Here is a 144179-nt window from a genome sequence, read left to right on the forward strand (position 1 = left end):
GCCATGGAAGAGATGTATCATGTATAATGGATTTATTATGCTATACAGAATCTGGTTGACTTTGCAAGAGGATGGAAATAGCAGTTGTCACATCTCCACTCCCCTCTCAACTCTTTCCCTTTCTTGAATAAATGGAGCTGTTTGTTTATGCTCATTTGCTAAAATTTAACAACTGAGAATATGCTGGAACATAAGCAATTTTGCCCTGGCAAAGTACATTCTGTGAGTGACCCTGCTGACAAATTTGTATTGTCTTAACTGCAGTACAACTTGCATTTGTCACAGGTGAATGGGCTCAATTAGCAAGAAAGAGAGAGAGTATTTAAATCATTAAAAAAAAAAGAAATAAAAAGAAAAAAAGGAAATAAAGAAGAAGATATTTTCTTCTTTATGAGTTCTGAAAGAGAGGTGACATTGTAAACATACAATTATTTTGGGGGGCGCTTTTCAAAGAAAACAACTAAGCAAAATACACGTTATTTGGCATTGACAAAGTGATTTGAAACAAAACTTCAGGGAAGAATTCTCAAAGGACATTAATAGGGAGTTGGGTTTTTCATGGGTATTAAATGTGTTCTTTTACCTCTTAAAGTTACATACTTCCTGTTCTACTTATTAAAATCCTAGGAGAAATATTGGGCATTTGCTGTGATTTATGAAATGAAGAACATAACCAAATTTTGCCTGAACTTATGCAGTTTGGGAAGAGAGATTACTTATCTGAGTTTGTGAGATAATACGCAGTGCAGTGGAAAAAGAAACTTTTTAGGTAGTATTGTGATGGGTTGAAAGTCTCAGCCTACCACTAACTGGTTAGGTAAACTACATGGCCTTTGACTGTAGTGAGGAATATACATTCCCAAATTGTTGTGAACGAAATTGAATAGAACTGGAGAAGCAGCATGATAGAAAAAGGATAAATTGGCATTTAAAATGAAAACCTGATGATATAGTTTCTCAAAAGGAGTTGAGTATTAAACTTACTATTAAATTATGAAGAACAAGGAAAAGTCAATGTTTTAGAGAATAGTATAGAGATAGATGAAAAGAGAAACTGAGACTCTGTGAAATGCAGACTATGGAACCACTGTTCAAGAAGTACCCATATCTTCTTGTTTCTCTACCACCTCTAATTTATTTGTGCATTTATTAGCTCAGTTAAATAATGAGGCTTCACTTATTTAACTCCTCTTAAATGTCAGGAAACAGAGTAGGTGCTGGTGATTCAATAATAAATAAGATATAGACCTATCCAAAGAAGTGTTGATCTAGTATCAGATATAGGTATTTAAACAAAGAATTGCAGATGATGTTAAGATAGGTTGGATTCTACTGGTAAGTAAAAGTACATCAGGAGCAGAAAGAACAGGGTGGATAACTTTGCATACATCCAACAGTGAATTATGTTGAGCAGGCAACACCTGTTACCAACTGAATGGAGGACAGCAAAGAGCTTTAACTGTGCTGCCACCAGGAGCAGCAATCCCCAATTTTAGCCATTGCATGGTTTGCAGATGTTGGGTAAGGAAAACATGACTCATACAAACACTAGAATGAAAAACACTTTACTCATAAAGAGAAGAGACAGAGTAAGATCAGCTTCAACTATGAGTGTCCATCCACCATGGCCAGTGGGTCTCACCCACAGCTGATGCAAGAAGATGGTCTGCATGCATCCCTCTGTACTGCAGGTGAACTCTATTATACTCTCCCCACCTACTGGCAATAGATACGGCAGTTAGTACCGTGTGGTACCATATGACATCCATGCTGAAGCAGAGCAAAGAAATACATACCAGGTCTGGAACAGGGGAAGATATTTCCAAGCAAACAGACGTGTCCAACACAGGCTGTGAAGGCTCTTTATTTCTTTGCAAGGAAATGTTCCAGGCTCAGGGCCACTCTTCTGCAGCTGTGCAAGGAGCAACAAGCTGTGTGCAACTGCCTTTCCCAGCAGTTAGAAACATGTGGTGGACAAAATGGAGAAGAGATGTTAGGGAAAAGGAACAGCATATGCAAAGAAGAAAAGTAAAATAGCAGAGCATGTTTATTTGGGGGTCTGTGCATGGTATTGTTTGTTTATTTCCCACATATAAAGTGTACAGTTTTAAAAATTACAAGAAAAAAATTCAGGGTAGAAGGACAAGGTAAAGACCAATGTGTAAGGAATTTGGGCTTAAATAGTTACTAACAGCTGAATTTTGGTTATCTGGTAGTCAAAACAAACAGGGCAGTGTAGTAAGTTTTGTGCCATCCACTGTCCTCCCAAGAGGCAATTGTAGTTTCTTCAGAAGAGAACGCCCTTTGCTTAAGGAGGAGAAGGGGTTGTCTGTGTTATGTTTATTTATTGATCTGATTATTGATTAATTATTGATTGATTGATTGATTATTGATTATTGATTTACTAATTATCTGATTAATGGGAATGTGAGTTGTGTGGTCCCACCTTCTCTCACCAAGCCAATCATATAATTTCTTTTAGGATTTGATCTTTTTTTTTAAAAGATTTTATTTATTTATTTATTTATTTATTATTTTATTTATTTATTTATTTATTTATTTATTATCTGACAGACAGATCACAAGTAGGCAGAGAGGCAGGCAGAGAGAGAGGGAGAAGCAGGCTTCCCGCTGAGCAGAGAGCCCGATGCGGGGCTTGATCCCAGGACCCTGGGATCATGACCTGAGTCGAAGGCAGAGGCTTTAACCCACTGAGCCACCCAGGTGCCCCTAGGATTTGATTTTTAAAACAGAGGATATGAATGGCTCATTGATACTGACTAATTCTGTATCAGAATCAGAAAATGACACTTAAAGTGTGTCCATGCTATTCAGATCCCAAGACTCATCTTTCTTGAATTTTAACTGCTCAACTCTTTCTTCCATTCTGTGAACTCTCACTGTATGTGCTTCTGATAAGTACTCCACCTTCCAACTTCCTTACCTAGTTAGTTTCACTTACTTTTAACAAAGCAACATGAACCTTCTGATTCTCTTTACTACTCACCACAGAAGCATCATGAATATCCTATTTGTGTCAATCTACTTGCCCCTCAAGTCCCACAGAGGCAACACAATATACCCAGTTAGATGCTACAGGCAGAATGGGTGTATGTCACAGCTGAGTTAGGGAACCTGAGTATAGGGAACCTGAAGCTTTTATGATAGGCAGCAAACAAATTTGCCTTTGCTCTAGGGAGAGACGTTATCTTTCAAGGCTGTTCACTACAGACATACCTCAGAAATACTGTAGATTGAGATCATACTGCAGCAATAAAGCAAATACCACAATAAAGCCAGTCAAATGATTCTTTTTTTTTTCCTGGTGCATATAAAATTTATGTTTATACTACACGGTAGTCTATTAGTGTATAAAGGTGCTATATATAAATAAATAATGTACATACCTTAATTAAAAAATACTTTATTCCTAAAAAATGCTAACATCATCTGAGCTTTTAGTGAGTTGTCATCTTTTTGCTGGTGGATGGTCTTACCTTGACATTGATGGCTGCTGCCTGATGAGGGTGGTGATTGCTGAAAGTTGGGGTGGTTGTGGCAATTTCTTAAGACAACAGTGATATTTGCCACACTGAGTCTTCGTTTCATACATGATTTCTCTGTAGCATGTGATGCTTTTGATAGCCTTTCATCCTCAGTAGAACTTACTTCAAAATTGAAGTCAATCCTCTCAAACCTTATCACTGCTTTATCAGCTAACTTACATTATTCTAAATCCTTGGTTGTTATTTCAGTAATCGTCACAACATCTTCACCAGGAATAGATTCCATCTCAGGAAACCACTTCTTTTTTGCTCACCCATAAGAAACAACTCCTCATCCATTAAAATTGTATCATGAGGTTGCAATAATTCAGTCACATCTTCAGGCTTCACTTCTAATTCTAGTTCTCTTGTTTCTACCACACCTGCCATGACTTCCTCTACTCAAGTATTGAACCCCTCCAGGTCATCTATGAGGGTTGAAATCAACTTATTAAGATCACCTCCTCCAGTGAATCACGAATGTTCTTAATCACATTTGTAGTGGTGAATCCTTTCCAGCAGGTTTTCAATGAACTTTGCCCAGATCCATCAGAGGAATCACTGTCCATGGCAGCTGTAGTCTTAAACAATGTATTTCTTAAGTAATAAGGCTTGCAAGCCAAAATTATTCCTTGAGCCATGGACAGCAAAATGGATGTTGTGCTAACAGCTATGAAAACAACATAATTCTTGTTGTCCATCTCCATCAGAGCTCTTGGGTGACCAGGTGCATTGTCAGTAAGCAGTCATATTTTGAAAGGAATCATTTTTCTGAGCAGTAAGTCTTAATAGTTGGATTAAAATACTAAGTAAACACATTAATAAAAAAAAGAACAAGAACCATATGATACTCTCAATAGATGCTGAAAAAGCATTTGACAAAGTACAGCATCCCTTCCTGATCAAAACTCTTCAAAGTGTAAGGATAGAGGGCACATACCTCAATATTATCAAAGCCATCTATGAAAAACCCACCACAAATATAATTCTCAATGGAGAAAAACTGAAAGCTTTTCCACTAAGGTCAGGAACACAGCAGGGATGTCCATTATCACGACTGCTATTCAACATAGTACTAGAAGTCCTAGCCTCAGCAATCAGACAACAAAAAGAAATTAAAGGCATCCAAATAGGCAAAGAAGAAGTCAAACTATCACTCTTCACAGATGATATGATACTATATGTGGAAAACCCAAAAGACTCCACTCCAACACTGCTAGAACTTGCACAGGAATTTAGTAGTGTCAGGATATAAAATCAGTGCACAGAAATCAGTTGCATTTCTCTACACCAACAACAAGACAGAAGAAAGAGAAATTAAGGAGTCAATCCCATTTATAATTGCACCCAAAACTATAAGATACCTAGGAATAAACCTAACCAAAGAGGCTAAGAATCTATATGCAGAAAACTATAAAGTACTCATGAAAGAAATTGAGGAAGACACAAAGAAATGGAAAAATGTCCCATGCTCCTGGATTGGAAGAACAAATATTGTGAAAATGTCTATGCTACCTAAAGCAATCTACACATTTAATGCAATCCCTATCAAAATCCTACCCATTTTTTTCAAAGAAATGGAACAAATAATCCTAAAATTTATATGGAACCAGAAAAGACCTCAAATAGCCAAAGGAATATTGAAAAAGAAAGCCAAAGTCGGTGGCATCACAATTCCGGACTTCAGGCTCTATTACAAAGCTGTCATCAGCAAGACAGCATGGTACTGGCACAAAAACAGACACATAGATCAATGGAACAGAATAGAGAGCTCAGAAGTAGACCCTCAACTCTACGGTCAACTAATTTTCGACAAAGCAGGAAAGAATGTCCAATGGAAAAAAGACAGCCTCGTCAATAAATGGTGTTGGGAAAATTGGATGGCCACATGCAGAAAAATGAAATTGGACCATTTCCTTACACCACACATGAAAATAGACTCAAAATTGATGAAGGATCTCAATGTGAGGAAGGAGTCCATCAGAATCCTTGAGGAGAACGCAGGCAGCAACCTCTTTGACCTCAACCGCAGCAACTTCTTCCTAGGAACATCGCCAAAGGCAACAGAAGCAAGGGCAAAAATGAACTATTGGGATTTCATCAAGATCAAAAGCTTTTGCACAGCAAAGGAAACAGTGAACAAAACCAAAAGACAACTGACAGAATGGGAGAAGATATTTGCAAACGACTTAGATAAAGGGCTAGTGTCCAAAATCTATAAAGAACTTAGCAAACTCAACACCCAGAGAACAAATAATCCAATCAAGAAATGGGCGGAAGACATGAACAGACATTTCTGCAAAGAAGACATCCAGATGGCCAACAGACACATGAAAAAGTGCTCCACATAACTTGGCATCAGGGAAATACAAATCAAAATCACAATGAGATATCACCTCACACCAGTCAGAATGGCTATAATTAACAAGTCAGGAAATGACAGATACTGGTGAGGATGTGGAGAAAGGGGAGCCCTCCTACACTGTTGGTGGGAATGCAAGCTGCTGCAGTCACTCTGGAAAACAGCATGGAGGTTCCTCAGAAAGTTGAAAATAGAGCTACCCTATGACCCAGCAATTGCACTACTGGGTATTTACTCTAAAGATACAAACGTAGTGATCCGAAGGGGCACGTGCACCCGAATGTTTATAGCAGCAATGTCTACAATAGCCAAACTATCGAAAGAACCTAGATGTCCATCAACAGATGAATGGATAAAGAAGATGTGGTATATATACACAATGGAATACTATGCAGCCATCAAAAGAAATGAAATCTTGCCATTTGTGATGACGTGGATGGAAATAGAGGGTATCATGCTTAGTGAAATAAGTCAATTGGAGAAGGACAACTATCATATGATCTCCCTGATATGAGAAAGTGGAGATGCAACATTGGGGGGTTAGGGGGGTAGGAGAAGAATAAATGAAACAAGATGGGATAGGGAGGGAGACAAACCATAAGTGACTCTTAATCTCACAAAACAAAGTGAGGGTTGCTGGGGGGAAGGGGGGTCGGGAGAGGGGAGTGGGGTTATGTACATTGGGGAGGGTATGTGCTATGGTGAGTGCTGTGAAGTGTGTAAACCTGGCGATTCACAGACGTGTACCCCTGGGGATAAAAATACATTATATGTTTATAAAAAATAATAATAATAAATAAAAAAATTAAAAAATAATTAAGTAAACCATGTGGTAAACAAATGTGCTGTCATCTAGGGTTCATTCCATTACTAAAGCACAGGCAGAGTAGATTTAGCGTCTAATTCTTAAGAGCCCTAGGATTTTGGAGGGATAAGGGAGTGTAGGCTTCAACTTTAAGTCACCAGTTGTGTTAGACCTTAACCAGAGAGTCAACCTGTTGAAGCAGGCATTGACTTCTCTCTAGCTATAAAAGTCCTAGATGACATCTTCCAATAGAAGGCTGTTTCATCTACACTGAAAATCTGTTTCTTAGTGTAGCTACCTTCAGGAATTACTTTCTATATATCTTCTGGATAACTTGCTGCAGCTTCTCCATCAGCATTTGCTGCTTCACCTTGTACTTTTAGGTTATGGAGACAGCTTCTGAAACCTCATGAACCCCTTTCTAGTTTCAGGCTTTTCTTCTGCAGCTTCCTCACCTCTCTCAGGCTACATAGACTTGAAGAGAGTTAGGGCTTTGCTCTGTATTGCTGTAGCTGGTTTGATCTCCTATCCAGGCACTAAAACTTTCTCCATATCATCAATAAGGCCGTTTTATTTTCTTAACATTTATGTTTTCATTGAGTGGCACTTTTAATTTCCTTCAAGAATTTTTTCCTTTGCGGGATGCCTGGGTGGCTCAGTCAGTTAAGCGTCCGTCTTTGGCTCAGGTCACAATTACAGGGTCCTGGGATCATGTCCTGCATCAGACTCCTTGCTGAGCAGGAAGCCTGCTTCTCCCTCTGCCTGCCTTTCCCTGTGCTTGTGTTCTCTCTGTCTCTCTCTGACAAATAAGTAAATAAAATCTTAAAAAAGTAAAAAATTTTTCCTTTGCTTTCACAACTTGGGTAACTATTTGGCACAAATGGCCTAGTGTTCAACCTGTCTTGGCTTCCAACATGCTTTCGTCATTAAGCTTAATCATTCTAGCATCTGGCTTAAAGTGAGAGACATGTGACCATTCCTTTCACATGAACACTTACTAATTTCAGTATTGTGTGTCTCAGGGACTATGGAGTCCTGAGAAGAGAGAGAGGGGTGAGGATAGCTGGTCAGTGGAGCAGACGGGACATACATAACATTTATAAAGTTTGCTGTCTTATATTGGGTGTGGTTCATGGCTCTCCAAAACAATTACAATAGTAACATTAAACATCACTGATTATAGATCACCATAATAAATAATAATGAAAAAATTTAAAATATTGTGAGAATTATTAAAATAGGACAGAGACACGAAGTAAGCAAATGCTGTTGGAAAAAATGGCACCAATAGACCTAATAGACTCAGGGTTGCCAAAAACGTTCAGTTTGTGACAAATAGACTGTCTGCCAAGCAGAGTAAGGTGAAGTGCAGTGGTATGCCTGTGTGCAAACATCGTTGAAAAAAATGTACAAATGAAAAGTCAGTTGGGTCCTCTCCTCATACAATGTGCAGAACATGAAAGACCCATGAGGAGAACTACCTCTCAACATGGTTTTTGTTGGGACTTTGAGACTGAGATGTTAAATAGCCACTTTTATATAAACTCACACCATTTTAAACACTACTTGCATTTTCCGAACATTATGCTATTCCTGATTCACTGATATTGTCCCTCAGATTCAGTGATATATTCAGTAAAAATTGTGCTCTAGGTGTCAACCTTTCCCTTCTCTGTTCTGTTCTACAGTTGTCGTTATTATTCTTGCTATTATTTGCTCAGCCACACCATGAACTACTACAAAAATATTGGTAAAAGACAGTAAATGAAAGTTGGGCCAGCAGACTGTATTAAATAAGAATAGTTTAGCCATAGTTATGAAATATGCTGAAAATGTTTTGCTTCAATACTAATATATTTAGGTTACAATATCCAACTATTAATTGATTATTTGTGAAGTTACTTTGTCTGAGACTGTGTTGTTGATATATATTGATCTTTAAGAAACAGAACCTGCCCTCAAGAAATTAACATCTAGAGTGGAAGACAATGCACATATACTAAAATTACAATACAATATGGTGCTGAATTCATTTAAAAAGAATACAGATAATGTGTATCCTTGAAGAGTTTAGAGGAGACTTTTCTTTCTGATGAGGGGGATATTGCAAAGGAACATTTGAAAAATGTGTAGAATTTTTATATCTAGAAATTGAATGTGAGTGGAAGGAGAGGGAAGGAGTGTTCATTTTACAGAGAATATGTGAGTACTGGCAAGGAGACAGGGAAACAGTATATGTGGTGAAGAGCAAGTAGTTATGGTTTAGCTTTAGAAGAATAGAATGAAGGCTGTAAAGGTACTAGAGGACTTCTAATGTTATTTGTAGAACTTAGGGTAGAAATGGTGGGATCAATGGAAGATCCATGGCTGTTGAACATGAAGGGGAAAAAAAAAAACATGAAGATGTAAAAACTCAGTGAGAACTTTGCAAAATTTAGGATAAAAAAAATGAAGCAGAATGGGTCTCTATAGCCAGTCTTAACCACACTCTTCTCTCCCTGGGTTCCCCAAACCTGAGAAAACAGAGTGGTACCTCTGCCTCAGACCTCTTCATTTATTCTACACTCTATACACTCATCCTTCCTCCTTAGGTTCGTCCATGTGAAAGGACTTCTGGCCATCACACAGCAGGCCTCTTTTGCACCTTTTCAGGCACAAGCCTCTTTTACTTTCTTTCCTATTCCTGAGAGTGAAGGTAGTACGTGTTTAGATGGGTGGAGGGCAGCCCCAGCCTCAGACAAAGCCTGGGGCCCTAGTAAATGTATTGTCTTTGTTTCGCTCCTTCATAGTGTTCTTTCCCCATTTTATAATTTATTTACAATAGGAATAAATTAAGTTGCTCAGTGATCTCCTGGGATGTGGGAGAAGAAGGGGCAGGGATCAAGACCTAGGTAGGGAAGGCAGATTGTCAAGGCAGGGTCAATTGTCCTTGTCCTGAATGTGGATCCATGAACATCTACTGCCTGGAGAAGGCCCTGTGTTTGCCCTTGGACCAAACTTCACCTTTTTCAGCCTTGTCGAAGGCAGAGGCAAGAGAACATGAGTTTGTTCATAGTTTTTTTTGTTTTTGTTTTTTGTTTTTGTTTTTTTTTTTAAATGGAGAGAGTGAACTTGTTACCTGGGTTTGCTGAGAAGGTTCCACCTTACATCCTGTACACTATTTTTTATTTTGTGTAGGATAATACATTTAGAGAAAAAAAAACTAAAATACTTGAATCAGCCTGTAGTATAACGGTATTACTATTGTCAATATCTGCTCTTCAGCCTGATGTTATTCATTCATATGATAGTGTAATGTCTTCTTAGTCCTTTGCAAAAGAGACTGATTACAGAATAATGCAATTGACTCTGTTTAGATAAATGCACTTAACCATATTTAAAATAATGAAATTGATTAAATTGCATTACTCTAATAATACATATCAATAAGTATTCAATATATATAAAATCATTTGCAATAATCCATATTTAGTATGTAGATATATTCTGTAATAATTACTGTCCAACAAAATATACATTAAAATTAAACATAGTTTCATCATAAGAAATTTCAATGAATGACCTTAAATATGATGCCTAGTAAAACATTTCAGCAAGCTGGGAAAAACAGATGTTTAAAGTGTGTGTTTATGTGTGTTTGTGTATAAGTGAGTGTGTGTGTGGTTTGATAAGTGGAATATGAAGCACGTACATGTAAAGTATTCAAGTTCTTCGTTGGTAAACATATCAGTTCATGGATTATGATCTTCCAAATGAATATTGAGGAATAGATTGAATATCCTATTCAAAATAGTTTTATTAAAACTTACCATGTGCAAGAATCTGTGCTCATTTTTCCTTATATTCATCAATCAGTTGGTTCTTTTTCTTTCATTTGTCCACCAATGAGATCTATTCTAGGTACTGAGATGCAGATATAAAGAGATACAAGATAAGTCTCTCTTAAGATGAAACTAATATTCTTGTGGGAGGTGCAATTAGTAAATAAATTTAAAGTATTTAATGCCACTTAGAAAGTGAGTTTGGTGAAGGAAAAAACAGGGTGAGAAGGTAGAACATAAAAAAGTTGTTTAATTTTTTAGGTAGCATGTCAGGCAAAGTCTTCCTGAGGAAGTAATACTTGAACAGAGGCCTGAATGAAGTGAGGGAGCAAGCTAAGTGAAGTACTGAAAGAAAAGTGTTCAAGCCAGGAGCTGGCATGAAGCAAACAAGGAGAGAGTGATGAGAAGTGATTCATAGAGCTAAGCAATAATCAAATCACAGAGGGCCTTGTTGATGATATGGATTTTGGAATTCTGATTATGGTGGAAAGCCATTAGAGAATTTTGAACAAAAGAATGGTAGGTAGTTGATGCTTGAATAATGTGGTGGTTAGGGGCACCTGCTCCCTATATAGTCGAAAATCCATGTATAACTTTTGACTCCCCCAGAACTTAACTACTAATAGCCTGTTGTTGATCAGTAGTCTTACTGATAGCATAAACAGTCTATTAACATATATTTTGTATGTTGTATATATTATACACATACATATATATTCTTACCATAAAGTAAGCTAGAGAAAAGAAAATGTTATTAAGAAAATCATAAGGAAGAGGGGCGCCTGGGTGGCTGGGGCGCCTGGGTGGCTCAGTGGGTTAAAGCCTCTGCCTTCGGCTCGGGTCATGATCCCAGAGTCCTGGGATCGAGCCCCGCATCGGGCTCTCTGCTCGGCAGGAAGCCTGCTTTCCTTCCTCTCTCTCTGCCTGCCTCTCTGCCTACTTGTGATCTCTGTCTGTCAAATGAATAAATAAAAAAAAAAAAATCTTTAAAAAAAAAAAAAAAAAAGAAAATCATAAGGAAGAGAAAATACATTTACAGTACTGTATTGTAAAAAATTGTGTATAAGTGAACCCACACAGTTCAAAAACATGTTGTTCAAGGATCAACTATAATTCTGTTTACATTTTGAAGTTGTTAATCTGGTAGCACAATGGAGAATAGAATGCAAGATGGTAAGCAAATATAAGGAAACAAGTGATGAAGCTAACAAAGTAATTTAGACAAGAGGTATGTAAGGTCTGGGCCAAGTTGGAATTGGCAAATAGTGAAAAACAGTAAATATCAATAGAATTTGTTTATGATCTGGATGTGTGTGGGATGGAAAGAGAAGAGATAAAAGATAAGCCTTGGGTTTTTGACTTGAGCAACTGTGTAAATGGCAAAACCATTTACCTAGATGAGAAGAATTGGGGAAATGGCAGTTAAAGGGGGGAATAAAAAAACCTGATGTGAATACGTTAAATATCCTATGAATATTAGATTTTAAGTGATGATGTTAAATAGACAACTAGATATATGAGTTGAGAATTGAAGGGAGAGTTCAGACCAAAGGTACCAACTTGGGAATCATAAACATATAGATGATTTTTAAAGCCGGTGTGCTGGATCAGATCACCAGGAGAGGAAGTGTGATTAGGGAAAAGGGCCATGAACTGAGTCTAAGTTAGGGGGATACTACATGGCAGGACACCACAGGACATCTTCATAAAGCCATTACCTCAAGAACAGAAGATGCAGCTTACTTTCCTAACACAGAGTTGTGAGCACAGAGACTTAGGCAAAATCAGAAGACAGAGGAATTTGTCCCAAATGAAAGAACAGGACAAGACTATGGCTGGAGATCTAAGAGGAACAGATATATATGACATGCCTGATGGAGAATTTAAAGCAGTGATCATAAGGATGCTCACAGGACTTGATAAAAGAGTGAAAGACATGACCAAGACCCTTAACACAGAGGTAAAGGAATAACAGCAGAGATGAAGGGCTCAATAAATAAAATGAGAAACAGCTTGATGACATGAACAGCAAGGTGGAAGAAGCAGAGGAATGAATTAATGACTTAGAAGAGTAATTCAAAGTAAGCTTAACAAAAGAGAGAAAAAAGAATTATGCAAAATGAGAATAGGTTTAGGGAACTCAGTGACTCTATTAAATGTAATAACATTTGCATTATTGGAGTCCCAGAAGAAAGTGAATGGGCCAGAGAATTTGTTCGAAGAAATAATAGCTGAAAACTTCCCTAATCTGGGGAAGGAAACAGGTATCCAGATCCAGGAACGCAGAGAATTCCCAACAGAATCAACAAAAGCAGATCCATACCAAAGCAATCTTGGAAAAAAAAAAAAAAAAAAAAAAAAGCTGGAGGCATCACAGTTTTGGACTTCAAGTTATATTATAAAGTTGTAGTTATCAAATCAGTATGTTAATGGCACAAAAACAGACACATAGATCGATGGTATATATTAGAAAATCCAGAAATAAGCCCATAATTATATGGTTAATTAATCTTCAACAAAGCAGAAAAGAATATCCAGTGGGGAAAAAGTCTCTTCAACAAGTGGTCTTGGGAAAGTTGGCCAGCAACGTGCAAAAGAAATAAACTGGACCACTTGCTTACACTATACACAAAAATAAATTCAAAATGGATTAAAAACCTAAATGTAAGACCTGAAACCATAAAAATCATTCAAGAGAACACAGGCAGTAATTTCTTTGACATTGACTGTACCAGCTTTTTTTCTAGATCAGTCACCTGAGGCAAGGGAAATGAAAATAAAAATAAGCTATTGTGACTACATCAAAATTAAAAAGCTTCTGCACAGCAAAGGAAACAGTCAACAAAACTAGAGGACAACCTACTGAATGGGAGAAGATACTTGCAAATGTCATATCCAATAAAGGGTTAGTATCCAAAATATATAACTTATGCAACTTAACACCTAAAAAACAAATGATCCATTTAAAAGTGGGCAGAAGACATGAATAGACATTTCTCCAAAGAAGACATACAAATGGCCCACAGACATACATAAAGATGTTCATCATCACTAATCATCAGGGAAATGCAAATCAAAACTACAGTGAGATATCTCCTCACACCTGTCAGAATGGCTAAAATCAAAAACATGAGAAACGAGTTGGCACGTTGGCAAGGATGTGGAGAAAAAGGAGTCCTCATGCACTGTTGGTGAGAATGCAAACTGGTGCAGCCACTGTGGAAAACGGTCTGGAGGTTCCAAAAAGTTAAAAATAGAACTACCCTCTGATCCAGAATTTGTACTACTGGGTATTTACCAAATGAATACAGAAACACTAATTCAGAGGGATACAGCCACCCCTGCATATATGGTGGCATTATTTACAGTAGCCAAACTATGGGCACAACTCAAGTGTCCATCAGTAGACAAATGGATAAAGATGTGGTGTATGTATACAATACAACATGACTCAGCCATAAAAGAGGGTGAAATCTTGATATTTGCAATAACATGAATGGAGAAGCTAGAGAGTATAATGCTAATAAATGAAATAAGCCAGAGAAAGACAAATACCACATGATTTCATTCATTTGTGAAAATTAAGAAACAAAACAAATGAGCAAAGGGAAAAAAAAAGAAGGAGAAAACAAGAAACAGAATCTTTTTTTTTTTTTTTTTTTTAAGGTTCTATTTATTTGACTGAGGGAGACACGGCGAGAGAAGGAACACAAGCAGGGGGAATTAGAGAGGGAGAAGCAGGCTCCCAGCCGAGCAGAGAGCCTGATGTGGGGCTCGATCCCAGGACCCTGGGATCATGACATGAGCCAAAGGCAGATGCTTAATGACTGAGCCACCCAGGCACCCCAAGAAACAGAATCTTAACTATAGAGAATAAACTGATTGTTACCAGAGGGGAAGGGATGGGTACAATATAAATGATGGGAATTAAGGAGTGATATTGTGTGATGAGCGCTGGGGATTAAAATAAAACTTAAAAAAAATTAATAAAAGAATGTATTCAGGAGACTAGTGAGGAAAGGCCTAATTGGAGTATATTGATGAGAGGATAGAAATACAGGAATTAAAGGTAGAATATTTAAAGGACGCTCTTTCAAGGACGTACCCTATAAACATTAACAGAAATGTAGCAACTAGAAGCTACTTGGATTCAGGGAAGATATATGGCAGCATAATGTATAACTGTGAAGTATGTTCTTTTTTATTATAGCCTTTTACTTTAAATACTTTTTACAACAGTCTTGCCAGTCATGCCCATTATATAGTGGAAAAAGCACGTTTTGAAAAATATATAATTGTAATTTGTGGGAAGCTGAATAATTGTCAAAGCTTATTGTGGTAATTATTACAGACATCTAAAAAAATTAGCTAAAGCATAAAACAAAACAAAACAAAATTAGAAATACCTGGGTGGCTCAATCAGTTAAGTGTCCTACTCTTGATTTTGGCTTAGGTCATGATCTCAGGATTGTGACATGGAGCCCTGCATCGGGCTCCACAATGGGTGCAGTGCCTGGTTAAGATTCTCTCTGCCCTTTCCCCCCTAAAAAAAAAAAAAAAAAAAAAAAAGAGAAACATTTGTGGATACAGTTAGATTGCAAATCTTTCTTATAGTGTAATGTACTAAATTTTGTGTAAAAATTATCTTGGGGGCAGTTTTCATTGACCTAGTAAATACCTTTTAATTATTGCTTTATGGATATATTCGAATGCAATAAAGCTATAGAACAAAATATCCTTGATATGTAGAAAGCTGCATTTTCTCTTTTATCATCGTAAACTAAATCTGATTCAATTAAATGAATGGTAATTGTCAAGCAAAGAAACAATAACCATCATTTTTGTTTAATATAGAGCTTACTCCCCATCAGTAAAATGGTTCCCTTAATTTATTTATAAATCACAAGCTAAGTGGAGGTATATGGATTTATGCATATGATCTCTCACTCCTGAGGATCAATGGAAAGAAAAGGAATATAATGATTCAGTTACCAAGCACATTCTGTGACCTTACAGGTTTAAAAATTCTGTCCAGGTACTGCAAAGTCTTTAATAAGAATGCCAATTGATGACCACTACATAACAAATATCTCAGATCCTTGGAATTTCAGTAAGAGTCTAATATGAAGTGAAGTCATGAACTTGAACCTCTATGATGTATAGAGATATCTAGACTTTAAGTACAGCCTTTGGGGAAGAGCATTATAGGATTGAAGCTGTCAAAAGAGATCAAGCACTGCCTAATGAACAAAAAAGCCCTGCTAAAGCTGACACAGATTAAGTGTCTAGGAACAGTACACTCTTCCACAATAACTTGAGCCAAAAATAGCAGAAGTAGATAGTATAAAGAAGTTAACTATAAAATGAAACTGGCTTATAGCAACTAGAACTTTTGCATTATCACCAAATATTTATTGAGTGGCTACTTGTATAAGGTACATTGTATGCAAATAATGAAATTGCACTGTCTCTTCTCTAAGTGATGTGACAATCCACTTAGGCTTCTAACGTTCTTAAATATATCAAGAAAAAAAACAAGGCCCATATTAAAGGTCAAAAGAAAATTCTATGTCTCATTGTGAGGGTAAACCTTGAATACGGACTCTGGTATTTTACCTGTTTTCCTCAATGTAGTATCCTTCTCTTGGTTCATGAAAAAAAATCACCACCTTCTTCTGAGGAACTCACCCTTCTCTTAAATGTGATATCTGAGGTGAGGCTGCGACTCAGTGCACTGTGCTCTTTCTTACCACCCTCAGAGAGCTAGGGGACTGAATTTGAGCTTTTATTTCTTTAATCACAGTGACTGAGCTAGTTAGAATACTTTTTGAGTCAGTTAAGAGTCTTCCTGGGATTTTATATGCAAAAGTTTGTAACAGAAATCTCTCCTTCTCTGGCTTATAATCTAGGATGATATAAAGTTGGCGTTACTTTTGGTCACGCACTACCCATCTGGTCTCATGCCGGAAGCCATCTGAAGTTGGAGAAATAGTCAAAACCCAGAGAGCCAGCCTGGATGAGAGAGTGAAAGATCAGAGAGCATCATTTTGGTCCTTGGACCCATGTTGTCCTTCCCAGTTACATAAGCCAATATCTTTCCCACTCCTCTCCTTTTTTTTTTTTTTTTTTCCCCATAAGCTAGTTGCAGTTGAGTTCTGGCTAACATAGGCAGTACCTCTAGTAGCTTAGTTACAATTATGATGAGTAATGCAGAAGTAAAAAGAGGTAGCATACAATGATTTGGTACTGTGTATGATCCTGTATAAGCTAGATCCAGGTTTCTTAAAAAAGAATGTTTCAGCCATCTTAAGACCCGAGGGGAATTTTTAAAATGTCATTTAAAAAAAAGTGCTTCATTATATAAATGAGTGAAGTCAGGAAAAACCAGTGTATCTCCTAAGGTTAAACAGCAAGTCACTGGAAAACCTGAAACCCAGATCTTCTGCTTATAGTTCCGTGGCTTTTCTCCTGTGGTCGCTATGCCAGTGATGAATTTCAGCATTGTCTGGGAAACTCTGTTGGTTTTGCAATCTGCAGTTATGTCTGGACAAAATAAATCATTATAACAACAAATTCAATATCTAGATTACTGAAGGGCAGAAAACAGAGAAAGCTTCTTTAGTGGACTTGTCTCATAAATATAGGACAACAGGAGAGTAGGGAAAGTGTTTTGATGGAAAGAATATCTTGGATGTGGATATTTGTCAGTTGCAAAAAAAAAAAGAGTGACATTCACTTTTTCTGACATTCAGCTCTTCATTTGGTCCTATCGTTTCTGTTGAAAGCTATGGATGACAAATAGTCTTATCCATAAAATGTCCTGCCAGTTTCCGGGTCACTGAACCTCAGTGTTGTTCAGTCAGTCACATTAAGGGAAAGGAAGTCCCTTTAATAAGGCTGATCTGGCTTAATGTACTTATTTTTTTTTTAAGATTTTATTTATTTATTTGACAGACAGAGATCACAAGTAGGCAGAGAAGCAGGCAGAGAGAGAGGAGAAAGCAGGCTCCCCGCTGAGCAGAGAGCCCAATGTGGGGCTCGATCCCAGGACCCTGGGATCATGACCTGAGCCGAAGGCAGAGGCTTTAACCCACAGAGCCACCCAGGCACCCCTGGCTTAATGTACTTATTAAGGTAATTTGAAAACTCACAGTTTTTTTCTCTTGAGATAGCTGGTTGAAACATGAGAGATGTAATGCAAAACTTGATCACAGACAGTGTGAAAGTAACCATGATGATTAAAATACTTGCACAGGAAACTCTACAAATGTTATGTGACAGATTTAACCATGAAATCGTGCTTAGTTAGAAATGGGTTTTTTATCTAATAGTCAACTCATGCAACTGGGGATAATGAGACTTCAATATTTCTTGCGGGATTCACGGTTGAAATAGTAGACTTGGGGATCCGCTGGAAGGGAGGATGACTTTGTCTTAACACTCTCTTTTCCTTTCTTCTAGATGCCTGGTGTCCAGCCACTCCCACCCTGACACTAAGATGGGCAGAGGCTGAACTGCTTAAGTGCGCCATGAATAAGGTGGCAGGGGCAGGCAGCTGGAGTAAGAATATTTGCACTGAATCCAGAATTTCCACCCCTTTCTCACCAGTGCCTCTTGGGCTATGTCTGCCTAGAGGAGAACAGAACATGCATGAGGAAGAAACTTCTTTATTTCCTCTGCATTAGAGAAGAGACAAAGAGGGTTGGGTGATGTTAAGAAAAAACTTAAAAAAGAGTCTGGGTGGGATATAGGAAAGATGGGAGCAAGTTGGAGAGAGTAATTAGCTTAAAGGAATTTTACCCGTTAGAAATATGCAGTTCATTCTTGATGCCTGTCAGGTTATCTCCTATATTGAATTCCTCAAGTCTTGTCTATTTTCTCTCCTAAACACCTCTGTCCATTTGTTTTAACCACATTTGCTGTTACCCAGTCCATGGTACCAGGCCACCATCTCTCTTGCCTGGATGGCTGCTGAAGCCTCATGGCCGGTTTTCCTGTTTCCACACCTGCTGCCCTATAGTCAGTGGAACATGCTGGAGCTGCCTTGTTTGGGCTCTTAGGAGCCATTTGTGCACATCACATTCCAACTCCACCTCCACCTTGGTGGCTCGAAATTAGCCATGGTGGGAATATTTACAGCACAGAAATTGGTATATATTAATAATAATATTATATTTAACATTTATATTTTAGTCATTATATGTTATTTTTTAATATAGTATATGTTATAACTAATATATAAATCAGGACTTTTTAATCTCTGTTTTCCAGAGAGCTAATTGTTAAACATGTACTGGCAACCCATGGACTACAATTCATTCTCCATATACTGCTGAAAAAGTGGTATTTTAAAAATATACATTATATCATGTCGTCATCTTACTTTAAAGTGTATAGTGATGTCCAGTAAAATCCAAACAGCATTCCAGATGTGGATCCTCTAGATCCTAAGGGTCTGTGACCTCAGCTACCCCGTATTCTTGCTTCTTCCACGACCCATCTCACTCACTTCAGTCCCACCACCCGTGTCTGCTTTCCATCTCCCAACATGCCAGGTTCATGGTTGTTCCATGCGAGGTCTGCTCTGCTCCTGGATCTCTGATTAAATAAGTTGTTCTTATCACTTAGGTCTCAGGATAAAAATTACTTCCTCAGAGAGTAAGTCTTGGTCATGGTCTTCATTCTGTTTCTATGATATTATGTTGTTTTTTCTTCAAAATACTTGCTATATGAAATGTTATGTATTTCTTTTCTTTCTTTTTCCTCTGTTATGAAGTGTGCTTTGTGAAAACAAGGGTCATGCTTTTTATTTCTGTTTGCTGTATTACTAACACTTGAAAAAATGCATGTTTCAAAGTAACAATTGGACACATTTGTTTAATTAATTAATAATTGGATGAACATATGTAATTCACAACTACACAGCATAGTGTGTGGTGTAACAAGTTGTTTGAATAAATGAATGAAGGGGTGAATCATTACATATGTTAACTTAAGAACTGGTGATTGAAGTCTTATTTAAATTTTATCCTGTTCTCTACTTATGTATCTATCATAACCCTTGAGAGAAGAAACCATACCTAGCCATTGTAGTGAGAGGCTTGTAGTTTGAAGTTCAGGATATACCTGCCAGTTTCCTGGAGGAAGATCTAAAGATAGCCCCAGAATTTTTTTTTAATATTTTATTTATTTATTTGACAGACAGATATCACAAGTAGGCAGAGAGGCATGTAGAGAGAGAGGGGAGGAAGCAGGCTCCCTGCTGAGCAGAGAGCCCGATGTGGGGCTCGATCCTAGGACCCTGGGATCATGACCTGAGCTGAAGGCAGAGGCTTTAACCCACTGAGCGATCCAGGTGCCCCTGCTCCAGAATTTTAATCTGATGTTTCTGCAGGCTTGTAGGTTGTAAAGGCCAAAATGATCCATGCCCTTAAGTTTAGACTGTTTTATTCCCTAAAACATTATTTTTAAGACCTCTCTTTTAGTATTGATTTAAGAGATGAGATCTCAGGAAAAAAAAACAACAACACACAAAACCCAAAAAACTTGTCTTACAAGAGTGTTTATTTACTATAAGCATTTAGAGTTTCCATAGGATTTCCTGACATTTATGCCATTTGGCTACTTCTGATGAGTTTGATAAAAGTTAAAAATGAGAGCCATACTAGGTTTTGGAATAAACACACATGACCGAGTAAGCCCTCCACATATACAGAGGGAACACCAACTCTTGTCCCTTACTCTAGGGAGACTCCTTTATGTTGGTCACTTCTGAGCCTGGACTTCTCAAGTCTCCTGCACTGCTCACTCACTGTTCCTTTGTTAGGGGGCATCCTCTGACTTGCAACTTCCGCTGGACCCATTGTGCTGCCACCTGCCACTTTTACACTGACATTGTCAGCGTACTCACTCCTCTTTTTGCCTAGGGACTATAAATGGTGCCACTTCACTTCTACCAGTTTTAATATGGGGAGCTTTTGGCATCGAGGTCCCTGGAGCCCACCATAGTTTGTTGTTTCATTGTTTGGAAATCACAAAACGGATTAATCCTTAAAGGTCTACAGAAAGTGCTAAAACTTTGTAGGCTTTTCAGAAGTTTTTCCGCTGATATAGACCAATTTTTCTAAGTGAGATACAGATCAGAGTTGGCAAGTTGTTGGTATTAAAAGGTGTGTGTGCGCGCGCGCACTCGCGCGTGTGTGTGTGTGTGTGTGTTTGTGTGTTTATCTGGTCAGTCATTTCTCCCTAGCTCCATGCCTTTGAAATGAAAGTCATGACAACAGACTTATACTTCTTAATCTCTAAAAGTTTATGCTTAGTACTCAGTACTCAGAGCTCAGTACTTAGTATTCATTCATAAAGACATTGCCCATTAGGGAAACTAGAATATTAATTTCAAGATTTTTGAAGTTTAGTTATACCTGATATTCTTTTCATTATCTCTATGACTAAAAACAACTGTTAGTATATGGTTAGATACTATTTACTTCCAGTCCATTGTTCTAAATGTTTTGCATACATAGATTTGTAATTATATCCTCTCAATACTCTGTGTGATTGTTCTCATTTGCAGGTGGGAAACCCAAGAACCATAGTTTAAGTAACTTACCCCAAATCATGCAACAGGGGTAGCTAGAATTTGAACCCAGATAGCTGGGATTCAGTCACTGCTCCCTTTCCTAATGTCTATGCAATTCTGCCTCTCAAAAGTTGGCCATTATGCCTAGTGAGAAATGGAGGGAGAAATTGCAGACCCCTACACTTCTGCCCTTTTGTATACTCTGAATGTAATGTAGTTCACTTGTGTTCTCAGGAATCAAGAACACATGGAAAAAGCATTCGACTAAGAATAAAAGTACCATGATTTACTCCTGGTGTTTCTTTTCTTTCTTTCTTTTTTTTTTTTTTTCTTTTTCTTACTCCTGGTGTTTCTACTGAGTTATCTTCTGATGTGTAAAATCAGAGAATAAATTGTTAATGTATGAAGCAATGTATGAAGCCGTGTTCAGTCTCTGCTCCTGTTTACCTTGGGATTCTGTAGAGGTGTAGCAGGTTTGGCTTGTGGGGTAAGAGAATGCCAGGGATGCACAGTTCCTTCTTGGTGCTGGCAAGTGTTCCCACATTAGTCTTCTGCCATGTTTTATCTTACTGAGTTGGTTCAAAATAGGTCTAATAGAAGGTAGCCTTCAATTTTGAAGCCACTTCCTCCTTTGCAATCCCTTCCAGCAGTCTGACCTTACTTTCCTTTATCTGTTATTAATCTAATAATCTATCACCTTCCAGAGAGAGCTAAGGATAGCTTCAAAATAACATGAATTTCCAGGGACTTTTGGAGAGAGACAGCGTTCTTGCTTTCTTATTCAAACTCTTTGATGCTAATGAAATTTTAAGCCAAATGGGATGGGAAATTATTTTCATAGCAGCTCAGACATGCCTTCCAAATTACAACACATAAATGGTCATTATTCAAACTGTGCATGTTCCAAATGTGTATGCACACACGCATGATGCCAGTAATAATCTTTAGCTGAGTACTTTGCTACTTATTATTCATATTTGCATATGCACATACACACAATTTTTCTTTCCTGCCAGTCTTCATGATCCCACTTCCCTCTTTCCTTGTTATTCAGCAGGTGGACCCACCCTAACTAGGTGGAGATACACATTACTTTGGTAACCATTAGGCTGTAACACAGAAGTCAAGTCAATTACACAACATATATTTATTAGCACTTAGTACTCTAGAGGCCATGGGTGTTTGCAAAGAAGCACGAGACACAGATGTCCTCTAAGATCTTAGCATTCATGAAACATTGGCAGATATGTAATTGTTCAATTGTCAGACGCAGGCTATTAAATGTAATGGGAGTTTCAGAGAAGAGGAAGAGAAATGAGAGCTAGTGAAGTCAAATAAGGCTTTGGGGGAGGTGAAACTTACACTAGACTGAAGGAAGGTAAAGGGGAAGTTCCTATTCTGGATCTATCACAGTAATTTTAATGATGTGATGTGAAGCAGAAGGGGTATAGTTTGATGGGCAATTAGAAAGCTCTTCTTTTGTACCACATATGAAAAATACCTGACTTTTAGATGTAATATCACATTTGCCTCAACATATAAATATTTGGGGGGATTCTAATACATTAAGACAGGTTACTTTTTATTTATACCTTAGCTAAACACAGTTAACATAATTTCCTCCCACTGAAAATTGTATGGAGTACGAAGGACTTGATGTCACATATTTCAGTGTCTCGTGTGTAAAGGCCCACTGGCAGATTTATTCTCAGGTCCCAAGCCTCAGCAGCAGGAAACATTTTGTTCCCTTAGATAAACTGTTTTCATCTCCTTATGAGAAGAGGGAATCAGAGACATCCTGAGTTTAGTAGCGGTAGAAACTTTGGCCTGCTTTTCTCCCTTGTAACTTTCTCTTAAACCTCAACCTTCTATGTCTGTGTAACCCAACCATCAGGCTCCTCTTACTCAAGTCCAGGTTCATCATCTTATTATATATACCAGTACAGGGAGAACTCATCTCATCATTCTGAGTCATTCAGGTGTTAGTTGCTTCTCAGCATCATTTCCTTATCAGGATCAATTTTGAGACAACACTCTTGTAGCAAAGATGGCTGTACCTCTGTTTCCTCTTCGTCCTTGGTAGTAGAATCTTGGTTTTTTAAAAGGTAGATATCTGCCTATAATAAAGATCACCTTCCCAGATTTCTTTGCTGTGGATCTATCCATGTGATGTGAGCGGTAGTGCATACACCTTACAGTAAGTACTCCTGAAGGAAGTGGGCATGCCCTTGTTTGTTGCATCTCCTTCCTGTTAGAATATAAATGTATTATCAGTGTTTCTAGTAGCCACTGTGGACAATGACAGCAGTAAGAAAATAGAACCTATCTGAAGAGCTCAATGTAGAGAATAATGGGAGAAATGAAGTGTGTTTAGACAGTGCTTGCCACATAAAAATTATTCAGTAAAAATTTTTGATTTCAGTTTAGACCGAATTCTTACTTTTTTGGGAAAACCATGTGTTTGTGTATGTGGGTGTTCCAACCCTTACCTATCCGATGTCAGAAGAATATAACATCAGGGCTGCAGCTTGTACTCAGAAGGAACCAGACTTGGAAAGACTACATCCACCGAACCACGAGAATGTCCAGCCTAGGCTGTCATGGTAGAGTCTCCAGGACGTTGTGCTAGATTGGCTGGCTCAGATTTGGAGAAATGTGTTGCAGAGGAATAGGAGGTGGATCTTGAGAGAGACCAGCATCTGAAACTGGGAGAGACAAGTTAAGCTTCAAGTAATAAAGATCTGAGATAACACAGAGCTTAAAAAAGATAATCATTTATATTCTTTTTCATTGGAAGTTTGTGTAGCCACTTTCAAAGATCTGATGAGATATTTTGGGTAAGCAGCTGTGGTTCTCCATGGTCTCTGGGGAAGTTGCAGGGTGGGTGTCATTCTTGCGATTAAGTATGTTTACTTGGCTCTAGTTGTAAATTAATTTAAAATATAAAATTTAAATTAATTAAAATTTAAAATAGCTAAAAATATTTCTCTGTTTATAAACATACTTTTGTAAGTGTCCTTAAATCATTGGGGGACTAAGTGTGTGTGTAGGGGGGGCACGTAACAATAAGAAGAGAATTGGAACTGAGAAGCTGCAAGATTTAACAGGGGAGAAGGCGGAAGAAGCCTTTCTGGAAGCTGGAGTGAGAATATGTGACTCGGGAGATGGGGTTCAGCACCCTGAGGGCAGCAGGAAGACAATGACCTGGATATCAGGAGACAAGACACTAAGGGGACCAGGACCCATGGGTTAGCTAGGCTCTGCCATCTCACTTTTACTTCTCTTGATTGTCTGGCAGATTTTTTTTTTTTTTAAATGAGCATTACTGTAGTTGAATGTGACTGATTTTTAACATTTACTGACCGCCAGCATGGTACAGATGTGCAGATATGTTCCAAAGGAAAGAAAAGGTTTTTTTAAATCTCCTATTGTGAAGGTCAGTTCATTTGTGTAGACTTGGGAAACCATAGTATTGCACCCTTTAACAAGCTTTCTCTCCAAAATCAATGTGCAATGTGGGAGTTCTAGTGGGCATTTAAGGTCTGAGAAAATAAAACAGGAAGAGAAAGAAAGCATAAGCATGAAACAGGTTCATCAGCTAATAGAGATCATTGTGTTTACTTAGTCCCTTATGAAGAATAAGACAGGCCAACCCTATTCTTCTATGCAGAGTCAAGTCCTGAGAATTGAATGTTTGTTTCCCAGTTTGTTCTCTGTAATACAAAATGGGAACAAAGGATAGTCTGAAAGTGAAAGAAAATTATGGGTGGAGATAGAGAAGGAATCTGCAATTCCCAAATGATGTGGCTCAGTGAGGGTGGCCTAGTTCAATTCCATGTGGTTCATACATATTCAAGGCTTTTTTTTTTTTTTTTAATATCCATTGACCTCCCTTGTAGAAGGTATGGGTATCAGAAATCGACTTAAGCTAGGTTAAGAAAAAAAAAAAAAGGGTTATTATAAGAGAGCAGGGATAATGCATGAAAATTAAAGGCAGGAATGAAGCTGGGCTTCGGAAAAGAAGAGCCATCAGGTCAGTTCAGAGCTCTGGGTCTTGGTTGCTTCTGTCTTTATCTGTGCTCTAGTCTTTCCTTGTCTATCACAGGGCAGAATAGGCTCACATGCTTCTGTGTTCTAGTTTCACGTACTGTCAGTGGCTTCCTGTTGGCCAAATTGGGAATCTCGGGAGAGAAGCTGAGCAGTTTGAATCAATGTCTACCTTTGGCCCAGATAGCTGTGGGCAAGGGTGAGGGACTTCAGGGTCATGTAGTAAAATATAGCTGCCAAGGGCCACTTGATTTTATTCATGAGGGTTATTTTCAGAGAAGGCGATTTGGCCCATGGCCTAGCCAGGCACTTCATAAGGTAAAGTGCTGCGTTCATTTAGTGCTTAGCCCCAAAGAAACTGCTTAACACCTCCTGTGTTGTTCTGAAACAAAATGGTAAATAAAAAGAGAAGGATTTTTCATTTACCTTCTTGTGTTAACTTCATGTCTTGCAAATTCTGCTATTCTCAGTCAGTGTAAAGGAAGAGAGTAAGCTTCTATTAATCTGGCATATTCACTTTGGAGGGTGAATTCTGAACTGCCTGGTTGCCCCATGTTGTGAAGTTTTCACTTTAGGTAAATTCAGGGCAAATAGATAACCGAAGATAGGCAGTTTATTTCATAGATCTTTTTAAGCAGTAGGGCCCATGATTCATGGGTTTATAATCCATATAAACAGGTTTAGAATCTCCCATAGCAATTTCCCTGTCATCAAACAATTTAGCAGACCATGCTGAAAGAAAAAAGAAAACTGGCAGACATCTAGTCACCTTGTGGGTGTATTTACAGAAAGAATGCAATAATCAGCCTGTATTTGCAGAATATACATCTTGCAAAATAATTCCTCAGCAGTCTTTGGATTGCCTCTTGTTTGGTGCCTTCAGAGTCAATCTATTGAGATTAGTAAAAATGAGGAAAGCAACTACAGAGCCAGTATTTATTTGCATACCTGATCATGTCAACTAAGTCTTTTGGAATCTAGAAGAATGGCATTCAGTTTAACATGCACAGAGCCAGCATCTTCAGGCAAGCACAGAGCAAATCTTGAAGGAGACCTTGCTTAATTTTCAGCGGGAGAAAAAAAATCATCTTTTGTTACTCACAGATCATTCTGGACGTGAGATTTCCAAGTACTGAAACTGAAACAGTTTCCAATAACCATGATTTTTTTTTTTTTAAATAGGGAGTGGTCCAAGTTAATTGCACATGAGTTGACCTAGATACCATAGAGATAGCACTTTAAATTTGGGCCAATTATTTTTCATCAAGAAACATTAAGTACGACATAACTAATCTCTCTAAATAAATGAAATGATATCAGATCCTCCTCCCAGATAATCAACTCGGTAATTTCTAAAAAAATATGAATCTTCTGAAAATAATGATTAGGTGGTATGAGTTTGTTTTAGAATAATGCAAGATGTTATTAGCGGGTTCACATAAAATAAACCTTCATTCTACCATCCATTGCAACAGAGAGAAGCCATGTGACTTTTAGAACTTCTTATTTATTTATTTTTGAACTGTGTATTGTGCTTAAATATTTTTAAACCACTTTATTGAGGTATAATTGAAGTACAAAAAGCTGTGGATCTTTAATGTGTATGACTTGGGGAGTTTGGAGGACTTGATTTGTTTTTTTTTTAAACTGAAAGGAAGAGAGTGTAGTTATTTTTGAAATAAATTGTTATTTGGATTTTTTTTTGTTTAGTATTCAGTTAGTTTCTGACAAAAATGCATATGATAAAAAATAAAAAAAATGCATATGAAATGTTAAAAATTTCATGGAAAACAGGGTTTTACTAGATCTCAGCCCAATGAAATTACAATCAAAATTCACTAGACTGACAAGATGCAAGGCAAAGAAAGGATACAAATTCAGTCAAGGGTAACATCAGTAACAGTATGGTGATGTCAGGAATGATTCTAAAATTGCTTAGGTGTGTGTGTGTGTGTGTGTGTGTGTGTGTGTGTGTGTGTGTGTGTTGTGGTGGTTGTAGGGGTGTGTGTGTGTGTTTTCCTGAACCTAAATAGTAAATAAGAATAGAACATTTTTTCATATCTCTTTATTGACTTAAAATAATATCTTTACAATCCTAATATTCTGAATCAGAGCAACAAAATAGCATGCTTTTATTTATTTGATACATTCTCTTTGGAGAGTAGATTTATGGTGTGACAATTATTGTCATATTTTAGTAAGGTTTTTTTTTTTTTATACAAGGTATTCTGAAACCTCTACGTCTGAAACAAGGAGAGAGCTGTTAAATTAAAAAATGGCCTAAATGATTTTATATATGTTCAGAATCTATTTTGACTTTGAAATTTCTCTGACATAATATTTTCTACTCTCTGTTTCACCCTCTCTTTTACAAAGTGCCCTCCTGTTCCTTCAACACATGATTATAAGGAAACCTATAAAGCTCACATGAACAAATGTCTGGCTTAAAATGCAATTGAGAATTCCTGTTTTTTGTCCACTTCTTGCATATTATGCATATCCTGTCATCATGGAATGATTTCATCATATTGGTTGTCTCAGAAACTTACAATACTCTTACACCCAAATATTTTGTTAGCTCAGCATGATCCCTGGAATGAGAATGGTTGTATTCTAATTCCAGATATTGATTGACCATGTGTTACTTTGGGAACAACAGCCGGCTTATTTCCTTAGCAGGATAATGAGAAAATTACTGACCTCCTCTCAAGAGCGGTTTGGCAAATAAAGAATTACAAAATGCTTTGCATTAGAAGTGCTAAATATTCTTCTAAGTGCTTTCACTTTTCTTGGCATAGCAATCTTCATTTGTGGACTGTTTTATGGGAAGACTTTAACCAGGAAGCACATGTGACTGTTTTTTGGCCATTACAAACATCTGTACATTTGAGAGGAGCTGACCAAAAAGAACATTCTAGAACTACAAAAATGCCCTGACAAAATCTGACCATGTGCTTATTAATGAGGACACTAAGAGCTCCCATGCCATATTTTCCAGATGGATTCACTGTAATACCTGCAACTTAGCCAATCTGAGTCCCTGCCTACTCACTTTTTAGGCAGTCTTCTAATGGGGTCATTACCGGGAAAGGTAGAAAACAGTATAATTGAGATCATATGGGACTCATCGCACAGTGAAGGGAATTGCTTAGTGCTGGAGGTGTGGCATCCAACACAACCAGGGCTGTTCCAGTATTGGCAAACACTTTAAAATAAAATAAATGGGGAATCAACCAACATTTCATTTGTCATTGTCTCAACAGCCCAAGGCAGAGCTCTGTTTTGCCAGCCACATTTTTAAATGGGAGTGTACGTTCCAGTTACATTTGTTTTCTTGACAGCTCAGGGCGTTGTGAGGCCAGCTGCAGTTCACTTGCCCTCAGCTCATTGCTTCTCTCTGGTGTGTCTCCACAGTCATTTGCTCATAGCTTAAGGTTTCTAAGCACACTGGGCTTTGTGTTGGTGTGGTATTTAGTTGCACTAGAATCTAAGACCTGCAGGGGTCCCCAGGTATAACTGACCAAAAGCCATTCTAAAGAGATAGCTGCCTAGCCTCTTTTAAAACACACATACACATGCACACACAAAAGAGAACTAAAGAATTGTCATATGCCTCAAAGTCTGGCCTCAGTTCTAAGACTAGGTATATGATCATGGACAAGTCATCGTCTCTGTGAGGCAGAATCCTATGAATAAAACAAAAACTATAATCTCTCCTCTGATCCACACTGAGCTCAGATATTTCTGAGATTTGATTAGAACTGGATACAGAGTACATGTCTGTGTGGAATGTGGAATTGACTGTAGTTGATAACTGTCGAAGTTGGGTGATAGGTACATGGAGGTCGATTATGATTCTCCACTTGTGTATTTGAAGTATTCCGTAAAAAGGTTTTAAAATATAATAAGTGAAAATAAAAACTGGCTCTGTCTACTTCTCAGAAGAGTTAAGGTGAGACTCATAGAAGAGAATATGTAAAAGTGTTTTGTGAGTAGTAAAAGACGAGAACAAATATATCTCAAAAAAGTGTATCTGCAGGGTACCCACATCAGACTTACCTTGTGTATTAATTAAAAATAAACAGTTGCAGAGTTCCACAGACCTATGGAATCAGACATGATGGCAGTGCATCTCAGAAGATATTTTTAAGTAGCCCCCTACACCGCCCATCTCAGAGGATGTTTCTACATTATTCAATTTGAAAACGATGTACTCCTTAAGTTCTTGTTACATTATTTAGGTCTTTGAGTGATAGAGGAATTGCTTCTAATGAGATTGAAGACCTGTTTCCTACAAAGCCCAGGAACCTCTATGCTAACCCCTCCTTGGCTCACAATCTGTTATTTGAATCCTGATTCCTGACTGTTGATTAAGCCTCAGGTTCATGCTATCTTCTGTCCCTATCTTGGCCCTGTTTGGTTATCAAACCTTATGCAGCATTTGTCCGTAATATGCTGGGCCTTCTTGCTTATATATCATAATCTTTGGCCTCAATCTTGCCATCATATGATTCTTTGTAGATTTTAATCTACCGAACTACACCTTTTACCCAAATACTGCTCAGGCACCTGCTGGGTTAATTCACTCAGTTCTCAACTATTTGTTGAGTACCTTTTATGTGATAGCACTCCTCTAGGTGCTAGCAAATATTATAGCTAAATTCCTTCCCTCATAGAATTTGCACTGTAGACTTGAAGATTTTGTCTTTGAACAAATAGATAAATGATACAACTTCAGATAGTGATAAGTGACATGAAAAAAATAACCTGGGGGAAGAGGGTTTTAGAGTTAATGGTTGTCAGGGAATCTCTCTGAGAATGATTTAAAGAGAGACCTAAGATGAAAAGAAGGTGGTAGAAAGAATTGGTGGATGAGATGAAGCAATAATTGCAAAGTCTCTGAGGTAGGAAATGAATTTAGTTCAGTTAATAGCAAGGAAGCTACCATGGTTACATTGTAATGGTCAAGGATGAAAGTAGAAAAAGGTAACGCTGGAGGGAAAGGGCTGGTGGCCCTTACAGATCCTGTAAGGATTTGGAGGACATGGTACAGAGTTTTGATTTTAAAACTGGTAATGCTACTAATCATGTTTCTATCAGTATGATGAGGGGTTGCCATGTCATCTGATAACCTTGCAGAAGGTGTGGTTCATTCCACAGTTTCCTATATTGCTCAAAGGAAGAGCATTCAAAATATGTAAATTGTTTGTTTTCCATAATTTATACTCAGGAGAAAAATAGCAAAAAACCTGCTCTTTCATGTTCTCCATCATTGACTAATGTCTACTTTTCCCTGAATGTAATCCTTAAAACTACAGAAAAATTATCTGGAGAAAAGTTCCCTGCACCCCCAGCTGTGCAAGCATGTAGTTACTAGATTTGGCCGCTAGATGGTGGCTGCATATCAGTACCTTGAAACAATGAGTTTTTTATTTGACAAAGGAATCAAAGAAGAAACACATTAAAGACAAACAAAATACATGTATATTTAAAATTTCTTTGGTTGAAATGATTGGCACAACAAAAAGAAAAGAAAGAAACAGCCTCCTGCAGCCTACTTTTTGTTCAGTTACCTTTCTCCTTGGGAGGATTTTTGGCTTCTTTGAGAATAGTCTTGTGACATGGAATACACAGGGGGTAGGTTCCTCCTTATTTACCTTACTGCTCATTTGGGGGTCCCTGAAATTTTTTTTCTTGCACTCATATTTTCTCTAGATGATTTCATTCACTCCTGTGGCTTCAACCATGGGATATTTATGCAAATGATGCTACATTTAATATTTCTAGCCGGTATTCTCTAGACCCCTAGACTTGTAATTCCAACTGCTCTTAAGTGTCAGGTGGCTGGTCTCAGGTACTTCAGATACAGTGAACTTTCAACTAAACTCATATTCTTCTTCTTTACTACTGCCCTCCCTTGAAATACTTTTCTTCCTATCTCAGTTAATGGTATTGCAACTTAATCAGTTATCTTGCAGAGAAATCTCTGAGTTACTGATTTCCACCTACTGCTCACTCCCTATGTTCACTTTTTCTTGAGGAACTGTTGATTTTACCTCTGAAACGTCTTGCAAGTATATTTATTTGTTTTTATTTTCTAACCTTCATTGTTGCCATTCATGTAATAAATCCTTAACCATTCATGTAATAATCCTAATAAGAATCTATTTTCTATTTCGTAGTCCATTGTCCACAGTCTTCAGAAGAATCTTACCAAAACTCAGGTTTAAACCAGTCACTTTTTTGCTTTAAATTCTTCTACACAGTGAATACAGTCGAAACCCTATATTCTGCTGTTCAAACTTTCAAGTAATGGCTCTACTCACCTTCCCTCAGCCTCTTTCTGGCCTCTCCCTCCATACTCATGTTGAGAGCTTGGAGGCCTTGGTTGGGCTGTTGCCTCTCATGACTGTTTCCCTTTGCACGTGCTTTTTGTCCTGGAACTCCTTTCTTCTCCCCTCTTGGCCTTCAACTTTCCATTTTCCCTGCAAAGGTGTAGTATGGCTTATCCCTTCCTTCCATAAAATTCTCTCCATTGCTCCCATGGATCCTTGTATACACATTCACCAGAATGTTTGTTTAATGGTAGTATACTTAGTCATTTATATGTCTGCACTGAACTGAGATTTGCTTTCCAGCAGAAAGTGTCATTTGTCATCTTTGTGTCTCCAGCAACTTGGGTGAGTCTTGGAATGTCTTATGTGATCAATAACTCATGTTTTAATGAATAAACAAATGAAAAAAATCTGATTCCCTCTGCATCTTTCTCAGTAGGAAGAAAAGGCCTTTCCCTGTTCGTTTTTCTCTTCCACTTGTACTATGAATATTTTCGTGAGAAAAAAATGAAAAAAAAAATGTTTAGAGAAACTATCTTCCAGATGCAGAAAGCAGACCATCTCAGAAAGGAAGCTTTAGGAACTGGAGAAGAGGTGGGAGCAGGGACTATAGCTGGAGTCACCAAAGCCAAGCTGGGGGGGGCCCCAAGTGCCACACTCTTAGTCTCCCTCCGTTACTGCACACACATGATGGTGGCACTGAGGGAGGATGAGCCTTTTGATTGATCTGCTAGGGGATCACCTGACATCAGGAAACCTGACTACATTGTTCACCTCTCTCTTCTTAGGGATTGGCACTCTGCCTGGCATAGAACAGCTACTTAGTAAATGATTGAATTCTAACTGTTTATTTTCTTATTTCTTTATTTTCATTGCTAGGCTGCAGTCTTGAGTTAATACAATATCTAGAAGTGTTCATAACTTTTGGGATAAAAGGTGCAAATATACATGACTGTATTGGTGTGTCTGTGATGACTGGGAGGAACTCATAAGTAGATTTTGCTTCATTAGATAATTTCGTGTCTTTGGATAGAAATCTGTGCATTACATGCATGCTTTCACTTGAAATGTATCGCTCAGTCTGGATGCTTACTGTTTCTTTATTGGCTCAAATGAAAGGAACAGGAAAGTAAAAAGTTAAAAAGTCCTGTCTTTATGGCAGAAAAAAAAATATTTCTGCCTCTAGTCATACAGGTACATTTCTTTGATAAGAGGTAATAGAAGCACATGGATTTCATTTATATTTATATTTTATTAAAACAAACTCTTTTGGGGTGCCTGGGTGGCTCAGTGGGTTAAAGCCTCTGCCTTCGGCTCAGGTCACGATCCCAGGGTCCTGGGATCGAGCCCCACATCGGGCTCTCTGCTTTCTCCTCTCTCTCTGCCTGCCTCTCTGCCTACTTGTGATCTCTGTCTTCAAATAAATAAATAAAAAATCTTTAAAAAAAAAATAAAACAAACTCTTTGGTGGTAGTAGACATTCTTTAGAGGACTCAAATATTTCTTCAAACATGTGACACATCTATACTACCCAGAGATTCCTGTTGTGATGATATTCCTTTTGGACAGGGAGTTACCTGAATCATGATATGTCATCCCCCACCTCAAACCCTGGGACTTCTGGAAAGAGGATAGTTATACCGCGCTCTTCCAGCCACTCCCTATCTAGCTGTGCTTTTTTGCAGACCCCATCTCAGAGTGTCAATAAGAAGAATAACCACTTACGTTTGTGTAAGGCTTTATAGTGTTCACAGTATTATATACTTTCACTCGTTTGCTCCTTGTAACAAGAAATGGAGCAGTACTGATGGACCTATACTACAGGAGAGAAAACTTAGGCTTAGAGACATTTTTAAGCCAAGTACCCACCAATTATAATGTAAGCAATGGAATTAGGTTCAGATTTTAGTTTTCAGATTTCTCATCTGTTTTTTAACCACACCATTTGCCCAGTTGTGCTCATATCAGTTTATTAGAAAAGGTGGCTTTTGGGTGAGAACTACTTGTATATAGCACCCCTGGAAGTGGCATCCTAATAACAATATCCCTGCTAATAACCTTTTCCTTATTAATGAGATAGAGAAGCTCTTATAATTATTTGCCAGTGCCTGCTCTGTACTCCAGGCCCCCAACAATGAGCACATGGGCACGGGTGTTACTATTCTCGGGCAGAACATTAATAATTAGATATTACTTGGGGAAAAGGGCAATACTTCATCAAAAGACAAAGTGCTAGCTTTGATATCTTTTTGTGCAGTTGCTGGAACACTCCTAGTACCTACTTCTAATCTAAAGATTAGCTGGCGGCTTTGCCCTTTTTCTTGTGAAATATCTGTTCTTAGGGGAAACCAGTATCAACACATATTGAGAATTTTTATGTCTTATTAAAGGTTGTTCAGTGATATTTGTAAGATCCTCTAGCACCTACCACATTATTATCAGGCAAATTCTAAATTTACTCAGAGAGAAATAATGTTATGAAAAGAATTCTTCAAAATCACAAGGGATTGCACTATGGGGTGAACATCTTTGCCAGTGAAAAAGTCTTCTATGACTCACATTTTTATTGCTTTGAAGTGGCTCGGAGTGGACCTTGCCTTGGAGCTGGAATTTTAAGAGGAAATCTTTAATGTCACCTTTGCAATATTTCTGAACAAGAATAGGCATGGCTCAGTTATCATCAGAAGACTGAGTAACAGGAGGCATAGTTCCTATGTGGGGCAGACAGAGAGGGATGCAGGTACTCAAGGCTGCCCGATCTTACCAGAAAAACCAAAAAACCAAAAAAAAAACCCCTCCCCCCCAAAACCTGAAACACTCCACATTACTGCACATAGTCAGTCCTGGGTGATGCAAAGGATAAGGAGGGGAAGAGATGATGGCCTGTGAATATCAGCGTGCCCTGGGAAGTTAGAGTGGCTTCCAGAGAGCTGTAGGCAGAGTGAATCAGGGAGGTCTGCCTTGGGTAGGAGGCTCAGCCACGGAACTTGCAATCCAGGGGTTAGTCTCCGGTCCCTGGGAGACAGGTGCAGATCCTAGAGGCTGGAATCTACACAAATTTTAAGGTAGGGACTTGGTACTAGAACAAGGTTTGAAGCTTAGATCTCAGAACTGGGCCAAAAGATGGACCCCAGCTCTTGGGAATGAGGCAGGAGTCCAGTTGTCACCAAGGCAGAAGAAAAGAGGAAAGAACAGATTAGGGTCCAGGTCCCCTTGCATGCTGTGAAACCTTGTCCAGGCCACTTATTCCCAGCGTGCTTCCATCTTTTCTTCTGTTACATGGCAATGATTATAAAGTTGGCTTCAGAAGTTGTGAGGCACCCATGAGTAATACATTAGAAAGAGCTTTGTGTATTATAGAATGCCATACAAATAGTTACTGCTTTTAAGGTCCTCACACAAATGGTAAGCATTTATCTTCTAAGTACTGTACCTTTTATGATCAATAATGTTGTTATTTTTATAAATACCATTAGAACATCCTGGTGCCATCTTGCCAGCAATGATACTTTCTTTTCCTCCCTATCTGTAATGTGAGTTCTCCATACAGCCGTATTTTCCTGTGGTCACCCTGATTTCACACCTCTTTCTGTCTCACTTGTCCCTCCCATGCCCATGTTGTGCATATACTTCCATGCTGTCACAGGACAGTTTAAAATTTCCAGTGTGGGCATTGCTGAAGAAAATACCTCACCTAACTCTGGCCCATTGGATTGCTCCCATAGAGAGCTTAATGAAAGGGATTGCAGAGGCCGTTGCTGTCTCCCCGCCTCCTTCCCCTTCAGTGTGTTCGTGTGTATGGGGGAGGGGGGGCAGGATTTAGCAGTAGTTCAACAAACAAATGCCTAATGCTTAGAGAATGAGAGGACCCCAGGACAGAAAGAGTTTTAGGTTCCTATTATAGCTCAGGCATAATTTAAACTATAAGGCAATACAAGGAAACAACAGAATGCCCTCATTGCAAATGAAAATTTTAATGTAGAGGAAATAACTCTCCAAATAGAGAGGGCACACATTAACAAGGATAGTTTGAGCTGGAGTATCTGCAGGGGAGCCATAATCACTGATCAGGCACGTTCATCTTCTCCTACCAGTACCACTTACAAAGGAATATCCAAAGATTATCTTTGGATGGAGAGAGCACAGGTGAGGGGTGACATCAGTGAAGACATGAGCAGAGGACCAAGGGCTGCTCCCCCACCGGAGGTAAAACAGACCTGGTGGGACCGCCTCAAGCAGTTTCCTTGGGGAATGACCCAAGGGGATACTCGTAAGACATTTAAAGACGTGAGGACAGGGGTGCCTGGGTGACTTAGTTGGTTAAGTGTCTGTCTTCAGCTCAGGTCATGACCCCAGGGTCCTGGGATCCAGCCCTGCATTGGGCTCCAACCCCCCACAGAGCTACCTGCTCAGTGGGGAGCCTGTTTTTCCCTCTCTCCCTCCCTCTGCCTGTGGTCTCTCTCTGGCAAATAAATACATAAAAAAAAAAAAAAGACATGAGGACATTGTGGACTCTTTGACTACTTCCAATTTTGATGTTTACCAGTTGTTTTTCTTGCTAAAACTTTTTTTTTTTTTTTCCTTTCCGGAATTGTACTTGCAAAGTCTATTGGTTTGTATTGATTTGACTATCCAAAGAAGAGGTTTTCCTGGGTCTTTGAATGTGGGTTTAAGCCAAAAGAAATAGGACAGAATAAAGCAATGTAGATTTTCAGTTATTATTTTTGTTTTTTATTTTTCTCTGGTACTAGGTCTAACACTAGACTTGTATGTGTTAATTATAGTTTGGTTTTGCATATCTGCTAAATTAAACAAAATTGTTGATTGCCCAGTAGGTATCATTGCTGTATTAAGTGTTACCAAGAACTTTTTAAAAAAGCAAAAAGACATATCTTTCTCATTCAAAGAGTTGGGGAAACAAAACACAAACAATGATACGTTACAGGAAATTAGAAAAAAAAAGAGAGAGAGACATATAGAAAATTACATAATGAAAATTTTCATTTTATCTCTTCCCTTCCCTTATTTATGTTTTGTTTGAATTTCCTGTTAAAACTTGTATCCAGAAGCATACACAGAGTCAATTAAGAAGGTTTCAGTAATTACGGGCAAAGTAAGACAATACAATTCTAAGAAGCTAGCTTCAATATTAATAGATCTCTCATAAGGTAGTGAATAATTAATTCCAAAAGTTATAAGACAGAGTCACAGTGTCAGATGGAATAGAAGAGGGTGAACATTGGGCTAAAATATTTTAGGATCATTTTATAGAGGAGGAAGAATTTAAAGTGGGGCATAAATAATGGATAGAATTTGGTTAAGAGAAAAGAGGTGAGGACACCATGAACAAAAGTGTGGAGAAAGAAAAGGCCAATAGAGAGATAAACAAACAGATAAAGGACAGAATGGAGGAGATTGATATTTGGAAATGAAATTGAAAGAGCATGAGGCATGCTTTTGGAGGGTCTTAACACTAGGTTAGGAATTGAGATATGGCTCTTCTGAAAAACAAAACAAAGCAAAAAACCAAGGATATGTGAACATAAGCCATATTTTTACTGCCATTTTATTTTTATTGCCCTTTTAAAGAAAAAGTTTTCCTCCGTGTCTGAGTGCAAGTGCATGTTCACTGGTGTAAAGATGCCCATGTCGATTAGTGCTATAGTGACAAGACCAACTGCCACCACCCGTGTTGAAAAATACTAGAATAGTTATTTTCTCATTTATAAAGTGAGCTAGAGCCATCTTAAAATATGATGGATGGATGTTGGCCAAATGTGTTTTGAGATGGTCTCAGAACATCCCTAATGCCAGCGTGTCCTAGTTCGCAATACAACATGGTATGGTTCATGTAAAAATCAGAAAGCAAGAATGCTAGCTAAATCAAAAAAAATGTTTTCAAATGTTAATGCAGTTTTGGAGATGAACATACGTCACAGTAGAATTCCAGGCTGTCTCCTAGTTGATTAGTCTTGAAAGCTCTTAAAAGAAAATATTTAACCTAATTAATACCTGAGGATGAATAAGGGAGGCTTCTATATTGTTATACCTTTAGTATCATTATTTACATTACATGTATTGTTATAATATATTTCGTATTGCATATCTTTGTATATTTAACTACAATACTATCTTTTATGGTTATTAAGTTAAATTACTTTGGTCAATGGATATTAGCTAGGGAATTTGTTCTGTGATATTAGAATTCAACACTTGTTTCTGAGTTATACCTATTATAACAAAAGAAGTCTAGATTTGTGCCCTTACAGTATACATTTATAAAATGTCATTTACAAAATCTGTGCCTTGCTATATGACCAGCAAGCTGAGGCAAAAAGACAAGGCAGTTGATGGTACTATCCTTTACTCCAACATAATGTGTCTGGAAATCTGAGTCACAGGAATGTGTAACTCATATAGATCTCATAGTTTACCATGGCTACGTTCTTGGGTTTAACGATTCTATATATTTATTTTAGAGAGAGAGAGAGAGAGAGAGAGAGAGAGACCGTGTGCACACATGAGCAGGGGAAAGCACAGAGGGAGAGGGAGAGAGAGTTTCAAGCAGACTCTGCACCGTGCAGGTAGCCCCATGTGGGGTTCAGTCTCACAACCCTGAGATCATGACCTGAGCCGAATTTAAGAGTCAGAGTTAACCAACTGAGCCACCCAGGTGCCCCCTATGGTTTAAATAAAAAAAAAAAAAAAAACAGCCCAGAAAGGTGAAGTGACTAGTTTAGGGTAAAAAGCTGGTATATGGTTTAAATAAAGGAAAAAAAAAAAAAAAAAAACAGCCCAGAAAGGTGAAGTGACTAGTTTAGGGTAAAAAGCTGGTATGTTCAAGACCAGTGTGTTAGTCTGTTTGGTCTTCAATAACAAAATATCACAAACTGGGTGGTTTCTAAAGAACAGAAATTCATTTCTCACAGTTCTGGAGGCTGGACATCCAAGATCAGGGTGCAAGCATGATTGGGTAAGAGTCTCTTCTGGTTTGGGGACTTCTTGTATCTTCATATAGTGGAAGGGGGAGGGGATCTCTCTAGGGCTTCTTTTATAAAGACACTAAGCCCATTCAAGAGGACTCTGCTTTCATGACTTGATAACTTCTCAAAGGCTCCATTTCCTAATACTGTGACATTGGGCATTAGGATTTCAGCATGTGGAATTTAGGAGAAACACCAACATTCAGCGTGTAGTAAGTGGATAATAGAACTTATGTCTTTTGACTATTATTCCTTTGATGTCTTTATGTCTTACTATGCTGGCTTTCTTTCCCATACTGAAAACATTTGAGGGGAGGCATCTGACTCTTGATTTTAGTTTGGCTCATGATCTAGGGTCATGGGATTGAGCCCCATGTTAGATTCTGCACTCAGTGGGGAGTCTGCTTGACATTCTCACTCTTTCAAATAATAAATAAGCAAGTCTCTAAAAAAAGGAAAAGAAAACACTTGATAATCTCTTCTATAGTATGTTAAAGAGCCAGGTGTAGAAGTGAGAAACATAAATCTTAAGTATGGAAACTTCTTTGGCAGACAGATTTATAAAAAATTGTGAAAATGATTGAATTTTACACTCTAGGAGCAGATTTTTACATTGTTATAATTATTGGGTGGCAGTTAATTAACCACAAAGTGACCAAGATATTGCTATACCGATTTCATTAGTTTATAGCCAGAAGGTGATAGTCCTTTTAGAAAAATATGATGCTTATTGTTAGCATTTACACATAGAAATCAAAATGATCACATTTCAAACTTTGAACAACTCAAACTCCTTAGATACAGTAAAATGTTTTAAATATTGTTTAAAACTTGACAATAGCAAAAACTTCAGAGTCTCTTATAAAATTATGGAGTATTTTCTTCTTCCATAGGTAACTTCTACACATATATCTACACTGCATGACTACAAATATTTGGATATAAAGAAAAACCCTGCAAAGCCAGCATCACAATTATGTTTTAAAACCATGTCTCTTTTACTGCTCTTAAATGAATTGTAAATGTTTAATTGCAGCTTACACAAAATGACTCTGTGTTGAAAACAGCATGTAATCAAGTACTAAAATGCTTCCCCTCTTGTAAAGCACAGTGGTGCTTCAAATAACAGATCCTCTGAGAATAGAGTTGGTTTTGGAATCTGGCCACACCAGTGTTGTGTTGGAAGTGGTGATGGGTGAAAAGGAGGGTGCAGAGAATAATTTTAAATATATTTGTGTGTGTGGAGTGGTACTAATAAAGCTTGAGCAAACTTAAGAGAAGGACTATTGTCTCTCCCATTCCAATATTAAGATTCTGTTAACCTGAAATGGAGGAGCTGCCTGTCACTTAGGCCTTCGGCAACTATAGATTATGGGCTATAGGCGAAAGAAAAATCAGGATGGAAAAGAGTATCCCCAGAGCAAGACAAAGACAAGTGTTGTAAGCCGACTTGACTGGAGGAGAATAGATAATAACAGCTAGTACTCCATTTGAGCACATGTTCTGTGTTAGGCAATATGAGATGAGGTTTTTTATTATTACCAACAAACTTATATGTATGTTATTATCTTGCATTTTCTTATAAAGTCAGAAAAATTCATTGAGGCTTAATGAGTTTTTCAAGTCCACAAAACTATGAAATAATTAGAGTGGGAATCCATCCTATATACATGTGGTTTGAGAGCTCTTGTTTTTTTTGTGTACTACATGCTGTTGAGATAAAAATATATTATTCAACTGCTATACTATTTTTACTTTTAGTAATTCTCTGAAATGAAAGGTTGTCATTGGAATATAATATTGTGTAATAATTCTTTCTCTTTTATATGGTTTATTATAATAAATAACTCACTTGTCTTCCAACCTTGAAGCTTAGTTGGATTCACCACTGGATCAGCTATAACCTTCATCCAAGATCAAAGACCTTGGTAAGTTAACTATGATCCTTTATGCCTTATACACTTAGAAAACTAATATTCTTGTCCTAAGAGTCTTTAAAACTGCTTTTATACTTATAAGTGGAAGGCTTGAGAAATTTCTTATCTTCAAATCTGTTGTGCAGAGTGAGGAGCCCTTGGTCATTCCTGTTGTGCTGTGTATCTTCAGAGCTTCTATAATCTCATAACCCAGTATCTTAGCATCAATGCTCCTTTCCCTCATCTGATGTACCAAGGTGTTTTCCAGTGGGGGCAGAGGCACTTCATCTCATGCTATTCAGTATCTATCTGCTATGCCTCACGGGATTCCTAATTATAGCTCCTCTTCTTACTATATAAAGCTAAGAGAAGTTACCCAGGAATCCCCCATGCTCAGCTAGCAAGATCACAGATCATTTCTGCATACTGACAGGGACCACACAAGCACAGGAAACCCAGATAGAACCCTGCCAGATAGGGAAACAACATATGCCCATGCAGATCAGTAAGATTTACATAATGATTAAAATAGTCAAATATTAAGATCTATTAAGAAACAGGAAAGAAAGAACTCAGTTTTGTCAAAAAAGAACAAGATCTTGTCATTTACAATGGATGAATTTGAGATGAAAAAACGTGAGTGATGTGGAACTACTGAGAAGAGGAGGGTTTTCCCTGCCCTGCCCCTTATTTTATATTGTCTTATCACCAGACCATCTTCTGGGGTATCTGAAGGCAGCATGGGCTAATGAAAAGAGCCCTTGCCCTAAAGTCTGAAGTCATGGATTTAAGTCTCAGCGCTACATTGTGTTTAGCTTTTGGAACAAATTCCTTCTCTTCTTTAAGCCTCAATTTTACATAGTTGTAAAATAGAGGCCGCACAACCTGCTTTACCTACTTCACAGGCATTTGTGATGGTAAAGTGGGAAAATATTATGTTAATTTTAAGTTAGTGTTAGCAGGACTGGCTGCATAAATTGTGGAGTCCAATGCAAAATTAAAATTCAGGGCCACTTGTTCAAAAACACTTAAGATAGTGCTAGGAGAACTTAAAACAAAGACAGGTCCTTCAAAGCATGGGTTGAATGCCCATGAAGCCAGCCCTGAGTATTAATGGTAATACAGGATGCCCGTCCTTGCTCCACTCCTTGTCCTACTGCTGCTGTAAGAATTGCGAGAGTGTCCTCTCTTCCCGTACTAGGAAGACTGCTTTGTCTTTCTGATGTCCTGCTTGGTTGCAGTGCATTTTACCTTAGAAGGAAGTACTGAGGAATGATACAACCGAATAGGAAGTTAGACCTCATTAAACTGTTATCTCTATACTTCTGGTACAGTAGGGGTTAAATAAGCTTGATCCCGGCGGTACTTCTCCAGTGATGGCTCCTTATTGTTAAGTCTTTCCGTGGGGAACTGAATTATGAAATTTTAGTCTGCAGCTTTTAGAACACAGCTTACTCTTTGGTTGGGGCCTCCCTGTACTTCTCTCCAGCAGACCAGCTGCCACATTAGGAGAGAATAAGGAGTGGTTGACTGAAAAATTCCAGTTCAGCCTTCCCTCCAAAGACATTTGGTCCTTCCATAGGGAAATCATTAGTTATCCATTTGAGCCTAGAGCTGCCAAGAGCACTAATAAAGTCTCTGGAAAGTTGTGGTATAGACATACAAAGAAATGGAAAAAAAAAATAGTAAGTTGATTCCCTTATGGAATGGCACAAAATTGTTTACTATATCCTGGGCTTCTTTCTAGTCCACTTTTAAATACAATTCATAAGATTCTTCTAGATCAGGAAGTTTTTTTCTTGTTATTTGGCAGAAAATTCATTATTAATGTATAAAGCTTCATCCCTTTGCATGGACTTACATCCCTTACATTTCTAGTACTTGTATATTCTCCCAAGTATTTGCTGCATTCTTTGGTCCTTCTCAGTTACCGTAAAGACCAGCTGTATGACTTGGATGCTTTTTTCTTTTTCCATCAATCATTCTTGCTGTAATCATAATGATTGGTCATCTTCGGACACTTTCCTCTTACCTGCTGTGTGTTGCTGAACTGGTCCAAAGAGAATGAGAAACTTTTGGTTCTCCAGTTATAGATATCTGTGCATATCTCTGAATCTTATTTTGAAGTTGCCCTTGAATTGGTCCTTTTTTTCTCCTGCTACATTTCCTGGTATGAAGTAGTCTCTTTACTGGATACCAGACAGGGTTAACCAGGAGGTATTGGTCAACAGTGCCCAAATTAAGAAAGTTAAAACAAGGGGGAGACAAGATGGTGGGGAAGTAGGAGGAGGCGCCTTTTCAACCTGTACCCTAAAGTGAGCTGATTACCTACCAAAGAACTCCGATCACCCATGAAATCAGCCTGAGATCAGAATTATACACGTCTGGATCTCTACGGGGGGCAGAAGATGCCAGTGGGTAGGTAAAGTGGAGTGGGAACGTTGGACTGATATCGGAAGATAAACAAAAGGGGGAGGGAGCCACCAGAGGCGACCGATTGGAAAATAATACCCCAATACGAGAGTGCCCTGCATCTGGGGACCAGCATTAACTTGGAGTCTTGTTGAAAGCACTCAAAAGAGCAAAGGATTGCGGGGGGGAAATTGTGGGAATCGGGGCGGCTAGGGACAGGGGCTTAAGTCCCCAGACCCAGGACAGCCTCCCCTGGCGCTGAGCCAGAGAGAGTGCGGCGGAGAAACTTGGTCTTTGTCCCTGAGCCGCCAGTGCGCCCGAGAATGAGTGGAGTCCAGCTCCCGTGAGGGGCTGGGGGCCACACCAGACGGCAGAACGCGCACCTTGCTGGAGATGCGCGCGTGCCTCACCCTCCCCTGAGAGAGGTGCACGAATGCCCAGCCTGGTGTTCTCGGACCCACGCGGCGATAGAGCCAATAGAGCCGATAGAGCCGGAGATGCTGCGCCCCAAACCCTCCCCTGGGAGAGGTGCGCACAAGCCCGGCGCTCTTAGCCCCAGCCAGCGGGAAAATCTCAGTGTGCGATCGGTGCTTGGAACCTCTCTGGTGGTCTGGAGCTGCCCAGACAGCCACCGCTGCCTTGGTTTTGCATACAAGCAGGAGATCCTGCGTCCCCAGGGACCGCGACTCAGAACCTGCTCTGCCGGTGGCCCAGCGGCTGCAGCACCTGCAGGGGAGCAGACTGAGGCTTCTCTCTGAGAGGGAGGTCGGGGTGCAGTTTTCTTTCCTCTAAACCTCCAAAAACCATCAAAAGCTGTCAAGGCGAGAGAAAAGAACTGAACAAACATAAAAACCTCCAGAGAACAAAAACCTGAAAAAACTGTTTTTCTCAGAGCCCACCCCCTTGAGGGGGGCTGGAGGACTTAACTCAGGGAACATCATTGACTGAAAACCCACGTGGCAGCCCCCTCCCCCAGAAAACAAATCAGGAAAGAAAAAAAAAAAAGACTACAAGAGAACAACCACCCTACTTCATAGATACAACTTTTATTTTTAATTCTTTCCCACTATTCTGGTTCATTTTTTTTCTTTTTTTATATAGATAATTTTTTAACCTATTTACCATCACAGTGAGATGTCCAGTACATCAAATTCCATAATAAACTTCTAACCTGAATTTTTTGATACATACACATGTGTTTTTCTTTTGCTTTTCTATTTTTTTAATTTTTTAAAAAAATTTAGTTTAGTTTAGTCCAGTTTATTCCTTTTTTATTTTTATTTTCTAATATTCATATAGAGTTAAACTTCAAGGTAACCCCCTTTCTCCAATCAATGCTACCCCTATAGGTGAACCAATTTTTAATCCCCCTTTTTCTTAGGAAAGTTGAGTCCTTTAACAAAGATATCAAGATACATCCAGGAAGAATCAAAATAACCTTCCTCACCCACACCGAGAATCTATAACCATGCTCCCATCTTTTTCTTCTGCCAGTGTCTCTGTGTATTTATGTTTGTCCTGATAGTATATAAATCTTATACTTGGGGTTCTTCTTGACGAGGCTCCTCCTTTTTTTGCTTATATATATATATATATTTTTTTTTTTCTCTCGTCATATACTTTTATCAGTCTTTTTGTTTGTCTGTTTTTGTTTGTATACATCATAAATCTTACCCTGGGGCCCATTTGGGCTGAACCTTCTCTTTTATCTTCCCTTTTTTTCCTGTCTCTCTCTCTCTCTCTTTTTTCTTTTTCTTTTCTTTTTTCTCTCGTTTAGGTGGGGAATCCTGAGTGCTCAGAAGCGTTCCAGGGTGCACCTTGACTGCACCACGGTCGATACATCCAGCTACATCTGTCCAGTCATCTCTCACCAAAATGACTAGGAGGAGGAATCCCCAACAGAAGAAAAATACAGAGGATAGGCCTTCTGCAACAGAGCTAACAGCTATCAACATAGACAATATGTCAGAAAGAGAATTCAGGCTAACAATTATCCAGGCAATAGCTAGGTTGGAGAAAGCCATGGATGACCAAACGGAATTGATTAGGGCAGAATTGAAAGTGACCAGGGAGGATGTTCATAATGTTAGGGCAGAGATGAAGGCCACCAGGGATGAGGTTCACAACACTCTCAATGAGTTCCAATCTAATCTAAATTCTCTAAAAGCTAGGGTAACTGAGACAGAAGATAGAATTAGTGATCTGGAGGACAAACAGATAGAGAGAAAGGATCAGGAAGAAGCCTGGAACAAACAGCTTAGAAGCCACGAAAACAGAATCAGGGAAATAAATGATGCCATGAAACGTTCCAACGTCAGAATTATTGGAATCCCTGAAGGGGAGGAGAAAGAAAGAAGTCTAGAAGATATAGTGGAACAAGTTCTTCATGAAAATTTTCCCAATCTTGCGAATGGAACAAGTGTTCATGTACTAGAAGTAGAAAGGTCTCCCCCCAAGATTATAAATTCAAAAAAAACATCCAGGCACCTCATAGTAAAATTGAGGAATCATAATTGTAGATACAATCTCTTGAAAGCCGCTAGGACAAAGAAGCTCCTTACATACAGAGGAAAGCCCATCAGAATAACGTCAGACCTGTCCACAGAGACCTGGCAAGCCTGAAAGGGCTGGCAAGATATATTCAGGGTACTAAATGAGAAGAACATGCAGCCAAGAATACTTTATCCAGCAAGACTGACATTCAAAATGGATGGAGAGATAAAGAGTTTCCAAGACCGGCAAGGCTTAAAAGAGTATGCGACCACCAAGCCGACACTGCAGGAAATATTAAGGGGGGTTCTATAAAAGAGGAAAAATCCTAAGAATAGCATTGAACAGAAATATAGAGACAATCAACAGAAAGAAAGACTTCAAAGATAACACAATGTCAATAAAAACGTATCTCTCAATAATCACTCTCAATGTGAATGGCCTAAGTGCGCCCATAAAACGACACAGGGTTGCAGATTGGATAAAACGACAGGACCCATCCATATGTTGTCTACAAGAGACCCATTTTGAAACTAAAGGTACACCCAGACTGAAAGTGAAGGGATGGAGAAGCATCTTTCACGCCAATGGGCCTCAAAAGAAGGCCAGGGTAGCAATTCTCATATCAGATAAATTAGATTTTAAACTAAAGACGGTAGTCAGAGATACAGAAGGACACTACATAATTCTTAAAGGGACTATCCACCAAGATGATCTAACAATTGTAAATATCTATGCCCCCAATATGGGAGCAGCCAATTACATAAGAAAACTATTAATCAAGATAAAGAGTCATATTGATATGAATACATTAATAGTAGGAGATCTTAACATGCCTCTCTCAGAAATAGACAGATCATCGAAGCAGAAAATCAATAAAGAAATAAGAGCATTGAATGACACATAGGACCAGATGGACCTCATAGATATATACAGAACATTCCACCCTAAAACAACAGAATACTCATTCTTCTCAAGTGCACATGGAACCTTCTCCAGAATAGACCACATACTGGGTCACAAATCAGGGCTCAACCGATACCAAAAGACTGAGATTATTCCCTGCATATTCTCAGATCACAGTGCTTTGAAACTGGAGCTCAATCACAAGGAAAAGTTCAGAAGGAACTCAAATACCTGGAAGCTAAAGACCACCTTGCTTAAGAATGCTTGGATCAACCAGGAGATCAAAGAAGAACTTAAACAATTTATGGAAACCAATGAGAATGAAGACACTTCACTCCAAAACCTATGGGATACAGCAAAGGCGGTCCTAAGGGGGAAATTCATAGCCATCCAAGCCTCCCTCAAAAAAATTGAAAAATCCAGAATACACCAGCTGTCTCTACACCTTAAAGAACTAGAGAATCAACAACAAATCAAACCAACTCCACACGTAAGAAGGGAAATAATCAAGATTAGAGCAGAGATCAACGAGGTAGAAACCAGAGATACAGTAGAACATATCAATGAAACTAGAAGCTGGTTTTTTGAAAGAATCAGTAAGATCGATAAACCATTGGCCACACTAATCCAAAAGAAAAGAGAGAAAGCCCAAATTAATAAAATTATGAATGAAAAGGGAGAGATCACAACTAACACCAAGGAAGTAGAAACAACCATCAGAAGCTATTATCAACAGTTATATGCCAATAAGCTAAGCAACCTAGATGAAATGGATGCATTCCTGGAAAACTATAAACTCCCAAAATTGAATCAGGAAGAAATTGACAACCTGAATAGACTGATATCTAGTAACGAGATTGAAGCAGTGATCAAAAACCTCCCAAAAAACAAGAGCCCAGGACCTGACGGATTCCCTGGGGAATTCTATCAAACTTTCAAAGAAGAAATAATACCTATTCTCCTGAAGCTGTTTCAAAAAATTGAAGCAGAAGGAAAACTTCCAGACTCTTTTTTATGAAGCCAGCATTACCCTGATCCCCAAACCAGGCAAAGACCCTACCAAAAAGGAGAATTTCAGACCGATATCACTGATGAATATGGATGCTAAGATTCTCAACAAGATCCTAGCAAACAGGATCCAACAGCACATTAAAAAGTTTATCCACCATGACCAGGTGGGATTCATCCCTGGGTTACAAGGATGGTTCAACATTCGCAAATCAATCAATGTGATAGAACAAATCAATAAGAGAAGAGAGAAGAACCACATGATCCTCTCAACTGATGCAGAAAAAGCTTTTGACAAAATCCAGCATCCGTTCCTCATTAAAACACTTCAAAGTATAGGGATAGAGGGAACATTCCTGAACTTCATCAAATCTATCTATGAAAAACCCACAGCAAATATCATCCTCAATGGGAAAAAGCTTGCAGCCTTCCCATTGAGATCAGGAACACGACAAGGATGCCCACTCTCACCACTCTTGTTCAACATAGTATTAGAAGTCCTAGCAACAGCAATCAGACAACAAAGAGAAATAAAAGGTATCCAAATTGGCAAGGAAGAAGTCAAACTCTCTCTCTTCGCAGATGACATGATTCTTTATATGGAAAACCCGAAAGACTCCACCCCCAAACTACTAGAACTCATACAGCAATTCAGTAATGTAGCAGGATACAAAGTCAATGTCCAGAAATCAGTGGCTTTCTTATACACTAACAATGAAAATACAGAAAGGCAAATTAGAGAATCGATTCCATTTACTATAGCACCAAAAACCATAAGATACCTCGGAATAAACCTAACCAAAGAGGTTAAAGATCTGTACTTGAGGAACTACAGAACACTCATGAAAGAAATTGAAGAAGACACAAAAAGATGGAAGACCATTCCATGCTCTTGGATCGGAAGAATAAACATTATTAAAATGTCTATACTGCCCAGAGCAATCTATACTTTTAATGCCATTCCGATCAAAATTCCACCAGTATTTTTCAAAGAGCTGGAGCAAATAATACTAAAATTTGTATGGAATCAGAAGAGACCCCGAATTGCTAAGGAAATGTTGAAAAACAAAAATAAAACTGGTGGCATCACGTTACCTGATTTCAAGCTTTACTACAAAGCTGTGATCACCAAGACAGCATGGTACTGGCATAAAAACAGACACATGGACCAGTGGAACAGAGTAGAGAGCCCAGATATGGACCCTCAACTCTATGGTCAAATAATCTTTGCCAAAACAGGAAAAAATATCCAGTGGAAAAAAGACAGTCTCTTCAATAAATGGTGCTGGGAAAACTGGACAGCTATATGTAGAAGAATGAAACTTGACCATATCCTCTTTGATATCAGCCACAGCAACTTCTTTCAAGATGTGTCTCCAAAGGCAAAGGAAACAAAGGCAAAGATGAACTTTTGGGACTTCATCAAGATCAAAAGCTTCTGCATAGCAAAAGAAACAGTCATCAAAACAAAGAGGCAACTCACGGAATGGGAGAAGATATTTGCAAATGACAGTACAGATAAAAGGTTGATATCCAGGATCTATAAAGAACTCCTCAAACTCAACACACACAAAACAGATAATCATATTAAAAAATGGGCAGAAGATATGAACAGACACTTCTCCAATGAAGACATACAAACGGCTACCAGACACATGAAAAAATGTACATCATCACTAGCCATCAGGGAGATTCAAATCAAAACCACATTGAGATACCACCTTACACCAGTTAGAATGGCCAAAATTAGCAAGACAGGAAACAACGTGTGTTGGAGAGGATGTGGAGAAAGGGGAACCCTCTTACACTGTTGGTGGGAATGCAAACTGGTGCAGCCACTTTGGAGAACAGTGTGGAGATTCCTCAGGAAATTAAAAATAGATCTTCCCTATGACCCTGCAATTGCACTGCAAAGATACAGATGTAGTGAAAAGAAGGGCCATCTGTACCCCAATGTTTATAGCAACAATGGCCACGGTCACCAAACTGTGGAAAGAACCAAGATGCCCTTCAACGGATGAATGGATAAGGAAGATGTGGTCCATATACACTATGGAGTATTATGCCTCCATCAGAAAGGACGAATTCCCAACTTTTGTAGCAACATGGACAGGACTGGGAGAGATTATGCTGAGTGAAATAAGTCAAACAGAGAAAGTCAAGTATCATATGGGTTCACTTATTGGTGGAGCATAACAAATAATATAGAGGACAAGGGTAGATGGAGAGGAGAAGGGAGTTGAGGGAAATTGGAAGGGGAGGTGAACCATGAGAGACTATGGACTCTGAAAAACAACCTGAGGGTTTTGAAGGGGCGGCGGTGGGAGGGTGGGGGAACCAGGTGGTGGGTATTGGGGAGGGCACAGATTGCATGGAGCACTGGGTGTGGTGAAAAAACAATGAATACTGTTACGCTGAAAATAAATAAAAAATTTGATTAAAAAAAAAAAAAAAGAAAGTTAAAACAAGAAAACCATGCGTTGAATTTTACAATTAAGGGATCAGTCTCCAGTCTCACCCTCTCTCAGTTTACTCAGTCCAGTGCTCTTGAGGCAATGGCTCTGTAGGTATGGGAGTTGTGGAGATGTGCTGCTTGTATCTCTCTTCATAAACGAATTTATGCTTCAGCTTGAAGGCATGCATCCAATGATAGCACCTTTGGGATCTCTCAAGGCATTCAGGCATTCTTCCCAAGAGGCTCTTGACATATCACTGAACATGGAGGGTGGAGGGGTGCTAGGGTCTGGCCATTTGTGTCTATGGAACTTCCTACTGGGCAGTCTTTTCTCTAGCAAAGCCTGTCAAATTGACTTGGGCTTTGTGGACCTGCATCACAGCCTGAGGCTCACCTGCCCAGTCCTGTTTTCCTCTTCTTTCCTTTTATAGAAAAGGATCTGCTGAGTGATCCGAAGACTTTTCCTACTCAGTCTGGTTTCTCTCACTTAATATTTCATGAACATTATCACAAAATAATCCAGTTAATTCTGAACAGACAAAGAAAAGCTCCTATGACCCATTGGCATGGATTCACTTAGCCACCTGTTTTGGTATAACTCCATTGTTCCAGTTAGTATTTCCTTGAGGCCTCATTGAAGCCACCTCCATCACCTCAAACAGGGATCTGGCTTCTCTCACCACCTCTGGCCTCAAAACAGCAGGGGCAGGGACATAGAAGCCTGTGGCATCCTTAGTATATGCCAAAGGGGGAGGTGACACTACCAAGATATAGAGAATTAATTCCTCATGGTGTGAACATTGCCGATTTAGGAGGCATGAACCAGGATAAAACGGAGTCAGCAAAGAAATGACTTCCTACTCCTTTTCCTCTGGACCAGTTGGAAACACAGTAGTCCTACACATCTCTCTAAAGCCATCCAGGGAGACTGAGCAATCAGTGGACCTGGCTACAGAGCTATGGGCAGTTCAGTAATGTACTCCCTTATATGCTCTTTCCCTCTTTTAGTACCTTTTTCTTTTACCCCTGTTGCACTGGGATTGCTCTTCTCAGTAAGATGTTAGCAGCCCATTTTTGACTTAGTCTTTCTAGGGAAATTGGACTGAGACAGGCATTATTGAATACTTGCTATCATTATTGGTATTCTTACACCTACCCAAGACTCTACAAGTCACTACATTATTCAGACCACCTTGCTATACAGCCCAGCATAACTTCTCTACTTGTTCTAAAGGAACAACATGCTCACCGCATTTTAAAGTCATTCTAGCAGTTCTAACAAAGAACGATTCAAAGATATCTGCTAGTGACTAGTTATATGTTTGTATAACTGATTCTCAATCTGTTTGGACATAACATATTGCACTGTTGTTTGCAATTTCTATTAGGTTTTTATAGTCATTTTAATGATAGATTTTCTATTTTTATTCCACCCACATATGTGCATTGAAAATGGAGGGTCTTCAGTGTTCTAGGTATTTGAATATTTTCTGTGGACATTAAGGAGTCACTGGCTGTTGTAGAGTAATTAAGTGTATAGTAGAGCTTTAGGGAGATTAATCTGGAGGTGCATGGGATTCTAAAGGGAAGAGTAGATGGCACATGTGAAAGGCTATATGCAGCTGGGCATTGATGTTAAAACAGATCCCTATAGAGATGGGGAGGATCCCAAACAACTCTCTAACTTGGAAGTAAGAGGAGGGAAGCTGGAAGAATTTGGTGAGTGTTGTACCCCAGGGAGTCACCGTAATTATACAAATCTCCATTTTTCATTCCTTAGTGGTGAGATGAAGACAACTATGTATTTGAACACTTATTAAACACCTGCCATGTGTCCAGGCAAGGAATTTTACATGCATAATAACATGTAGCCCTCTTGGGTTGCCTGGCTGGCTCAGTTGACTAAGCATCTGACTTCAGCTCAGGTCATGATCTTGGGGTCCTGGGATCAAACCCTGAGTCAGGCTCCCTGCTCAGTTGGGAGTCTGCTTCTGCTTCTCCCTCTCTGTGTGTCCCTCCCCTGCTTGTGCTTCTCTGTCTCTCTCGCAAATAAATAAATAGAATCTTTAAAAAATAACATTTAGCCCTCTTAACCATGTGTAATGTATGAATTCTGACTCTCTTTCATAAATGAGGAAAGAAAGTCATATTCAAAGTGTTGAGTGCTCAGTGTTGCATACCTTCTGTGTGGCCAAGCCAGAATTTAAACCAGAGTTTTCTGACTCTAATATCTGTGCTGTCTATACCATACCACACAGCCTGTCATAGACATTGTCTTCATGTTTGAAGACTCAGTAAGTGATAGAGATACCACAGGACCATACAAGCCAGTCTATAATCAAGATGTCAAAGTTGGCTAAAGGTTTTCTTCTACCTTTGCCTTTCCTCTTAGAGATATGACTAATACCTATCTTTGACATGTCAAAAATAGGTTATTATCCAGATCCTCCATGAAGACTGGCAGCATGTCGATGGCAATGTTTTTATGCTTTAGGACGAAGGCATCTGGACAACCTTTGTCTAAAATGTAAAAAAAAATTAGTGTAGCAACAGTATACAGTTTCCAGATGTAAAGCTCATTCCTTGGCATGTGGTATATCCTGTTTTCTTTCTTGGTAATTTTTTTCAATAAGTTTAAAATCGAGTCGCCTTAGCCACTTCTTCTTCAGCAGCAGAGCTGTTACTGTGTATGGTACTCATGGTGTCTTTACTTTAGCTGTCATGACTCTATTGAACTCAGGAAATACTCTACGAATGAGTAAAACTGTTTGTAGGCTTGCCAGTGCAGCTGCAGGGGAGTTGAAGGAATTTCCCATAGCATCATCGTAAATGCTGTTTTTACTAAAGTAAGCAAATAGTTAATGGAATTAAACTGTATTTTTTATTCTGTCAGAGAAATCATCATAATTCTATAAAATAACATATTCAGGCTAATACTAGCATGTTATTCCACAGCATGCGGGAGCTCTCATACTTTCAAGAGTGAGAAGGAAATACCTCTTGGGGAGGGAGTCAGAGTCTCTCAATCTTTGCTGAAGCTCATTATCAGCTTTCCTGTCAGTCTTGGTTCTAACAGTTTGCTACATTATTATTTAATCACATTGCAGATTCATCTTATTCTAAGTAAACCGTAAAGATAAGTTTCAAAATTGATTAGAGATGATTCTTTAGTTTGCGTGAATATTCGTTATACAGTGACTTTGACAAGTTTACTGAAAAGAGAATTTCTTTGTAAAGCCATCTGTTTGCGATGCACACTTGAGGGAATACTGCCCGTCCTTGACATATCAATGATGCATGCATTTGAACAGGTAACTGTAGCTCCAGGAGCCACTGGGGCAAACTCCATACTATGCAGGAGGCCTGCTCACTCTTGTTTCTGTTGCTTGATTCCATATTGGATCTTCTTCATCCATACAAACCGTTATCCCCTTACAGAACTCACTTGGCTCTCCACATTTGCATGTATGTGTGTGTACATGCATGCATGCACATGTGTGCGGAGTCTGTCTTCCTGCCTCCCTAGACTATAAACTCCATGAGGGTGGGGGTTTGTGAATGATTCTGTTGATCACAGTATCCCTAGAGCCTAGTCCAGTACCTGGTACATGGAAGATACTCAATAAAAGCTGTTAAGTCCATTAGTTTGTGTACTCATTCGGTCACTTACTTTTTAATTTTTCTCACATGTATTGAGTTCCTTCGATGAGACTGTCACTGATCTAGGCACTGGAGTTAAATGAGGTGTTAAAATATGTGTGTGTATGTTTGAGTGTATAGATTTTCTACAGTTTCAGATCCAGCTACTTCTGAGGAATCTGTAATATTGATCCCAAAATCCATATTGTAGGAACATTCGGTAGTTCAAGTCACTAATGGAGCTCTTGTCCCTATTATTCTGTGGGTAGGAGAGCCTCTTTTTTGGCATTAGTGTGGACAGTCTTTGGATTAGGAAAGTTAAATGTATACCTAGCATTTGAATTTAAAATATAAATTTTTTAAAGTAGCATTTAAAAATGCTTTTAAATGTTTTAAGTCTAACAGTAGCAGTATAAGCTAGCAATAAATGACTCCACAAAGAGAGTCCCAGGTATGGTTCTAGATGCAAAGGGACATAGAAGTCATGTTAGGGCACACAGGGACTGTGAAGGGGACAGGAGGGGACCTGGGCAGAACACCCACAATTTCCACTATACTGGACCTCTTGGTGTTAGCACAGAAGTGATACGGCAGGGAATGAGGAGAAAATGGACTTATCTCTGTTACTAAGATAGGGTTTCAGACAAGTTTAATTTAGTTAATAAATGGAACATAGTCTTATTCTGATAGCCCCAGAGAAATATTTGCTAGACTAAACTATTAGAATGCAACTGATTCATAAAATAGAGACTTTGGTTTTCTATTTTGTAAAGTGAGGCTCCCCTTTAACGGTTCACATGTTTACACAGTGCTTTAATAACTGGAACAGTAAGAGCTCTCGTCTTTCTTCTTTGATAGACCCACCTAGAGTTAGGAATTCATTGCCGTAGACAAACAGTCTGTAATACGTAGGACTAGATTTTCTCTTCTATACCTCATTCTAATGGTGTTTGTGGAAATTTACCTTTGCTCAGCAGGCATTGAAATAACTGAATACTTCAATAACTTCACCAAAGTTGTTTGGTGAAGGGAGAAAAGCCCTTGTCATGCAGGGTATGTATTCTATGGGAACAGGGCCACAATAGTAGAAGTGTAAACCTATAAACACAGTGTGTAAACATTCATTGGAGCAGAAGCCACTAAAGTGACAATTAGTTGTAAACAGACTGTGTGTTTAAACTGGAAAAGAGCATGTAATTTAGTATTTACAAGATAAAAGTTATTCTTTCCTGCTAAACTAAAGAATATTGTCAAATGTGGAATTTCTTTTAAGTTTTTACCAGTATTATTAATGGTCAACACCCCTACCTGCTCTAGTTGCTAGGTACCTTGTGCTTAGACATTATGTAGGAAAGAAAAGAAGTCTAAGGCTTGGTGTCTGTCCCTGAGAAGCCCTTAGTGGGGTGTGAGAACAAGCATTGCGTACAGCATGCACCTGTAAAAATAATAGCCATCAATTATTTGGTGGGTCCCTGCTCTGTGCCAGGCATCGTACCAGGTGTTTTGCTTCTGCAATCTAATCTGATTCTCACCGCAGAACTCCAGAGTAGGAATTAGTATTCTCATTTTTGAAATAAGGAAACAGGCTCAGAGAAACAAAATAATTCGGTTATGATAAAACAATGTGTTAGTATTTGATGAAGGATTCAAATCTGAACCCAAGCTGTCTTTTTACTAAACTGAGCAGCTTGTTAAGAATAGTGTCAAGAAGTTTAAAGTCCAGGTTGATCTGAGACTAGAGCAAGCATGCAAAGACTGTCAGAAATGCATTTTTAAAAAGCCGTGTTTGAGGCAAAAGATCAATGAAGGAACAGTGTGTTGATTAGGGCCAACATTACAATATTGATGAGTAATATTGAGAAGCAGAAACTCTCAGTTTTTGTTTTGCTTTTGTCTTCTCTGTCAAATAGAATGATCTTCAAACCGTAAGAGGGTAAAACAAACGTTGGTTCCAGGGGAATTTAAGTCTATATGGGTGAACATATTATGAGACAGCACCTAACAGATCTAAATGAGCTCAGGTCTCCTACAAGATGAAATATGCCCTTGAAGACTAGGACAGCCTCAAACAGATCAGTATTCCTGTTATATTCTCATAGCACCCTAGATAGCAGTGTATGTTACAATTTGTAGGTCTATATCCATTTATGTGGTCATAGCAGTGACTAAGTTTCTATCCACACTCTTTGTTGTACTTCCTGCTGTTCTCTGTGGCTAGCACTGTGCCAGGGACTTCGCTGGGACTTAAGCACACCATCAAGGGTTGAAGGGGTTCACTGAATTTTTGTGGGTGACCGCTGAGGAATCAGTGGGAACTGAAGAGGTTGATGACAACTCTGATTTTGAAAAAGATGTTGATGGCAAATAGGGACACTGTCAATAAGAAGTCATAAGCTGGTAGCATATAGGACAAATGAAGCTGTCAAGTATCTGTTGTCTGGTAGATAAGAAGTTACTGATTCTGAATACTTTTCAGGGACATGTATTTTATAGTTTATATAGTTTCCACCTGCCTCTGCCGTGTTCTCTAATTTTATTCCCTGGTTCATTTTTGGAAGCATTTGTGGTTTAGAGTCCAACAGATTGCTGACATTGATACTATGCAAAGTTATAGAATACATCATTGCAAAGATGAATGGTTTGTTAAAAAAAAATGGAGAAAAAGAGTGATCTCTGAGACACAGGGCAAATAATTTCCAACTGACTCCTTTCTTTGGCAGTATTTAACAGAAAAGTGCAGTAAATTGGGACAGTGGAAGCTAAAGGATCCTGTCAGGTGTAACATACTCAACATGTCTATCAGTGATTGATGGTACTGATGAATCTTGTGCAAATGAAATTTTCTAGCATCTTTCTAAATAATACACTTGAATGGCAGTTTTTTAACATTAATTTTAGTCAGTATTTTCAGACTTTCTATTTCTGTAGTTGAGGATCTAGTATTCTTAGCAGGATCAGAACAACATTTATATCTAATATATTAAGTGACTGGGGCAACGAGTTTCTTAAAACAGGGTAAAGATAGAAGTTACCTCCCACAAAAAGATGTTAAAAAAACAAAACAAAACAACTCTCCTACATAAAATATGGACATGTTTAAAAATTTCTCTACATTATCACGATCATTTCCACTCCTACTCAGTTTTTCTCCCTTCAATCTGTTTAAGGTTAGTTTAGAGCATCTTAAGTTCCAAAGCAAAAGGGAGTATATTTCCTCATCTTTTAGCCACATTCATTTTAAAATAGTACACAGAGAATAAGCTGCCAATGAATCCTGATCAGTGTGTTTGGTTCTGCTTCTACCTGAGGCTGTATCTGATGATTTTTGTGGGTATTGTACAAAGACCTTTGACAATGAACTGTCTTTGTGACCTTTAAAAAATCTTGTCTCTGAACTTTTTTGTCCTTGGGAAGGCTGGAGTTAATATTGCCTACTTTATTTTTTTTTAAAGATTTTATTTATTTATTTGACAGAGAGAGATTACAAGTAGTCAGAGAGGCAGGTAGAGAGAGGAGGAAGCAGGCTCCCTGCTGAGCAGAGAGCCCGATGCAGGGCTCGATCCCAGGACCCTGAGACCATGACCTGAGCCGAAGGCAGAGGCTTTAACCCACTGAGCCACCCAGGCGCCCCAATATTGCCTACTTTAAAGTGTTATTGTGAAGATTATATGAGATTATATATAACATCTACTTTATACAAAATACTATGTACTAGCACTGTGATAAGATTATCAGATAGGGGTGCCTGGGTGACTCAGTGGGTTAAAGCCTCTGCCTTCAGCTCAGGTCATGATCCCAGGGTCCTGGGATGGAGCCCCACATCGGGCTCTCTACTCGGCGGGGAGCCTGCTTTCTCCTCTCCCTCTGCCTGCCTCTCTGCCTACTTGTGATCTCTGTCTGTCAAATAAATAAAAAAATCTTTAAAAAAAAAAGATTATCAGATAAATTATTTTATATGTAATCCACAATAAAACAGATATTAGTTGGATTCTTTGCTTATGTTCCAGGAAAAATCAAATTCCAAATCTAAAATCTTTGTAAAATTTCTCCTGATTTTCAAGGAGCATTCTCTAAGGGCTAACCCCACCCATTGGAACTTTCTTTCTGATATGATCTACAGTTAAAGGAATGACCAATTCTTCAGTCTCCTTGTCAGAGATAGCTCACACCAATCATTTGTGAGTCAAGGGTGTGGTCCTGATGGTTTTGTTTTGTCGTGGGAAAGAGTTCTGTAATGTGTGGTGTAAAATTTTACCTCTTTGCAGGCAACTGCCCATTACTTCTCTCCCCTACTCCCTTCTTTTTATTTTCTTTCTTCTTAGATATCACTTAGAACTTCAAATTGGTTGTCTTCCGTTATGCAAAACTGAGAATCCTTTTTTAAAGTTTTGGTATCTGATATTCAGACTCCTGAGATCCCACTTTCTACATCATCATTTGCCAAAGTAGCTTTCTTTTTTGAAAACAATCCTACATTTATCAAGGTACTGTGTTCACATAGTTAAAAATCAAATGGGACTAATGAGTGTATTTTGCATAAAATGTAGTCTCCTGTCCTATTCTTCCTCATTTTCAAGTCCTGCTCTCTTCATATATCAACTTCAGTTCTTTTACAGATTTATTCTATGATTTTCAACATTTTTATAAATACTTATGCTTGTATTACTATTTCTTAATTTACCAATTGGTGTTTTTAGACTTCCTGTTTTGGTAAATCAGGATTTATCACTCTTTACACCCTCTCCTCCCCACCCCCCACATATATACGTATGTCTTCCTTCTGTTCTCTCAGTATAGTTTAGCACATATTTAATTAACTCACCACGCAGTTCCCACATTATTGAATAGTTAAGTATCATTTGCTGTTGAGCCTACTCGTACACTATGATTCTTCTTTCCCAAATTTACTCTATTATTTTACTATTTTATTATTCTGTTTATTTTCTCCATTTTCCATTTTTAAAAATTCCACTAAAGCTGTCAAACACTAATATTTGTTCAAATGTTAAAATATAACATTTTAGCTTACTTTCCTGGGTTTCTCAACTTTAACTTCCATCTTCACTTTTGATTAAAAGAAATCCCTATAATATCTTTAATTTTCAGGAGAACATTTAAAATTAAATTTAATGCATTTTTCAATGCATCATTTTCTAGTTTTAGAGAAAGACAAGTGTCTCTCAACATTTATATGTTGTGTTAATTTTCTTAATCATTGCCTTTTATCTTTGCTTGTTTGTTTCTGTGAACTTTGGAGACTTCCTCAAATGTCGGATAATTTTTGGCATTCTATTTATATTTAAAATTTTGTCATCAGGGGTGCCTGGGTGGTGTAGTTGGTAGAACTCAACATCTCAACAGTCTCTGCTTGAGATTCTCTCTCCACATCTCTCTGCCCCTTCCACTTGTGCTCTCTCTAAAAATAAATAAATCTTTTAAAAAAGAAAAAAAAATTGTTACTAAAATTCCAATCAGATGTTCTGTTTAGGGTGAATGGGCTTGTTATCTTATGGCCTCCAATATAGAGGCAGTTATTTCACTGAGAGTTACCCAAAGGTTAGTATATGTAAAGTTTAGCTACACTACACAAAAATTCTGTAGTTTTCTTCCTGTTAGGGATGAAGTTATGAGAGACCCACAGTTGAGGATGTGAACTCATACATAATTTCTGGCTTTTTAGTATCATGAATCATCACCTTTTCTGTGTGCCTGTTGTTTCCACATTAGGAACCTTATTGACCCCATTTCTCCAGAGGAAAACATACTCCATCTCTCACATAGCTGAGGTTGGGAATAAGTTGCCTAACTACACAGAGAAAGAAAGGAAAGTCCTATGTATCCATTTGCTATGAGTGTAGGTCTTTAACTATTTCTTCATGTCCACCCCAACTCATTCCTATCCTTGTAGTGCTGACTGATTGCAGAGGCTGAACCCCCAGGTGTATAGTTAGGTAAATTGGCTGGCTTCTGTTTTGGTGCCCTGTGACGTGACATAGGCTTTAACTTCCTATATGCTGGCATGTCCCTTATCATTCCTCCATCTACTTTTTCTTAAATACTTGTTGAAATAATTCTTCTCATTATTTCTTTCTCTTTCATCCTCTATGTTATAGGTTAATAACATGCACATTTTTAACTGTCATTTTGGTATAATTTTTGAAAGGTTAAAACGAATTTTGTGGTGACCCTGTATGTAACCACATGGTCTCATTTTTTCTAACAACAGCAAAACTTTAATGAGGAATTCTGGTGTCAGCTATTAAAATAACAGAATTATCGACTCATCACTGTGAAGAGGTATATTGTTTCTTTAATACTTGGTTGAGATTCAGTGGGGATAATCAACTATCCAGAGTCAAATCCACTCAGTAGGTAGCAAAGTACTGAATCAGATCCAGACCTGCCTGATTCTGAAGGCCATGCTGTAGCTATTAAACGTTGCTCAGTCCATCATATACCTGACACATCACAGGTTCTCAACGATAGCAGCTACTGGTGCTGTCACTCCACAAGGATAGTATTCAATGTTTGAGACATACGTTATTTCTAGAATAAGTGGGGTAATCCTTAGACAAAGTATCCAGAATACTTTATTTTAAGCCTAATAACACTAGGTAAACCCAAGTAACATTTTAAAAAACTGTGATAGGTAGAATAATGCCTCCCCTCCCAAAGGATGTCTACATCTTAATCCCATGAAAGTGTGATTATGTTAGGTTATATGGCGAGGGGAATTAATGTCACAAATGGAATTAAAGTTGCTAGTCAGCTGACCTTGAGATATCTGGGTGGGCCCAGTTTAATCCCAAGAGTTCTTACAAATGGAAGACGGAAACCGGAGAGAAAGAATCAGAAAGATGGCAGCATGAGAAGGACTCAGCCTGACAAAGCTGGCTTTGAACATAGAGGAATGGGGTTATAAGCCAAGGAAGCAGTGTAGCCTCGGAAGCTGGAAAAGGTAACGAAACTGGTTTTCCCTTAATGTTTCCAGAAGAAATGCAACCCAGCCGACAGTTGGATTTTAGCCTTGGGAGACCCTTTCTGACCTCCAGAACTATAAGATAATAATTTTGTTTTGTTTTGTTTTAAGCCACCAAGTTTTATAGTAATTCATACAGCAGGGATAAGAAATGAATACATTTATTAAATTAAATAAAATGTATGTTTGTGCATGTATGTGGGTATAGCTAATCAGAAGAAAAAGATGGTACATGCTCACCTGGGCGGAGGTGGGCAAAGGGACATGGTATGATTGAATAGTGACCCTAGAGATGGATGGCCTTTTGGAGAGGAAGGAGTAATTGGAGCCGCAAAGGGCAATTCAGTGGTCATGGCAGAAGGGAATCCATTGTGATCTTGGACACAGACCGGACAGTGTGTCTTCTTGCCCCAAGGTTTTTAAAATGCCCCTCATTTTTCTCGTGTGGAAAGTGTAGACCTTGTCACAGGACATCCAAGTTAGAGAGAGCTGATGCACAGAAGAAGTAAGCAGAAGCAAGCCATCCTAGTGGAATGTGAGTTCGGAGCTGGTGCTCTTCTCTGTATAGTGGGGTGGGGGGGGCAAATCTCCATAGTATCACCTAGTAAACACTATTTCTAAAGTGGCTTTTTATTTTCTTTGGGGAAGGAAGCCAGTATTCTAAGGAGATTACTACAGTGACAAAGCAGGGATCAATCCTGCTGGGGGCCTCTGGGAGTTAGTGTAGGACACACCTCACAATGTTTCCCTGAGGAGTGAAGGGACTGTGCTATTTACTTACTGACTTCTCCTTTATCTGTGGTTGAGGGCTGCTCCTGAAACATCATCTCTCTGACATTTCTGAACTCACCTGAGCTTGGGCTGAGCATTCTCTGGTAAGTAGATAAAGCTTCTGTAAAGAGCTGCAAAAGAGTGTAGTACAAGGCCCTCAACAGGTATGGGAATGGGCAATACCAAGGATATATGTTCTGCTATCTTAGCAATCATGACACAGAGATGATATGTATAGCATAAGGATCTATGAGGTACCTGAAATTATTATTAGCGAGTTGTAGGAGGAGAAAAATCAGATTGTCCACAATGGAAATGATTTTCTTGGTCACACTGATTAATAGTCAACTAATGTCCTGAAGAAGGGGGGATTAGGGATTGATATAAAAAACTGTTTATGTTCACATTGCACAGCATGTCCAATCTAGATGTAGAGATATGGATATGTGGACTCAAATCTAAATATTGTAGCCAACATGGAGGGCCCAAAGGAGACAAGATACATAGTACCCAGTGTACATCCCAAAAAGGTTATTGTGTTATGCATGTGTCCTACATTTTTACTTTCCTTTTATAAAAACACACACACACAAAATAGAGCCCCGATAGGCACACTTTTCAAGGTATGAAAATTGCAGATGTACGATATGTGGTTGAGAATGCAGGTCAAGGAATTGGTTGTATCCTAGTTCCTTCCCTGAAGGTAGAACAGCTGGGAGTATCATCTTCATGCACTAAGGACTATCATTTAAAGTAATAGCAGTCTCAGACTACACAAATTCACAGCAGGCTTAACTAGCCATAGCAGATGTAATGGCTCAGAAATGAACAATGTAAAAACAAGTCAAAACCATAAACACTTGGGTATTTGAAGACTAATATTTGAAGACTAGAATCAATTACATACCAAGAACTGGCAAAACAAGATGAAAAATGGTTTCTTTTTGCATGTTTTATTCTCTGTTCTCTTAAGAATGAAGCGTTAAAAAGAAAAACAAAAAACAAGAGCTTTGGAACCATATGAGGGTTCAAGTGCTTTTACTTTAATCCTTACTAGCTCTGACCTTGACCATGTTTTATGAGTCTTAGTTCTTCCATCTGTCAAATAGAGGTGTGGCCTTCCTCAGGTAGTTTTTGTGGGAAAAATTGGATTAATATATAAAGCCTCTTTATTGCGGACTTTGAATTGAATGTCCATCCTTGCTTCTCCTTATGCAATCCTGGGCTTTCTCAAAGTAGAGGTGCATTTACTTCATTGTGATTGAGTTCAAGCTTGTTTACTGATGTTCTTTTGAAGTTCTGTGTAGTGTCCTAGCTTCTGTTGGTACCAAAAAAGAACAGAACACAGATTCTTCCTTTGAGGAGTTCAAAACATAATGAAGGTATAGAAAACAAGTCATCTTACTACACCGTGTTACATGCCCTAGTAAAAGTATATATAAAATATTTTAAAAAATATTTTATTTATTTTGGGGCGCCTGGGTGGCTCAGTGGGTTAAAGCCTCTGCCTCCAGCTCAGGTCATGATCCCAGGGTCCTGGGATCGAGCCCTGCGTCAGGCTCTCTGCTCAGTAGGGTGCCTGCTTCCTCCCTCTCTCTCTGCCTGCCTCTCTGCCTGCTTGTGATCTCTGTCTGTCAAATAAATAAAATCTTTAAAAAAAAATTTTTTTTAATTTATTTGACAGAGATCACAAGCAGACGGGGGGTGAGGTGGGAAGCAGGCTCCCTGCTGAGCAAAGAGCCCAATGTGGGGCTTGATCCCAGGACCCTGAGACCATGACGTGAGCCAAAGGCAGAGGCTTAACCCACTGAGCCACCCAGACGCCCCAGTATATACAAAATATTAAAGGAGCTCAGAAAATGGGATAATTGATTCTGCTAGGGAAATAGAAGGGATGAGAGGAGACTAAAGGGAGGAAGTAATATTTGAGCTGTGCCTTGAAGAATAAGTAAGATTTATTATTTAAAAAGGAAAAAAGAGAGAGTACTTCAAGAAGAAGGACTGTCTTAAGAATTATGTTTCAATTACCTTTATATGCAGTGGTCCAAGTAACTGGGCAAACAGTTGTTATGGCCTTTTGTAAGTTTACCTCCCCCAACTATACCCTAAATCATTTTATTGAGAAAGCCAATGGTTAATTTTCATAACTGCTATTTGGGTAACTTTATTGATATTTTTGCTGAATATCATTTTTAATTTATTTGGATTGTATGGAAGTGTATAACAATTCTGAAGCTCAACATCAAACAAGTTTAACCACCTAGAATGAGCCACAGAACAAAAAATAGTGAAAAAAAAAAAAAAACCTTATAGAAAGCCTTTGCATAAAGAAAGAACTATCACAGATTTCATAGGCTTAATTATAAATTTATTTTTAATTCCAGAAGGTATGTTAACAAATTATCAATATGTAAGGATTTAGAGTAAGAGACAAACTTGAGATTTTTGGCTAAGTATGGCACACACATTTTAACCCATGCTTCCTCCTAAACCCCAATAAGTGGATAATAATGTGATTTTTTAAAAGTTGTGAATCCATAGTGGTAAGGAAAACAATAGAGGAGAAGACAGTATAGCAGATGGATGAGAGCTAAAATCAGCAGACTGAAGGATGTTGGATCCTAAGCTGATTAAAGGACAAAACTCAGTAGCAAAGCAAGATGGACACGTGGAGACTTGAGGCATCTTTAACACAGGGAGAGTGAGCAGAACTGAAAAGCAGGAGGATTATGATTAGAAAGGCTAGTTGAGAAATCGTACCCACCCCCACCTCCCCCTTCAGCCTACATGGTCAGCAACCCATTGCTCCCTTCCCCTGAATAAAGGCAAGTGGATTTTCTGGAGAGGTGGAATCAGTGAGATTCTGAGTTTAGGACACAAGGCATGGGAATTTTAGAGGCAGAAGGTAGGAATGTGTATGTGGGAGAAGGATCAGAGGACTGCTGAAAAAAATTTTTTTAAGATTAATTAATTTATTTAGAGAGCGAGAGAGATTAAGCAGATGGGAGAGGCAGAGGGAGAGAAAGAATCTCATGCAGACTCCAGCTGAGTGGGAAGCCCAGACTCAGGGCTTGGATCTCATGACCTTGAGATCATGACCAAGCCAAAATCAAGAGTCTGGTGCTTAACAGACTGAGCCACCCAGAAGCCCCCTGCTGAAATTTTCTTTAAAGCCTTGTAGAATTGTTTATTTTAACAACATAAATAACTTTGTGAAGAAAAACTTAAAAAGGGAAATCTCTTTCTTCACTGTAGGACTTAATGATTAAGAGATTTTCTTAGGCCCCAAATAAAAATCATTTGAATATTTTGTACCCAAATATTTTTATTCAAGTATTACTTCAGTAGTCTAGAGAGCTGAGGAGGATATGTAGGCTGGAAAGATGTATGAAGAAAATTTTTTTCTCCTCACTATTTTATTTACTGGATTTTTCTTCAATAAACTATTAAGATAATGAAAATTTAATTTAGTAGGAAAACCATCCTGATTCTAGATGTCAAAAGTGCTAGAATAGAACTAGCAATTTAAAAAATTTCAGCTTATCTCTGGCTCATCCTCCTGCAAAGAAGTCAGTGATTTATGCTCAGTTTTCTGTCAAATGTAAGTAAGATTTGCATCTTGTTCAGTCAAACACATAACAACATTGATTTAGCACCCCACAGTGAGCTGAACAGTGAGTGAAATCCTTCACTGCAAACGATGACATCTAATCTCAGTGCCTCTGACGCCTCATAGAAGCCATTTTCTTATTACCAAAGTGTTCCTTACTCCCAAGATGACTTGACATATTGAGCGTATGACTAAAAATAACCTGATATTTTTGTTAGTCCAAAATTTTTACTTCCAAGTGAGTATTGTTCTTTCCAAAGTATTCACCTTGGAAAATTAGATGCTAAATAGTACTTCTTCTTCCGTTGTATTTGCTTGGAAACTGGAAACACGGTGTTCATTCCTATCCTGAGACTACACCAAGGTCATCTGACATCAAGTCAGGAAGTTGCTGGCAGCTGCCCTTGTGGGGAGCATCGTAGCATAATGTGTAAAACTTGTCCAGTCACTGTGTTGCTACCCCCGAAACTGATGTGACCTCTGGACAATTCTAGCAGCTGCAGATGTTTTTCCCTGGGAGACTGTTTCCAAAGAGATTAACCGCTGGACTTAGAGATGTTAATAGATCAAGTAGCTCATGGCTGAGCACTCCCACCGCTTACACCTTCCTGGTCAGATGTATTTTGACTTAATGCTTTTATTCTTTCTTGGCTCTGTGGAGCTGCAGCCACAGCAGCTTCATTTATCTTAATTTGTCAACTCCTACGAGGTCATTATTCTGTAAACTTAGTATAGTATCATAATCAATCAGGTAATTAAGATACTTCTTTGTTGTTGTAGATGATGAATTTAATAATGGAGATAATGCACGCGCACTCAGGGCCTGCTGCAGTGGGCACAGAGCGTAAAGCAAATGCACCACAGCACAGGCTGGGACTGTGGACAAGAGCATAGTTAAGTGTCCTGAGTCTGACGGCAGTGGGGAGCGTGATGAGAAGGCGAGTGAGTTGAAGAGGGATTTACAAATTATGGGATGTGGGCCTTTCAGATCCTTTAGTCAAATTCCCTCATTCCATAGAGGAGTAATGAAGGGCCAGGGAAGTCAGTTTCTTAAAACAAACGGAAGAGCAGGACTCTGGTTCAGGATTAACGAACCCTTCATTAATGGACTTGATGCAGCCGCCTTTTATTTCTCTATGGGCTCTCTCCCTTTTCCAGGCTTCGAGCTACCTTTGATGTGTATAGTTTGCCTACAATGCTTTCTTGCCTAAAATCTCACTCCTCTTGTTTTTTCCCTGTCTTTGCCAGGACTCTGTGCTAAAAATTGCCCTCACATTTCTTTCTTCTCAACTTGAAGTTCTTTTCTGTAAGAGGAGAAGGTTCTGAAAGCCTCTGATCTAAGCTGGCATAAAATTGCTCTGGGTGAGGTGAAAAAGCTAAGAGGTATTTGCCTTCAAACCTTTAACAGCTGAAAACGCTGTCAGTAAAATTTCTAGCAATTCATTTTCCTTCTTCTCTTTTTTTGAGAAGTCTCCTTAAACCCTTGATAAATAAAACTGTGTTAAAAAATATTGCAAGGTAAGTAATCAGCTCCTTTCTCCTCTCCTGCCAAGAAGGTTCCTTGTGCTGCTTGGAACATGGTTCTTTACTGTCTGATGAGCGTGATGCGTGGAGAAGACGACTGGAGGAAGCTGAACGAACGATTGATTTCCATACTGGGCCAGCACTGAGCTTGGAAGAAAAGGAAAGGTCAGAAGTCACGAAGAGGGCAACCAGAAAGAGGAGATGAAGTAGTGAAAGGAAGAAAGTTTGGAGGAATTTTGAGGTATGGGTGAGAAGAGTGTTAACAGCTGCTGCTTGGAGCCGTAATTCAGGAAGAGGCGCATGTGGGCAAAGGGGATTTTAAGAAGTTTTTTGCGTGAGTCATGAGAGAGTTATTCCTTTTTTGCGTCTCCAAAGACTAAAGTACAGGCTTACTGCTTTTCACATCTTTGTGGAATTGGGTATTGTTTGAGTGCATCACTGTGCCAAGGTGGGCCCCAAAGTTGGAGCAAGACCTCCGAGTTTCGTTTGGAAAACGCAGCTGTCTGTGTTGATGCCCTCCCTCTTTCCCACAGTGCCGAGCCCCGTTTTTCACTATCTGCATTAATTGGACAAGTGACTTTATGGCAAGAACCAAAAGTATGAGATGGCATATAAATTTAATTGAAGCTTATGAACGGCTGAGAAGAGGAAATGGTGACCTACATGCTAGGTGTTTTTACTCTTCTCTGTTTTTGAAACATTATAAAGATTAACTGTAGCAAATGAAATCTATTGACTTGCTGACTGGTTAACAAATCTAGTCCCTGACCTATGAGATTAAATTTTCCAATAGCACTTTCAAGACACTGTCATTACTATCTTATCCCATAACATGGGTGAAGACAGGTCCTTGATGCACTTATTATACAACCTTAATAAGTATCTGGGGCAGCACTGGAGATACATAAAGGACACTTTCCACTCTTCTTGGCACCTCTTCTCCCACCATGACTCAAGCCCTTCATTATCTCCTGGTCTGGAGTGTGACACTAATCTTCATGACTGTTTGTTTCATTGCAGACTCTTTTTTCAATCACAATAAAAACAGAAGTGGCAGGATATTAGAGACAAAATGGATAGTGCTAAAAAAATTACAGTTTAACTTCTCATTTATCAAAGTAATTGAAAGTTACTAGCAGGGTGTGTGGTGCCAGTGTTTCTATCAGGGAATGAGTAATCTATTTATGCAGCATAATCCATCCTTCTGAGCTTCTAATGAGGATTGCTTAATTCTGTTTTTAATCATACCTGACAAATCGTCGTTGAAGTTGGCATTGGGCATGTTCACAGGTGCTGTTTCCCTGCTAGGCTGACATAGCTTAGCTCCGTCTCCCTCTCTGCATGTTCCTTTTAGGCTTCACTTACTGTAACAACAAAAAAAAAAGAGTGCTGGTTTCCTTCAACACCAAAATGCCAAATGTCTCTGGTCCTTTTCTTTCTTTCTTTCTTTCTTTTTTTTTTTTTTTTTTGAATACTCAATGCCATTAGTAGCAGCTGTTTTTGTTATTTTTTAATATTGGAAATATTTTTTATTGACATATAATTATCATATGAGTTTCGGGTGTACAACATAGTGATTTGACCTTCATATACATTATAAAATGACCACGTTGCCTGTATTCTATGTGCTATACATCCTGATAACTTATTTATTTTATAACTGGAAATTTGTACCTTTTGATCCCCTTCACCCATTTTACCTTCCCCACAAACTTCCTCTCCCCTGGCAGCCATCAGTCTGTCTGTTCTCTGTATCTATGAGTCTGATTTTGTTTTACTGTGTTTGTTCATTTCTTTTGCTTTTCAGATTCTACATGTAAGTGAAATTTTATGGTAGTTGTTGTTCTGTGTCGGACATATCCAACACTTAGCATAATACCCTCTAGGTCCATCATGTTATTGCAGATGACAAAATTTCATTCCTTTTTATGGCTGAGAAATATTCCATTATATATATTTATACCACATTTTTTTTTTTGAAATCTATGCGTCTATCAGTACCTGGTGTGGGTCATGTTGTTATCTCTCCTGCCTATCTTTATGGTTCTTTTATCTTTTTTTGTGGAGCAGGTGTTCAGGTAGTCCTCTCCCCCTCTCCCCCCCTGCCAGGTTCTTTTTAGAAGGAATTGTTCTATATGTAACTGTATATTTGTTATGTCTGTAGGAAGAGGTGAATTCAGGATCTTTTTAAAACCTCCATTTGACCTGTCATCCAGCATTGGAAATTTTGAAGAAGAGAGAAGCCGTTATTATCATTATTTTTTTTTACAAACAGATTTGTCCTGTTTTACAAAGTATATGTGCTCCTTGAGCAGGGTCTTGTTCCAGATCCTGCTGTTATTCAGTAATACACTCCAGTCAGACAAAATCCATCTGCTGATGGGTGGTGGGGGAGGATGCTCTGGGTTAGACGCAAGCAGGAGCCCCAGAGCCTACAAGCCGACATCTCATTTGAAAAACAAAACCAGTCTTTTGCCACGGGAGAGAATACACAATAATGGGAGATTCATAACACAAAGAGAAATGGTGGTTTAATGTATGAATTGCAATATTGCAATAATGAGTGTCAGGACCTGTAGTCTTCATCCACTGACATGTGATATGTGAAAGATTTTAATCAGTTAGCACCTTGCCCCAGAATGGGATTATGAACTCTAAAAAGAGCAAAGTTTCACTTCAGTTTCTCTCTAAAGACTTCGGGTTCCATGCAGCTCTTCAGTATCCAAATTCCTTTAACACACATTATTTCACTTTTTCTTTACAATAATCTTTTGAAGTAGATAATGCACATAACAACATCCCATTTTATAACTAAACAAACAGAATCAGAGAGGGTAATGTGTGTGTCCAAGGCCACGTCATTGGAAGTAATGGACTATGACCTCAAGCTCAGATATGTCAGCTCCAGCGCTTGTGCCCTTTCCACTGTTGCATGGCATCCTCTTCACGTTAGGGGAGACCAGCCTCTGACGGAATTCCTGCTGTCCCTAATAGGATCTTCACGATGATCTGAGAAATAAGACTGTTTATTTAGGGCATCTGTAATTTTTTGGAAGAGTATGTGAACAAGAACCCCCAAGGCTTTATTTGTAATTTTTAAAAATTATTTTTATTAACATATAATGTATTATTAGCCGCAGGGATGCAGATCTGTGAATCATCAGGCCTACACATTTCACAGCACTCACCATACCACATACCCTCCCCAATGTCCAACCACCCTCCGTTTGCTCTTTATCAGGCCTCTCTTTCCTTATAGACTGTATCAAGTGCAGACACTTTTGAGTTAGGGGATCCTAAGTCCTAACAGTGGGTACCAGACACAGTGCTCTAAAATCAGATGTTGATTCTTTGTAAGTATTATGGCAAATCCCCAGCTCATTCATTTGCTGTAGCTTATAGAAATAGTTAGCTGGGAGGAATCTAGGAGAGACACAGAGTAACAGTTATTTGATGCAAAATGCACTGAGGACCAATGAACTTGAGCATTTTCTGTAAGGACAATAACTAGTAACTACCAGAGTCTTTCTTTAGATCATCTGAGTCAGGAATTACTGCCTCTGTGAAGGCATTTAAAGATTATTTACCAAAGTTTTATTCTAGGCATTACTGATGGTGGTTTGGAGCCAGAAGCTCTTCTAGGTGGACTTGCTCCCTAAGCATTGAGGTTGAATATTGGAGCTAGTTGGGGATTAAGCCAGGTTTCAGCCTCATCTTCAGGATCTGGCATGGCTTTACCTAGTAAGTAGCATTACACAGAAAAACTTTGTTTTGTTTCATTTAGGAAAACTTTCCTTCATTTTTTTCAAAGTGACAGGTTGGGTTTTGAAAACTTGGCCCCTAGCCTATCATTGCTCAACACCAGAGAAAATCCATAGGCCGTGATATGCAGGGGAATAGCGTATGCAGGAGGCAGGCTGGGCGAACCAAAGGTGGGCAAGTCTTGAAGTCTGGAGCAAAGGCCCCAGTGGTAAGCTGACTTTTCCTGATAATATCCTTCATTGCCATGAGTTGGGGAGAATGCTGAAGCAGGGAGGAGATAGTGAAGTGTTGAAATCAGAGGGGATTTAAAACTGCACATTTTTAAGAATTAAGAGAGTGGGCTGAGCATATGATCTTATCTACCTTATTTGTTCCAAAGCCAGTGAAATTATAGACAGATCTTTTAACCCAGAAATGTTTTGGAAATCATGAAGCACCATCAAGGAAGAACCCATTCTGAAGAATTTCTGGAGGAGTAAAAGCAGATGGGATCTGATAGGCAGAAAAAACAGAGTAGGAATAAATTTGCTCCATACAGGCACAGAGTTGTCAGTAGGGAAATTTTGCAGAACCTTCAAGCTTAGAGTTAAGTGTACAGCTCAAAAATGGGCAATAGTGCTATCATTATGTTAATTTCTTAGTGTGTACCTGATGTAATGCCTGTCCTCTTAATTCTCCATGCCTCCCTTTTATGGAGCTTTTAGCTTTAGAATATGCTCTAGAATGAGGTGTTGAGAATGCCTCACCAGTTAATAGGTTTCATGTAGACATAGTTCTTATATTAGAGGAGGAACAGAGAAGCAGGGTGCACCCTGAGGTGCGACCTTTACAATAGACAGGTAAGAAAAAAGAAGTTTAGAAGTAAAATGCAGCAGTTTTTTACTTCTTTAGAATTTTCCTTACTTTGTAAACTTAGGAGTCCTTAGCTTGCCTGTTTCCAACCAGCCATGCACAATAAGGGGAGTTTTTCAAGACCCTCAACCCATCCATTTATAGAGAACTTATAATTAGCACCCCAGCCCCTTCTACCCACTCCCTCCCCCGCCATGGAACATAGGAAAATGTCAGAACCACAGAACTCAAGTTGAGTCCTCACATTAATGAATCTAGATCTTCACTTGTATATAGGAATAGAAAATGACGATCCATCAGACATTTGAGATAAATTTTTTTATTATGTTGTATTAGTCACCACACAGTACATCATTAGTTTTCGTTGTAGTGTTCCAAGATTCATTGTTTACGTCTAACACCCAGTGCTCCATGCAATATGTGCCCACCTTAATTCCCATCACCGGGCCATCCCAACCCCCCCACAAAACCCTCATTTGTTTCTTGGCGTCCACAGTCTCTCATGGAGATAAATTAACAGTATAGACAGGAGGAGGACCATATGAATAAATAGGACCAACTCAAGTAAAAACAGATAATTTTGGAAATAGATTATAACCTCACATAAAATTATATTTTAGTAATTACAGAAATTAGGGATACTTTTAAATTCATAAACAAGACCAAGAAACCATGAAAAATAAGCAATGAGAAATCAAAAGCAATTTTTATTAAACGAATAATAATATATGAAACAAAAACAATTAAGAAAAAGGCTAAAATTTTGGATAGCTATTGCTGAAGAATAAGTTATTGATCTGAAAGTTAAATTTGAAATTTTAAGGCAAGACCAGAAAGATTGCAGGCAGTAAATAATAATTTATCAAAACAATAAATGATCTCTTAACAGACTTACCTAGTCAAACTGTAATTAAGTATGAAGGTGAATATTCATTTTTGTAGAGGAGAAACTTCATTACTCACATATGCTCTATGGAATAAAAAGGTAATTTGGAGACATGGTCCTACAACATGAAAAAGGAACAGAAGAGGGGCGCCTGGGTGGCTCAGTGGTTTAAGCCTCTGCCTTCGGCTCAGGTCATGATCTCAGGGTCCTGGGATGGAGCCCTACATCGGGCTCTCTGCTCAGCAGGAGCCTGCTTCCCCCTCTCTCTGTCTGCCTCTCTGCCTAGCTCTGATTTCTCTCTGTCAAATAAATTAAAAAACAAAACAAAACAAAACAAAAAAAACCACAGACCTATTGTAAAAAAGGAATGGAAGAAAGTAAAAAGTATTCATTACAAAGAAAAAAACCCCCAAATAATAGAAATTATGTATGATCCATAAAAAGTGAAAGAAGATGGAAATTAAATGAAGAAAAACTCTTCTACTCAACATTATTCTCTCAAAGATTAAGTGTCAAAGTTTTAATTATACAGCATTGTATTTACTTCTTTGCATGTAAAAATGCAACAATAAATACAAGCCCTTCACTACCAAAATGATAGTGATGAAACTATGATAAAATTATGGTATTAATGACATAGACAAAATATTTAATAAATATTTGTTATTAAAAATAAGATATACTCTACTTACATTCTTTTTGCTGAACATAGACCCAAACAAAATGGCAGATCTATAGAAATAGTGGGTTGGAGCAAAAATATAGTCTATAGTAACAGAAAGAAAACTATTATCAGTATTTAAAATACAGACTTCAGTTCTAATGTGTTACATGAGGAAGAGATATTTTATATTGAGAAAAAATAATCAGAAAGTTTAATCTTTATTAGCCTTTATGTTCTTGTCATCATTATATCAAGGGATATAAAGCAAAGTTTAGTCAGAGAAATAAACAAATAAATGACCTTAATGGGAGACTGTAATATCACTGCCTTTGAAACTTAGGCATGAAACTTAGGGAATAATAAGGTAATCGTTTGAATAAATAATTTGTAGAAACAGTTTGAAAAACACAATTCTTGCATTCTTTATAATAGACACGTTATGTGTAACTTTGTACTAATAAACAGAGGTACACATTCTTTCTAAATACCCAGGAAACATTTATAAAAATTGAGCAAGAGTGCCGGGTGGCTCAGTGAGTTAAGCCCCTGCCTTCGGCTCAGGTCATGATGTCAGGTTCCTGGGATCGACCCTGCATCGGGCTCTCTGCTCAGCAGGGAGCCTGCTTCCCCTCTCTCTCTGACTGTCTCTCTGGCTACTTGTGATTTCTCTCATTCTGTCAAATAAATAAATAAAATCTGAAAAAAATATTGAGTGTGTTATTACACGCTACAAAGCTAATCTCTACTAATTCTACATAGGATAAATACATAAACAAATTTTCTAACATAAGCCATAAAAATAGAAATTAAGCAGGAGACTATATTCAAAATAAATTTCTGAAGTTTCTTGAAAGTTATTTTAAAGTGCATTTATCTAAACGGATTAAAGAGAATGCTGAAATATAGTGTTACAAACTTTTCAGAAAATAACAAGGATAGAATCACATGTAAAAATCTAGTGAATGCAGGGTGCCTGGATGGCTCAGTCAGTTAAATGTCTGCCTTTGGCTCAGGTCATGATCCCAGAGTCCTGGGATTGAGGCCCATCGTACGTCGGGCTCCCAGCTCAGCAGGGAGCCCACTTCTCCCTCTCCCTCTGCTGCTGTCTGCCCACACCGCCACCCCAAGCTTGTGCTCTCTCTTTCTCCCTCAGATAAACAAGTAAAATCTTAAAAAAAGGGAGATCAATCAAGTAGAAAGTGAAAGCACGAATAAATAACATTAGGTATAAGGAATAAGGTACAAATACAGTATAGATTTAAAACTTAGAGTAAATACTGTGTGTAACTTTTGCCGAAAAATTTGGGGATTGAGTCATGAGATTAAAAAATACAGATGTTTTATAAAATATTATATAAGGAGAGGCAGAATACCCAAGTAAAGAAGAAAACTGAAAAGTCATAAAAAATCTAAACTTTAAGAAAGCATCAGGCCGAAGGATTTTACAATAATTTTACCAGATCTTGAAATACATTATTTAAAATGCTTCTGAGCATTAAATAAGTAGAAAGCTTCTATATTACTCTGGGTAATGCAGTAACAAATACTGCAGCAACATCAGTGGTTTCACATAGAAAAGTTTACTTGACAATCAAATTAAATCTCATGAGGGCACATGTGGGACTTTCAGGCAGTCCTTCTTTAGTGTCGGATTAGTAGTCAGGGCTGCTCATGTTTTGTGCCTATAGTATTTTAGTTCCTTGCTTCCATGTTCACTGAAACGCAGAAGAAGGGAAAACATGGTGAACTGATGGGGAGATAATGCCTTTCAAAGCTTCTAGCTCATTCCAAGACGAGTACATGTGTAAGCCCAAACTGTATAGGCACTCACATATGCAAAATAAAATAAGATGCAATAAACAGGAACAAAGAAAAATTTAAATCAATCTCCCTTTTTAACAGAGATGCAACTATTCTAAGAAAAATCTTGACTGAACAAATTCAGCCCTGTAACAGAATTTATCACAGGAATGGGATAGTTCTTTAGACTCAACTAATTATATATTGAGATAAATAAGATAAGCAGAGTGACACAGATTCAAATGGAGAAAAATGTGTTTCCTTATATAGTAGAAATTAGAAGTATACTGAGAAAAATCTCTCTCTCTCTCTCTCTCTCTCTCTCTCTCTCATACACACACAAACACACACACACACACCCCCGAATGGAAAAACTATAAAACTTTAAGACTTTACAGTAAGATTAAATGAGTTCTTAATAAATGGTGAGAAGATCTATGTTTCTGAATGTGAAGACTTTGTTTTGTAAAATATCCATTTGCCCAATGTATCTATAAAACATTTGCCCTTTCCATTAGAATTCTAATGGATTTTATAATGGATTTAATAGAAAGTGACAAACTTATTCCAAGCATATCTGGAAGAGTGAATGCACAGGAAGAAATAGCAACTTTGGGGGAAAAAATGAGGGGAGACTTTTGAAGTTAAAGCCACAATTATTAAAACACAATGCTGATAGGGCCTGAATAAACATGTAATTTAAGAAGTAGAGTATCAATTCCAGACCATACATGAATTTAAATAAAAAAGATGTATTACAGATCAGTGGAAAAAGCATAGCCTATGCCATTTATCTGATGATCCATTTGTTTAACAAATGTAGGTAAAGCTAGAGACTCTTTCCTTACCATATAAAAAATATTTCTAAAGACATTAATAAACGCAATTATGAGAGTGATAGAAAAGTACTGAAGAACACTTTCATACATTTTTAACAAGAAAGACCTTCTTTCTTTCTTTCTTTCTTGTCTTCTTCTTTCTTTACTCAAAAGCCATAGAGGAAAGATTTTACAAATGTGACCATATAGAACTGGTGACAAAAACAAACAAACAAAAACACACACACACACAAAACCCCTGCACACACAAAAACCCAAAACCCACCAAAAACCCGTTTCTAGTGCAAAAAAAAAAAAAAAAATCCATAAACAAAGTCAAAAGGCAACTGAAAAATCTAGGCCAAATTTCTGTAAATATTTAGCAAAGGATTAGTAAGCATACTGTATGAGAAACACCTTTAAATTAATGAGAAAGACAACCAGTAGAAAAATTGGAAAAGAATATGAACAGCAGTTTAGACAATAAGAAATAGAAATGGTCCAAAATAATTATTAAAAGAATCTCAATGTAATGAGTAATACAGTTGTAGTTTTTAACAGACAAAATGTAATGTGTGAAATTAGCAGGAGTGTGGGAAAATGGGTGTTTTCATTCTCCCTTGGTGTTAATTGGAACGGCTTTTTTATTGGCAGATTGGTGGTATCAAATTTTGAAAGCACATTTACTTCAAATAAGTGATTTCATTTCTAATGTATATACACAGAGTTATTTGTTGCAGCTACATTCATGATTATGAGATAGTTATAATAATCCAAACACATATGAACGAGAAGGGGTTAAGTAATTGTAACTCAACCATATTAGAAAAGAGTATGAAAAAAACGCTTCTCACTGACATGAAAAGATCTCCACATAATTTATATATTTTTAAGAAATAGAGGGAAGGAACAAAATAACACGTTAACGGTATTATTTAGTTCATGTTAAGTCTGCTTATATGAACATGAATCTGTGTGATCACGTCTGTGTCATTTTTCCCTACTTTGTCTTCATTATATGTGTGAATGCAGAAACAATGTCTGCACAGAGCATACCAAACTCTTAACACTGATCCACCTTTGAAGAAGTAAAAAATATTCATGGTTTTCTAAAACAGAATTTATATTTCTGGTAACCTTTTCTTCAAAAATGTTACATACTTTAAAAAATACTGTTGACTACTGTATTCTTGGTGTCTAAAGAGTGTGATCCATTGAGTAGGGGTTTAATAGTTAAATGTTGAATGAATCAAAGAAAAAAGTTTTAAAATAGTCCATAGTCCACTCTAATGGTATCCCTAGTCAGTATGGTTTACACGAAAATGGTAATAAACATCCCCTAACAGTGGACGGAATGCAGACAAGTTATTTTCATACCTGTCCTATTCCCAATATTCTCATTTACAAGTAATCACTATGTTTATTTACAAAGAAATGTAGATTTACTCAGTTTCCTGTTGATTTTTTTTTTCATTTTTTAAACTATTGCAAACAAGTCTTTGATACTATTTTTAGATTGGAATTCTGATTATTATTTAGAATATGCATAGGATTAATTTTCATTAGATGAATTACTAGCTCACATGAGAGAAACACTTAAAATTTAATGATTACTGCCAAACTTCTCCCTAGAAAGGTACTCCAAAGGTATATGAAAATGCGGAGTCCTGAAGGTTTTCTAATTTATAATATACTGTTGTGATTTTAATTGAGATTTTTATAAAAATATGTTGAGTAAATTATGGAGAGCTTGTATCTTACAATAGTGAACATTTCTATCCAAGTACATGATATATCTCTCTTCAACTTTGTTTGTTTGTTTGTTTGTTTAAGATTTTATTTGTTTATTTCAGAGAGTGAGAACAGGAGCGGGGTGGGGTGGGGAGGGAGGGAGGGCAGAGGGTGAGGGACAAGCAGACTTCCCACTGAGCAGGGAGCTTGGTGCAGGAGGGCATGATCCCTGGACCCTGAGATCATGACCTGAGAACAAGGCAGACTCCTTACCGACTAAGCCACCCAGGCACTCCTCTTCCTTCAATTTTTCCTCTTCATTACCCCCCAGTTGATTTTTATAGTAGTTTTCCTATGGGACAAGCACATTTTTAAAATATATTCCTGTATGTTTATTGCTATCATAAAGGATTCTTTTTCATATATTCTAAATAAATTCCTTGCATATTTGATGTTATTGATTTTTATATATTAATTTTGTAATTGCTTTACTATTTTCCTTTTCTCTTCAATATTGTTGATTCTCTCCATTTTCTATATATACAGTTCTACCACTGTTAAATGATAATAATTCTTCCTCTTTTTTTTCCCCAATCCTTTTTTTATCTCAATTCCTTTGCTGAATTTAATTGGCTAGGACCTTGCAACCAGTTTAAATAATGCATATAATAGGGAGCATTCTTGCCTTGGCTTTAACTTTTTATTCTATACACATTGCTTGAGTCAGTAGAAAAGCTGTGCATTGCTTTTACATTTAAAAAAATTAAAATGTTAAAAATATTTTTTGTGTGTGTGTTCAAAATTATATCTTTGAGCTAAGCTTAACAAATTGTAGCTTCAAAGCAGTCCAACCAAACATTGCAATACACTAAATATCATAAATATCTTAGCATTCTGAAAATCATGCCAGTCTTTGCCTTTTTTGGTTTGTTTGCCCCCCCCCCCCCAAATCCTGGTACTAGCAATGGGCATTGTGGTCGAGATTTTAAAAAAGTGATCATCCCTGGGACAGCAGACGTAATTAACACAGAAAGTATATTGTTGATATACAGACATACGGATTGTAAGTTCTGCAAAAAGTGAGAGTTACTGCCATGGGTGAGAACTGATTAAAGATGGGACGTTGAGTGGATGGCCATTAGCAAAAGTAGAATAAAAGGGTACTAAAAGGGAGAGCACTTGACTCCGGGGTTCATGTGTTCTATAAGATAGATACCCAGGTTTGTTTTGACATTTTGGTTGCTAAAATCAGAACCATGACCAAACCTGCATCCTAGAGAGAAAGTAGATCTAATGAGTGTAATCCCATCGTAAAAAATATTCTAACATCCTAGATTGGAAAGTTGATCTGGTTTATTACTCTGATTGAGACATTTTAGTTTAGACATTTTAGTTTAAAAAGTATTTCACTTTAAGAGATCATATTGCTGTTATACTTAGTTCATTCCCAGTGGCACAGAACATTCTAAAATATTCAAGTGCTTTTTATCCATCTTCTCTTCCATCACCTGACTACTATATTTTGCCCTGCAATACAAGGGACAACATAGGGGGAAAAAATAAGGGTCAAGTTTGGAACAGGGGGTATTTTAGAGAGGGTGGATATATATTCCTTAGAAATATTCAATCTTCACAGAATTGTATAACTACTTAACAGTAGTGAGCTATGATGTTAAGATTGTATTTTGTTTGTATATATGTTATATAATTACATATATGTTTATATTATGTTTATATCTTGTTTATATGTTATGTTTATATATTATATATAATGTATGTATTACATATTATGTTTATATTTTGTTTGTATATGATATATTATATTATGTTTGTATATATTATATATTATACTATATTTATATATATGATATAGTGTTAAATCATTTTTGTTAAATGTTAAGCTCAAGGTGGTGGGGAAATGGACATTGGGGAGGGTATGTGCTGTGATGAGTGCTGTGAAATGTGTAAACCTGGCGATTCACAGACCTGTACCCCTGGGGATAAAAATACATTATATGTTTATTAAAATAAAAATAAATAAATAATAAATAAAAATGTTAAGCTCATATTTTTGAAAAATTATTTTTAAGAATTAAGTGATGTTTTTTATTTTGTTCTTTAGGATTAAGTCACAAACCAGTCTCAGGATAGACTTAAAAATGTCTGCTGACAATATTCTTCCATAAACAGATTATTATGTCTCTGATGTGTTCCTAAACTATAGATGTGCATAAAATAATCAGCAATAATTGGAATGTATAAGTCTTCATCCATTTTTGTTAGCAAAAAATTTATCTCTTCAAATATCTATTAATTGTTCAAAATTGTGTTTTGAATACAAAACTGTGTCACTGTTTATTACCTAGGTCTTGCATTCAACACTTTTCTTCATACCCAAAATCTAGGGCTTTGGGGAAGAATTAAGAATAAAGGAATAGAGGAATGACATCAGAATTTTTCCCTGTGAAGTTTTCACTGTGAATTCCTTATGTGTTGATGAAGAAGTCCTGTCCATCATCACCTGGAATATACTAAGTTCTTTAGCACTACTCGGGATCCTGATGGTGCTCTCTGCTGAGACCTCTTCTTTTCGAGCTGCCTCAGCAGCTCTGCGAGTGTTGGCCATCAAGCTACTTTCTCCTGATCTTCTCTGCTATTCATCAGGCACAGCTAACACTGCATGATGATCGTTGTGCTGGTGCTGACTTCTTTGGAGACCATGGTCCACCAAAGCCACCTTGCTTTCCATATAGAAGTCAGAGTAATGCTCCTTTTCCTTCTACTCCCACTTTCCTTTAAACTCTGTTACTCATTCCGAGCAGAGCTCTTTTTTCTCTGTATTAATTTCCCACTGCTGCTGTAACAAACCTTGTACCTTTTAACAACACAAATTCATTACCTTACAGTTTTGTAGACTAGAAGTTGGAAGCCGGGTCTCACTGTGCTTAAACCAAGGTGTTGTTCAGATCATGTTCCTGTCTCAAGACTCTAGGGAGGACTCTGTTTCCTTGCATTTTGTGGCATCTAGAGGTCACTCACATTCCTTGACATATGACTCCTTTCTGTCTCCAAAGCCAGCAACAATGCATCTCTGACCATTCCATAGTCACATCTCCCTCCAACCACGCAAAGAAATATTCTTTACTTTTAAGGACCCATTTGATTAGATTTGGCCCACCTGTATTATCCAGAATACACTCCCCATCTCATGGCCTATAATCTTAACCATATCTATAAAGTCTCTTTTGCCATATTCACAGATTCCAAGGACTAGGATGTGGACATCTTTGGGATCCATTATTCTGCTAACCTCATTCTCCGGTAGCATAGAGAGTTTTTGGTATAAAAATCTCCTTTCATTATGTTTTTGAAGTTTTCCCTGGCATTTGTAGAATTCAAGCATTAATCCATTCATGATACTTGAGGATATAATCTGTGAGACAGATTTACTCTGCTCTCTTAATTCTCCTTGAAATATAGTTCTGGTCATGGCCTGTTTGCCATATGATCCAGTTCCTGCCCTATGTTATTTTCTATCTTGTCTATATTTACTGTATTCTGCCTCTTTTACGTTTTCAGGCTTCCAGGTATGTTTTCATTTGTGGGAGGTGCTGGTGGAATAGTAGAGAGTTGTAGCAATCTAGAAGCCAGGATGTCTGTCCTATTCTTCTGCCTTAGGCAGCAGTTTCTGGAAATGGCTGTGTCTTCAGGGTAGCAGTTCCTGCTAATAGCTCTCCCTTTGTAGACCCAGCTCCTACTAGGCATACCCTGCCATGGCTCTAGCTCTCTTGCATGTCCTAAGCTTTGAATTTCCCTAGACAGTAACCTCCCCCCTGCATCGCTCCAGGCCTAGAGGTGATGGTAGCGTTCTGTTCTTTCTCATCATTTCTTCATCACGCCCGGCTTGGCTTCTCATCTCCATCACCTATGTCTAATCCCTTCCCTATATTAAGTTCCCTGTGTTTAAAACACCAAGAGTGTTTTCTATTTCCTCACTGACCTCTGACTGATACATAAACAAAATGTGTCCTCCTGTGTGAATATTCAGTCCAAACCCTCACACAACCAGCTTACCAGGTGTGCTCAGGTAGTCTAAATCCCGGGGTGGACTGTGACTGCACCTCAGTCTCAATCTCTGCTATGTGTAAACACAGGAAGAGATTGAAAAGTTCTTGGTGCTTAATAAACTTAGTGGAACCTCTTATTTGCATTAGTTGAGTATTAACAGAGAGACTCTGAATCAATATGTTCTGAAAAAGATAAACTTTGGTTTAAACTTAACTACCATAAGTAGTTAAGTTTAAACCAAAGTTTATCTTTTTCAGAACCGCTAATACCTTGATATTAGACCTGTAGCCTCTAGAAATGTGAGAAAATATATTTCTGCTTAAGCTGCCCTGTTTGTGATATTTTATTACAACAACCTTAGCAAACCAATACTCTTGTATTTTGTGATGTAAATCTCTTCCATTGCTACAAATGTCAATAGACTGTTATATGCATTAAAATCTGGGACATCTAGGTGGCTCAGTGGGTTAAGCCTCTGCCTTCAGCTTAGGTCATGATCTCAGGGTCCTGGGATGGAGCCCCGCATCTGGCTCTCTGCTCAGCAGGGAGCCTGCTTCCTCCTCTCTCTGCCTGCCTCTCTGCCCACTTGTGATCTCTCCCTGTCAAATAAATAAATAAAAATCTTTAAAATATATTATGTAAGGTATATTTCTTTTTTGGTGGGCAAGGAGAGAGTAGATGGTGTCACAGAAGAACTGAGGAAAGAGCTATGCTCTGTGCCTAGATTTTGAGTTCCAGAGAGAGCTGAAAAGAGGTATTACAATGGAGAGTTCACAAGAGCAGTGCTATGAGGACACTGATGACCAGGAAAATTTCCAGTGTCCTGCTTTGACTTCAACACCCTCACTTCCACACACATCTCACTTCAAACTTGTGAGAAATCCTAGAGTTCAGGGTGGGACAGTAAGATTTTCTCACAGGAAAACTAATGAACATAAAAGGTGCTAAATAAATAATTGACAGATGAAAATTTGGTTTGGATGCTTCAGTTAATGAATTTAAGGAAATAAGAACTTAAAAATCGAAGCCATTTTTAATTCAAGGTACAGATTCCATTGTGATTTTTTCCCATTTAAGTATTAGTGTCCATATCTGTAAAGATAATTTCACCCCTTTGCACCTGGACTACTCTGTCATTTCATATTATGTTATAGAGATGAAAAATGGGCTCAGAGGGTTGGAAACTTGCCCTGTAGATTATAGTATTTTAAGGAAATAATCCAGTAGTGCTTCTAATATTTTGCTTATTAGTAGCAATGTCTGCTACTATCCTATGAGAGATGCCATCATTACATACATTTGTCAACAATACTTCCTTGCATGCCGTTAAGCTCAATTCAGCACTTGCTTTCTTTTTTTTTTTTTTTTAAGATTTTATTTATTATTTATTTGACAGACAGAGATCACAAGTAGGCAGAGAGGCAGGCAGAGAGAGAGGAGGAAGCAGGCTCCCTGCTGAGCAGAGAGCCCAATGCGGGGCTCGATCCCAGGACCCTGGGATCATGACCTGAGCCGAAGGCAGACGCTTTAACCCACTGAGCCACCCAGGTGCCCCATAGCACTTGCTTTCTTGATGCCTACTCTTTGCTACATCCAGATCTAAGAGGAACAGAAAAAGCTCTAAGATGTGGTCATCTTCAGTAAGCTGATATTCGAAGTAAGGAGATGAGTCCATAAATGCAGGAAATTTTTAGGTACTTATGCAAGCAAAGATGTGATAATCAATTGGATAGTGAATAATCATGGAGTTGACTACAGTACTGCCAGAAATTACAACTTGTCTTTAGGAAGGCACTCTTGCAGCAGAAACAACTGTACTTGCAGGAAGAAGTTAGGCCATTCTATTAAAATAACCACTCAGTTATTGGTTTGAATTTTGCCTAAGTGCTGAGCCAATTAGATATAACCCTCAAAGTTTGACCTGTATTGGATTTTTATCAATACTTAGGAATTTGTCCTTGCTTTCCTGTAAGTGACCTGCTGTGGCCTCCAGATTTTTGGCTTATGTCTTTTGTTACCTACCTGGCAAAGGTATAGAAGATAATACGATTCATAGTGATAGCAATAGCTGCTATGTACTTAGCACATGTTATGTGCCTTGCTCTCTCTATGTGATTTATATTATGGTTATCCTGACAAGCCAATATTATTTGTATTTTACAAATGAGGAAAAATTGTGATCTTAAACATGGGGGTCAAGGTGGTAAGCAAATTTCTCTAGGACACAGGGCAAAGCGAATCCGAAAGAGGATTCATACTTTACTGTGTTGAGTTTTAAAGCCTGCAGTCTGGCACTGTATCTGGTGGAATTTGAAATGGAGACATTACCATGGTCTGAGGGTGACTAAAAAGATTTCATGAAAAAAGTGGCATTGCTGTCATCCTTTGAATGAAGAGTAGCATTTTGACAGGTGAGGTGGATGGGATTGCAGGTGGAGGGACTATAATAGGCAACTAACTGTATGATGTTAGGAGTATATTGGGGAAATGATGTGCACTTCAGTGATTCTGGGGACAGTAGAGTGAGATCAGCTAGCTTTGTGTAGATGTATGGTAGAAATTCTTTGCAGTCCTCTTGCTTTTTTAATTTTGTGAATGATGGGAAGTTGTTGAAAGTTTTGAGCAATGAATAACATGGCAGTATGAGGATTACTTTCTAAATTTTGTTTGAGGAAGTTAACTGGAGATTTTGCTTTCCTGGCATTAATTAGAGAGATCTTAAAAAATAATTGGAAACATTGTTTGGAACCATTGGAGGCAAACTCCTATTGAAGGTTAGCTGGGGTATTTGGAGGGTTTCAGTTCAAAAGGGAAACACCTTGGAGCCACTGAAGTAGTCTCCCTCAAAGAAGATGAAAGCACCTTGAAGCTTCTGAGATGGACCTCAGGTGCACAGTTGTAGATCTGGAAATGGGCATAATTTGTACTTTGGTTTAGAGTGCCCAAACGCAGAAGTAGCTGGGGAATAAGCAAGGGAAGGAAGTTAAGGTTTCAGGTCTATATGGTGGCAGCTGCTAAACCCACACTGATCTCACTGAGACAAGGGTATGACCTGGAGGTAGGCAAGCATAAAAATGTGTGTTGAATGGTCAGAGCACATAGCTCTGCTAGTTCTCTTTGCTCCCATTTGTGTCCTTGGGTGAGAGCTGGAACTGTCTTCAAAAGCAGCCTGCTGAGTAAGCTGCTGTGTCTGTTGTCAGCTCTCACTTGACGGTCTCAGACGTTTTCCTTTCTCCCCACTTACCGCTAGAGGTTGCCCCAGCAAGCAGGAATGGCTGTTAAGCTGAAATATTATCACTGCACTCTAGTGTTTAGAGAGTTGCCCATTAAATTGCCCTTCACTACTGCTATGACTCTGTGGTGTTCTTATAACCAAGTCCTTTGAGAATCCCCTTTGGAACTACACTTTCATAGTATTAGGGGAAATGTGTAAGTCTAGTAACAATAAGCCATTTATTCTTAAAAAATGCCGACCAATTGGGGACGGTTTTATGCAACTTTTATTTTCTACTGGTAAAGGAAGATCTTTGTTCTTAATTCCTTCTGCTCTTGAGCATAAATAAAATTGGCATTTATTATCTGGTTGAAAGAATTGCTAGATAAGCAGCTAGAGGTTCATGAGTGGAGGTCAGAAGGTAAAAGAGGGGTAGAGATAGATTTGGATCTCATCAAACTGCCACGTAAAAGTTGATAGGTTTGCAGGGCACAGAGATTATAATGTGCACTGCACAACTGGCCAACTTACGCAGGAGCTGTGTGCCAAAAGAGGGATAGTTCCATTCATGACCACTTAGTGAGGAAGAGAGTATTGAGAAAGCACTCTGGGAAATGCTCAGATTTTAGGGGGTGAAAGGGAAAGGAAGGTAAACCAGCAAAGGAAAGAGGGAGAAGTCAGAGAGGCACAGCTCGTCCTGACTAGTACTGTAATCATGGCCCATGTCTCCTCTCCGTGATGTCCAAAACTGTCTTCATGTCCTAACGTATCTTCCCAATGTAAAGTCAGTCCCTCTGTCTCTTTCTCTGTGTGTCTCTCTCACACATACATATCGGTATTTGTCACTCTTATCAGTTTCATCGTCATTTCAAACCGGTTTATCAAAACTAATGATCTTTGACAAGTCACTGTTTATCCACAGAAGTGGTTGTTCCCACTTAAATTAAACTTAGTTAGGAAACTTTGTTCTCTTTCCTGTTTTGTGTAGAACACTGATTTTAAAGTCTGAGCCTCCTCTGAGGAATTACATTTAGCCTTGAAATTTGTAAGAAGCATAATTTTGTGCTCATTCAATAGCCATATCAACTTACATTATTCTCTGTTAAAAAAAGATATAGACGTTTAAAATGGTTATCTTTATTTTAAAGTTTAAAACCATCCTATCAACAACCGGTCATAATTTGATACCCTGCATCTGAGATCTCTGGTCCAAAAGTTGTATTTCAAAAACCATGTCCTTCGGGACATTTTCTTTCCAAAAGAATAGAATAATTAGTTCCTAAGAAATGACACAGCCACACATTGTCAATGTAATTAAGTGTGCTGCTGCCAAACTCAGACAAGCCTATATTTCTGTCATTTTGCCTGATGCCGGAGCCAGCATGTTTTTTTGCTTATTATTTTATAATCACCACTGAGAGAAGCTCAAAGAAGCTTCTTGAATCCCAGGAAAACAGTAAAATAAAATTGCCTACCATCCTGGCAATGCCCCCAGTATTAAAACATAGTCATTTAGTCCACCCCTACCACTTGTCTTTTATATCAGTATACCAATTACATAGGAATTATTGTGTTTTCTAAAACCATCAGAAGATAGACTTTTTCTGTGGCTTTGTTCTGTAATCAATGGCAATGTATAATAATAGGGATCTTTAGTGGTGAAAACCAGATTTGATCAGCCTTTCCAGTTTTTACGCCAAGCCCCAAGCAAATGGTGCAGAGATTTGACTTATTTATCCTTGACTCCTCTCCATCCACCTTTAGCCACCTTTGTTATGCAATGGCATAGCTATTATTTTTGTCTGTATGTGGCAGTGTTTTCCTCATTATCTTTTTCTTGGTATCAGACTTTACCCTTATGGTGAGGAGGTAGGGTGAGGGTATGAACAAGCACAGTGACTATTCTGATGGGAACTTGGCCCAAGTATGTAGGGTTTCCGGATAAGATGCAGGATTCCCACTTAAATTTGAATTTCAGGTGCACAGTGAATAAGAGGTCTCAGTTACGGTATTTTTTCACCTCTGTAGAAATCTCGTCAAATATTGAATGGGGTGTGTTTGTATTGATGTATACTTAAAGTAATATTTATTGTTTATCTGAAATGCAGCTTTAACTGGATATCCTGTATTTTGGTTTGTTAAATCTGGCAACTCCAGAAGGAGTTCCAGAGCCCTCTCTTACTTGTTTTTTGTCTTTCTGCTTTTTTTTTTTTTTTTAATGAACTCTAAAATAATTTGTTGTGAAGGTATGAGGGAAGATTAAATACAAACCCAGTTGATAGACACTTTTCTTGATAAGTAAGAGGAGGGCGTCTTTGACGGAAAGTAAGCCAAGTAGAGAGAAGCAGATATTTGAGCAGCAGAAGAGATAATGACCTCTGAGTTCCAGCCCCCTTCTGTTGGCTCTGGTTCTTCACCACTTCCTTTTGTACTATACACTATCCCTGTAGCATCCTATACTATATACTACCCTCGCATCTAGGTATGTGAGCCAATAAATTGCTTTTTCTTGCATGAGCAGTTATGATTTGGGTGTTTTCACTTTTAATATCTGTGTTTCTCACACTGCTTTGGAGTGTGTGGCCCTGCTGTACTGCCCCTGGCCTCCTCAGTTTTCCCCAGGTAATGTGCCTTTGCAACTGCTCGCATGTGTGTTGGTGGACAGTTGATCTTTTGTTAGCACCACAGAGGCCTTCTTGAACAGAGTTTTCATGGATAAGATGAGAAGCTGGGACACACTTTTATCTACTACATGGAGAAATAATGGTGCCTGTAATGAATATGTTCTTTATTCTGGAAAACAGTGGAGTCCAAATCTACCAAAGTATGAACACTGGAAGACAAAAGCTTGCGGAGATATAAGAAACAGAAAAGTAGGCACTTCGCTTCATGAATACATCAAGTAATTTTAAAAATCAAAGATAAACTAAACTTGTCAGTAGGAGTTCTCCAGGCAACAAAGAAGTCTTCTTAAAAGAAGCCTTTAAAAAAGGAAAGTAAAACATGAAAATGAATGAGAAAACTGCAAGCAAACAAGGAATACCTTGTTCTAGGTTTTGAGCACGTTTTGATGAACTGTCAAGCTAAGTCTCCCCTGAGTAAGTGGGTATCCATTGTAAGGGTCTGTCTAACATATGGGCTTTCCCACTTGTGTAGAAATCATGTCAGTTAGTTTCAGTTTCACAGGACATTAGTCAGAAACATGTGAAAGCCATGTTCTAATCTGGCTGTAGGTTCCCCATAGGACTCACATTAAAATCTTTACCATCCCCTTCTGGAGGAAATTGGATACACAACAGGATGAATTATTAGGCTAGGCTAAGGCCAAATATTAAGAACCCTAACATTTAACACCGTTAACCCATTAGGCAGGTTCAGAGTCTGTGGCAAAAGCACAGGTCAATAGCTGAGTCTCAGGTAAGACTGGACAGATTCAAGAAATCGACCCTATGAACCAGAGACTTCCACAGTATAAAATAAGTAATTGTCCCTTGAGAGCTAATGTAGAGAGCAGAACCCACTGTTGGGGCTCTGACAAAGAGAATAAGAAGAATAAGGTGACTGGGGTGCTCGGATGGCTCTGTTGATAGAGTGTGTGACTCTTGATCTTGCAGTTGTGAGTTCGAGCTCCACATTGGGTGTAGAGATTACTTAAAAAAACAATTCCTTAAAAAAATAATAATAATAAGGTGATTGAAACCAGATTGATTTCTCTAGTTCTCCCTGGGCAGAATCTAACATGAACCTATTTCTTTTGTTTGCCTTTTCTATTCCCTGTGATGTATAAGATTATTGCAGTCAAGAGAAAGGCAGTTAGAGGGCATGTGGGGTGAAGTAGGGAGCGGGGAAGGAAACATAGAGGTGAGGGTAGATCGTATCTGCTGAATGCTTTCCAGGAGGGTTCGAGATCACTATATATAACAACACATAGCCTGCATTACTTTTTCTCTAGAAGTAATTTAAATACCTACAAAATATTCTGTATCCAAAGTATTCACAAGATTCTTCACAAGAATATGAGAAATAAAGTGCCGGTGGTGGAATTGGTCCACAGGAGATTGGTGGCATGTTCAAAATTACTTGAATAACAAATAGCACAGCGTAGATTCCAACCCACAGTATCCTGAGTGATTGTTTATAGGATTCTTTTCATTTTTGTGTCTACTTAGTTTTGATATCCCAGTCATTTAAGAACATATGTGGCCTTCTGTTTACTGCTTATATATCTGGTCTCCTCTTTAAAATAAAGAGCAGCGGGATGCCTGGGTGGCTCAGTTGGTTAAGCGGCTGCCTTCGGCTCAGGTCATGATCCCAGTGTGCTGGGATCGAGTCCCACATCGGGCTCCTTGCTCCGCAGGGAGCCTGCTTCTCCCTCTGCCACTCTGTCTGCCTGTGCTCACTCTCTCTCTCTCTCTCTCTCTGACAAATAAATAAATAAAATCTTTAAAAATAATAATAATAAAAAAATAAAATAAAATAAAGAGCAGCACAGATATAGGAAGTGGGAGTGTCCAGAATGCAAGAATCAAACTAGACCTCAAGAGAGGCAATTGTACAGGTGGTTGAAGAACACACCAGGACTTTAGAAATGGCTGTTTATTTATCTGTAAGTTATTTATTTATTTTTTTTTAGAGAGAGATGGGGAGGGGCAGAAGAAGAGGCAGAGAGAGAATCTTATGCTGCATGTAGAAACTGATGCAGGGCTCGATCTTGATCTCAGAACCCTGAGATAATGACCTGACCCAAAAATCAAGAGTCAAATGCTAACCGACTGAGCCACCCAGACACCCTAGAAATGGCATTTTAGATGTCACTTAAAGTAAGTCTTCAGAGAGTATGAGAACTAAGAAAACATAGAAAGCCATGGAAATATGGACACTGTTAGTAACAGTTAAGGTAAAGGGAATGTTCTTGGTAATGACTATGAACTATATCTGGTGGGAGAGAAAAATAAGAGGTGCGGTCATCTGTGAGCTCCATAGATGCACCTGTTAATGTGGAAGGCAATCATAAGTTAGATGACCCTCCTTGATTTCCATCATTTTAGCTCTGTAATATAATGTGTGTTCACATATGCCAAGACAATTAATGGTTAAAATTTTGAAAATGTGAAGATTATAGCTCATAAAAGTGATCACTCATGGTTGGGATGTATGTACCTCTGATAACAAAACAGGAACACATTTGTTAGAAATTAGTTTCAGTTGGGATTGTTTAAAAGGAACTCTGTAGGGTGACACTGCCTTATATAAAAGGAGACTACTGCTTAAGCTTATGGCTTTCGTGATATGTTTTCCTGTGGAAGGTTGCCAGTGATTCGGCCCATGAGAGGTTTGTAGAAGTTTCTTGGCACTCTTCTTCCTCCTCTCTTTGTCCAGCTTTGAAGCTAATAACAGTTGTATTGGAATGATAAGGGAAAAGCCAAAAGAATTTTTGATTTAATCTTGACATGGCTGAGCTACTGACCTAATAAGCAATGTCTTACTTTCCAATTTTTATAATTTATTGTTTAAATTACTCCTAGTGTTGGGTACCCCCCAAAATGGGTACCCCAATAATGGGTCCGTGATTAAAGGAGCAAGACTGATACAAAGCAAAAGTCAAGCAAAGCTTTATTTCGCGCCAAGCACCAAGAATCAGACCGAATGTTCGGGGACGCATCTCTTACAAGAGAGGGCGACCCCTCCCTGCTTTCCAGACTAACTTTTATAGAACAAAGGCCATGTGGTTGGGCCTGGCCACACACGGGTGGCCAATGAGATTGCAATACACAAAGAAAGCTGCAGTCATGCTAGGTCACACACGGGTGGCCAATTAAATTACAATTCACCCCAGTAGACATATGAACCATCCTATCACCTTGTTCAGAATTGGCACCCAAAAGGTCCCCAAAGGGCCGGTGCCCATACTCCTTGGCAGCTAGGAGACAGTATGCACCCCCACTGATTGAATACCTCCACCTGGCCTGACCCACCCTTGTATCTGAGCTTTGTTACCTGGAGCTGGTTTCCAGGACTTGTTCTTAAGTAAATCCCCTGGGGGAAGGGTAGCAGGGTCCATTTAAGTTTTACTGCATAAACAACAAAATGGCAGTTCAACCGGGGTGGGGCCGCTCTGGCTGAATAGGCCCTTACACTAGTTAGGTATTTTATTACTTGCAGCTCACAGCATTTCTAACTGAATCCTGAATTCCTTTCTTGTTTTCTTTTAGTTTTCTAGTGGTCTCTTTGTTGTGGAGATTTTTTAGGGTTTTTTGGCTGTCTGGTGTTTGAATCCTCTTCCTATATGAGATGAGTCTTTTTAGGAGACAGAGACAACTTTAAACTACAGAAATTAAAAATGCCAGATACCCACCTTTACCCTCATTTGAAGCTAGGGCTTAAGCAAATAAGGCTCACTCAGCTGGATGTACCTCCACTAGGTTTTTCAGTGTGGACCTAGTGACACAGGGAGACATGAAAAAGGGATCATTTTCTGATAAGGGAAGTGGTTGTAGTAAAATTGTACTCCTGGTCAATCAGTGACTACAGTAGCTAAGACATTCAGTTTTCTCACACTTGCGCAGGCAAAAGTTTCCTTGCCAGCCTGGTTCTACAGCCTAATTTGTTGCATTGTTTCAAGATGCATGGTTCTGAGCAGGATAGTCAAGCTTTCCTGGTGATTCCAGTAGATTTTTTAATAAATTCTTTTTTGCCTCTCCTATTTAATCAGTTATGGCTGGTTTCTCTTGCTTGCAACTAAAATCCCTGCCTGGTACTTTTTCTTCTGTCTCCTCAGCCAAAAGATTAGAGGTCAGAGAAGAGACAGCCTAGCTACTAGAAACACTTCACCTTTTCTGCTTGAGTACAACAGTCACTTTCTACAAATGAATTAGCACATTAAAATAGATGACAGGAGAAAGGGAAGAGGAAGGAAAGAAGCCCACACACATTTTTTGAATTAAAAATCATGAAATTTGTGACTTTAAGAGTTTGTATTGAATCTACTGATAATGTTTCCGGGATAAGTTTTAAAATGTTAATTTATATGTTTTTTTCTGTTTTTCTGATTGTGTCCTCATTCAAATAGGTAGCCAGGCTCTGTGCTTCTTTGTTTTTCTCAAGGAAAAATTGGGTATGAAAAAAATGGAAGTTTCAGTTCCACCCAGATTTTCATTTTCTAACAACCTAGGCCTTTTGATAAGGTTATGCTAGATGCCCTTAAGGGAGAGGAAAGAATGAGTCATGAGAGAGATGAAAGAGAAGGGATTAATGTTCATGCTGAAGAACTTCCTTTGAGAGGTTTGAAAGGAGGGAAATCATTGTAAGATACCTGGAGGTCATGTACCCCTGGGGCTAATAATACATTATATCTTAATTAAAAAAAAAAAAAAAGATACCTCATAGTTCAGAGTAGGGACCTTGCTCACTATCAGTGCTGTGATGGGGAAGTAGGACCTCAGGGAGGAATGCTGTGTAGATCCCAGACTTGCTGAGAATTCTATATCCCCATTGTGGCACACACAAGCTGTAAGCCGCAAGAAGGCTGGACCCAGAGAGACCATGTGGAATATGTCTGGGTGGTAACCACTGGGTAGATGGACAATGACCAGAGAGGTCACCCTCTGTCATTGTGCTACCTAACACCCTCATATGTCATTATTACCCTAATAATGGTGCGGGGAGATCACCAGGAATTATCGAAATTGTATTTAGATTATCTTGGCAAGGGGTGAGCAAGAAATCATTTAGTACATTTATATAAAATAAAGAAATGTGCTGTTGGTTTGTTATATAAAATAAAGAAATGTGTTAGTTTGCTGGGCTGCCATACAAAGGACCATGGCCTGGGTGGCTTAGACAACAGAAATGTGTTTCTTCACAGCTCTGGAGGCTGGAAGTCTGAGATCAATGTGTCAGCACAGTTGTTTTTTTCCTGAGGCTTCTTATGTTTTAGATGACTATCGTCTCCCTGTGACTTCATGTGATATTCCTTGTGTGTGTGTCTGTGCCTTAATCTCCTTTTGTTATAAGAACACTAGTCATGGGTTAGGGCCCATCCCTATGACTTCATTTGTCAAATTACCTTTTTAAAGACCCTATCTCTAAATATATAACATTTTGAGGTACCAGGGGTAGGACTTAAACTTAAGAATTTTGGCAAGACACAGTTCAGTCCATAACTATCTTTTGCCCAACTATTAGACATTATGGGAAATAGATTTCCTTAAATGATAACATTACTAACGGTGATATTACTAACAGTGATACTGTTACTAGTTCTAAATAATAACAGCAAATATTTCCCAGTTCACATAAGGGATTAGGTACTTTCTAAAAACATTTTATGTGACAACTCAGTTAATCCCTACAGTAGACTAACATAAGAGATATTATCATTATTCTCATTTTATTAATGAGGAAGCTGCAGCATAAAACATTTCTGTAAGTGTTTATAAGCATTATGTTATGCTGCTTCTCAATAATAAAAATATAGTAATTATTAAGCATGGAAAGCATGGCATAATTTATCTTTCAGTTGGGCTAAGGCAAGGATTTTTGGTTACAGTGTTCATCCCCATTTTGCCTTGGTTCATGAAGGCTCTTTCCTATCGTTTAACATGGGTAGCAATCAGAAATTCCAGAATTGGCTGTCAAGGAACCAAAGGTGAGGTAAAACCCTAGGAATCATCTCCATTTTAATTCTAGAAATAGATATGTATCTCTCTGCTATCAAGGTTATAGATAGAATAGCAATGAAATGCTATGAGTCTGTAGCATTTGTTTTCATTTAATAGGCGTAGATTTGGTTTTGTAATAAAAATGCCCCCTAACTCAGATTAGTAAGCATGTGATATTTCTCTTGAAGTCTTTTGAAGTCTTATTCCTTGGCTTTAGTATCCATCCTCCTTGCTCAGTTGGCTTGATTTGTTTTTGTACACTTTAAGTGTTGGGCTACTTTGCTGGGATCATGTGAATCAGAGTCTACAATAGATTGATTTAGTATTCATTTTCTTTCTCAAGTCACTATAGGAAAAAGCTCCATCCTACTCTTTTTTTTTTTTTAATTTATTTATTATTTGACACAGAGAGAGAGAGATCACAAGTAGGCAGAGAGGCAGGCAGAGAAGGGCAGGGGAAGCAGACCCCCTGCTAAGCAGAGAGCCCGATGCGGAGCTTGATCCCAGGACCCCGAGGTCATGACCGGAGCCAAAGGCAGAGGCTTAACCCTCTGAGCCACCCAGGTGCCCCTCCATCCTACTCTTTGGCCCCTGTGGAGGAAGGACTGGACTGTATCAGTTTATTTTAGAGCTTGGGACAAACCAAAGAATTGAACATAATAGTAAGTCATTTTGATCAGAGACCTAACCAAGGATTAGTGCTCATCAAAGTGCAGAGTGGAAAGGCAATCAAATCTTTCTTAGTAGCATTTGTTGTTATGTGAAAACACCGTAAGGTATAAATAATAGACAAATAGTGTTTATTGTTTTAATTATTATTATTTTATTATTCTACTTCTTTGGTATAATCCAAAGGTGGTAAATTAAGAGTCACTGAAGCCAAATATAAAACTAAGACCAAAAAGGAGAATTAAGTCTTTGAAATAAACATACAAAAACATTTAACAAAAAGGGTTAGACCAAGTCAACTTAATCCTGGCTACATGGTACCTTTGCTAGGAGGCTTCTAAGTAATAATGTCTGGCTCTACCAAGATCAATTAAATCTATAGTTCTGGAGGTGAGACCAAAGTATTAGTGGTTTTTTTAAAGCTTTTCAGATGATTTAACACAAATTTAGGATTGAGATCCCATGAGTTATATAAGAAGAGAGATCAGGATTAGTCAACTCCCTGCAGTAAAAATAAAATGCATGAATAACAGTGGATTAAATAAGACAGAAGTTTATTTCTCTCACTTAAAAATATTCTGTTGGTAGGCAATCCAGGGCTAGTATGGTGGCTCTATGGTATTATTAGATACCTTGAATCATATCATCTCTTTTTCAGGACATGAATTTCATTCACAATGTCACCTAATAGCAAGATTCATTATTTATGTATTCACCTAGTATTTATTGGGTACCTACCCTGTGGCAGGAACTGTTCTAGGATCTCCTGGTATTTTAGATGGAGTGGCTACAAAATATCTGGCAGAGAAGATGATATTTGAGTAAAATCCCAAAGAATATCAAGGGGTAAGCCATTGCAGAGACCTGAAGCAAAAGTGTTTGAAGCAAGGGAAAGAAGCAACAAAATCCCTAAGGCAAAGATGGGCCTCATCGAATAGGTAATATGGGTAGAGCTGAATGTTTGCAGGGTTATATAGGATATGAGAGAGACTGGGGAGAGGGAACATATTGAGTAGGTGTTATAGGCTACTATGAAAACTTCCAGTTTAGGGGCACCTGGGTGGCTCAGTGGGTTAAAGCCTCTGCCTTCAGCTCGGGTCGTGATCTCAGGGTCCTGGGATTGAGCCCCGCGTCGGGCTCTCTGCTCAGCGGGGAGCCTGCTTCCCTTCCTCTCTCTCTCTCTCTCTCTGCCTGCCTCTCTGCCTACTTGTGATCTCTGCCTGTCAAATAAATAAAATCTTAAAAAAAAAAAAAAAAAAAACTTCCAGTTTAGCCTGAGGGTAGGGGAGGGGAGATGTTAAACAGAGAATTGACATGATATAATTTATACTTTAGTTTCATCAGAATTACTTCTCACTCCTGTGTTAGAGAAAAGATCTGCTAATTGGCCAGGTGGGAACAGGAGAGTAGTCAGAGTGCCATTGCACTTATCATTGTGAGAGGGGATGCGGCTTGGACTAGGATGGCAGCTGTGGATTTGATAAGGAGTAGACTGATTTCAGGTTTAGTTTGGAAATAGGGCCAACATCATTTGTTAAGATAATGAGGATGGAGTCAGGATGGCACCAGAAGTTTTGGACTGATGAACTGGAAGAGCGGTGTTGCTATTTACTGAGATGGGGAAGACCAAAAAAAGAGGAAGGTTGGGCTCAAAATGAAGAGTTGAGTCTGGACATCTGATATTAAAATGCCCATTAGACATTTTTATCAATTATCAGTTCACTGCTTCTCAGTCCCAAAAATGCATTGTGATAAACAATAGAATTCCTTTAAGTATTTCTTCTTTAAAGTGAGAACAGTATTAAGCTTTTTAAATAAAGAATGCTAGAGGCACATTGCAAGAGAAGAGGTTTTTTTTTTCCTTGCTATTTTTTGTAGAGAGTGGGCACTGGCAGCGTGGGTGTGAGAACATCCAGTGGAGCTCTTTTTGCACTGGAACCAGAATCTGGCCCCTCTATGACATTGCATTTTCAGTCTGCCAGTAACTATTTTGTAGCCCTCTTCGATGTGGAACCCAGAACCCCCATTCTCTGAGGGGCTTCTTCTCCTGCTCATGCCCTGACTCCCTCTGCAGGTCTTCGGCTGCTGATTATTTGTTCCCACCTGTTCTCCAAAGAGTAGCTTATTGCTTGTCCTGCAACTCCAAACTAGTTCTGGTCTTCTCTACTATCAGAAAGCCTGAGCTACACCTTCTCCAATAAGGTCTGAACCGCTTCCAAGTTTGCCCTTCATTGAGTACACTCTCTAGGATACCAGGGATACCTCAGTCCTAAGATATCATATTTGTCACAGTTGTTCTTTTATAATTCCTCATGATTCTTTATTTGACACTTCCCTTTTTAACCTACTGCATGGTTTCTATCTCCTGGTTGGACACTGCTATAACTTCCAATTGGAGATCTGTGTAAACAATTGGCTATATAAGTTTGGAGCTCACAGAAGAGGTCCAAGATGGGGACACAGATTTGGGACCATAAATATATAGATGATGATGAAAGTTGTGAGACTGGATTAGCCCTCAATGGAAATGAACTTAATAAAGACACAAGACTGAAACTTGGCCCAAAATTTAGAGGAGGAAGAACTAAGGAGGAAATATCAAAGGAGACTCAGAAGGAGTTCTGAGAGACAGAGAGATTTTCAAAGAGGAGAATGTGATTATCTGCATTCAGTACAGCTAGTTGGTCAGTTGGAAAAATGGTGGGGAATGGCCATTGGATGAAGCAATATGAAGGTCTTTGGTGTTAACAGTAGTTTTAATAGAATGGAAGGAGGTAAGTTCTAATTGGGAAGAATCAACGAGAATGAGACAACGAAATCATAGACAGTGAGTATAGAAATTCTTTTTTATTATTATGTTCAGTTAGCCATTGTATAGTACATAATTAGTTTTTGATGTAGTGTTCAATGATTCATTAGTTAAGTATAACACCCAGTGCTCATCACAGCATGTGCCCTCACTCTTTTAATGAGTTTTTCTATGAAATAAAAAAGAAATATGGGTTAATGGATAGTGGAGAGTGTGGGGTCAAGGGAAAGAGGGTCCTTTTCTTTGAAGAAAGAAAAAAAACCCAATATTTTTATGCTAATGGAAAAGTTCCAGTAGAAAGAAAAACAATCATAGTGGAAGAGAGAGGGGAAAACTCCTGGATTCCTGGAGTAATGTCTGAAGAGAGGAGGGAGGTGGAATTCAGGGTTGAAGTGGTAGGCTCCTCCATAGTCACAAGGGAGTAGACAAAATACCTGGGCACAGATGCTTTTGTTTAAGTGGTGAAAGCATGCAGAAATATTCTTTTTTTTTTTTTTAAGATTTTTATTTAATTATTTGACACACAGAGAGAGAAAGATTACAAGTAGGCAGAGAGGCAGGCAGAGAGAGGGTGGCGGGAAGCAGGCTCCATGCTGAGCAGAGAGCCTGATGCAGGGCTTGATCCCAGGACCCTGAGATCATGACCTGAGCTGAAGGCAGAGGCTTAATCCACTGAGCCACCCAGGCACCCCCAGAAACATTCTTTTGATTAAGTCTATTTTGTCAGTGAAATAAGAAGCCCAGATTAAAGGGGGGAGGAGGCTTGAGAAGAGAGAATATATGATGTAATGTATATGAGTGGAAAAATGCACTAACTAAAGAAATATACAACTTGTGTGTAAATTTAAGAATTAGTAGTCATGGAGGAGTTGGAGGGCAGATGATAGAATAGGAAGCACCAGAAATCTGTCTCCCCACATAGACAATTGCTGTAGCAGAATCTATTTGATGTACTTATTTTGGAACTCTGATGTTTACTGAAGTCTTGCAACTTCCAGGTGATGGCTTAGACAGTAAATCGTGGTTAACTTCAGTCAGCTTCAGCTCTTAGTTCATTAGCGGCTACCCATCCCTCATCCCCAGCCCCATGGCAGGTGGCTGTGCACACATTCCTGAAGTAATTTGCGTGTTGCTTGCAGGAGACACTGTGAACAATAAGAGTCCTGTCCACCGGGATACCAAGGATTTGGACTCTGGCTGCTCCCCCCTGCATCTGATTGCAGAGGTGCAGACACGGAGACAGGTAGCCATTGTTGCATACCTCTCCTCGCATTGTTGTAGATACCATCCCTGACAGCTGAAGTGACTTCCAGGGGATTTAAGAGTCGTCCCTGCTTCACTTTTCTCATTTTACCCTTTGGGAGACGTATATTTAAGGACTATGATATCAGCTCCGAAGCAGCCGCATATACACAGAAATTTAGGAAGTCATCATGTCTGCCCCAGAAAATACCTGAGAAGACATTAAATCTATACCCCAGACTGATCTCTGGCACAAGGACACGTACAACGATCCAAACAAAACAAAACAAAACAAAACAAAATCCCCAGCAAACCCAGGAGAAGAGGGAGCTTCTGATCTCCATAGTTATCACATTATAAGATTCAAATGTCCGGTTTTCAACAAAAAACCACAGAGCATACGAAGAAATAGGAAAGTATGGCCAATTCAAAGGAGAAAAATAAATCAATACAAACTATCCTTGAGAAAGAGTAGATGGAGACTCACTAGGCAAAAACAAAAAAACCAAACCAAACAAACACCCCAAAACAAACTCAAACACATAAAAAGCTGTCTTAAAGGTGCTGAAGGAGCTAAAACAATGTGAAGAAGGCTAAGAAAACAATGTATGAACAAAGTCTCAATAAAGAGATAAAAAAGGAACTAAAGAAATTCTGGCATTGAAAATTACAATAACTGAAATGAAAAACTCAGTAGAAGAGTTCAGAAGCAGATTTGAGCATCTAGAAGAATCAGTGAGCTTGATGATAGGGTGAGCAATTGAAATAATTAAGTCTGAGGTACAGAAAGTGAAAAGATTGAAGAAAAGTGAATAGAACCTAAAGGACTTTTGGGACATCATCAAGTGGACCAACATGTGCATTGTGGGAATCCCAGAATGAGAAAGGGAGAGAAGGGGGAGGGATTATTTGAAGAAATAATGCCCAAAAATGTCCAAAATTTGATGAAAAACATAAATAGAAACATTCAAGAAACTCAGCAACTCTAAACAGAATAGACTTAAAGAGATCTGCACTGAAGAATATTGTAATAAAAAGAAGAAAAATATTGAAAGCCAAAAGAGAGAAAGAAAAAAAAAGTGAAAGAGAGAACCTGGAAAGCAGCAAGAGAGAAGTGGCTCATTAAATGCAAGAGGGTCCCCAATATGATAATCAGCATATTTTTATCAGAAACCTTGGAGGTCAGATGACAGTGCGATATATTTAAATTGCAGAGGATAAAAACTATCAACCAAGAGTCCTGGCAAAACTGTCCTTTAAAAGTGAGGGAGAAATGAAGATATTTCTGGATAAATAGAAGTTTATGCTAAAGGGAAGCCTTTGATTAAAATGAAAGGACACTGAAAAGTAACTCAAAATTGCATAAAAAAATAAAGATCTTTGGTAAAGGTATTTACATGAACAATTATATAAGCTGGTGTTACTGTAACTTTGGTTTGTAGCTACACTTTTGTTTTCTACAGTATTTAAGAAACTAATGAATAAAATGAATAATTACTAGTTTATGTTTTTGGATACACAAGGCGTTAAGATGTAGTTTATAACACCAGTGACTGAAAAGGGGTAAGGATGGAGCTATATAAGGGCAGAGTTTTTGTATGTTACTGAAATTAAACTGTTGTAAATTCAAATTACAATATTATGCCTTTAGGATGTGGAATGTAATCCCTAAGGTAACCACAAAGACAGGAAGTAGAATAGTGGTGGCCCAGGGCTGGGGTGATGAGTGCAGGGAGTTACTGTTTAATAGGTAGAGAGTTTCAGTTTTGCAGGTTAAAAAAAGTTCTGGAGATGGATGGTGGTGATGGTTGTACAACACTGTGAATGTACTTAATGCTACTGAATTATACACTGAAAATGGTAACTTAGTGAATTTAAATTAGTAAAAATTTAAGTTTAGATTAGTAAAAATGGTAAATTTTATATTATATATATTTTAGCACAGTTTTTTAAAAGATTTATTTTAGGGGGAGACAGAGAGAGAGAGTGAGCATTTGCAGCAGGGAGAGGCAGTGGGAGAGAATCTTCAAGTAGACCCTTTGCTGAGTGCAGAGCCTGACTTGGGGCTCTTTCCTACAATCCATGAGATCATGACCTGAGCCGAAACCAAGAGTTGGATGCTTAACCCACTGAGCCACCCAGGTGCCCCATAGCACAATTTAAAAAATAAGTGATTTGAAATAGAGATCATAGGCATGAATTTAAGATGAGAACCTTCATTATGGTTTTGTATCTTTTCTGTACTCCAGTTTAGTTGTGTGGATACAGGTGCAGAGCCAGTAAAGACGTGAGTTTCTCAAGATTATAAAACAAGACGTGAGAAAGGGGTCAAAGAGTTAGGAGTTTGCGAAGGATAACTTTAATGAGTGATTGTAGAATAAAAGCTGATGGCTAAAACTCTAACCATTAAGGTCAGGCTGGTAACAGAAGGAAATAGGAGACAATGAAATAACCCCTTTCCTTTAGGCAGCCTTCCTGGAAGTCCCAGACACTTACGGTTTATTGACCAGGCATAGTCATGTGCTATACATAGCTATTAAGGGATTCTAGAAAATCTGTTCTTTAATTCTGAGAAGCAGTGTGCCATGTTAAAAAAAAAAAAAGTGCTGTTTACTAAAGAAGAAGGGGAGCATGTATATAGAAAGCAACTACCCTTATCTATCACAGTACGAAATAATGTGCTATGTAGTGAGTCTCTTTGGGAAAGGACTTCAGAGGAAGTTGTTTTAGCCTGGGGAAAGGCAGTACTCTCCTTTAATCAAACCTAAGCACAAGGCTATTTTGGCAAAAAATGTGGGTGAGACAACACTTTTTTTTTTTTTCTCATCCATTCATCTTTCTCAGTCATGCTTATCTTTTCAGTCATAAGAATCTTCATGTATTTCTCTTCCCTTTACTTACAGAAACCTTTTTTTCAGGAAAAGATCTGATAAGCCCAATTTCATTATGGTTTAAATGATTGATAAACTCATCTGAGGAGTGTAAACATTTTTAAAGGGGATGAAACCTTAAGCTGAAAGGTATGACATCACATTGGGGTGGGTTCCTAGCTGAGGAAGCAGAAATAATTTAAGGGATATGGGGAGCTTCTTGTAGCCTCTGGTAATAATGCCATGTTGGGGAGCACCTGGGTGGCTCAGTGGGTTGAGCCTCTGCCTTCGGCTCAGGTCACGATCCCAGAGTCCTGGGATCGAGTCCCGCATCGGGCTCTCTGCTCAGCAGGGAGCCTGTTTCCTCCTCTCTCTCTCTCTGCCTGCCTCTCTGCCTACTTGTGATCTCTGTCTGTCAAATAAATAAATAAAAATCTTTAAAAAAAAAAAAAGGATATTTAAAATTACAAATGTGGCTTGCATTATAAAAAATAATAATAATAATAATGCCATGTTGGCCATCTCTATCTGAATGTTCCTAAAGATACCACTGGTCAGACCTACAGGTTCAATCTTTCAGACTGTCAATCTGGCAAGTTATTAAATTCAGTTTGAGACCAAATAAAAAGGAGCATTTTACAATTGGATTGAATAAAGGTTAATAGCCTGAAAGATGCAGAAATCATGATCAGATAGCCATGGGATTCAGACTTTTCACAACTCAATCACTGAATGCTAGGAAGTTGAGTTAACCTCATGGCATGCAGCAGAATTGGCCCAGGACATGGTTTTGCTTGTGACAGAAGCACATTTCCTTTTATGTTCATTGAATAGCCAGATAGAATTGACTAATGGTTTGCCACATGCCACCAAGAGATATCTTAGCACATCTGATAGACTACAGAATAGGAATGCTGCTTAACATGAATTTTATTGCATCTCAGCACCTGCTTCAGCCAACAGTCCTTACTATCTAGAGGAGGCTGTGCTCAGATTATCATTATTCCTGTATCTTTGCATTTGTATTCTGCTGACTACTGTGCAAGGTAAAATTGATAAATGGTGGGGCTGATTGTGAGTGGCAGAAACCTGTGGCTGCATGTTCTTTGCCAAGTCTGGAATATTAGGAAAGGTTGGGGAGGGGGTTTGTGTAATTGGAATCATTGTCTAGGTATACCAGCCTTTCTGTCTCTCTCTCATTCAACCTTCTTCCTTCCCACCCTCCCTACCCCATCTCTCTCTGTCTCTCTTATTCATTAATTTTTGTGAGGATTTTTTTATTTTAATAAGATAGAGGAGGAAATACCATATATAACCAGGATGAAAATTATCATGCAAAAATATCCAAAAATCTGAATAATCAGATAAATGCTAGAATTGAGAATCCCATGCATTAGAGTTAGGGATAATATTTACTCAGGATAGCCAGACCAGTCATTTAGATATTGAAATACCAACTTACCTAATGTTATGTATCTATTGACCCCTGGCCCCTGAATATATCCTTGCCGCAAAGCTCCTTGGTGGGTCCTTAAGGGTCCTAAGACACTTAAAATTGCTTCAAGATCTAGAAACTAAAGAGTTAGATCTTGGAATGGCAGGGGCAGGAGGAAACAGTTCCTTGTTTCATGTCATTGTTCTAAACCTGTGTCCCATCAGTTGTTAACTGCTAGAATTTCTGACTGCTAGGATGCCCTTCAAAGACTCAAATGGAAAAGGTTGCTGTAGGGTAGGAAAAATAAAATGAGCTGCTCCTATGTAATATGTTTGTTCTTAGATACAAAACTGGGCACTTAGCGCTCTTGGGCATTTGGTAAAAAACTGAATCAATATTCTTTCACTTATCAAACTGTTTTTAGTCAGGGAATAGTGACTCTATCAGAGTAGATAAGAAAAAGCAAAAGGACATGCTCATTCCACTGGTCAAGGACCCCTACAGATCTAAGTGACAATTCAGCTCATTATACGTGACCTGTTAGAACGCTGGCAGTTTGCTTGTTAACCTGTAAAATGGATTTACTACTGTATATCATTATTTGTAGGTGTCCTTTTATTAGAAGGTCCCTGGAACTCCCAAAGGAATTCACATTTTACTTTTTGGATATTTCTTCCCTCCAGAATTCAGTAGGCATAAAAATGTTTCATATCTTTACCAGGATTCATGTCTTTTCAATCATAGTTAACAATGGTATTCTTGACAGAAACTGCATCCTCTGCCACTTTATTATGTGCATTTCTTTGAACCATTTGTACGCTGTGTGTGATTGAGTCTGTACAGATTAAAATAGCACCGAGAGAGCCAATTTAAAGCTTGGGATGAGTGAGCCTGAGCAGTAGAGACATTCTGGTACACGCACACATCATAAATCCTGTTGTTAAGTTTGCAGTGGGTGTGATGGAATGTGCAGCTCAGGCACTTTACCCTCATTAGTGCAAAAGTAAATTATTAGGGTTCTCACAGAGCTCCAAGGGGAATAAAGGAGGAGAGGGAATGGAAAAGATTTTCTGAAGTCTGATAACTGTCCCCTTTGGCATGCCAAGATACAATATACCAGTCAGAAAGGCTAGCATCTTTGCTGATTTTAGCCTTGTATGCTAATTAAATACATTGTATTGTGTAGTAAAAGAAAACCTGAATGGCTTTCAGCACATTTAAAATGAAATAAGAGGGGCGCCTGGGTGGCTCAGTGAGTTAAAGCCTCTGCCTTTTGCTCAGGTCATGATCCCAGGGTTCTGGGATCAAGCCCCATGTCGGGCTCTCTGCTCAGTAGGGGGCTTGCTTCCCCCTCTCTCTCTGCCTGCCTCTCTGCCTACTTGTGATCTCTGTCTGTCAAATAAATAAATAAAATCTTTAAAATGAAATAAGAGTTAGAAACAAGCCTTCAATTAACAGTTCATTGATGAGATACGGTAAGTGATGGAAAATTGCTGTAAAGATTAGGTTTATGATGACATGTTTGGGAATTAAATATCTATTTTCTCCTAAAATTCATATTGTTAAATAACAGACATATTGACCTTATATGATCACCTGTTAGAACAATGTTTCTCAACTTTGTAGGGACATTAGAATCTCCTGGGCAAGTTGAAAAAATACTGATACCTTCGTCCTACCTAAAGATTCTGATTTATTTGGTCTGAGCCTCAGAGTTTTGCAAGTGTCTCCGGTGAATTAAAAAAAAAAAAAGTCTCCGTTTTTATTGAGGTATATTTGACAAACAGAATTGTAATGTATTTAAAGTATACAATGTGATGATTTGATATATGTATATGTTATGAAAGGATTCACACAATCAATGTTAAGTAATATATCTATTGCCTCATGTAGTTGCTTTCTTTTTTTTTTTTTTTCAGAGGGGGGAGAACACTTAAGATCCAGCTCTCTTAGCAAATTCCAGTTTTACAACACATGTCACCATGATATACATTAGATCCTTAGAACTAGCTCATCTCATGACCGACAGTTTATACCCCTTTACCAGAGATTTCACCCAACTTCTAGTCCATGGCAACCACCATCCTACTCTGTTTCTATGAGTTCAACTTTTATTTTTTTGATTCCACCTATAAGTGATGCCACGCAGTGTATCTTTCTCTGTATGGCTCATTTCACTTAGCATAGCGCCCTCTAGGTTCATCCATGTTTTAAGTCCAGGTTGAGAACCATCTGGTGAAAACCACTTTGAACCATTTAGTGTAGAGTCAGTTACCTTACTGACACAAATGCTTTAGGATCATTTATTTATAGCCTATATATTTTTAATGCACATACATTCAAGCTATAAGTGATTCAGGAAATCATTGTTTAAAACTTTTGAATCTTAGAAACATTTTAATTAATGGATTGAATTTTTGATGCAATGTATCTAGACATGTTGTTTCATAGCTTAGTTTAAAATTAGAGTGCATGAAGTTTAGAGAAATTCAGAATTGTTTTTGGATTTTAAACTGTCCTTAAGAAAGCAAAACTTCTGAGTACATACATTTAATAGCTTTACTGGGAAATGTTTTTCTTCAGGTACTTGGCAAGATTAAACGTATTTCTATGTAACAAAGTAGTATTTGTTTCTCCATGGAGGAGTGAGACAATAATCTCTAGATGGAAGATAATAGCAGCTGAATGCTGATGAAGGTTTGACTGATTTGATTGCAGTTAATTAAGAACCTGGGAGTTTCTGAGAATCAAACCTGCTTTATATCAGAGGTGATGGGGATCATTTTGACACTTCAAACAGTCTCTGAGTTGAATGAAGTCTGTTGGATTTTTGAGGTCAGAGAAGGCTTTGATGCAATTATTTATCATTGCTTGGCTACTAGAATGAAGAATAAATTCAATTCATTCGTAATTTAAAGCACTATTAGGCCTATTTAGGGTGTCCATTAAAAGCATTATGGGACATTTTTTCTTCTTCCAGAAACAAATCACCTTGCTCACTTGTCTTTGTTAAATATGACTAGGGAAAAAAATGTAAATACTTAAGCTGGTTTTTCATTCTTTAGTAAGACAGTAAGAGTCCAAGGCTAGATATTCCGAGGTGGCCCTCATCTGCTAGGGATCTACTTCCATTGTAGGAAAGGTTATTTGAAGAAAACTATGTACCAGTTTACACTGGGAATAGCCTGATGGTTGATGGACAACACTGTCTCCATGTTCCCAGTAGCACTAAAAATAGCATTTTTATGTTTGTTTTTGTTTCGTTATTTTTTTCATGAGATTTCCCTATTTTATTCTTTTTAAAAATTGAATTAAAATTGATATACCATTATCATATTGCCTTCAGGCATATAAGATAGTGATACGATATTTTTAGACATTTGGAAATAATCACCGTGATAGGTCTAGTTATCGTATGTTACATGTCAAGTTGTTGCAATATTGAGTATATTGCCTATGATGTATGATTTTATCTCTTTGACTTATTTTTTATTAACATATAATGTATTATTTGCACCAGGGGTACAGGTCTGTGAATTATCAGGCTTACACATTTCACAGCACTCACCATAGTGTGTACCCTCCCCAATGTCTGTAACCCAGCCACCCTATCCCTACGACTTATTCATTTTATACCTGAAAGTTTGTACTTCTTAATCTTCTTTCCTTATTTTGCCTGTCTCCTTACTCCTTTACTCTCTGGCAACAATTAGTTAGTTCTCTGTGTCTAGGAGTCTGTTTTGTTTGTTCATTTATTTTGTGTTTTTAGATTCCTCATATTAAGTGAAGTCATACAGTGTTTGTCTTCCTGACTTACTTCACTTAGAATATTACCCTCTAGGTCCAGCCATATTGTTGCAAATGACAAGATTTCATTCATTTTTATGGGCTAAGTAATATTCCATGGTATGTATGTATGCATGTATGTATACACACACACACACACACACACACACACACACACTTCTTTATCCATTCAACTATTGATGGACACTTGGGTTTTTTCTGTACCTTCGCTATTTTAAGTAGTGCTGCAGTGAACATAGGGGTACATATATCTTTTCAAATTGTGTTTTTTTGTTTTCTCTGGATGACTACTCAGACGTGGAAATGCTGGATTGTATGGTGGTTCTGTTTATAACACTTTGTGGAACCCCCATGCAAGTTTCCATAGTAGTAGCACAAATTTACCTTCCCACTATTCTCACCAACACTTGTTATTTCTTGTCTTTTTGATGCCTCCCATTCTGATAAATGTGAGGTGGTATCTCATTGTGGTATTGATTTACATTCCCTGATGATGAGTGATGTGGGGCATCTTTCCATGTGTCTGTTGGCCACCCATATATCTTCTTTAGAAAAATATTTATTCAGATCCTTGGATCAGTTTTTAATTTTTTTGTGTGTTAAGTTGTGTAAGTTCTTTATATATTTGGATGTTAGCCCCTTATTAGATATATGATTTGCAAATGTCTTCTCCTATTCAGTAGGTTGCCTTTTTCTTTTGTTGAAGGTTTCCTTCACTGTGTAAAAGCTTTTTAATTTGTTGTAGTCCCATTAGTTTATTACTGTTTTTGTTGCCCTTGCTTGAGAAGACATATCCAAAAGAAATATTGCCAAGACTCGTGTCAAAGAGCTTATTGTCTGTGTTTTCTTCTAGGAGTTCTATACGTTCAGGTCTTACATTCCAGTATTTTAATCCATTTTGAGGTATTTTTGTATATAGTGGAAGAAAATGGTCCAGTTTCATTCTTTTGCATGTAGCTGTCCAGTTTTTCCAAAACCATTTGTTGAAGAGACTGTCATTTCCCCATTATACATTCTTGCTTTCTTTATGGAAGATTAATTGACCATGCAAGTGTGGGTCTATTTCTGGGCTCTCTGTTTCTGTTCCATTGATCTATGTGTCTGTTTTTGTGTCAGTACCATACTGTTTTGATTATTTTAGCTTAAACCAGTGAGTGAAACCAGTGAGCAAACAATGGCACAGTTCTTGAGAATGCAGTTCCCTAATACAAGAGATTCCTTTTTTGTTTTTTTGTTTTGTTTTGTTTTGTTTTATTAACATACAATGTGTTATTTGGTTCAGGGGTACAGGTCTGTGAATCATCAGTCTTACACAATTCATAGCACTCAGCATAGCACATACCCTCCCCAATGTCCATAACCCAACCACCTTATCCCTACCCCCTCTAGCCCCCCTCATTTTCTTTCCTGAGATTAAGAGTCTCTCATGGGTTGTCTCCCTCCCAATCCCATCTTGTTTCACTTTTTCCCTCCCTGCCCCCCATGACCCCGCACCCTGCCTCTCAAATTCCTCATATCAGAGAGATCATATGATAATTGTCTTTCTCTGATTGACTTATTTCATCAGCATTATACCCTCTAGTTCCACCCATGTTGTTGCAAATGGCAAGATTTTGGTTTTTTGATGGCTGAATAGTATTCCACTATATAGATGTACCACATCTTCCTTATCCAGTCATCTGCTGATGGACATCTAGGTTCTTTCCAAAGTTTGGCTATTGTGGACATTGCTGCTATAAACACTCAGGTGCACATGCCACATCGGATCACTAGGTTTGTACCTTTAGGGTAAATATCCAGTAGTGTGATAAAGTTGTAGGGTAGCTCTATTTTCATATTTTTGAGGAATCTTCATACTGTTTTCCAGACTGGCTGCACCAGCTTGCATTCCCACCAGCAGTGTAGGAGGGTTCCCCTTTCTCTGCATCCTCGCCAACACCTGTCATTTCCTGACTGATTAATTTTAACCATTCTGACTGGTGTGAGGTGGTATCTCATTGTGGTTTTGATTTGTATTTCCCTGATGCCGAGTGATGTGGAGCACTTTTTCATGTGACTGTTGGCCATCTGGATGTCTTCTTTGCAGAAATGTCTGTTCATGTTCTCTGCCCATTTCTTGATTGGATTATTTGTTCTTTGGGTGTTGAGTTTGATAAGTTCTTCATAGATTTTGGATATTAGCCCTTTATCTGATATGTCATTTGCAAATATCTTCTCCCATTCTGTCAGTTGTCTTTTGGTTTTGTTAACTGTTTCCTTTGCTGTGCAAAAGCTTTTGATCTTGATGAAATCCCAATAGTTCATTTTTGCCCTTGCTTCTGTTGTCTTTGGCGACGTTCCTAGGAAGAAGTTGCTGTGGCTGAGGTCGAAGAGGTTGCTGCCTGTGTTCTCAAGGATTTTGATGGATTCCTGTCCCACATTGAAGTCTTTCATCCATTTTGAGTCTATTTTTGTGTGTGGTGTAAGGGAATGGTCCAGTTTCATTCTTCTGCATGTGGCTATCCAATTTTCCCAACACCACTTGTTGAAGCGACTGCCTTTTTTCCATTGGATATTCTTTCCTGCTTTGTTGAAGATTAGTTGACCATAGAGTTGAAAGTCCATTTCTGGGCTCTGTATTCTGTTCCATTGGTCTATGTGTCTGTTTTTGTGCCAGTACCATACTGTCTTGATGATGACAGCTTTGTAATAGAGCTTGAAGTCTGAAATTGTGATGCCACCAACTTTGGTTTTCTTTTTCAAATTCCTCTATTTGGGGTCTTTTCTGGTTCCATATATTTTAGGATTATTTGTTCCATTTCTTTGAAAAAAATGGATGGGATTTTGATAGGGATTGCATTAAATGTGTTGATTGCTTTAGGTAGCATAGACATTACCACAATATTTGTTCTTCCAATCCATGAGCATGGAACACTTTTCCATTTATTTGTGTCTTTCTCAAGTTCTTTCATGAGTGCTTTATAGTTTTCTGAGTACAGATTCTTTGCCTTTTTGATTAGGTTTATCCCTAGATATCTTACGGTTTGGGGTGCAATTGTAAATGGGATTGACTCCTTAATTTCTCTTCCTTTTGTCTTGCTGTTGGTGTATAGAAATGCAACTGATTTCTGTGCATTGATTTTATATCCTGACCCTTTACTGAATTCCTGTATGAGTTCTAGCAGTTTTGGAGTGGAGTCTTGGGTTTTCCACATAAAGTATCATATCATCTGGAAAGAGTGAGAGTTTGACTTCTTCTTTGCTGATTGGGATGCCTTTTATTTCTTTTTTGTTGTCTGACTGCTGAGGCTGGGACTTCTAGTACAATGTTGAATAGCAGTGGTGATAGATTTCCACTCCTTCTAGATGCTGTGCAGTAACACCTTTCCTTACATCTCTCCCTTTTCCGTTTGGTTCAGGTGCTCCTCATATGTGTTCAGCCAGCATTCAAAGGATCATTCTATCATAGAGCTTTTCACATTTTATTATAATCGGTAATAATTTGTGTCATTCCCAGTTGCTCCTACTAGGTTGTTTACTCCTTGAGGACTTTTTCTAATTTTTTTCATTGTGGTGAAGTATATGTAACATAAATTTGATGTTTTAACCATTTTTAAGTGTTCGCTTATGTGGAAGTGCATTCATGTTGTTGTACAGTCATTACCACCATCCATCCCCAGAGCTTTTTGGCTTCCCCAACTGAAAATCTGTGTCCCTTAAGCATTAATTCTCCATTATCCCATTCTCCCATCCCCCAGACCCTGGTAAACACCATTTAATTTGTTTTTATAGTCTGGGGATGAACACGGTACCTGTCATATAATAGGTGAACGATAAGTGTTTGTTCAGTAAATGAGTAAAGGTACCCATTAATTTTTGTTAGTTTTTCAGTGGAGATATGGGCCAATGCCTTTAAATTTGGAATGATTATCTTATCTCTACATTAGTTAAGTGAAATTTAATATATCAAAATTTATTCTAATCACATTGTGCCCTTATTTGATGAAAGAACATCATGATTAAAGAACGGACTGAATAAAACTGGATGACAATCAACCTCAAAAGATGGATATGTGCAAAACAGAGCATTCAGATCATTAAAAAACATAAACACAAAGGCATTCAATTATCAGTAACCTTTACAAAGTAAGTACAAGAACAAAAATAATCACCATTTTCAGAAAAATGCCAAATAAATGACAGTGTCAGTTATCATAATTATGGAATTAGGGCAAAAAAAAAAGATAACACAAGTTGAGCTTTTTTGTTGTTGTTGCAGTGACATTGTTGTTTCATGATTGGGCTGTAGTTGTTGTTTAGAAATGGCAGTAAAAAATAAGGAAGTTGAACCCAATCAAGTTATTTGGTTTTAATGAATAGATTGTTGTTTGGAAAAATAAGCAGTCGTATTTCATAACCTATAGTGCTTTCTTTAATTTGTTGTTTGAAAAACAAAGAGAGCTTGAAAGCAGCTAGCTATGAAATATTTTTTGAACTTAGTGGTGCTTTTAATAGCATCATATTTACTGGAATTAAAAATAAATAAAAAGTATGAGCTTTCTGAGTGTCATAGGTGTAGTTGCAATAATAAATGAATGACAGCAGGCAGATCCTTCCAGAACAAATTCATGTTGGCATTGGTAGAAGTAGGGTCCTGTGTTCCTCTATGCTTGAGGTTAATAGGTGCAGGTTGACATTAAGGATGCAGTGTCAGCTCAGCTTTCTTCAAAATCCAGGTTAATCTCTTGAGTCATAGAAAAAAAATCTAAAGCAAAGTGTCAGTTTCCAGGGCTAAAAGTCAATCATGTGAAATTGACACATGTTCCCAACAATAAAAGGAGAAAATCTGGTCAAAGTTTGGAGGGTTAAGGAGGAAAGAGAACATTTACAACAAAGTTATTCAATTTTATGGTTTCAATCAGATTCCTTCCAGTTTCATAGAAGTGGTTTTTTTTTAAATGTGAAATAATACCTTAAAATTTAGAAAGCCATGTAACCTTTGATTGGAGAAATGACTTGGACCATTTAATAGTATTAAATAATAACCTAGAAGTAGCAGGTCCTGTTGCGATGCTGGGTTTTAAATGGCTGGGTGGATTTTAGTTTGGTTGCTTACCAGCTGTGAGATTTATGCTAAGACCTTTAACTTTTCTGAGTTTTAGTATCCCTTTCTGTAAAATGAGAAGATTGGGCTAGATAATCAAAGAAACCCAAAGCTCTGTGAAATTTATAAACAAAACAGACATTACATTGTTATTTCTTTCTCACATCAACTTTATCAAGGTTTGGAATTGGCATCAGATGTATGAGATTGAATCCACTGAATTGCTTCTGAATTTCCATGTTGTGTATGCTACAAATGATTTCAGCTCTGTACATCTGGCCTATAAAGTATTGAGTTATCAACTTTGATCGACATGCTTAAGTTCATTAGAGAGCTCACATCCTAAGACACAGTAGAATTGGGCTCTATTTTTCTCAGTTCTGAAAGACAATTTATAGTGCAAATATTAAACACTTTTCTTCCTGAATATAATGAGAATTGATTTCTTTACCCCCTATCAAAATTCCAGGTTCCAGGAGAGGAAATTTAAAAAAAAATTGTAGTCTTTCTGAGCCCCCCCAAGTGTAAAAACATATTATGCCATTTAAATGATGGAAAACTGTGTATACCTCATTTTACTCTTTTGTACAAATAAATACTACTTAAGGGAACTTAAACTTTAAAGCAAAAGATTCATCTCAATCTTTACCTTAGTAAAGTTTATAAAGATTGAATGTAGGACTGACTTTGCATCTAAGAAACCGTGAACAGTTTGTACATGGAGGCCAAAGTTTTTTTTTTTTTAAATTAAAGTGAACATTTTCTGTTTTTTAAAATCATAGTTTTAAAATGTCTTCATTTTGCCACTCAAAATTCCTTAATTTTTAGATCTCTGTTTGAGTTAAATGATGGGGAAAAAGTCTGGAGATGAATATGTATGCATTTTGTTTTTAGAAAGTTCTAAAAGACTTCTCTTTTGCCATCCCACTATTGAAACATGTAAAACCAATTTTAATGTCTACTTGAGTTGATTTGCTCATTTCTGATGATTAGTAACTTCTTTTTTTAATACCAGTTTTTTAGAAGTATCCTCTTTTCTCAAATTAAGCAATGCCTTTCAGTTTTGGTGATCTTTGAAATTGTTGCCTAGACACCAATTTCCTGGATCCCCTAAAAATACCATGTAAATTTAAATGACCTCCCTCATACAATTTTTTTAGCATAAAATTTTTTTAGCATAAAATTTTTAGTATAACGAAGGTGTCTAGTTTTGCTAAACACAAGAGCACAATAGTGACTGTGTGTAAGTCCTGGGCCTATGCCTTAGAGGCCTTCTGATTCTAGGAAGATCTGACTGCCCTCATTTACAGGAACATTTAGTGCCACAAATATTTTTGCCAATTTTCAGGTCAGTTCAGTATCAACTACAAAGACCAGCCACTGGCTCTGAGATCCTCTACCATTCCCTACACACCTGTAGTACTACCTCCCTTTCTACCCTGCTCTCAAACTAATTTTACCAGAAGGGAAAGTTAAGAAGATATTTTGGGTGTCTCAAGCAGATGTTCACTAAAAATAACCCTTGATGACTTCTGTTGACAAGGTTTAGGTAGTTTGTATTTACTGCCCTTTCTTTCTAATGACTTATGACTTAACTTTTCTAACAGAGCCTGTTATGTGGATTTTTTGCTATATGTGGATATGTGGATGTTTTGCTATAGCAAATGTGTGGATTTTTTGCTATAGCAAACATGAGCTTTTTTTTTTTTTTTTTTTACTTTTTTTTTCAAAAATTTAAGAAACTAGTTCCTGCTACTTGAGACTTGTTGACTTGTCATGGTCTAAATATTTATATCTTCCTCAAATTCATATGTTGAAACCCTACCCACCTACCACCCCATGTGATGGTATTGGAGGTGGGACCTTTGGGAAACAATTAGGATTAGCCGAGAGCCTGAGGATGGAGCCCTCAGGAATGTGATTTGTGTACTTTTAAGAGTTACCAGAGAGCTTGCTTCTTCTGCTCAGCTCTGTGCTAAGTGATTGACAGTCTACTTCCTGGGAGAGGGTTGTCACCAGAACCCAGTCATGGTGGCACCCTGATCTCAGCCTTCCAGACTTTAGAACTGTGAGAAATTAAGTTTGTGTTGTGATAAGCCACCCAATCTGTGATATGCTGTTATAGCAGCCTGAACAGACCAAGACAACACTCAAACTCTGGAGTCCATCTCTTTTCATCCCTTCTTTTTTCTTTTCTTTTCTTTTTTCTTTCCTTCCTTCCTCTTTCTTTCTTTCTTTCTTTCTTTCTTTCTTTCTTTCTTTCTTTCTTTCTTTTTAAATTTTCATCCCTTTCTCATTTGCCTTCTCCCTCTTGGACTTGCCTATGAACAAATCCCTACTGGGATTTGGGGTGGATGCAGACAAATCCTTACTGCAGTAGGTCCTGCTCTCTCAAAGTTCTCATCTAAAAAGGCATAGATGAGTCAAGCCACTCACCTCGGCATCTCTGTCTTCAATTTAGAAAGGAAAGTATAGCTAGATGTTTCAGCCCTGGGTGTGAACTGTGCTTTCCAAATCTGCTCTATTTTTAACAAGGCTGTGCTTTGACCTACACCAGGCTTTTGGGCTCTGATTTTACACTTGGCAGGATCCTCACAAGGGAAATCAGGTAATTGATTAGCATGCCACAAATTTGGAATAGTGCATACTATTCTATATCAGTAAATACTTGGTTTTTGTCTTGGTTTATCCAGAGACTTTCTGGGATTGATCACTGATTCAGTATGTTTTGGAGCTTGTGGCTTAATCATTGACTTAAGCTCAAAAGATAGAGGAAATATCAACCTGCTTACTTTATTCCTTCTATACCAGTTTGGGTCTGCTTCTAGGACCACCAGAGATAGACATAGTTCAGTTACCTGGAAATTAGTGTGGAAGGACAAAGGCATCACTACTTTTCAGGGAGCATCAGTGGAGTTTGGCTAGGCGTAACAGGTGGTGGACAAGACATGATGGTCAAGGTTTATCTTGTCTGCTAATCAATCTATCCATTATCTTTAGCAAAAAGGAACTTCCAATTAACATAAAGCCTGCAGGAAAGAAGTTGAAAGCAGAGGGCCATGTAATAGTAGGTAAGAGGATGGTTGTAATCAGCAGATGAGTGTTGTCCTAACTCTGAGGGGGTCATCTCATCATTGCTTTTCACTTGACCCATAGCCCATAGCTTTTCATGTGACCCATGACACATACATAAGGAATCACAGACACAAATACAGAAAAATGCACACAGAGACATACACATGAACATTCATAGATAAGCACAGTCACTCATAGACAGTCAGAATTGATTTTCTGCTTGGAACTATTGCTTATACCCATCTCTAAATCATATCACTCATTACTCACACCCGCCACCAGATGAACTGTCTAGGTAAACCCAACTTGTCCTTTGAAACTCAGGAAATTCTGTTAACTCTCTGAGGTATTCAGTGCCTTAGGCACTGATCTCTTCTTCCTTTGTACCATAAAATTCTCACTTAATGATTAAAAAAAAATTGTTTCCAAAGTAATAATTTTCTTTCCACAACCAAATTGTATGCTGCATGGAAGAAGGAGACTCTGTTTTATAGCTAGTATTATATTGACCATAGGGCCCCCAAAGGCTAAGAAAAAAAGATTTGATAGAATTGAGGTGATTGTGGGGACATGGGGAATGACCCAGGAATGCCACAGGGATGCAAAAGATATTCATTTACCTCCAAGTAAATTAGCACCTTCTGTGCCCTAGGCTCTGTGCAAAGTTTCAGGATTATCATATATAACAGGTAAGAAGTATGGTCTTTATACTCTCAGAACTCAGTCCAGTAGGGAATTAGGTGGTTACAAAGCTAAAAAAAAAAAAAGAGGGAAACTAGTACTATGAGGTTTTAACAATTACTATATAACTTTTTCTAACTAACTATTTTTCCCTCTTATCTATTAATCCATTTTTAAAAATTATTTGAGTATAGTTTACACACTGTGTTACATTAGTTTCAGGTATACAACTCTACTAATCTATTCTCATTACACAAAAAGTGAAACTAGCATTAGCATCTTCCTAAATATAACCCTTTTATACTGCAAAATAACTGATATGTAACATCACATAGAGCAAAATGCCATTTATATTTAACCAAACTTTCACAAACAAGTAGGATAATGTGGCTGCACTATAAACTAATCAGGGTAGAATCTATTGCTTGCTTTTTAAAATCAAGTGATATTTACATTTAGCACAAATTAGCATATTAGCGCACAAAACAGTTCTCCAAATGAAAGGAGATTTGCTGCCCAGTTTAATCTGCTAAGTGGTTGTAAAACAAATGTTACCTTTAATGTTATAAATAAAAAATACAATCACTTGCATTAATCTACCTTATGTTTATGCAAACTGGAGATAATTGACATCTATTTAAGGGATCATAAGGATTACAAAAGATTATACTGACACTTGTAAACTGTAATTATCACCTTCCATTAATGGTAACATGAGTTTACTGCAAGTATACTTCTCTGATAATGACTTATAATTGAGATAATAATCCAAGGGATAAATGAATTTTTTCCTTAAATCTAACCTAACTCCTTAGTACATACATTTTAATTTTATAGTATAAGCTCATTGCCTGATTTATACGCTAACTACAGCAAGAACAGCGTTTTTAAAAACAAAAAAACAGCCACTGCTTCTGGGGCCAGGAAACAGGTAGCAAAGCTGCGGATCCCAGTGCTTGGGGAGGTCCATCTGTTGAGTCAAAGGGGTGAGATGGCCACTGGCTCTTCAGGAAATGCCTGTGGATGCATTCACAAGCTCGAGAATTAACTAACCTAATGATGGGTGAGCTCATCAGGGTCAGCATTTCCTTTAGGACCAGTGATTTGATTATTGACATTTACTTTTCTCAGTACTCAAGTCAGCAGTGTCTACAATGTTGTCCATCTGAAGGAATCCATTTTTATGTCGTTTCTCCAGCAGTTGGGGATTTATTTTTTAAAAGCTTATTTTCCTTAGAAGAATCTAACCATTCACTGACCAAATGAATAATGAACAAATGAATAAACTAAATATTTATAATGTGAAGGTGATAAGAATTAATGATGTAGCAAATTCTCACTTCTTTCAGGCAATTATTGTTGAAACAGTGAATTCATATGGTCTGTCAGTAAGGGGAAAATCTGGGATGATCATAATGGATTATAGTAAACATTAAAGAGATGTAATAATGATGAATTTTTCAGAATTGGTTGAGAGGAGAAAACTGGCTGAATAAAGGCTAGTTTGCAGTATTGCAGTATTTTCAAAAATTTGGAGAAGCATGCCAGGTTTTTATGGCTAGAGAATACAGTGTCATCAGGATATTAGTGTAGAGGGATTAAGGTCAGGGGTTGTAGATGTAGCCCTGAGAGCAGATGATGGCAGAGAGGCTCTCGTTATCTCTGTGGATTGCTATCATTTTCTGAATCTCTGTTGTATACGAGGTTGGTTATTGCTAATCCCGGAACAGCCCTTCTGTTGGAAGTGTTGTAGGTGAAGAAACAGGCTGAGAGAGATTGAGCTCCTTATACAAAGTCTCATATTTAGGATATGGAGAAGCTAAAATTTGGTTCCAATTTATTTGCTCTAAAGCAATGAGTGTTCCTTGTACTATAGTACATTGTATCTTTTGGTTAGGTCTGCCTAAGGCTCAGCTAGTTTTTGTTCTTACTTATGTACTGTTTATTTTTAGGTTTTTGACTACAGAGTAAATATTCAACACATATTTTTAATTAGCATACTTATCTCACTTTGGGGTACAGTTTTCTTTGAATATAATCTTAGAGGGTAATACCATTCCTTCATTCCTTGTCCTTGCATGCGTGGAGGAAGAGATTGTATCAGGTACATACTTGGGCTTAGCAAATTGAATGCCTCTTTGTAGGACTTTGAACCTTGAGACAGTGATTTTAGCAATAGTTGGGGGTGCATTTCCCACAGTGAGGTTCAGCTCCTGCTGGTTTGCCTTTGCTGCTCGTGCCTCCAGGGACTCCCTAGATTTTTGACTGTCATCCAAGACTAGTTTCCTAGCCTCTCTTTGATTCATTTTAGATCCTAGCCTTTCAGTAGGGTCTCTATGTGTAGGATAGTCAGAGGCAGTCTAATGTTATGACATGGGAACTTCTTCTATGTTCAAAGCAAAAGGCAATGGCAAAATGAAAAAAAAAAAAAGACACAATCTGAAAAATCAAGGGACCATTTTTTAAGTGAAAGTCATATGTGAATCACTTCATCTAAAATTCCCCAGTAATGATAAATGACAGCAAGAAAATAACTGAATTCAGAGACTATAAGTATTAGTGTTACTGAGTTCATCTCCAAGAGTCAGAGCCAAAAGCCACCCAAAGGGAATTTTAGAAATGCACAGAATGAGCACATCAATATCATTTTCTTTTTGAGTTTCAAGATCCACAAAGATTTTTTTCTAAAACTCAGTTTGATATTTGATCTTCCTATCCTTCCTCTCCCTTCCTATTTTACTCTTAGGTTTTCTCCCACTCATTTAAAGAGCATTATTGCTTTCTTGATAATATATTTTTTCACAGATAACTTGTTTTGAGTAAATAAAAATCTAGACTTTTAAAATAAAAGTCATATGATTGGAAATGTCTCCAATGTACATATAATATTCTGATTAAACAGTGGATCAGGGTGATGATTTTGATTTGAGATGAGTGCATTTTAACAAGGGTTCCAAGATGCTGTCCAGGAAAAAACCTGGAGACACAGCTTCTTTCATGACTTTTTCATCTATTACTTTTGACCTTGATTTTTTTATGTGCAAAGTGATTTCAGTACATGACTTCATTTGGGAGTGGCTTCACAACCGGCAGAGGGAAGAATTGTTGAGAATCTTAAAATCTCTGGGGGAAAATTAAAATGCCTTCTGCCAAAATACAACTTTGAAATGGGGTTAAAGCCCGTGTCTTCAGGGCAGGAGTGGATGATTGGAATTAACTGTTTTATTAATGGATTTAAAATTTAACTGGTTTCTAGGCGAGATCATTCTACAGTTGTGGTGTACATTTCCCCAGCTTCTTAGGCAGACTGCCCACGAGTACCCTTTTCAACATTCACCTCCAGAAATGTGTCTCTGGAAGCTGTGATTTAATGATAGCTCTAGTGGATCTTCAAGAACTGGAAGGCCTTAATAAGATCTCATTCTTCTAGAGCTAATTCTCCTTTTACTTCCCGTATAGCCTGTCTGTTCTAAAAAGACTGACAGTAGAGAGGAGGGGATGAGTGTGCAAGCCCTAGGAGTCAAACTGGCTGTGTTTAAAATCAGTTTTTTTATTTAATAGCCATTTGATCCTTCGTTGATTTCTCTGTGTTTCAGTTATCTTACCTTCAGTTATCTTACCTCTGAAGGATACAGTACATCTAACTCATAAGATCATTCATTCACTAGGTATTTATTGAGCACATATTAACGAATTATTCAATACTGGATACTGAAGGTACAGAAATGAAAAAAATAAGGTAAAAATCCCTTTAGTCATGAAGCTCATTCCTCCTGGATAATAGCCAAGGTTTATTTAACCCTTACAGAGTTCCAGGCACTGTTCTAAATATAAATAAATAAATAAATAAATAAATATATATATATTTACTTAATACAGATTTACTTAATGTTGACAACCACTTTATAAAAAGATAAAGATAAAGATATAGATAAAGATATATCTTTATAAAAAGATAAAATTGGTGTTTTTATGAGTTTACTCATTGGATTATTAAGTGACTTGCTCAGATCATACAGGATTAAAAGAACAAATATAAAGGGATCAGAGATGTACCTATCATAAAGGAATCACAAGATAGATTGATTAGTAGAGAGGTAGGTAGATAGATTAGCTAGATATTAGTTCTTATTTACTATTTATATGCCTATATATTTTATATAAAAAGTATATATACATATATGTATTTGTCTATGTGTGTGTATATATGTATATTTATTTATTCATCATAAATGTAGTAGTATTCAAATAATACAGATATATGTAAAGTAAAAATAAGAGTCCCTGTAATATCTTCCCATACTGTTAGGAGTTTGGTATAAAATTTATTTGATGGACTTCTCTTCCTAGGGAATATGTGAAGTTAAGTCTCAGAATGTAATAGACCAAAAATTCTGGTTACAATCAGTATTCATTTCAGAAATAATCAAGTGATTTCTAATATCAAAGAAAATCACTAGTAGGTAAAAAAATAGATTGCAGAATGGACAGTATAAGGAAAGTCTAAACAATTCCATAATTTGCATTTTTTCATTCACCTTATAAGGACAATAATATAAAATACCTCTTTTCTCTGTGGTATAGAAAAGAAAGCTCTATTTTAGCCTAATTGGATTGACTGCCAACTAATTACAAACTTTAAATGTAAGTAGTTATTTAGTGTAACAACATAACTTCAGGGCATACGCTCATTTTTATGTATGAGGAGTCACAACCATAACTCTCCTGGAACCAAAAGAAGAATTATTTTCTGCATCTTTTTACACATCTTAAACCAAAATTGCTTGAAAACCTAGCTCCCGTCTGTATTTCCTTTCTTTCATTCTGTTTCAGCTCAACTAAAAGGCTCCAAATCTCATTTTATAGATACTAATGTTTTGTTATTGTAATTACCAAGAAAATGCTCTTTGTAATGTGATTAATAAAATTTTCTTTACTCTTCCAAGCACTAATGGTATATCTCTATATTTTAAGTAAGTAGAAACTTACTGAAGAACCATAAATGAAACTTAAATTTGGTCTTTTAAGGTGATATAATACTTAAGAGGTGCCATATGGACCTACACAGAACTATATACTCTACAAATGTGAGCTATTACATTGTCAAAGAGACGAGTTTAATCTTGGACAAAATTGTGCGTGTGTGTGTGTGTGTGTGTGTGTGTGTGACATATATAAAACAATTGAGGCAGAAAGAAAATTTAAGAACTTCTGTTAGCATTTTTTAGTCTAAAAATTGGAAGACATAAGGTTTTGCTAACATTTATTATGTTAATAAAATTAAGAAGTAGATAAAAAGATTTTTGTGCAGATTTTCATTGAATATAAGCATAAGCAAAGATAAAGTGGAGAAAATGATGACTCTTCTATTAGGATGTCCTCTTCATCAGTCACTTTAAGAGGTAGAACAATGATTACCTAATCATATCTGTCATGAAGCTCTAAAAAATATGAAATTATGAGGAAGATTATTTCAAGTGCAGATTCATAGCCACATCATTAATGACAGACCTCATTCTAAATGCATTGCCTTGAGATATTAACAATATATATGATGTATATTTTGTATATAACATCCATATACACATGCACTAAGAGTACTTCTTCACATTTTTTTTTTCCTAAACAAAAAAGAAAGTTTGAATAACACTGAACCTGTGAAGACAATAGCCCTTCTGTCTCTTTACTGAAGGTTTTATTTATCAGGGGGAAGGTACCATATGCACTAGAGACTGCAAATGCATTTTCGTTCTTTTTTTTTAAAGATTTTATTTATTTATTGGAGAAAGAGACAGTGAGAGAGAGCATGAGAGGGGAGAAGGTCAGAGGGAGAAGCAGACTCCCCGTGGAGCAGGGAGCCTGCCTGATGGGGGACTCGATCCTGGGACTCTGGGATCATGACCTGAGCTGAAGGCATTGCTCAACCAATGGAGCCACCCAGGCACCCGCAAACACATTTTCTTTGAGCCAGTTCTGGTTTGCAGAAGTGTTTTATGCTGCTTTAACAGTTTTATTTTCTTATTTGCTTATTTTTATTTTAATTTTGAATTAATTTTCTGAATATATTTGGCACACAATGTTACATTAGTTTTAGGTGTACAGCATGGCTATATAACTAAGTCTATGCATTATTCTGAGTTTACCACAAGTATAGCTATCATCCATCACCAAAAATGCTATTACAATGGGATTGACTCTATTTCCTATACTGTGCCTTTTATTTCCATGTCTTATGCATTCCATAATTGCATTCCTGTTACTCCCACTCCCTGTCACCTGTTTTGCCCATCACCCCTCAACCTTCCCTTATTAACTTACTTTTAAAACTCATGAGATTACACATTTTAAAAATATAGATTTTTTTCTCATACGAGAAGCTCTGCCAGTGATGGTCGTACATACTTTTCTGAATAGGAACCATCATCCCTTTTTAGTCAGAGAATATTCTTTCAGATTCCCTATAGTTTCCTAAGTTCTTATAGTTTTATATCTAAACCACTTCATTCATTACTGTCTCTGTTTGCATTCGAGTGTACAAACTTTGGTATAAATGCTAGAGTGGAAAAGACAACTAACTGTCCCACAAAGACTTGAGCTTGCACCATACTAAGGAATAGACAGTGAGTGCTGGGAAGCAGCTGCTGAACCAGGACTGTTTCTTCATTCCTCTCCCATTTTATGGGGCACTGTGAGCTTTCTTTTTTCACCACTGAGTGACTGCAGCGCAGACCTTGGGAGAGGTAAGGAACATTAGATGGTGGAAGTTGGGTACCTGAATTAACATGTGGAAGGCTTCTTGCAGACCAGTAACATACTTCTGCAGTGATAAGCCAGTAAAATGTGTGGGCTTATTTGTTGCAGCAGTAAGCAACACAATGACTAATACACACCAATATTCATGAAATACTTATTATGTATTCTGATTAATTTAGAAAACACTGTCGTGTTTACCGATAAATGTCTTGGAAAAATAATTCAATTGAAATTAAAGCTGCAGATATCGTTTGTCTGCATTTTATTTATTTATTTATTAAGATTTTATTTATTTACTTGACAGAGAGAGAGACACAGCGAGAGAGAGAACACAAGTGTGGGGAGTGGGAGAGGGAGAAGCAGGCTTCCTACTGGGCAGGGAGCCCTATGTGTGGCTTGATCCCAGGACCCCGGGACCATGACCTGAGCTGAAGGCAGATGCCCAGTGACTGAGCCACCCAGGAACCCCATTTGTCTGCACTTTAAAAAAGATTTGGAGGGACGCCTGGGTGGCTCAGTTGGTTAAGCGGCTGCCTTCGGCTCAGGTCATGATCCCAGCGTCCTGGGATCGAGTCCCACATCGGGCTCCTTGCTCAGCAGGGAGCCTGCTTCTCCCTCTGCCTCTGCCTGCCTCTCTGTCTGCCTGTGCTCACTCTCTCTGACAAATAAATAAATAAAATCTTAAAAAAAAAAAAAAAAAAGATTTGGAAAAAAATGTTTGCTGTTAAATCAGTTACTTTTTAATTATTTTTTTACAAATACTAAATTATGCCAATGAGGTGCCTATAAATAATTTGCAAAGTGACATTAAATTGTGACCCTACTTCTCTATCAGAGTGAAGGATTAAAAAAGAAAACAAAACAAGCTCAAGACCAGGTATTAAATTATGAAACTCATAAAAAGTATAATTGAGGTGTTAAAATCATTTAATCTCCTTCTATGCTCCAATTTTTACCCTCTTTTATTTTTAGCATCCACATATGTTGCACATTAACATACACAGAAGATAAAATAATAGTTCTTTCTAGACTGAGTTGAAAACGTATTTGCTAGAGGTGGGGCTTAAGAGAAACCCTAATGCAGCAGATTATTGTCAAATGCACTTCATTCCAAAATAAACATGAGGTGAAATAAAAAAAGTATCAGTCCCCTGTGGGTCCACCTGAAAGGGGAATACATAGGTTAGAATGGAGCTGTCCCAACACGTATCCTCTGTCTTGGGTGGGAGAGATAGCCTAGATCCTTATGTAGGGGTGATTTGCCCGTGGATGTTTTTTAATCTAGTATGATGTGTGTACTTGTTTGTGCATATGTGTCTGTGTGCTCTGGGTGTGAGCAAAGGGGTGGGTATGTCAGTTGGTGACTCCAGAGGCCAGAACAGAGGGGGTCAGTATTGTAAACCAGATAGAGCAAAGAGAAAAGTCAGTTAAGCCAGAGAGAAGGATTAGAATGGGCCCTTGAGGCAGGGATTCTGGAAGGGACTTGCTGGCGATCCACTCATCTAGTCTTATAATTGTTTTTTAAGGAAGTCATTCAGAGTCTGAAGGGGCATTGCATCTGTAGGTGGGAGTTAGAGGGCTTTCATCGCCAAGACTGGATGCATAGAGTGACAATACCTAAAGGAATGCTGTAGTAAATTGGCATTGCTATGCCTTGAACTTTGCTTGCTGTCTCTCTGAACCACTGATTTTATTTGCTTCTTTGAAAACACCAAGAATTTTCCAACCCCAACAAGAGCAGGGTGATTGCCTGATCTAATAGAAAGCTATAGATCAACACAGAAATATTATTTAACCCAATAACATGTAACTTTTTCCTTTTTGTCTTTCTGAGTATAAAATTAGAATTTAAAAATATTGCAAAATGTGTGGTGCTTGGAGTAGTCCCACAAATTGGAGTGAGTTTCCAGCTGTTGAGCTGTACTTTGGCTAATTTCTGATACTCCTTTGTACTCCGAAAATTCTGTATTTCTACATACAGCTCTATTTGGTTGCAGAGGATGGTCTAAATGACTTCAGTGCTTTCTTTGCAGCATACAAATTTAATGAGTCTTTAAAGTCTTATTTTTTTTTAATTTTAAAGTTTCCCAGACTTCACCACTTTTTATTTATTCCTTTCTTCATTTGATCATTTGCTCATTATTTAACAGATATTTGTTGAGCACCTATATTACTCTAGGTATTGGGAGTTCCAAAATGAGAAGATACAGTATCTACCCCCCAAGGACCTACAAGATTAAGTCACCTGAGACCTGTGAGTTAGGGTGAACAGATGGAACAAATAATAATGAATTGACTTAATCAGGATTTTACTTGGGTTTTAACCTGGATAATATTTCTTAAAATGTTTCCTTTTAAACCAGCATCCTGAATTTATTGCTTTTTTCTCTTATTGGCTAAAATAGTCATTTAAATAGATAGAATCTTGAATGCATATAGGTTGACTTCATTTACCAGCATTCCAAACATTTGAACATATTTTCACCTATTATTACTGTTAGACAAGTGATACTCTGTGTGAAGGGTTGTCAGGAACACTGGAGTGGGAAGCGTTGTCAAAATATCTCCAAAATATGGTTTGAAAGTGTTTGTTCCAACTGATGATTCCTTGCTAATAAGTGATGAGTCATTGATAAAGTTAACATGTCACACTGTATTTTGTAATTACAAAAATCATTAACTCTTTAGTCTTAGGATTCCAGAATCATCCTTAAATAATGCGAATGACCCTGTTATATGATCACATAAGAATTTCATGTAAATTACTCAGTCATGTTTTCAACATTGCCTAACAAAAAGATTCTACCCCTGATCTCTTTGCTTGCTTATAAATTTGAATATAATCCAGGAAAGGGTAATAAATGATAATCATGCCTCTAATGTACATTAGGAGCAAGGGTAAAAAAAGAGAGGTTTATATTTAATATCCATCACACTAATAAGTGTAGGTACTTTGAAGGAGAATGTATTTGTATGCATCTTAATAAATAGATGATCACAAATGATACTTTAAAAATAGACTACATTTGCATTAAAATAAAATTAGATTTATGTGTGCATATGAAAGTGTATCCCATAGTAATTTATATTAAAGGAAATAGCATATTGTTAAAGGTATTAATCATTTCAAACCAAGATTTTACAGGTTTTTTGCCCTTTAATTGGATTTTATTTCTATGATGTTATACAATGAAGATAAGGAGAAATAAATTACTGGTTTTACATATTTATCCTGGTGATGCAAATTTTCCTTAAGAGAATCTTTACAACATTCTTGTTAGAAAGTGGACAGAGAATAAGAACTTAGATCAGTGGACTTAATAGAAGGAAGGAAGTAATAAGCATAGTAGTTAAGGGATAGGCTCTGGAGTCACACCGCCTGGATTCAAATCCCAGCTCTGCCACTTCCTAACTGTGGAACTTTGGACAAGAAACGTACCCTCTCTGGGCCTCCGTTTTGTTATCTGTACTCTAGAGGATCAAACAGCTCTATTGCAAAATAAAATGAGTTTACTACTTTTACTACTACTACTACTACTACAACCATCTTTGCCGTTGCTGCTCCTGCCACTGCTATAAGATAAGCAAGAATGAGTTCAAATTTGTAGAAGTCAGCCAAGGCAGAAATTGGCACAAGGATGCCATATATTTTAAAACAATAGAGTACAGAGCCTCATTCAGTTAAAAAATCAGGAATAGTAAAGATAAGTTAGAGGGCTGAGACATACCATATACTTATTTGGATGTACTAGATTACATTCTGTCAGCTTACTCTAGACTCAGTGCTGTTTTAGTTGTGGTTGGAGGGTAAGTGGTTAACTATGATTGGGGCAGAGTGAAAGTATTAAGGTCACTAGGTGGCCTGCGTCTAATCCTAATCAAATGAAATTCTTTATTCCAAGAACTTCGTTTCTTCCTCTTTTAAGATAGGGTGTTGTAGAGGACTTTAAAATCTGTTTTGATATTCAGAGTTTTTAGGAAGCACATGACTTGCTCAAGGCTTCTTTTGTGAGTGGTAGTGTTAGAACTCAAACCCAGTGCAGGAAAAAATGGTGTTATAGTTATATTGAAAAATATTAGCCTTATTTCAATTTAATGTGAAGATGTATAAAAGCTCAAAAACATGAAGTTGAAGTCACAAACATGTCATAGTCACGAGATGGTCAAGAGTCCACGGTTTGAATTCAATCCTTAGACTGAATTGTCTAAGTTGGGGCTCTGAATCCAGAAGATTTCTTTGACTTAAAAAAAAAAAAAAAAAGCAATAAAAAAAACTGTAGTATTTTTTCTGCTGGGTTTTTCTGCATAGCTCTTTATAAGTAAACAAAACACCATTTATCGAGGTTTCCACTTCTGTGTGCCTAACCTTCTAAGGTAAAAGAGCCCAGAGAAAAATTTAACAGAACCTCACCACTAAGAAGAGGTACTCATGTGGATGTAAAATTAACTTGACATATCCCAAGAGAACTTAGGGTTAACAGAGGTAAGTTTGGAGTCAAACAGGACTGAAAAAGCCTTCATATCAGGCATGTCAAGTCTAGCTCAGACCTCAACAACTGAGAAATGATTGGGCGAAAAATACCTTTTAAGTAGATTTTATTATTTCCAATTGGTTGCTGCCTCTCCTTATGAGATTATTTTTTTCCCCAGTCTGTTGACATGAGACTTGACTATTTGTCTTTCTTTGGCCAATGCAATGTCAGTTAAGTGATGCTGATGCTGTGTCACTTTAGAGTAGAAGATTTAAAAGCCCTCACATGATTTCACTCCTTTCTTTTCCCCCTTTCCAAGAGAATAGTTGGTCTTTGATAGCGATTGCTCCTGTAGAATGGAACTCCAAATGACGCAAAGCCAAAGCTAACCAGTACTGTCAATAAACATGAACAAGGTATAAGCCTTTTTGTTTTAAAGTCACTGAGATTTGGGGATTATCTGTTATTACAGTGTAAGCTAGTAAAGACTGGCTAATATACTCCTTCCTGCAGCAAAGATACTTTTAGCTGGTTATGTTTGGATATATTGCTCTTGGTGAAAGTCTTTTAGTGGGAAATGTCTGTGTCATTTTGAATTCACTATTAAATTTTGCCTAAAATATCACTGTGTTCTCTTAATAAAATCATTTGTCTAATAGAATGAGAAATGATACATTTTTTCCACCATAGCCAAAAGGTTAATTATGAATAGAAGTAATTGTTTGGCATATTATGGTCTTAGAGACTTTTCCTGAGGAAAAATGAAGCCCTTGTTTTAATATTAAAATATTTTAAATGCTTTGGAACTCATAATGATGCTTGGAATGAATTAACATGTCATTTTGGTTCCATCCACAATGGCTGTTCCATCACTTTTTGAGGAGTCAGATTGCTATTCTTCATGACCTTTGAACACAAAGGGAAAACATTTTCAGTGAAAGTATATCTAATTTTCTTTCTTTTTTCTTTTAAGGTTAATTTACTTTCTTTGGAAATATAAAACATGTGAATAACCACAAAATCTACAATTACGCCTGATGAATCTGTGATTTTGAGTTATACTTCCCTACATAACATCTTCTTTGAACCTAGGGCATTATCCAGGGAAACAGTTCCAAGGAATAATGGATTAGTTATAAGCAAGAGTAACCTGAGATCCTAGAAAAAAATAAGAAAAATTCAGGACTGGAAAACACAAGTGGGCAAATAATTTGCTGTCACAGGTGCTTTTGAAGGTAATTATATACCTTCCTAACATCCATTGATGGCATATACTATATACTATATGCTATATATATACTATATATATATATATATACATATACTATACTATTTTGTGAGGAAAATAAAAAGAAACACTTGGCCTCTACGGCTTTTCAGGTCTTTCATGGAGGCAGATGAAAACTGTTTACTGAGGAGAGTAGTAAAGCTGTGAGCAATCTGGTTTACCACTAACACTGCTTCTGATCCCAAGACAACAAGGTTATATCAGTCAGGTTAGGTTAGGCTTATGTTACAATAACAATTTCTTACTCGTAGTACTATCCTGTAAAGAAAGGAACTTCTGTTTCACATAGTCACTCAGACTGAGGTTGTTGAGGGCTCTACTACCTATTATATAGCTACATTGTCTAAAAGACAGGATTCCATAGTTTCTCAGTACAGCAAGAGAAAAAAAAAATGCTGAAGAGTTTTTCACCAGCAGTTAAAATGCTTTAGTCCAGAACAGATGTGTACCACAAACTAATGCCCAAAACTAATGACATGGCTTTCCCTTTCAGGGAGACGAGGAAGTAAAATCACCCCCCCCCATTTGGCTGGCAGCACAAGAGAATTAGTTATGAATGAACTCAACTACAAAAGTGCTTGACCACAAAAGTGAACAGAGACCAATCTTCGAAACAAAACAAAGCTGCTGGGGACCTTGGAATGAAAAGACACAATTATCAGACAAATATAAAGAAGGGTTATACTATCATAAATAGAATTTGGGAAAATCTATGAGCCAGAATAGAACTTTTCCTTTGGAGTTTGTGTTTACACCAGTGTCTCAGAAACTTGTCATCCATCCATTGTTTCAAAACTGTTTTGGTCATAAAATATTTTAAATGAAGTTATTAAACTGGGAAACAAGTATGATCTTTTCAAAAATAAAAGTCTGTAACTGTAGTCAAGCTTTTTAAACTAGAAAGGATTGTAATCATCGTAATAAAAATGAATAGTTTCTCAATATATGGATTTTGGCAGTGGCTGGAAAAAATAAGAACAAGTTGGAGCCAGAGAAATGTTTACTGAATAAAAGACAGTTACTGAGGTTGAAAGAAGCCAGTTGCATCATGCTGAGTCATTTCTTTTTCCATTTCTGTTGCAAGACCAGACAGGTACAGAAAGAGGACCATCTCCCCAAATCCCAAGATCTTCTAGTTGATTAAGAATACTAGTCGTAGGGGCGCCTGGGTGGCTCAGTGGGTTAAAGCCTCTGCCTTCAGCTCAGGTCATGATCCCAGGGTCCTGGAATTGAGCCCCACATCGGGCTCTCTGCTCAGCGGGGAACCTGCTTCCTCCTCTTTCTCTGCCTGCCTCTCTGCCTACTTGTGATCTCTGTCTGTCAAATAAATAAATAAAATATAAAAAAAAAAGAATACTAGTTGTATATGCTGAAAATAGTAGCAGAATGACTTAGTTTAACTGATAAAAATTAAATCATGGATTTGGGTGTCAGTAGGTTTTAAAACCTCCTTCAGGAAAGTTAAGGTAGAACCTTAGTGATGGAACTATTGCTGTTAAGTGAAGCAGGGATCATGTCAAGTTTTTTGCACCATTCTACCTCCGAAGTCTAGCATAATCCCTATCATATAGTAGGTACTCAGGAAATATCTGCTGAATAAATGAAGTTGATGGAATGAGTATATGTGGAAAAAAAAAAAAACTTTATAAAATGTAAAGTACTACCTAGACAGAAGCTGACAAAGACTTGAAATCAGAAGTGTAGTTTTAAAAATGAAAATGAATTAAAGGAAAAGACTTTTCTTTGACATTATTGGATACACAGGGTCATGAAATATTTGTATATTAATTTCATCAGGTAAATACAATTAGGTAATTAAATAGAGGGCTGTTTTCCCCCTCTTTCTGAGAGCAGTGATAGAGCAGACATTAGCACTCATGTAAGGATGAACCACTATTCATTTAGATGCTTGGGTTTTCACAGAACACAGTTACATCTGTCTTGAGAGAGCTATAATTAAATGACATTTTATAAGAGTGATTAAATATAATGACCATTATCACAACATACTCAGGACTCCTTTGGTTTAACTCTCATAATTTCTTGCCACTTGTCAATTTTATCTCTTTTCAAACACTTCTGACTAACATTTTTGCTGCCTTTGTAAGAGAAAAACAGGAAAAAAAAGTGGTGCTATTTTGGGTAGATTCTTTCTTCATTCAAGACCATTTAAAAAAATCATTTATCCCTACTTCTACCTGATTCAAAATTTCTCTCTATACTTACTTTAAAAGATTTCCCTTTTTGGTCTTCATTTCCTTTCTCACATTCTGACACTTCTGTTATTTCTTAAATCAGCCTCAGCTCTGTGTCTCAGAGGCTTCTTTTAATGTGTTGTTTTAGAGTCCATGTCTCCATAGACACATAGAGAGAGATTTTTTTTTTTTTTTTAAGATTTCATTTATTTATTTGACATAGAGAGAGATCACAACCAGGCAGGCAGAGGTTGGTGGGGGGAAATAGGCTCCCCACCAAGCAGAGAGCCTGATGCGGGGCTCGATCCCAGGACCCTGTGATCATGACCTGAGCTGAAGGCAGAGGCTTAACCCACTGAGCCACCCAGGTGCCCCCAGAGAGAGATTTCTTTTTTTTTTTTTTTTTTTAAAGATTTTATTTATTTATTTGACAGACAGATCACAAGTAGGCAGAGAGGCAGGCAGAGAGAGAAGGGAGGAAGCAGGCTCCCTGCTGAGCAGAGAGCCCGATGCGGGGCTCGATCCCAGGACGCTGGGATCATGACCTGAGCCGAAGGCAGCGGCTTTAACCACTGAGCCACCCAGGCGCCCCCAGAGAGAGATTTCTTAACATAGAAAAGGTCCTTCAGGGTTTAGTTTTAACCTGCATTTCTTTTCTCTCACCATTCATCCTTCCAACGTCTCCCTCCAAAATAGGCCCTTAGTACGTTGGGGAGGGTATGTGTTATGGTGAGTGCTGTGAAGTGTGTAAACCTGGAGATTCACAGACCTGTACCCCTGGGGCTAATAATACATTATATGTTTGTAAAAAAATTTAAAAAATTATTTAACAAATAGGTCCATAGTTACTCACAACATTTTGACTGTTTTCCAAATACATCATATGTTTTTATGTTGCATCAATTAGGATGTTTTCAGAAAACATATAAGTGGCTTAGATAAAAGAATATTATTTCATATAAAAAAGCTCAGAGCGAGCACGCGAGAGAGATTATACTGTTAACTGATTCAGTGGCACAATGAAGGCATCAGAAATATAGGTTCATTCCCTTTTCCTTTGTTCCATGTTCAGCATATTGCTTCTTTTCTCTTCATGGTCATAAATTGGCACTTTCAAACAATAGGGTCTGCAGGCAGTAGCAAGGGGTTTTTCTGTCTTATGTCACTTTTTTGAGTCAGAGGAGTTTCCTAAAGTTTTCAGGCATTAACTCTTGTCCCATTGGCCAGAATTGTATCTCTTGCCCTTGGCAATCTCTTGCTGAGAGGAAGATGGGCTTAAACCATTCGCAATTCACCCACAGTGGTTGGAGGGAAAACTCATCTTATTGGCAGCACTCATTGGAGGTCAAATGAAACTGGGGTCTTCTTGATAAGTAAGAAGTTGGGAAATAGCTGTTGAGTGGGGAACTCACTTTTATAAGCACAACTCTACTTTTCTACCTGTTATATTCTCTACCTGTCTTTCTCCCCTTCAGGTAAAATTGTATGTCAACCACCATGATTCTCTTCAAATGCCATGTCGTCTATGAAGCTTTATTTCAACTCCCTTCTTTTACTTCCCAAACTAGTTGTTCGTATTTCTAATAAAACACTTAGCAAACTGTTTTGCATATATCTATGTACATATCTATCTCTTGAACTAGATGGAAGATGCTTTAAATTAAGGGTTTGTTTGACACTGAAATCCTAGTACTTGACACTTTACCTGACTCAGAGTAGATGTTGAATAAATGCTTGAAATGTTGAATGATCATAATCAAACTATCAGAATATCTCAATTAATGTGTCTTTTTTATTATTTATATAACCTAACCCACAATAATACTGTTATTCTAAGGATGGCTATTATAATATATAGCCGGACTGGAAATAATAGTAACATATAGCTGGATTAGAAATGATTTTCCTATCTTTTGAAAACTTCTTTGGAATTAGACCTTTAGATGCCAAGCTTACCTGGACATAAAAATCCAAAGTGTCTGTGTCTGATGCTGTCTGAGGCTCTTGGGATACAAAATAACATAGGAATAGATATTGCTGTCACAAAGCTCAGAATCTGGTAGATGAGATAGACTTTTCCAATAAGTAATTAAAATCTAGTACGTAGTCAGAGTGATACATTCCTAACCCAATGCAGGAACTTCTAAGAGAAAAGTGGTAAAAGAGTATATTTTCTTGGATATCCCCTTGGACTATCCCTGTCCATAGTGGAAGTGATACCCAACTTTGGTCTGGGAGGATGTTGAGGACTTTCCCACGTGAACCAGAAAGAAAAGGAATGCCAGCATGAGGCAGAAGAGTATACAAACATACAGTGACATATAATCATTTGCACAATTAGAAAGTGCAAGTAGTTCTACAGTCTTGGAAGGCATATTTTGTGAAGAACAATAGCAGGAGAAGTAACTTTACAGGGTAATAAGGAGTTGGACCATAAAGTGTGTTTTATATCATAGGGAGAACCTAGAATTATTCTGAAGCCTTTTACTGGGAGTTGGTTAACTAACTGCATTAAGACAAGAGGAACATGCTCTTCAACTGACAAATGCATTATGAGTACTCAATGAGTGGATGATGGTAAAGTCTTTTATTGGCAAATTAGAGAACCTCAGCAGACTCAATTGATATAAAATGACCAACTTTCTGTTTTACTTTAAAATTATAGGAAATCTGCAATGGATCCTCTCCCCATGAGCATTTTTCATCCTCTTATTGTCACCTGGGGGATGTTAATGCTTTTGGACTGCTGCCTGCAGCCTTGCCTTGCCCCCTAAGTGGATATTCAGTGATGGCAGCACACCCTCATAAAGATAGACTGCGGATTACATTTCCGTTAAAGACCAGAGCCATATCTGTCTGCTAATTTCCCTGCCAATAACTTAGATTTTTACAATGGCCAGTTTATTGTGGAAAGAACCACTTTCCTTGTCAGAGTGCAAAGAGATGGCATACGAAATGTAAGATCGTAGCCTTCATCAACAAATATCCTAAATAGAGTTTCTACAATAGCCCTTACATATCATTTTTCTGAAAAATCTTATCATATGCCTTTCTTTGTGGAAGGTTATATTACTATCTACCTTTTCAGATTCTGTTTGTCTACTGGAGGCATAAAAAGGAAAGAAAATGTATGTGGAGAGTATAATTCCAATTATTCGTAATCAAACATCTATGAAACACTTATGTCTCAGGCATTAGTGCAGCTGCCATGGTTAAAAAAAAAAATGAATGTGACATAGCTGTTGTCCTCAAAAAACTTAAAATCTAATCCTGCCTACTTTGAATATAAAGTGTTGTGATAGTAAATACAAAAATAAAACTCTTATAAAGAAAAAAACCATCATAGTACTGTGATTAGCAAGAGAAACTAAGTAAAATTCTAGGATTCAGATTATCATTAGTAGTGGTTTTAACTATAATAGCATCTGTAACAACAGTTTTTACAATTTCATTATTTTATTCTTTTTTGTTGTTTACCATTGTTATGGATTGAACGTTTGTGTCCCCTTCAGAATTCACATGTTGACGCCCTAACCTTCAATGTGATGTATGTGGAGGTAGGGGCTTTCGGAGATAATTAGGGTCAAATGAAGTCATGAGGTTGTGTCATGAGATGTTGTTATAAGAACAAACATTAGAGACCTAACTTTTCTTTTCCCTCTAGATTTCTCACTCTCTTGCTCTTTCTGAGTGTACAAACAGAGGAAAGGCCATGTGAGCACATGGTAAACAGGCAGTTACTTAAAAGCCAGGAAGAGAGCTTTGGCCAGAATCTGACCATGGTGGAGCCCTGATCTCAGAAAGGCCTCCAGAACTATGAGAAAATAAATTTGTTTCTTAATTTCCTCAGTCTATAGTACTTTGTTAGGGCAGCCTCAGCGACTAATATACCCATTCTATGGTAAGTAGTTTCCTTTTACATTTCTTAACGCTTACCATGACCCTTGAAGACAGCTTTGTCCTTATGTTACAGGCATGTACACAGGCTAGGGGCCTTAAATAATTGGCCTGAGATGATAGAACTGGTAAATGGCAAGTCAAGATTTGAGTCCACTACTAAATTATATCACCTTGTGGCATAGATTTATTAATCTTTGTTCTCATATATGGCAAAGTATGCTACTCAGATATTTATATTCTAACTCCCAAATCTCCACTTTTTTTCATCTCATAATTTAGTAATAATCAGACAAACAAATTTGTTCTTCTTTCTAATAAGCATTTAAAATGCCTGTCAATAGTCTATCATTTCTATAATGATTTCAAAAGACATAGAAGCTGGAGAATATTTTGTCCCCTGAGATCCAAGTATCCTCTTCTTCAGTTACTATTTAATTTTGTAATGATAGGGGTAAGCAATATAACAGTTGTCTGACACAATATGATAACGCATTCATCATATGATTACTGTGATTCTTTGGCTCTGTTTTTATTTATTGTGGAGAGGATGTGATGATGGAATCAGTGGTGGTGGGACTATCAGGTACATCATTTAGGAAGTCATATGGGTGTTCTGTTTTTGATAGGTTTACTTTTCGTCAATTCTGGTCCAGGTTTTCAAATATGGAGTATATACACATTTAGTAATATTTTCCTTTTCCAGTGTGTTTTGAACTTATGTATTTCTTTGGGTGGCTGTAATAATGTATATTTATTCTTGGTATCTTCTAAGGGAGGTCTGAATGTATTCACACTACTGCCCCATTGCTCTTTTTCCTCTTAGGGCAAAACTCCTTCAGAAGTGGTCTGTAACCACTGATTCTGATTTCTCTCCTCCCAAACTTTTTAAAGATAACTTAAGTCCAATTTACTTCAGATTGCCCTGATCAAGGCATCTAGTGACCTTCCAGTTGCTAAATCTAAGGCTTAATTCTCATCATTAGTAGTATTTGACACCATTGATCTTGTCATAGTCCCTTATTTCTTTAAATAGTTTTTAATGGTTTATGTATATTGTGAAATGATTTCCACAATAAGTTGAGCTAGCATCCATCTTCTCATATAAATACAATTTAAAGGAAGAAAGAAGAAAAGAATAAAGGAAGAAAAAAGATTTCTCCTTGTGATGAGAACACTTAGGATTTTGCTTTCTTAATAACTTTGCTGTATCATAAAACTGTTTGAGATATAGTCATTATGTCTACATTACATTCCTACTACTTATTTATCTTATAACTGAAAGTTTGTACCTTTTGTCCACGTTCCTCTAATTTCTCCTACCCCAAAACCCTGGCTCAGGTAACCACAGATCTGATCTCCTTTTCTATGAGTTTATTTTTTCGTTATTGATGTTATTTTGTTTAGTTAAGATTCCACATATAAATGAGATCATACAGTATTTGTTTCTTTATCTTATTTCTTTCAGCATAATGCCTTAAATTTCCATCTGTGTTGCTACAAATGGTAGTGTTTCCTCATTTTTTATGGCTGCATAATATTCCGTTGCATGTGAGTGCTGTATGTGTCTGATACACACACAGACACACACAAACTACAACTTCTTTATTCATTTGCTGATAGACACTTATGTTTCCATGTTTTGGCTGTTGTAAATAGTGTTATTATGAGCATGGGGGTGCAGAAACATTTTGAGTTTGTGTTTTAATCTCCTTTGGATGTATTCCAAGAAGTGAAATTGCTGGATCATATGGTAGTTCTATTTTTAACTTTTTAAGGATCCTTTATACTGTTTTCCCTAGTGGAACCATAGTGTACCTATTTACAGTCTCACTAGTAGTGCACAAGGGTTCCTTTTTCTCCATATCCACCCGAGGATTTGTTATCTTGTCTCTAGGATGATGATCATCTTAACTGGTAAGAGGCAGTATCTCACTGTGGTTTTAGTTTACATTTTCCTAATGATTAGTGCTGTTGAACATCTTTTCACGTATCTGTTGGCCCTTTATATATCTTCTTTGGAGAAATGTCTATTCAGGTCCTTTGTCCATTTTCTTTTTTTTTTTTTTTTTTTTTTTGCTATTGTGTTCTATGAGTTCTTTCTGTGTTTTGGATGTTAACTCCTTATCACATGTAGAATTTGCAACTGTTTTTTTGCAGTCCTCGGGTTGTCTTTTCACTTTGTTGATGGTTTCTTTTGCTGTGCAGAAGCTTTGTAGTTTGGTGTAATCCCTGTGTTTATTTTTGTTTTTGTTGCTTGTGCTTTAAGTGTCATATCCAAAATATCATTACTACATCCCATGTCAAAGAGCTTTGTTCCTATGTTTTTTCCTAGGAGTTTCATGGTTTCAGGTTTTACATTTAAGTGTTTAATTCATTTTGAGTTAGTTTTTGTTAGTTGTGTAAGATATGGGTTTAGTTTAATTCTTTTACATGTGAGTATTCAGTTATCCTAGCACCATTAAAGACGTTGTCTTCTCTTCACTGATTATTTTTGGCTGTCTTGTCAAATATTAGTTGACTGTATATGCGTATGTTTCTTTCTGGTTGATTATTATGCTGTTGATTCTGTTCCATTGGTCTATTTGGTTTTATGCCAGTACTGTACTGTTTTTGATGACTGTAGCTTTATAATATAGCTTGAAATCAAGAAGTATGGTGCCTCCTGCTTTGTTCTTCTTTTTCAGGATTTCTTTGACTCTCTGGCTTTGTGGTCTTTTGTGGTTGCATATAAGATTTAGGAGTGTTTTTTCTATCTCTGTAAAAAATGCCATTAGTATCTTATAGAGACTGCATTGAATCTTAGTGGCTTTTGGTAATATTGACATTTTAATAATATTAATTCTTCTAGTTCATGAACATGGTATGCTTATCCATTTATTTGTGTCTTTTTCAATGTCTTTCATCAGTGTTTTGTTGTTTTCAGTACAGAACTCTTTCACCTCCTTAGTTAAATTTATTTTTAAGTATTTTATTGTTTTTGATGTTATTGTCAATGGGATAGATTTTTTCCCATTTTTAGATTTTTTGTTGTTGTTAGTGTATATAAACACCTACTGATTTTGGTATGTTAATTTGTATCCTGCAACTTTATTGAATTCATTGATTAGACGTAACAGTTTTTTGGTTGAATCTTTAGGAAAATCTTTAGGACCTGAATAGACATTTCTCCAAAGAAGATATATAAAGGGCCAACAGATACATGAAAAGATGTTCAACAGCACTAATCATTAGGAAACTGTAAACTAAACAACAAAATCCTGTTGTCTGAAAACAAAGACATTTTTACTTCTTTCTTTCCAGTTATGATACCTTTTATTTCTTGTTCTTGCCTGATTGCTGTGGCTTGGACTTTTACCATTTAATAGTTGTGGTGAGAGTGGGCTCCCTTGTTTTATTTTTGATTTTACAGAAATAGCTTTCAGCTTCTCACCATTGAGTATGATGTTGGTTTTGAGCTTGTCATATATAGCTTTTATTATATTGTTGTTTCTTCTGTGCCAAACTTGAGTTTTATCATGAATGGATATTGAATTCTGTCAAATGCACTTTCTGCATTTATTGAGATGATCATATGCTTCTTTCTGATTATTCTATTAATGTGATGTATCACCTTGACTGATTTGTATATGTTGAACCATCCTTACATCTCAAGGATAAATTCCACTTGATTATGAAGAATGATCTTTTTAATGTGCTGTGGACTTTGTTTTCTAGTATTTTATTGAGAATGTTTGAATCTGTCTGTATTCATCAGGGGTATTGACCTGTAGTTTTCTAGTAGTGTCTTTCTGGTTCTGGTATCAGGATAATGCTGGCCTTATGAAATGAGTTTGAGAGTGTTCCCTGTTCTTTGATATTTTGGAAGAGTTTGAGAAGGGTTGATGTTAATTCTTCTTTAAATGTTTGGTAAAATTCCCCAGTGAAGCCATCTGGTCCTGAGATTTTTGTTATTCTTGGAAGATTTTTCATTCCTGATCCAATCTCCTTACTCATAATTGGTTTATTCATATTTTCTATTTCTTCCTGATTCATTCTTGATAAGTTGCATGTTTCTAAGAATTTTCCATTTCTTCTAGGTTGTCCAGATTGTTGTTCAAGGTATTTGTTCATATTAACCTCTTAGAATCTGGTATTGAATTTCTGTGGTATCAGTTGTAAGGGCTCCTTTTTCACTGATAATTTTGTTGGTATGGGTCCTTTCTCTTTTTATCTTGGTTAGTGTAGTTAAGTGTTTGCTAATTTTGTTTCTTTTCGAAGAAACAGCTCTTAGTTTGGTTACTCTTTTCTCTTGTTTTTCTGTTAATTGTTTCATTATTTCTGCTCTAATCTTTACTGTTTCCCTTCTTTTGCTAACTTTGGGCTCAGTTTGTTCTTTTTATGGCTTCTTAAGATGTAAAGTTAAGTTTTTTATTTGGGATCCTCACTGCTTCTTAATGTAGGAATTTATTACTATGAACTTTCCTACTAAGGACTGCTTTTGCTACATTCCATAAATTCTGGTATATCTTATTCTTACTTTGTCTCAGAAACATTTTTTATTTCTTCTTTAATTTCTTTGATCTATTGGTTGTTCAGGAAAGTTTTATTTAATTTTCATTTGTATGTGAACTTTCCAGTTTTCCTCCAGTTTTTGATTTCTGGTTTTATGCCATAGTGGTCAAAGATACTTGGTATGATTTCAATCTTCTTCAATTTGCTAGGACTTGTTTTGTAACATAACATATTGTCAATCCTAGAAAATATTCCATATGTACTTGAGAAGAATGTATAATCTGCTGTTTTGGATAGAATATTCTATACATGTCTGGTAGCCCATTTGGTCTATAGTGTTGTTCAAATATTCTATTTCCTTATTGATCCTCTGTCTGGGTGATATATCCATTGTTGAGACTCTGGTACTACTGTCCCTAGCCATTATTGTACTAGGTGTTTCTCCTTTTTCTCCATTAATTTTTGCTTCATATATTAATGTGCTATGTTATTGGGCCCATAAATATTTACAGTTCTTTTATCTTCTTGATGAATTGACTCCTTCATCTGTGTATAATGACCTTCTTAGCCTCTTTTTATTATTTTTAGTTTAAAGGTTATTTTGTCTGATATAGGTATAGGTATTCCTGGTTTGTTTTTTTTTTCCATTTGTTTGAAATGTCTTTTTCCATTCCTTCACTTTCAGTCTATGTGTGTCTCTGAGGCTAAAAAGTGAGTCTCTTGAGGGCAGTATATTGTTGGAACTTGTTTTATATCCATTCAGCCATTCTTTGTTTTCTGATTGGAGAATTTGATCTGTTTGTGTTTAAAGTAATTGTCAATAGTAAGGATTTACTATTGCCATTTGTTAAGTGTTTTCTGTTTTGTAGATTTATTATTCCTTGATTCTTTTCTTGCTGTCTTTCTGTGTGTGTGTGTGTGTGTGTGTGTGTGTGTTGATGTCTTTTAGTATCTATATGCTTTGACTTCCTTGTCATGTTGTTTTGTGTAATTTCTACCAGATTTTCCCTTGTGGTTACCATGAGGCTTACATAAAATATCTGATAACAGTCTATTTTAAAATGATTACAATTTAACTTCAACAGAATCTGTATACTTTACACTTTTGCTTTTTCTTCCCCTCACATTTCAGGTTACTACTCTTACAATTTACATGTTTTGTTTTTTTTTATTGTGTAACTAGTAATGGATTATTGTATTATGGGTTATTATTGCTATGTTCTTTTTTCTTTTTTAAAAACTTGTAAACTGGAGATGTGGGTTATATATCACAATTATCATATTGCAGAATCCAACTATGACTATGTGTATGTGATTACTAGTGAGATTAATGCTATCTTTTTGTGTTTTTATGTTAATTATTGTTACTTTTACTTTTACTTCCATTGAAAGAACTCCTTCAGCATTTAAAAAAAAAATTTATTTTTTAACATATAATGTATTATTAGCCCCAGGGGTACACGTCTGTGAATCGCCAGGTTTACACACTTCACACCACTCACCACAGCACATACCCTCCTCAATGTCCTTCAGCACTTTTTATAAGGCAGGTCTGGTGGTGATGAACTTCCTCAGCTTTTGTTTGTTTGGGAAAGTTCTTATCCCTTCTTTGTTTCTGAAGGACAGCTGGGAGCTACCCTCCCTCTTGACTATGATTTCATCTCTTTGCCTGTGAGTGTCATAGGAAACCTCCACAACTGGTACTGGCTTTTCTCTAGGGACAGTCTGCTGTGCCTGACTGTTTCTTGGCTTGAGCTGTGCAGCTTCTAGGAATTGTCACCAGAACTTATGGTCAGGTGGGGGTCAAAGGCATTCTCCAAAGCAGGTGGGGTTATAACTCAACACCTTGCCTTAGTGTGAGCAAACCAGGCCCTAGGCCTGGCAGAAGTGCTCATTTCAGGTTTTCAGTCAGACAGATCTGCACCCCACCAAGTTTCATGGTCAGTGTGTGCCCTCTAACTTGGTTCTGCAGATGAAAAAGCTGTAGTTCAGATCACTACCTGGGCACTGCATGTGCGAACTTAGTCTACCAAGATCTGCATGCTGGTTGTTGTAAGCCCTTCCCCACTTCTTCATCATAGTGAGATTCCCAGTGGCTGTACCCTGCAGATTTCCCTGCAATCCCTGTGGTGTGTGATTAGAGGAGGGGCCCCTGAACATGACCCACAGTGCTGAAGTGTGGGGCTGGTTGTGCCCTCTAGATTTTCTTTTCCCACTGGAAGATCCAGAAGCTCAGGGGAGACCTCTATGTATGGTGCTGTGCTGTCCTGGGAGAAAGTCAATGGGGTCAATGTGTAGATGTTCCTCCTACCTTTCTAATGCAGTCTGTCTTGGTCTCTGAGGTGCAGGAAATTGGGTCAGCTTCACCCCCATATTCTAAGATCCTCTCAGTGGCATCTTGTTCTTGAATAAATATTAACTATTTTGGGGGGGGAGTGAAGGCAGAGTGGGCTGTGTCACCATCTTGGTGATGTTAGTGATCTCATTCAGTCTTTATTCAAATAAAATACCTCATTTTGGGGTACCTGGGTGGCTCAATGGGTTAAAGCCTCTGCCTTCGGCTCAGGTCATGATCCCAGGGTCCTGGGATCAGGCCCCACATCAGGCTCTCCGCTCAGCAGGGAGCCTGCTTCCTCCTCTCTCTGCCTGCCTCTCTGCCTACTTGTGATCTCTGTCTGTCAAATAAATAAATAAAATCTTAAAAAAAAAATACCTCATTTTGATCTTCCCTGGAACCATTTTATATATAAGAGCCTTTATTCCTCAAAAAATTAAAAATAGAACTACTCTTTAATCCAGTATGCACTACAGTATATTATCCAAGGAATACAAAAACACTAATTCAAAAAGATATATGCACACCTATGTTTACTGCAGTATTATTTACGATAGCAAGTGTCCATTGCTAAAAGAATGGATTAAGAAGATGTGAGATATATATATATATATTTATATATGCATATATATGTGTGTGTGTGTGTGTGTGTGTGCGCGCACACACATATACACACACACAGGAATATTACTCAGCCATAAAAAAGAATGAAATCTTGCCATTTGCAACAATGTGGATGGAGATAGAGAGTATTACACTTAATGAAATAAGTCAGTCAGAAAAAGACAAATACCACACGATTTCACTCATATGTGGAATTTAAGAAACAAAACAAATGAGCAAAGGAAAAAGAGATAGAGAGAGAGAGAAACCAAGAAACAGATTCTTAACTATAGAGAACAAACTGATGGTTACTGGAGGGGAGTTGTTTGAGGGGATGCATGAAATAGGAGAGGAGGATTAAGAGTACACTTATAATGATGAGCACTGAGTAATGTTTAGAATTGTTGAATAATGACTATATTGTATACCTGAAACTAAAATAACACTGTATACTAACTATACTGGAATTAAAATGTAAAAACTTAATAAAAATATTAAAGCCCTGATACACAGTCACTATTATTTTTACCATAACACTTACCACTATCTAACTTATTATATGTTTTAATTTATTTATATGTATTTTTTCTGATCCTTAAACTGTAAGCTCACAGAAACCAAGGGCTATCTTTGTTTACTTTTGTATCTTCAGTACCTGAAAATCAGGACCTGACATATGGTTAAAGTAAGATGGCTCCTAGTTTTTTTCTCACTGCGCATCAAATGAGAGAGTTTATTTCCCTATCCCTTAAATATGTGCAGGCTTTGTGATTGGTTATAAGATGGCAAATGTGACATCCTTCCACTTCTGTGCCTAGTCTCTAAGAGTGCTGGAAGCTTTTGCTTCTTAACCAGTTAAAACATCTTAGAAAAATCTTAGAAAACAGCTAAAGTGCTGTGAGAGAAAAGGAGAGACAATATGCAAGCATTCTACTTGACTGTCCAAGATGAACTTTTAGCCAATAGCCAGCATAAACTACCAGCTATGTGAATAAAGTGTCTTGGGTATTCAAACCCAGTCAGGCCTCTGGATGACTCAGCTGCCTAAAGTCAGTGGAGCAGACTTGTCTGGTTGAGTCAAATCAGTCTAAACACCATAAGAGATGAAAAACTCCCCCCCCCACTTTTATTGAGATATAATTGGCATAAATGATGTTTTAAACCATTGAATTTTGGGGTGCTTTTTATGCCTCAGTAGCTAACAGGAATAGAATTTGGTACCAGATGTAGGGTAATGCTTTAAGGAAAACCTAAAATATGTGATTTTTGGCTCTGAATTTGTAGGGCTGAATCTGCAGTAGTCTCAAGGAGGTTGCTAGTGACAGTTGGAAGGACAGGAAAGAAAACTTTCATCAGAGGCTGGAGAAGAGGTGAACTGTGTAGTAGAAGAAAGTTTGGCAATAACTTTGGACCACACTGTGGTAATGTGGAAAATAGAAAAAATACATATAGATTTGACCAAGGAAATTTTCAGAGGGAATTTTCAGAAAGAATGTTGAAAGGACCACCTTGTTATTTAAGCTGCATGTGATGTCACTGATATCTATCTGTATCTGTGTCTGTATCTGTATCTGTATCTATATCTAAAGAAGAAATTATTTAATTTTCAAATAGAATTTGAATAAAGAAACATTTTTGAGTCAAATTTTGCTGGGTTCAAAAATGACAAAGTTTCTTGTCACTAGTCTCTCATGGAAAAAGATTTTCAAAGAATGAGAGAGCCTCAGGGAAAATGTCAAATCCAGGCTGTGCCAGTAAAACATGATTTTAGGGTCAAGATTTCAATGGTGCTGCTAAAAGATACTTTATTAAGATCTCAAAAATATTTGAGGCAGGTCCATATAGACTCTTGGTCAGGAAAAGAGGCTTCTAAGAATCACGACACTATAGCCATCTTTTTATTCAGGGTGTATCCAAATAAAATGTGAAGAATTAATTCACAAGTTTTATACCAGAGTCAAGAACGGGATATATGAGATGTTCATCTCAAGCACTGCAGAGCTGTGAGAGACAGAGAGACAGAGACAGAATGTGGAGTGGGCGTGGGGCGTGGAGAAAGAAATCTCTTTCATTATTGAAATGTTATACATTTGACATTTGACATACAGTAAGTATCCCATTAGTTTCAGATATGCATCATAGAGATTCATTATTTTTCTACATTATGAAATGATCCCCATAAGTCTAGTAAAAATGTCACCATAAAAAGCTGTTATTTTATTGACTGTATTCCCTATGCTATACATTATATCCCGTGACTTATTTAATTTATAAGTGGAAGTTTGTACCTCTTAACCCCCTTCACCTATTTCACTCACCCCTATAACCACTGTCCTCTCTGGTAATCAACAGTTGTTTTCCTGTATCCATGAGTCTGTTTCTGTTCTGTTTTGTTTGTTTATTTTCCTTTGTAGATTCCATGTAGAAGTGAAATCATGCAGTATTTGTCTTTCTCTGTCCTATTGCACTTAGCATAAAATGTCCTAGGACCATCCATGTTGGCACAAAAGGCAAGATTTTATTCTTTTTATGGCTGAGTAATATTCCATTGTGTGTGTGTGTGTGCGCGCTTGCGTGCATACACCTCATTTTTTAAAAAGAAATCTTTGAAATTAAGTATTCCACCAAAATTTAGAATATACTTTATACATTGGGATATTATTCCTCCTTTGTCTCAATTTTATTTCCTGCTCTGACCTTTTGCTTAATCATAGCTGCCTTAGCTTCTTATGGATGTTTCCTGAGATTGCTACTTCAAAGTAAGTTCATCTCCACATTCTTCAAAAATCAAATACGTATTTAAACAGTGAAAGCAACAGTCATTGTTTGGTTGTATATTTTAGAATAGGGATTGGTAAACTAGAGAAATGGGCCAGCTGCCTGTCACTTGTTTTTGCAAGTGAAGTTTAACTGAAACACAGGCATGCCCATTGGTTTATGTATTATTAATGGTCACTGTCACACTGTGATAGCAGAGCTGTGTAGTTGCCACAGGAACTTTATGGTCCACATGCCTGAACTATTTACTCTCTAGCCCTTTTAGAAAAAGTTTGCTGACCCCTGTACTGGAGCATAAATTCGTTAAGTTCAGGGACCATCATCGGTTCCATTTTGAATGTTCATCAGTGCCTAAAATGGGACCATAGTCAGAGTTCAGTGCCAAAGAAGTCTCTGAATGGTGGGATGAGTGTATAAACTAATTCATTCTAGTAGGAAAGAAATCCTTACTCATACTTAAAGTACACAAAAAATTCTGTACAGGTAATCTGTACACAGAAAACATCATTCTTTCAACAAATTTTAAAGATACATTTCTTAAGCTCTTAGAAAAGAAGGCTTTTTAAGAACCTTATTTCCATTGCTCCAGAACACACTGACCCTTAATCTAAGGGAGAGAGGGTATAAGCTCGAAGAAATTTGAAAGTGTTATGCTCTCTAATGGAATAGATTATAACTTGTGTTCACATTTTTTTAATGGAATTATTGTAACTTGGACTGAAAGAGACAGAGATAATCATACTTAGCATGTAAGGAGGCACAGTGCTGGTTCAGAATGAGTAAGTATTCACTGGATATTTACTTTATTCTGGGCAAATTGTAAAGATTTTTCACATATCCTCATTTTACTTTAGTCATGTGAAACAAATATTATCTCTAATTTGGAGGTCAGAAAACAGAGACTTAGAATTTGAATAATTTTATAAATTTTTTTTATCATTAGAAAGTGGCAGAGTTAAGAGTAAACCCAAATGTTCTGAACCAAGCTTAATATTTTTTTGATGATGGCCAGCTATTTTACATGTTGACATGTGTGAATAAAAGCAAACAT

The sequence above is a fragment of the Martes martes genome, assembly GCF_963455335.1.
Source record: "Martes martes genome assembly, chromosome: 1".
In the NCBI taxonomy this organism is placed as follows: Eukaryota; Metazoa; Chordata; class Mammalia; order Carnivora; family Mustelidae; genus Martes; species Martes martes.